General features: G+C 37.8%; 5 protein-coding genes and 2 long non-coding RNA genes across 11 annotated transcripts in view; 5 read left to right on the top strand and 2 right to left on the bottom strand.

Annotated features, from left to right (window-relative positions):
* The first annotated feature begins 10,423 nt into the window (after positions 1 to 10,423).
* LOC149692873 (uncharacterized) lies at positions 10,424 to 16,835 on the top strand. Of its 2 annotated transcripts, none has more exons than XR_016382895.1 (3): positions 10,424 to 10,815; positions 10,880 to 12,148; positions 15,630 to 16,835. It is a non-coding gene; the product is annotated as an uncharacterized LOC149692873 (long non-coding RNA). The 2 variants fall into 2 exon arrangements; XR_016382896.1 differs by having other exon boundaries at positions 15,615 to 16,835.
* A 33,730-nt stretch (positions 16,836 to 50,565) lies between these two features.
* LOC149692871 (uncharacterized) lies at positions 50,566 to 62,870 on the top strand. 4 transcript variants are annotated; one of them, XR_016382892.1, is made up of 3 exons: positions 50,566 to 51,085; positions 51,169 to 51,231; positions 56,642 to 56,793. XR_016382892.1 is itself a non-coding variant. In XM_089868775.1 (2 exons), the coding sequence occupies exon 2, from the start codon at positions 61,915 to 61,917 to the stop codon at positions 62,623 to 62,625; it is 711 nt and encodes a 236-aa protein (XP_089724901.1). In that variant the 5' UTR covers positions 50,566 to 51,085; positions 61,097 to 61,914; the 3' UTR covers positions 62,626 to 62,870. The 4 variants fall into 4 exon arrangements, 1 of the variants encoding a protein (XP_089724901.1); XR_016382891.1 differs by having other exon boundaries at positions 50,567 to 51,085; positions 51,169 to 53,834; XR_016382893.1 differs by lacking the exon at positions 51,169 to 51,231.
* On the bottom strand, positions 52,606 to 54,899 carry LOC149692872 (uncharacterized). Its single transcript, XR_016382894.1, has 2 exons — positions 54,706 to 54,899; positions 52,606 to 54,644 (listed from the first exon to the last, which is right to left on the bottom strand). It is a non-coding gene; the product is annotated as an uncharacterized LOC149692872 (long non-coding RNA).
* Positions 62,871 to 79,142: 16,272 nt separating the features above from the next.
* Positions 79,143 to 80,719, top strand: LOC149692870 (uncharacterized). The gene is made up of 3 exons (XM_089868798.1): positions 79,143 to 79,514; positions 79,607 to 80,314; positions 80,360 to 80,719. The coding sequence occupies exons 1-3, from the start codon at positions 79,143 to 79,145 to the stop codon at positions 80,717 to 80,719; spliced, it is 1,440 nt and encodes a 479-aa protein (XP_089724924.1).
* An 8,127-nt stretch (positions 80,720 to 88,846) lies between these two features.
* Positions 88,847 to 91,624, bottom strand: LOC149692869 (uncharacterized). The gene is made up of 3 exons (XM_089868797.1): positions 91,605 to 91,624; positions 89,833 to 91,003; positions 88,847 to 89,740 (listed from the first exon to the last, which is right to left on the bottom strand). Exons 1-3 carry the CDS (start codon positions 91,622 to 91,624, stop codon positions 88,847 to 88,849), a joined length of 2,085 nt encoding a protein of 694 aa, XP_089724923.1.
* Positions 91,625 to 92,954: 1,330 nt separating this feature from the next.
* LOC149692868 (sodium-coupled monocarboxylate transporter 1-like) lies at positions 92,955 to 106,134 on the top strand. Its single transcript, XM_089868774.1, has 10 exons — positions 92,955 to 93,481; positions 96,034 to 96,219; positions 97,789 to 97,943; positions 98,013 to 98,153; positions 98,594 to 98,729; positions 99,566 to 99,773; positions 102,770 to 102,924; positions 104,498 to 104,712; positions 105,811 to 105,941; positions 106,016 to 106,134. The coding sequence occupies exons 1-10, from the start codon at positions 93,155 to 93,157 to the stop codon at positions 106,087 to 106,089; spliced, it is 1,728 nt and encodes a 575-aa protein (XP_089724900.1). The 5' UTR covers positions 92,955 to 93,154; the 3' UTR covers positions 106,090 to 106,134.
* Positions 106,135 to 119,571: 13,437 nt separating this feature from the next.
* LOC149692867 (uncharacterized) overlaps positions 119,572 to 144,179 on the top strand; it is a 25,129-nt gene continuing 521 nt past the window's right edge. The window contains exons 1-7 of the mRNA XM_089868773.1: positions 119,572 to 119,808; positions 121,298 to 121,622; positions 123,614 to 123,906; positions 133,157 to 133,319; positions 134,025 to 134,182; positions 136,707 to 136,881; positions 140,288 to 140,510. Of these exons, the coding sequence (XP_089724899.1) occupies positions 121,322 to 121,622; positions 123,614 to 123,906; positions 133,157 to 133,319; positions 134,025 to 134,182; positions 136,707 to 136,881; positions 140,288 to 140,510 (1,313 nt within the window). The 5' untranslated portion in view covers positions 119,572 to 119,808; positions 121,298 to 121,321. The remainder of the gene's footprint in view (positions 119,809 to 121,297; positions 121,623 to 123,613; positions 123,907 to 133,156; positions 133,320 to 134,024; positions 134,183 to 136,706; positions 136,882 to 140,287; positions 140,511 to 144,179) is intronic.

Below are 144,179 nucleotides of genomic sequence, written 5' to 3'. Positions count from 1 at the left end.
CCTCCCATCTTAGAAATCTAACGAACCGTTTACTGCTTTAATAATTCATAAATTTTAACTTCTGCAATTGCTCATCAAAGTAACAGAAATAATTCAATATCTATGGTAGAATAGAATGTAAGTAATTTTCTTGACTCGGAGAGGTAAAATTTTGGTTTTCCCAACTTCTTTTATGATGCACCGTGTGTTTGGTGTTAATGGTCTTGAAAGGTTAGAGGTAGGGTTTACAAGATGCGCTTGAATTTGCCTAGTTTTAAAAGATGTATTTTGTATAAGAGTGAATGCGTTTAATTTTAAAAAGAAGTTAAAATTCAAATGAAACTTTTAAGGATTTTAGCTGCATGCTTGAATTTTTATTTAGTACATCAGGAGTGTATGGAGGGGTTTTAATGGCTTTGCTCAAATCCTAATCGGCGTGAAATGATCTTGGAAATAACTGGCATGGCTTATTTTACGCTAGTGACGTCATAGCCTGACGTAAAAATCGTATTTACCGATTAAATTATTTTCATTCATTCATTGGTTGCCAAAAAACTTGTTTCCTATAATAATAATCTAAGCTTTGCCAATGAAGGGATTTCCACACTAAGCCTGTGGCTTGTTTACAGGTGGGTCCCTTTACATTGCATAGAGGGGTGGTGGTAGCCCCTATGCCACAGCTAAAAGACAGCGCCCTATACTAACTATTACCGTTAACGTCAGCAAGTTTTGATGGAAAATAGAAACCGGGTTAGACCGCGGAGGAAAACTACTTTTAACAAGCGGGGAGAGAACTTGCAAACTCTACGCAGATGGATTTGTTCCCAGATTTTCACCCGGTGCCACAGTCCGGGATCGAACCCGGGATCCTCTTGCTGCGAGGCGAAAGCGCTAACCGCTACGCCACCCCACTTTCTACCCTAGGTCCTCTGCTTAGGCTGAGAGAATCGAATATGAACGCGAACGGCGGCGAATCAGCGCATTTAACTTTAAAAAATCTAAAAGGTCACTTCTGCCATGCCTTTTTTAACGAGTCATGACATTTTTCGCCTTCGGTAGACAGCTAAACAGGGGGAGGGGAGGAGCTACACTTCTCAAAATAAAAAAAGGACTCGCCTTATGTTACCACCATCAAGGGTACAACGGGTGCCTCCTTAGCCATTCCAGCTACTCCATACATTCCTGACTACATATTTACAGAAGTTGATGACTTCTTGTCCTGGGAAGTATTGGACACTAAGGCATTATATAGTATCCATCCCTGCAAGTCAAAATTGCCTATGGCTATCGTAAAAGAGGGTCGAAAGTTTCCTCCCCACTAGGAAAACGATCTAGTCTACTGAAAAAAATCCCACGCCGAGAGGCTGTGGCTCTCAAACTGTGGGGCGTGTTCAAAACTTCTTCAACGCCAATCGTTGAAAAGCCGTCTGGCTAGAACTCTATGGAAATCCATTACAATCCGTGGACCGGAATTTCTAGCAGTCTATTAAAACAGCTGTTCTTGCCACCGTTTCTGATTCGTTACCTCAAACCACAGGATACACCTTAAAGTTTCGTTTCTTGCCCGCTGCTGGCGCCCAAATCAGCCTGCCAACTCAAAATGAGGTAAATGCCGTAGGTGGCGTGGTGATCGGACCTAATAAGAAGTTGGCTAACAGAGATGGTTCCGGATATGGTTAGAGTCATGAGTTAATAATATGTTAGCTCCCTATAATTTACTCACGCAATTCATTTTTATACTCCAGCGTTTTCTCCCGCGCCGCCGGCTTCCCAATTATATGCGACGCTCTGCGGCCGCCACGTGAATGAAAATCTTACTTACTCTTCTTTCCGGTTTTTCCCCGGAAGCGCGTGTAGTGGAAGCTAGCCAATGATATCGGAGCTATTTAAGCAGCCGAATATTTCGCTCAGTAGCCTCGGTTAAGAAAACAGTGAAGAGATCAGGGGATTGGATTTAGCTCAGTTGTATAATTTTCTGGTTTCCAGTCACAATAACAACTCTTATCTTTAGCATTCTTGATCAATATCGGTAAATTGCATTGAGTTCCTGCATTTTTTTTGTCTCAGTACTGACACAAACGCCATGATTTAATGTTAAATTGTTAAAACATAAACATTCACGACTAAAACAACACTCCCTTGGTGAAAAAGCAGCCGGCGACTCGAGGTTGAGAAGCCGTACGAGCGGGATTTTTTTTTTGGCAAGAGAGAGCGCAACATTCGGATTTTTTCCCCGCGCGGGCGAAATGAGAAGAAATCGCTGGATACATTACGCCTATGGAGCCTGAGTAACTTATAGGGAGCTAACATATTATTCACTCATGATATAATAGAAAAGCCTTCAACGTGTATATACACAATAGGAAAGGTAGTGAAGTCCCACCGAACACGACAATAATGATCCCAGTAAATGGGGTGAATAGGGGTTTGAAAAGAGGTGAATAGGGGTTTTGTAATAGTGTAAATAGGGCTTGAAATAAGGTAAATATACACTTGAAATGGACTAAATTTAGACTTGAAATGGGTTACATTTAGACTTGAAATGGGGTAAATAAAGATTTGAAATGGGATAAATAAGGACTTGAAATGAGGTAAATAGGAGTTTTCAATGGCGTAAATAGGTTTAAAATGGGGTAAATATAAGGAATTGAAATGAGGTAAATAGGGGTTTTGCAATAATGAAAATAGGACAAGAAATGGGGTAAATATAGACTTGAAATATGGTAAATATAGGCTTGAAATGGGGTAGATATGGAGTTGAAATTGGGTGAATAGGGACTTTAAATGGGATAAATATAGACTTGAAATATGGTAAATATAGGCTTGAAATGGGGTAGATATGGAGTTGAAATTGGGTGAATAGGGACTTTAAATGGGATAAATATAGATTTGAAATTGGGTAAATAGGAGTTTCGCAATGGTGCAAATAAGGCTTGAAAAGGGGTAAATAGGGACTTTAAATGGGGTAAATAAGGGTTTTGCAATGGTGTAAATATAGGGGTTTTGCAATGGTGTAAATAAGGCTTGAAAAGGTGTAAATAGGGGTTTTGCAATGGTGTAAATAGGGGTTTTGCAATGGTGTAAATAGGGGTTTTGCAATAGTGTAAATAGGGGTTTTGCAATAGTGTAAATAGGGGTTTTGCAATGGTGTAAATAGGGGTTTTGCAATGGTGTAAATAGGGGTTTTGCAATGGTGTAAATAGGGGTTTTGCAATGGTGTAAATAGGGGTTTTGCAATGGTGTAAATAGGGGTTTTGCAATGGTGTAAATAGGGGTTTTGCAATGGTGAAAATAAGGGTTTTGCAATGGTAAAAATATGGGTTTTGCAATGGTGTAAATAGGGATTTTGCAATGGTGTAAATAGGGCTTGAAATGGGGTAAATATAGACTTGAAATGGTGTAAATATGGACTTGAAATGAGGTGAATAGGGGTTTGCAATGGTGTAAATAAGGCTGGAAAAGGGGTAAATAGGGACTTTAAATGGGGTAAATAAGGGTTTTGCAATGGTGTAAATAGGGGTTTTGCAATGGTGTAAATAGGGGTTTTGCAATGGTGTAAATAGGGGTTTTGCAATGGTGTAAAAAGGGGTTTTGCAATAGTGTAAATAGGGGTTTTGCAATGGTGTAAATAGGGGTTTTGCAATGGTGTAAATAGGGGTTTTGCAATGGTGTAAATAGGGGTTTTGCAATGGTGTAAATAGGGGTTTTGCAATGGTATAAATATGGGTTTTGCAATGGTGTAAATAGGGGTTTTGCAATGGTGTAAATAGGGGTTTTGCAATGGTGTAAATAGGGGTTTTGCAATGGTATAAATATGGGTTTTGCAATGGTGTAAATATGGATTTTGCAATGGTGTAAATAGGGCTTGAAATGGGGTAACTATAGACTTGAAATGGTGTAAATATGGACTTCAAATTAGGTGAATAGGGGTTTGCAATGGTGTAAATGGGGTAAATATAGACTTGGAATGGGCTAATTAAGGACTTAAAATGGGGTAAATAGGGGTTTGCAAAGGTGTATTTTCGTATTATTTTAACACCATTTAATGGTATAATCGAAGGTGTTATTTTAATCCATTTGTGTATAATTTGAGCAACTTTTATTGAATGATGTTTTATGAATCCGTTTTTTGCACCATTCATTTTCGCTAATGGTGTTTGTAAAATATCGCACTATTTTCATACAATTTCAACACATTGTCAAGGTGTACAAATACTGCGGAATAAATTTTACCCAACTACAACACTTTTTAGGTACCTTAATTTAGAGTGCATAACTCCATTTTCACGTTATTTCACCATCTTTTATGAGTCTTGCTCACCTTTTCGAGGATGAGGTTTCTTCAGTCGTTTCTTAGACCTTCTATTTAAGCGAAAGGTGTTTAAAAGATAACTCCATTTTCACATTATTTCAACATCTTTTTAAGGGCCTGCGAAGGTGTTATTTTATATCAATTGCGCACCTTTCCGAGGATGAGGTTTTTTCCGCCCTTACTTACACCTTCTATTTAAGCCAATGGTGTTCAAAACATAACTCTATTTTCACATTATTTGAACACCTTTTATATGGGCCTTGCGAAGGTGTTATTTTATATCGTTTGGGTATCATTTGTGCGCCTTTTAATGAATGAGGCTTTTACAACCCTTATTCACACCGTTTATTTAAACGAATGGTGTTTAAAAAATATCGCACTATTTCTATGCCATTTGAGCACCATTTAATGGGGTATTCAATGGGGTTATTTTATATAATTAAGGTATCATTTGCACACCTTTTAAAGAATTATGCTTTATAAACCCATTTCTACACCATTCGTTTAAGCTAATGGTGTTTTTAAAATATCGAACCATTTTCGTACTATTTCCGCACCTTGTCAAGGTGCGCAAATAGTGCACATTGTTTTAACACCATTATGGCACTATTTAGACACCACAATTTTTTACAGTAAAGGTTACATCAGCCAAGTCGAGCACTGACATCCTTTTCTCGAAGCAACTCGTGGCACTTTTAAGCCCACTGTAACTTCGTGATGGGTACAGGTAAAAGTCTGAAACTTTGCTTGCCGCGAGGACTGTCAATCCTAGCGATAGTTTCCAAATTTCAAGTTCCAACCCTATTTACTTTTCGAAATATCGAAGGTGAAATTTACCTTATTTTGTCACTCACTCACTGATCATCAAAATTCTAAGGTACTTCTAGGGGAGATATAAACTTAAAATTCATGATTTAGTTTTCATTTGTTTTATAAAGCACAGAAAAATTAAAACATCCCTAAATTTTAAAAAATTGTTCTTCAGTTCTGTATTTTTAAACTAGATGGCGCTGCCGTCTTTTCAACAGAAATAGTGTGTGTTCTTGATGAAAGGACGTAATGGTCTAAAGTTAACCGAAAGTTAAATATATATTAAAGCTAATAGGAGTAGTAGTTTAAATGAAATGTGTCGTAACTCATGCTACATTCTTATATTAGAATATCGCGTACAATCGTTTTTGCATATTCTCTGCGGGTCGAAAGGGGTAAATTCAGTGTAAATATGGACAAACGTTAGCGATTATATTGGCAAACGAAGTACCATGAGAGGGTCTTGTTTTAATATAATTACCGAAGTATAACGAGGTAATTACCTTATAAACGTGTACATAAGTGTATGCATAACTCGCCTTATAAACTTGTACATATCCCCTCGACCATAAACGATTTAGTGAATATCCCTTCGATTATTTTAAAATCGGCAACGATTTAGTGAATATCCCCTCGACTTTCTTTTAATATTACTTACTTGCGATTGCCAAGTCACGATATTTTTGATGCGAACAAAGATGTATAATAATGATAGAGTCAAAGAATATTGGTTATTAATTAGGAAAAGGACTTAATTTATAACATAAATGTTCAATTGGCGATTGAATGAGAACAAAAGGCAGAATTGGCTCTACATGGGATCTCAGAACGTTTTACGGCGGAGAGGGCACGAGCGAGGCTCTGCCCATTTTTGTACATGTTAATGTTTTTCATAGGATTTTACTGACACGAAACGAGTCATTTGAAACACATTTCAAATTATTAAAAACGTTGAGTTAAATTTTACTAAGATTTATCAGAATTTCTCTGTTTCACCAAAAAACTTTTAATTTAGCAAAATTTCACACACCGATTAAGAATTTGGGATACATTGCTCAACGGTATGTAATCCTCTCAAGGGGAATCAATAGTGACCTTTCAGTCCAGAATTCGAAAGTGAAATGACTCTCCATAGCTTCCAAAATCCTCTTTTGGCCAACCACCAGGTATAGGTTATATGACATTAAGGGGGAAGAAGTCGAACTTGGTCCATAACTAAATAATTTATCCCCAACTGTTTTTCATTTTTACGTAAACACGTTCAGACGTGAACCAGAGATTAAGGAATTCCAGCATTCCCAAGATCAATAAAATAAATAGTACAATAAGTAGTTTTTAGGGGGTTGATCTCCAAGATCTGAAGTATTCTTGACAACCTTTGTGTACTTGACTCCATAACAGCTCACAACACACACATCACAAAATGGGATGGGGAGAGCGTAGAAACCTCCCGCACCTAATGGTAACGAATGCTTCAGCCTGACTATTGAACTGAGTGAGTTATTTTTACTATCATTTTAATATGCCCTTAACATCTTTATAGATCCCCCTCCCCTTGAGAGGATTAGATACCGTTAAGGAATGAATACTAAATTCTTAATCGGTGGGTGAAATTTTGCTAAATTAAAATTCTTTGGTGAAACAGAGTAATTTTGAAAAAATCTTATTAAAATTTAACTCAACGTTTTTTACAATTTGAAATGTTTTTCAAATGACTCGTTCCGTGTCAGTAAAATGTAACCTAGATGACTGATTTCGTTTTGGTGGTTTATTCAATTTCCTATGTATTAATATGAGATTTTAAGAATTATATATGATCGATTTCGTTTCGATGAAATGTAATGTATATAATCAAAAACGTTTTGATTTATTTTTACTTCTAACACGAAATTCGTTGTGAGTGATGCTTCATACATTACCATTTTATGTTTTGCCACAAATTTTTGATTACGCGGACGATCATTTTGATAAATATAGTAAGTATATCAATGAAAGTTAATGCTTCAGCCTAATGATATAACGACTTATTGTGGGATGGTTCACCAATTAGCAAAGTAGCAAATCACTCTAAATTCAAATTTCATTCCTAACAATGCAATACAAATGGTTCGACCACGCTCCCAAACCCATGATCGTGTTTACGTATAAATAAAAATACATGGGAATAAAGGTTCAGCCCCGCCTTCTTGAAGGTCATAGACCACCCGGAATGCCCCACTTAAAGAAAGGACAAAGTAAATTCCATTGATAATAAACCACAGATGAAAATAAATAAATAAATAAATAAATTCTTTTGTTATGACCCAAGTTCGATCTCTCCTCCCCCTAAATGTCATATAACATACACCTGGGTGGCCGAAAGGGGATTTTGAAAACTATAGAGAGTCATTTCACTTTCGAACTCTGGAGAGAAAGGTTTGTGACAAGACTAGTAAGAAATCATGTGTTTCCTCCGATGCACGTTACGTAATATGTAATTCTTTTTTGGTAAAAATGTCCCTTAAAAAGTGTGCTAAATAGGAAACATATGAAACAGTCTAGCCATATTCGTGTATACTTTACTCGGAAATGTTAAGATCCGTAAGTTTTTTAGGCATAATAAGTAATATTCCGGTATATTTCATTCATCTGACCTCATCTCTTTCGGTATGGCCGAAAATGTTCATGAAAACCTAAAAAAACTTGGGAATGTCCTCATACCACGTACGGGTCATCTACACTGCACTCATTGTGATGGGACTTTAAAAGACGTGCCTGACTGCGGCCAATTAAATTATTTCTGCACATCACGTGGCTGTGCGCACTTCAGACGGTGTGTTTTAGTTCAATCTAAAAACCTTATCCGTATTAGCCCAGGACTTTTAGGGTTTGACCTAGAACATTGGAACATAAAGATGAAAATTGGTACATGTGTTGTTTTTGACCCAACAAAAAATATACTAAAAGTCCCCTGCTGTAGAGCTGGATAAGGAGAATATTTACACCAGGCCTGAGGAATATTTTGCGCTTGACGCGTACATTCCTCTTCTTTCTGGAGAAAAAGCTCTGATCACGAGAGACACTTTTCTGATTTGGTTCTTGGGACAATTCTTGACTTTCGATTACGAGAATAAAGAATTCTTCCTGAGCCACGGAGGACTTTACTTTTCGCGACAAGAACTGGCCTTCGAATACTTGAACCTCATGTTCAACGCCACTTGGATGAGAAACAACCCCATCATTCACGAGCTCGTCGTCCGTAAGAATTTTATCGTAAAATGATTAAGGGGCTTGAGGAATGTTTTATTGCAGCGTGGAACCGTTATTCGAAACGCAAGCGTTGGACTATCTGGATCTTGCGATGCGTCATTTATATGGGCATGTCACTTGGAAGAGACCGATGAAAAGCGCGGCTGATTTGGACCTAAGCAGCGTCAGCGTTCCCTTCTACTTACTTTTCACGCTGTTGTCGGGAACAGTAGCTGTGCTCATTACCGAAATTATCTTCAACCACTTTGTTTAGACGTTAAATATTTAATACGTCACGAGACGAATTCGAATTTGTTGAAACGCAAAATAATATTTTCCACTTCAATATAGAACACCAGCAACGTAGCAACTCCATTCTACGTCACTTTCAATTTTAACTTTAACTAGGTGGTAGTTACGCACTAAAAGATCATTAAGATTTAAAAATAATTGCAATCAAGTCTAGAATTAACTATGAATTCCAATACAGATTAAATGTCTTATATTAATTGACACTGGAATATACAGTCCATCAATAGTGAAGGAGTGTGTTTATTGGGCCCAACTGACTGAAAAGTATCAAAGAACAGGGTTGTACAACATTTGGTTATACCCTTCTGCTGATTAAAGGTACAAAACGGTTTAAGATAGTTCTAAAACAAGCTGGTCACTCGGTTTAAAGTCGTACTCTACATTGTTAGATATTTTCTTGTTTTAGGGGCCATTGTTTGGGGGCTGTACAATCCATGCTATTTTATACTTTCCACTCAGTTGGGCCCAATAAACACGCTCATTAACATAACACCCTGTATATATCGTTTTTGTCTTAGACACAAAAAGTACACTGGAAATACCGGTTGAAAATTGAAAAAGGCACTTGTTGAATTTGACTTCAAAAGGTAGATGCAAATAAAAATTGGTTTTTTAAATGTAAAACTTTATCGTTAATTTAAAAACATCTCCTCGAATTAGAAAAATATTTCCAAGTGCACGCCTACTTCTTAAGAGTAACGTAACTGCGAATTTTCAGCCCTGAGCGTTGATTATTATTAAGTTAGTCAGGGCATCTATAGATTGAGCTGCACAGCTAGTACGTAAATGCATACATACAAGAGTGTCCTTATTTAAGATCCTCGTGGTGTTATTAGCGGGCGTTCAATTCTTTAGAATAGAGCTAGGAGGATGGAACTTGTTCCGGGAGGGGAAAAGAGAGCTGAGTGGGTGCGCCATGATTGGCACTGTCAGGGCCGTCTTAAGGCGTCATGGGGCCCTGGGCTAATTATTTCAGCAACAAGAAAAAATATATATTCAGTTGTAAAAGACTCGAGACAGCCTATTATATTAAAAAGGCAATTTCGTGTCGTCAAATATATACAAATTCCAGGAAAAGCGTCCATGTTGTTTCAATAGAGTAGCGATAAGCTTAAAACATTTTCTATCAAGTCTTTTCATGAGTTCTGATACTCTTTGATTGTGACGCTCTTCTGGCTCATCCTGAGATACATTACGCTTTTGGGGTAAATGAGAATCCGATGATGTTGTCGCCAGTTTTGTTGTTAGAAATTTGGTTAATTTCGTTATTTTCGAAGATTTTTCCATCTCCTCAAGCCTCCTTTTTACTTTTGCGCTCTTTAGAGCAGCGAAAGTATTGTTCTGACCTCTGTTGGCTGGACGGCTGGCTGGATTTGGTGTAACCGCATAATAAGTTTCGTCATAAATAAACTTTTGAATTTCAAATTTCCCGCGAATTTTCGACTCGAAATTCACCCGTAGTTCACCTCACACCTCATAGGTGGCGTAACGTATTTAATTTCAATTGAAATTATTTTTCTGTCGGCGCCGGGCTTCGAACCTGCAATGTCCTGATCCATACGAGACGCCAGTGAAGTCGCCCGACCGCGCGCTCTACCACGAAGCCACGCTTGGTTGTAATATAGAGCGAGTTAAATTATACTGAAGAGAAGAAAGAGAGAGTTAGGATATGGACCCCCCCCCCACCTCCCCGACGCCCGCACTTACTGCGTGGGTTTAGCGGGAGACGAGAGAGAGAGAACTGTGCAACTGTCTGGCTTTAGATATGGACCCCCCACCTCCCCGACGCCCGCCACTGGATGCTGTCGAATATATATTGTATCGCGCTAGAGGAGGAGAGACAGTTGCTTGCAATTTTTTTTGCAATTTATAATTATTATATATCTTTTTAATCCTAGGCAAGATTAGATTTCTACTTGGGAACTTAAACATTACAATTAATATTATCATATTAATCAAAAAAGAAATTAAGGTTCTCCCCGACAGAAGGCGCGCTAAGCAGAGAGAGTTTTCTAATTTCACCAATGATATCGTTTTTTAAGACTCGTCTGCTTAAAAGTTAGGCAGGTTGATTTACTAATAAAATTAAATGTATTAACAAAATGAAACTCGAGTCAGCGTTTTAAAACTATAACTAGTTTGGGACGGAGGTACCATTGCTCACTATTTGTTTGGCAAGTTTAAAATTAAATGATCACTTAACGGAACTGACATAAAATAATAGGTAGATTTTTGCAGAATTAAATTGCAGATTCTTTGCAAAATTAACTAATCATTTTGGCAGTTTCCGCTCTCGCTGGGTTCATCTACTAATAACAGTTACGTAAGTGATAATTATAAAAATAAAATCAACAATCTCATAAAATCAACAACTCAAAATATAAAATGAAATTTATGATCAAAATGAATCTAATTTCAATCAACGACAAACGGAATCAACGTGTTCATCTCTCCATCCACGGAAATATGAAATTTCTACATGAAACATGAAAGTGCTATCAACCTAACAATTTTTAGAAATGTAATTTTAATCAGTGAAACATACTCATTTAAAGTTAACTAATTATAAGTCGCTAATTTGATTATTATATTTAAAAAAAATTATATTATTTAAGTAATAAATTTAACGATGGTGTTGATAGTACCAATAGAGTATTCAAGGATTGATTACGTTAATATCAACATATCAAACAAAAAGTATTTAATTATAATTTGGAATTTCAATTTAAATTTATACAGTTTTTTAAATGCCCATTGAGATTCAGAGTCTGTCACTGAATGTTGAAGATCTCCAGTCTCTGCCAAGTGATTTAAATTTTCAGACCCTCTCTGTGGGAAAGGGGGAATTAAATTAACGAGACTTACAAACTGACATCATCCTTAAATTAAATAAGGATTATAAATTAAAATTTAAATCAAGGTATTGAAGGTTTAATTAACGTTACTTTGAAAGTATCAAATTAAAAATTTACAACTTAAGCTCATCAATAAAAAGAACATTAAGATAATTATTAATAGGCATAAACAATCATCAATAAAAAGAACATTAAGATAAATATTAATAGGCATAAACAATCATCAATAAAAAGAACATTAAGATAATTATTAAAAGGCATGGACAATTTACAACTTAAGCTCATTAATAAAAAGAACATTAAGATAATTATTAATAGGCCTTTCCTATTATGGGGGTAGTAAAACTGTACCAGTCCAGAAAGAACATACAATTTTGTTTAAGAATGGACTAGCAAAATTTCACTATTTTGTCTTCCTTAAACTTTGTATTCTGGCCGCTCTGTTGCCAAGAGTTTTTTGTTAGTTTGGCAACCTAGGCCATCGTCATCAAAGCAATGTTTTTTCCTAACCTCAGGCTCATACGCCGAAGTGTGTACCTTATTCGAATGTTAGGAAAGGATTTTAAAATATCCATGCGGTGGCATAACTAGTTAAATATCAGCAACAGTTGAAAAACCTTCGCCTAACTAACAAGGTCTGCTACAGTATAAGGTACAATTCGTTCAGTAATATAAATCGGTTACATAATAATAAAAATATAAATTTAAATAAGATTTGCAAACGCATCAGAAACTCCCGTTACTCGGACCCCGAGTCCCCGACTCCCCGATACACTAAAGACCGAGGCTTAAACCTCGTAGCTCGCGGCCATCTTTATTGTTTACATCATGGGCTCGTCACTACAGGGTAGGAAATAAGACAGGTTTACAAGTCCCAAACCAGTTTATTAATTGCTCGGACCAGTTTATTTATTCCAAAAGTTGGGGTCAGTGGTATCAGGGAGCACTTTATTAATTAGGGTTTTTGGAAAAAATAGACGGTGGGACCAGTTTATAAATTCGGGGTTCCTTTTTAGAATTTTTCTAGCTCAACACATTTTCTACCAATTCTACTCCTAGGTAGTTAGTACTCCTTGGCTACAACTTCCCTACAAAAGTTTTGTATTCTATTGACTATTGATCTTGTCTAGCGTCTATACTCTAGAATGAGTCTCTTGTAGTCGACAGTCTAGACCATAGCCAGTACTAGTTGTCAGTAGTCGTATTTCTCAGTAGTGCATGGTCACATTACAAGATTTTGATCTGGCTTACTGATAGCGAGAGAAGATATTGCCGCTGAATTTATGGAAAATGCAATAAGGAATAAGGCTAGTTCAGAAAAGGATTAAGAACTTCAAATATCATTAGACATGTTGATTGATATTTAGTGGCAACTAGTTGAAAAATTGTGATAAGAAATAAAAGTTAATAGTCTGGAGGATAGCTGAAATAATCATGCACTTTTTCAAGAAAGCATGAAACTTGGTATAAAGTTAGTTTGAAGTATATTAAGTCAATTAAAGATTGGAGGCATTCCGTATCTCTGTTGTGACAGCCGTGACAAGCCGTCAAAACGGCCGTGAAATTGTAAACTCACCTAACATCATTTTAGGTAGCGCCCCTCGAGATACGCCGCCTTCGAGCTATAGAGAAAATGTAGGGGTCGTGTATAAAGCGAAAATCTCTCCGATTCGTAGGAGCTCAGTAAGGAATGAAAGAAATTTTCAATAGAAAATCAAACCACGCGCTACAAAATGAAAAAATTATTTAATTCTTAACTGCTATTATTGAACATTTTACAATAACAATTTGGCAACATAATTGAAGGCATAATTTCGCATAAGCATAACTCCAAGTAACACCTGTTACTATTATTAATAAAAATATTTAACCATAAATATTATTAGAGTTGTAAACCATTTTTTTGATCATTCATGTGTAAAACCCTCTATGGGTTTCGGAAATTGTTTTATAGCCAACTGCTTTAAATCTATTTTCATAATTGCAAGGGAAAGTCAGTTTTTCAGTGGTATTTCTTTGACATAAGAAGCATATTTCAAAGTTTATCTCGGTTTCTTCGTTTCCTTTTAATCGTCTTTCACTAACACGAACTTGTTCATAATTAAGCCGAAGTATAATTTAACTTGGATTTAAATACGACGGGAGCTAAAATCTACTTTTATAAAAGAAAAATTCCGGTAACTTCCGAGGGGCTAGCCATTCGCCAAAATTTTGTACACCTGATTACTGATTTCTGAATTTTTATATGAATTCCTATGATTACTGGACGAATTCATTCATTTCTGTGATTACGATTATTTTCGGTGATTTCCATAATCACTGATTTCCCGTTATTGCCGCGGATTACTTGTGATTTCCGTTTGAATTCCAATGAATTCCGGTGATTTTTTGGTGAATGCCGTGATTACCACTGGATTCCTCGTGAATTTCGATGAATACAGTGATTATTTCTATTTCAACTGATTATGATTTTTGTTTCGGATTTTCGAATTCCTCCATTGATTATGCGTGATTATTTCACGAAAGGCGTGATTACCGAGGTGATTACAAAAGATTACTAGTAAATCATGTGATTATTTCTAATTTTCTCAAGATTTCACGTGATTTCCAGTGATTATCGGAGATTTCTGATTACCTTTGATTACCCGCAGAAATGATTTTGATTACTGATGATTTTCAAAGAATTCTAGAAATCAAGTAATCGATTTCTGCGGTTTTGTACACCTGATTATTCAAGTGACTAACCCCTCGGTAACTTCATAGTGAACCACGCTCTGCACTAAACAACTATGATATGAAGTTCTGATATTTTTTGTCAAGCGAAAGATCACTAAACCCCGTAAATAAAACAAAAACCCAGGAAAACATCCAATCTATCACCGCAATACCAAAATTTACCATGAAGTTTCAGATCTTTACAACTTAACAAGCATTAATTAGCAGTATTGGGATACCGAATTTCTAACTGAGTTCCTGTATCATAAAAATATTTTTCGATCTTTAAAATGTGAAGAATAATTAAAATGTTCTCAAATTATTACTTAAAAATGTTGACAGTTGTTTATTCTTAAATGTTGCGAAATTATGACTTTAATTATGTTGCGAAATTATGACTTTAATTATGTTGCAAAATTATGACTCTAATTATGTTGCGAAATTATGACTCTAATTATGTTGCGAAATTGTGACTCTAATTATGTTGCGAAATTGTGACTTTAATGATGTTGCGAAATTGTGACTTTAATGATGTTGCGAAATTGTGACTTTAATGATGTTGCGAAATTGTGACTTTAATGATGTTGCGAAATTGTGACTTTAATGATGTTGCGAAATTGTGACTTTAAAATGTTCAATAAGACTTCATACTGGCTTTCATGTATAAGGAGTGTTTTTATTGGAAGTAACTTTTTTCCTATTGTGTTTACTGCTATGAAAATGGAATACATTTAAACCATAGAGGGTTTTACACATGAATGATTAAAAAAATTGTTTACAACTCTAATAATATTTATGGTTAAGTATTTTTATTAATAATAGTAACAGGTGTTATTTAGAGTTGTGCTTATGCGAAAATATGCCTTTAATTATGTTGCCAAATTGTTATTGTAAAATGTTCAATAATAGCAGTTAAGAATTAAATATTTTTTTTTTTTTTTCATTTCGTAGGCCTAGCGCGTGGTTTGATTTTCTATTTAAAATTTCTTTCATTCCTTACTGAGCTCCTCCGAATCGGAGAGATTTTTGCTTTATACACGACCCCTACATTTTCTCTATAGCTCGAAGGCGGCGTATCTCGAGGGGTGCTACCTAAAATGATGTAAGGTGAGTTTACAATTTCACGGCCGCTTTGACGGCTTGTCACGGCTGTCACAACAGAGATACGGAATGCCTCCAATCTTTAATTGACTTCATATACTTCTAACTAACTTTATACCAAGTTTCATGCTTTCTTGAAAAAGTGCATGATTTTATTGAAAATCGACAGTTATCCTCCAGACTATAACTGTTATGGATTGTTATATGCTACTTTTTCCTACAGTAAAAAATTCAAATTCAATTACAATTTTCAGCTTCTTTACTTTTGTGTCTTTACGTGCTTTTTATTCTCACCATTTTAGAAATTTAATTTATAGTGGGACCGGTAAAATAATAATTAATGCGAGGGTCACTGGTCCCAAGGACCACCACCACATCCGCGACACCAATTCGCCGCAACCCACTCCGAAACAGACGAGCGCCTGAAAGGCTCAACCTATGAGACAGCAGCTAAACCAAGTTTTCACCATAATAACAATAACCTCATGAAGGACAGTATAAATAATGAGTTTAAACAAACTTTTCACCATAATAACAATAACCTCATAAAGGACAGTATAAATAATGACTTTAAACAAACTTTTCACCACAATAACAATAACCTCATAAAGGACAGTATAAAATAGTGACTTAAACAAAGTTAATTCTGAATTACAATCTACCTCATTAAGCTCAACCAAACTGTTACAAATGCATAGCGCAATATTACAAGTTGCCAATGATCTTCGAATTTTATTGTTAAACCCTCACATTATCTTAAGACTCATACAGTCACTGGGTTTTAATCTCACGGGAGAGTATTGCTATATTCGTAATTCCCGCCTGTTCCAAACACAACCTAGATGGCGCCCCATCCTCAGATATCGATTGATTGTAACCCCCATTTTCTAAGCATGAGATATACGTCCTTTACCAGGCAAATTCAAGGGGGGCTGCCATTGCGTCTTAGTAGTTTTTGATACCGCCATCTAGCGTCGAAGTAAAGCGTAAAATTCGGTATTTTTGTCTCTTTAAACGTCGGTGTTTAAAGCCATCTAGCGTTCAAAAGCAGGAAGTTCAAAACCATCGTCTGAAATCCTTTGGCTCGGTGAATCCGATGATTTGAACATATTTTTTAATTCTCATTGGTAATTAGTAAGTTTTGAAAAATAAAAATGGCAAGCTGGGGTAGAACATGTTCCGTTCTTGGCTGTAAAAGTAGTGATAGGGATTTAAGGGAGTGGAGATCGTGGGTTTGCAAACTTCATTCGGGACCTGACAAAGGGTTAACTCTGTGTCATAAAGATTGTTGTTGTCCGCGGCCATTTTTAAAATACGGAATAAAATCAAAGTACAGAATTCGCTCACTAGATGGCGATTACCAAAAACTACTCACATTTTAAAAATGGGAGGTAACCTCGTACATCGCGTACAGGAGAGAACACTCCTCACTTCTTTATCCGCACTCAAGCGGCATCCTTGCCACCCAATGTAACGAATGACCATAATCATATGGTAGAATAAATCTTGGATATTGATTAGTATATCTAGCCTAATTAATCCACCAAGACTTGAACACTACAGTTAATTACTTATTTAATTAAACTGTAAACCAAATTCTTACTAGATTGGTTTTATTCATAATCGGAATGCTATTTTATAAACAATGGAAAAAAACCTGAAAATTATAAATTTGTCGGGGTCAATGAATATAGTAATACTAATTCTAGTCACTAGAGGGCGCGCAAAAGTGTAATCTGGCCGGGGCCATCTTGTTTCTCTTTGTAGCTTAACTTTCAAATTTGCGACTCATAGTTTTTACTCGTCTGAAACCCACTGACCCTTGCGATGATTAAGGATATTTTTAAGTTTGAAAAATATAGGCCTGAAAAATTCATGCGTGCTCAAACTAAAACCAACTCATTTAAGAGAGCAGAGTTCATAACTCCAGTTTGCCCTATCACTCACATTTTCATCGCTGCATAGCGTTTGAGGGACAATGCGTCACGTTATCAGTTAGCGTTAGGAAAGGTAAACAAGAAAAGTCGATTAGTGTGGTTTATTGAAAATTCAAAATTATTGTATAAATAATTTAATTTGGTAATCAGGTTGTACTTGATGTATGTTGTATATTATGTATATATACATACATTGTATGTAAATATTTTTACGAATCAGGCCTATTGCGCTCGCGCAAATACCCATGTTTTGAAGAATTACATTGACGTTTTAAAGAGTTATTTTCATTGATTTCTATAGTAAAAATATCTTTAACTTTCTTGCTAGAGGGGATGTGAGTAATCAGGACAATTAAAACCGAAACTTTGAACGAAGGGACCGCTTCCCACTACAATAAAACTATAGAAACTTGTAAGCATATGTATCGGAGAGCATTAGGGTTTTCTATCTATTTTACCGGGAGATGGCATTGCGAGATGGACCAAAACGTGCGCAAAAATGAACATTTCAAATTTCAAGCTAGGGAAAATGAACATTTCAATTTCCTTAAGTCCAGCTAACAGCTCTCTCGGGTGAGGGAATTCGGCAACATAAGTTGCCAAACGAAAAAAGAAAAACGGCGCCGCGCACAGGCCCTCATTAATGTAGGCAGTATATAAAGTAGCAGATTAAGTAAAGTAGAGTGAAAAGACAGTTCAGATTGAAAGACATTGAGTTGATTGGATTTATTAAACCGTTTGTATTCGGCTAGCCGCTAAAGCAAAATTGGGTGACATGTTACTAATCAGACTGATTCTTTGATGTTACGAACGGGAACTAATGTTTTGATTTTTCAGTCGGTCGGAACACTAAAAAAAATTTAGCTCTCCTAAATTAAAGTCAAGGGAGTAAGAGAATAGAACGATGACCTGGATGCAGCTTGGGCTAGGTATGCTTTTCTCTCTGTAAACATGTGCGAATTCATCTGAGAAGGGTGGTTGTAGCTATGGAACCAAGTGTAGGCCATGAAACTCTTTAGAAAGCGGGTCCGCGGAGATTTTGGTTAGAAAATTTGTTCACAACTTAATAATTCCTCGAAGCGTGACGGTCATAGTTACGTATTGCCTACTTCTTGAACATGAAATTTGGGGCCCTTAATTCACGCGGGGCCCAGGGCTATAGCCCATATAGCCCATGCCTTAAGACGGCACTGGGCACTGTAAAAAGGTGGGCATAAGATAGTGGCACCACCTATCGAGCGCTTTGTTAGTTATTTCCAAGGATTGTTTTTTTTTTTGGATAAACGTTTTCTGCTAGTTCGGACTTCCTTCGGATCTTTAATTTTCGCAATGTCGGCCCAGTCGGGGTCGGAGAGTAATTGTTTGCTAGAAATAATTAATCTACTTATAATTATACTACTTAATCATTAAAACTAAATACTACTTATCATTAAAACTAAATACTACTTATCATTAAAACTAAATACTACTTATCATTAAAACTAAATACTACTTATCATTAAAACTAAATACTACTTATCATTAAAACTAAATACTACTTATCATTAAAACTAAATACTACTTATCATTAAAACTAAATACTACTTATCATTAAAACTAAATACTACTTATCATTAAAACTAAATACTACTTATCATTAAAACTAAATACTACTTATCATTAAAACTAAATACTACTTATCATTAAAACTAAATACTACTTATCATTAAAACTAAATACTACTTATCATTAAAACTAAATACTACTTATCATTAAAACTAAATACTACTTATCATTAAAACTAAATACTACTTATCATTAAAACTAAATACTACTTATCATTAAAACTAAATACTACTTAATCATTAAAACTTAATGAATCGAAATGAAACGAACAGAAGACATCCAAACACTGAACTTACTGAAGAGTGAAGCAGACGGACGGTTAGAATTCAAAATTTTTTTTTCTCATAGTCATAGAGAAGGGGCGGGGGGGGGAGTAGGGGACTCAAGAAATATGATTTGATTTTCGTCCACTAGGCAGCAGTTAAAGCGTATGCCCACTTTTTCACACTGCCACGCATGGGTGTAAGACTTCTGTACTATTGGCAAGCTATTTTCCCCTCCCGGAACGAGTTCCATCCTCCTAGAATAGAGTGGCCCTTAATATGGTAGAGGCCAAGGGTTGAATGGGGGAGTTTGCCTTGGGCATTATTACTTTTTCGAGGCCCATAACGAGGAGGCAAAGGCTTAGAAAAGCGATGACTTCAGCAGACTCTTCTTTAAAGATAAGCGACGATAAGCATCCGAATACATAAGACAATAACGTCAAAATTCGCCCCAAGTCAAACTCCACTATAAAATCAAAGGTAGTCTCTAATAATAAAAAGGCAAATGGAAAGTGAGGAAGAAAAGAGAGCCTAATTGACAACGTAAAACTGTTTACTGATCTCTATAGCGGCATACAAGGGGAAATCTCGCGTATGGTTATAAAGGGGAGTACTTGTGCAAACTGAATTACAATTACCAACTAGGTTTCATTACGAAACCTATGATTATCTCCGTGAAGCTAAAATATCGAAAGTCGGATCAATTGTTTTTTTGGGAGGGGCGGAGATAGAGATTTGAAGTAATATTAATTGGTTGATTTTAAGAAGGCTAAAAATAAATAGATCATGATTTTTTTGGAGTGTGTTATAAACATGATTTTACTGAGAACACATAAGCCAATGCCTTCATTAACCAACCTAGTGCCTAATTACTTTCTTTTAATTCTATTTGCTTTGGATTGATGGAACTTCCGAAAATAGACTTATGAAACGCAAGAAAAAGAAAAAATAGCCAAAATATTTTGTTGAAAGATTTCGACGGAATATTGATTTTCGTTTGAGATTGGCGATCGCTCGGTCCTTGAGGAAACGGGTCGAGAGTAGTCAAGCGTTACTTTATAGAGGGCGCCGCTATTCATTAACGCTGTAGAGCGATTTTATCTTTCGGCGATTTTGCTTTATCGTCTGCCCTCTAATGATGCACCCTCAGACCACCTACCCAAGGACAGGCATCCCCGTGTTAAACCGCGGTTTTCAAATTGAAACGCGTTGCACGTTTCGATTTGGCCGTAGCCGGAAATGCTTGACCCCAATTCCGGTTTCACCCCTATTTTAACCCCGCTGATACGGGATGGCTGTTTTTTTAGAAAGACGAAATCGTTTGCGCGTAGAAGCTTGGGACTGCCTAGTCCTCTTACTATTCTTGGCCCATGAAAAACCTAACCGTGCCTAGACCGTACAATCATAAAAATTCAACAGCGCAGACGACATAATAAAGGTCACAAAGATGCTTTGAAATGTTTCGGGAGTCTCCCGCTAGGGGCGACGATACGCGCTGAAATTTCAAGATAGGGGTTTTAGCTTATCATTCTAGTCCATCTGTGTTTAATGGTCTTAGATTCGATAGAGAACCAGCGAAGAAGTGATTCCTGCCCTCCGAGTTCAGAGTTCAGTGAGATTAGATAACCTCTCGCCGTACGGCTACCTTTAAACAGTTTTTTTTCCAATTTTACCTGAAAAACTTCGGATGCTTGTGTTTTTCGTCCCCCAACGGGATCCTAGATTTAAACAGAGCTTGAATTCAATTTACAACGACCTTGATATCCTAGAGTTCCAATGAGCCGCTTGCATAAAGTGCATTTTCAAAATGCTAACCCATATAATGTTTGTAACTTCCATAATAAAACGATTGCTTTACCCTCTGCTTATTCTTCACGGTATATCGTACACCGATGTACTGCAGGTTGGAGTTTTACAGGGGCAGGTAGGAATTACATTATTACTTTTACACCTGGAGGTTCGGCACTTGGAAGTTTTTAACTTAAAGGCCGACTTCCACCGAAAAGGGTTCTTACGAACTGAAGACCGTGCATCGATTCTTAACAATAGAGCGACCATGCCAATTTTCGAGTTCCCACTGGGGCAAAATTTGGAGGGGTTCTTACGAACTGAAAACCTTGCTATGCGGGTTCTTACGAACTGAAGATAAACAATAGAAAGTCTCTTAAATATTTTATTCCCGATTTTTACGACCCTCTGAAGGAAAATATCTATTGTTTATCTTCAGTTCGTAAGAACCCCCGTATCAAGGTTTTCAGTTCATAAGAACCCCTCAAAATTTTGTCCAGCGGGGATTCGAAAATCGGCACGGTCGCTCCATTGTTACTCTCGATGCACGGTTTTCAGTTCGTAAGAACCCTTTTCGATGGAAGTCGGCCTTTAATAAAAATAGGATAATTAAAATTATCAATTCTATAATCAAAGACTGTCAACTTAATTCAGTAAAAAACTTTATTGTCTCATAAGACCAAGGTTGCGTTCAAGAACCATCAACGGAAAAAATCGGCTTTTTCTCCTATGAGTTTATTTTGGCAACGCTACGTCATATATTGTTGGACGCAGTTATTTATTGAGATTTAAATAAGTTTGGCTAAAAATCTTTTGAAAGCAAATTAGATGTTTGTTAGTAATAATTATTTTCACATAATTGTGGGCAATTTTTTGAAAATTTCCATAACTATCCGCGAAACACTTCTTTATAGCTCGCTTACAAATTATTAGCGGCCAAATGGTAGTATTGGGCCTCCACCGATTTTAAAAAGTTTATAGTCGTTTCCTATAGTAAACGAGGTGGGGAACACGATGCCGTCAAAATTTTTAACCGCAAATGATTTTTTTTTAAAAAAAGATATTACTTATGGTGGTTTTTATATTTGATATTTGGGGCGCATACACTTGTTTAGATTATGTTTGGGATATTTTAGGTTCAGGTTAGGTTAGGTTCAGTTTCTATTATATTTGTCCTTTTCCAAAATATTGCAATTTTCATAAAAAAAAAAACAAGAAAAAAAACTTCAAAATCATTTGCGGTGTAAATTTTTAACGGCATCGTGTTCCTCACCTCATTTGCTATCAGAAATGAGTACAAACTTTTAAAAATCCATGGAGGCCCAATACTTCTATTTTACCTTATTAGCCGCCATGACGTTTGACGTCACGAAACGAATGCGCTGCGAAAGAACCTACTCCACTAGCCGATTAGTTCGTTGACGTTCCGGTTAGCAACGAGACGTCAAAACCGGAAGTGAAAAAAATCGTTAAACGAAACATCCGACTGTTTCCTGGTGAGTTGTTGAACTGAAATTGAAATTATTTGAATACAGCGAGCTTCATCGATTATATAACTCTAAATGATTAGGGAATATGGTTGGATGGTCGTAAGGAAGAACAGTTTATAATGAGACACAAAGGATTACCAGGATTTGAAGTAACCATGATCAGGTCCTAGTGGAAGCTTTGTAATAAAAAAAGGAAACAGGCTAGAGAAATAGTGCGAGGTAATGAGAGTATTTGACAAACGCGAAAGTACGGACTGCAGATAAATCTCCTCCTCTAAAATGAAAAAAAAAAATTATTTTTTATCGTGGAGCTTTTTTTCCCCTTGAAAAAAGGAAAAAAATACGAAAGCTAGTAAATCGTAGGTAGTTTGGTTTCCATTTTTAATTACGGATCCCTCGAGTGTTTTTCGAAAGAATAACTGAAAATAATAATCTATTTCTATATAAATCAAAGTCCTGACTGACTGACTGATAATCAAAGCCAAGCACAAACCGCTTGCCCGAGAAGGCTGAAAATTTACAGGAACGTTACTCATAAGTAGTAGGCGCGTACTAAGAAAGATTTTTCCAATCCGCCGCCATCTTAATAAATGGTGCTCAGAAATGAAAAAAATCTTCTCTATGCATCAGAGTCCGCGCGTTTCAAACGATTTCGAAAATATTTAGTACACTGGTTTCCTTTAACCTATAGGCGGGTTGAATGGTCTTTCGGGTACGATTTGTTGCCATCTTTTTAAATGGCGGCCAAAAACTTAAAACCCTTCTTTATAGAATAATGTCCGCGTGAAAAATAATAAAAATGTCCCGACGGGCTGACGGGCAACCCCGGGTGCCCTCGCTCCTACGGTGCTACAAAAATATTAGTCGAATCAATAAAATCTACCCATTCTTTATATCATTTTGATGAAAGTTCTTATTACACGCGAGCGACGCCGCGGATAACAGCTAGATATATATTAAATTTAGGTTTAAAAATAAAATATAAAATTTGAAAAGTTTTTAGTTTGCAACCGAGAATATAGCGTTCCTAACACAAAAAATTGCAGGATCATTTTCTAGAATTTTAGGGCCAATTAATTAAAAGGATTGGTTGTTTTATTTTGAATTTCGATATCTTCTAAGCCAGGCCTCTCGTTTAAGATACTCTGAACATTTCCGTTAAGTACTTATTTTACGCTTGTATATTGACATTAATCTTCAAACTGCCTGCTTTCATGTTTTCTAATAATCGACACACAGAGAGCTAGGCGCCATCTATCCTAACTTAAAAGAGCCGGCAAATACAAAAACGGGACGTGATGGACCGGGAGGAGGGGCGCATTGAATATGACCGTGAATTCATTTACTAACATGAATGTCCATGTTAAGCATTCCCCTGTAGTCTACTCTCAAAAAGCGCGAGGAGGAGCCAAATTTTCGCGCCACTCGTGTGACGTAAATTTTATATCCAATAGGAACCATACCGGAAATTCTGCTTCTTTCGTGCGTGTCTTACCGTTTATTATTAAGCAGACAGTTCTTTGGGATACTGGTTAATCTATCTGTATCGGGTTGTCGTTTTACTCACGTAATTTAGTTGTTAACATTTAACTCATAACTTGATAGTATTTTAAAATGGCAACAAAATGTAATCCTGAACTTGAACTCGTAAAAAGCATTATATCGAGTGCTTGTACCGTATTTGACGACTTGAATGTAAGAACTGTAACCGAACACGTAAGCCTAGGCCAAATTTTGGAGCAATCCTTGACAACAACAAATCTTTGATAACATCAAAATTAATAAACAAAATACCAAAAATATAACCCCTAAAACCACGATAAACCTATAACACGCGAGTTTCGTTGCTAAGCCTATGCCTACTGTGAAAACGCGTCGTCTGCTTTAAATATAACAGCTGATCGCTACTTCCCGTTCGCCACATCTTTTTTTAAATAGGCTCCTCCTACTGCCGAGTAAGCGGCGATGTATGGTAAGCCGGAAAGACATTCATGTTAGTAAATGAATTCATGATATGACCCTTTATTTATAATAAAATTCAATATTATGAAAATCCCGTCAGGGAGTTTCTATTTATACTCAATCCGAAATCGTAATGTTAAACTCTATGGAGCTTAACATTATGAGGTGGAAAAAATTTTGCGAGTTAAGGCCCGTTCAGACGACACTCTTTTTCTCGCTACGCTCGCTGTGCTGAGCTCATCAGATTTTCTGGCTTCACCAGCCTCTAGAAAATGCACTGTTCACACGGCCAAAATTTTCTCATTCTTGATCTCGGCAAAGCGAGAAAAAAAGTTGAAAAAATTCAACTTTTTTTCTCTCTTTGCTCGGCACAACCAATAGGGGGCTTCCGAAAATGACGTCACTCTTTGTTGTGTAGTCTGCTACTCTGGTTTTACTTAATCCGAGGCCGTGGCTAAAGTAAATTACGGGGAGACATTCGTTTTCAATATAGATGATAGATTTTAACTTCCGTTTATACTATACTTAAACATGGCACCTGTTACTGCTCGGAAAAAGAAACAACTATTGCTTCAAAATAACATTATTTTCTCATTAATAATATTAAAACGAAGACGTGAACGTCAAAGGCAAATTTGGGTTCGTGAGGTATTTGAGGACCGTAGTATAAACGGAAGTTAAAATCTATCATCTATATTGAAAACGAATGTCTCCCCGTAATTTACTTTAGCCACGGCCTCGGATTAAGTAAAACCAGAGTAGCAGACTACACAACAAAGAGTGACGTCATTTTCGGAAGCCCCCTATTGGTTGTGCCGAGCAAAGAGAGAAAAAAAGTTGAATTTTTTCAACTTTTTTTCTCGCTTTGCCGAGATCAAGAATGAGAAAATTTTGGCCGTGTGAACAGTGCATTTTCTAGAGGCTGGTGAAGCCAGAAAATCTGATGAGCTCAGCACAGCGAGCGTAGCGAGAAAAAGAGTGTCGTCTGAACGGGCCTTTAGACCCAAGGTTTCGCGACCAAGGGGGTACACTTTTTTCACAGCCTAACTTTACAGCACTAGCAAAGGCTGAAAAGGTATAGTATCTCATTTCTCGTAGTATAAGGTTAACTTGGCCTTTTTGTATAGGTTTCAAATAAAATATTTTTAAAATAAACGCTAGCTCACGCGCCAGCACGCGCTGCATTTCAATAAAAGTTTCAATTCAAATCTCGCGCTTAATTTCAATATTTTGATTCTCTAATTAAGTTCACGTGATTTTTTTAATAATTTTTGGGCCTATTTTTTGTCTTTCTGAGCCTAAGGTTAAATGATCACAAAGAAATAGTTGGAGAATTTTTATAATTTTCACATGGTTTCAACGAATATTCAGCATAGTGTGTTTTTATACAGTGCATTGTATTATCCGACCATTCCAATTTCCAAATGTAAGTTACGATTTAGCGAATTACTATATAATTAGTCTTAAAAAATTGGACGATTGAGTTTGACCATGGATGAAGAATGCGCGTGAGGAAATTTGTTTTCACGCTATAGGATAGGCAACTCCCTATCTCGAACGACAGAATATTCTGTATATACTCTGTTACAACGTCGGTTGTCAGCACGCGCAAAGCTATTTCTCTATGTAACCTAGCTTTGTGCGTGCTGTCAAGAGACAAAAAACTTGAGGATTTTCAGGATTTAAAATATCCGCGAGTTTTTTAGCTCGAGTGCACGGACCTCTAGGCCCTAGTTTCAAATGCGTGTAGTAGACTGTATGCAATTTCACACGTATTTTAAACTAAGGCCTAGAGGTCCGTGCACTCGAGCTAAAAAAACTCGCGGATATTTTAAATCCTGAAAATCCTCAAGTTTTTTGTCTCTTGACAGCACGTACAAAGCTACGTTACATAGAGAAATAGCTTTGCGCGTGCTGACAACCGACGTTGTAACAGAGTGTATACAGAATATTCTGTCGCCCGAGATAGGGAGTTGCCTATCCTGTAGAGTGAAAACAAATTTCCTCACGCGCATCCTTCATCCATGGTTTGACTATTCCAGAACTAATTTATTCCCAAATAACGTTTCTCCCCAAAAACTGACAGGGAGGCTATTCTCTAAAAATCGAAAATCATTCGGATCATCCTTATGATTCGGATCGGGCTCATTCGGAGTGGACCGAGAAAACCGTATTCTCTAACCCCAATCCTTATCGTCATTCGGATACTTCGAAAATTTTCTCTCAATCCAAATGGACGTCACTTCCTCTTAAGCCACGTGGTACTTTTTGACGCCCACCTTTTCTTTATTGGACAATTTTATTTGGCGCGCTTTCAAATTGAAGGGATGGAAACTTTGGTTTTTCCCAAGGAGTGGAAATTTTGGGAAATGGTCTTTGTATTGGGAACACATTCAATACAAAGCAAATTTTCTCTTTTTCGATTTCTTTTCTTAAGATAGAAACAAGTGTTTTTTTTTTCCTTTTTTATTTATTTATTTATTTTTGATAAAAAATAATTTATTTTTAAATTGCTTCATAATATTCTTTTAAAATGGTATTAAAGAACACGCTAAACAACAGTTAATATACGTCGAATTTTGAATGAAACTTAGCGTAAGTTTTAGTAGGGTTAAATATGAGGCAATGAGAACCTAGAATAACAACGTTAATTAATCGCAAATTATAATCCAATTGTGTGGATCTCGTGAGATTATGATAAATTCATTAATGTAGATCATTAGCCCTCTATCAATGGTCACACACCTACCAAAATTTAATAATTTAAATAGATGCTAAACGAAATTTAATCTAGCCATTATTAATAATTGATGCAATTGGTCAAAAATAGGTGGCTCTAACTTACAAGCCCCGGTAGATAAAATATTAAAATTAACAATTAAATCTGTGTTAAGTAATTGGATCTCGCGAAATTATCCCTTAAATGTAGGATAAATTCAACGACGTTTTTTTACCTTCAAATCTACCAAAAAGCCGTCGATCTACCTTGTAGATTTCGCCAAGGCCCGCCAAGGCCTAAAGCCATTTCCCGCTTTAACCTAAAATTTTGCCCACGCTTGATTTTAAGTCTCGAAAAACCCTTTGAACTCGTAAATCGCGACGGGCAATGCGATTACCATGTTCAAATCGCAAACGATGAAGCTTGAGTTGAAAAAACAAAGCAGTCATACTAAATAAAAATATGAACCGCAGCCAAAACTCCGGCGAAAGTTCGGCGAATCTAAGATTGATGGAGGGAAGAGAGGCGGTAAAAAACTCCCAATGCCCGATTCGGCCGTCTCTTACGGCCGCCGAATGATTCGGAGAGGTTATCACCGTATGATTAGGATAAGGTGCTTACAGAATACGTTTTATTTTCATTCGGAGAAATTGACTCCGAATGAAAAGATTCGGATCGAAATTCCTCCAAAAGGACCTTAGAGAATAGCCTCCCAGATATTATACAAAAACTAGTTTTGCTTCGCAGTCCTTAAAAAACTGCATTTATACACAATCCGCGACACTTTTTCAAACCCACAAAGGGCCAGAAACTAGAAATTATTATATGTATTGCAATTTGAATGAAGTTTAATCGTTATGAGAAATTTGCTTTTAATTGCGTAGTTCAAACATTTGTTATGATTTGAAATTTTAGATCGAAAACGGGTATAAATGCGGCGTTTCGAGATAAAGGGAGCTTAGATTTTCACGTATGAAATTATATAGAATCTGTTCCCGTAAAAACTTATCCCTGTCAAATAATTAAAGCGAAAAAATACATATTGAGCTTTTAGCATTTTAATTTTTCAGGGTGGAAGAGATAAGAACACTTATTTCGAGTAAAATGTCGCTTTACTAGAACTACACCTAAAATGAGGTCCCTCATTCTGATTTGTGGCTTTAAAAGCAGTGTCGTATTTCTGACATTTATCATACAATCAGAAAAGGTGTTCTTATATGTGTGTTGTTACATCTTGTATAAGTTTTAAACTTCAATTCGAACTCGAGTCATAATCGTCCTTGATTTAGCTCTTTGTTCCGAAACGCCGCATTTATACCCGTTTTTGTTGTAAAATTTCCAATCATAACAAAAGTTTAAACTACGCAATTAAAAGCAAATTTCTCATAACGATTAAACTTCATTCAAATTGCAATACATACAGTATAATAATTTCTAGTTTCTGGCCCTTTGTGGGTTTGAAAAAGTGTCGCGGATTGTGTATAAATGCAGTTTTTTAAGGACTGCGAAGCAAAACTCGTTTTTGTATAATTCCCTCTTTATTTCCTGTATTTTTCACAAAGTCAAAGTTTCCAATATAATTGTTGTTTATTTGAAAATTCTTCCACATACCCTTCCGCATCTGGGTCGACTCGTTCTCAGTCCCGGAAATAAGGAAAAATTCTTATAGGACATGTGTCCAGTGACGAACCCTTTGACTGGAAAAATTATAGGACATTGTCCAATGGATGGAATAGTGCAAAATTATTGTCGCATCTTCATAGTCAAACCATCAACACTACGGAAAATTTATTGGTCAAAATGTCCAGTGACCCTCATAGTTTTTGGAAAAATTATGGGACATTTCAAAATTTTATTGGACAATGTCCAGTGTCCTGTGCTTAATTCGGGCCTTGCTCTTTCTAATTTAGAATAGGGAAAAGTGGTCAAGTGGGCGTATTAGCTCTCTGATGACCATCCACATGTCTTCTTACAAAGTATATATGTTCTAGAGATCTTTAGTTTCCTTTCCAATGTTCATTATATGTTTTTACGTATCCTATAGTTTAACTCGAAAATATCGAATAATTCTACAGTATATCCTATCAATAAATGAGTAATAAAGTTTGCACCTCCATTACGCTGTATGTACAATCAAGTTTATCATCAGGAAGCTGTTTTATTATAGTCTTATTAAAGCTGTGTCCTGTGGATTTACAGTGACATTCCCATTGTGTGGGGAATTGCTTTTATTCGGAATGCCTTTGAGTCTTGAGGCTTTTCACGTGTTCATATGAAAATGGAATCTCTTAAGCGAATTGTTCATTCCTTATTAAATCAGTTCAAATTAAGTATAGCACGATGTATCTACTATTGTGGCCCAGCCTTTGGGTCATTAAAAATGGTGAATATCTTCAGGAGTGAGATGAGACTAGAAGTGGAGGGATCTAGCATTGGTAATAGATTCTGGCACTAGTGAACAAATTTGAGGATTTTATGCCGCTTCCCACGCGCCTACACTACTGAGAAAAAAATTGGTCGAGTTCCAAAAACATTTCCTACCCCCTTCCCCTCAACCTAAAGCGGCGGAACACGGACGCGGCTCCTTGAATCTAGTTCGGCCGTCTACCACCGCGAGCGTCTCACGTTTTGGAGGGAAAATTCAGAAACCGCTACTAGAGGGCCAACCGTTGGTGTGTTATCAAGAATACTCACTTTTGCCGAGTGAAGAATTTGGTTAGCTCAGTACTTCTGGTCTCATCTCACTTCTGATATCTTTTAATATGTATGGTTGCGTGTCGTGGGAGGAGAATTGTTGGCTTTAAAATAGAACTTTCCCTGTTCTTCAGACCACTTTTTATTTTTCATAATTTTTTCTCTTTTTTCTCTATTCGGGTTCGCTTTAATAATAATAATTTTGAAAAGTTTTCGGTTCAAGATTAAGGAATAAAAGATCGATATATTCTTTTGTTCCGCTACAAAAGCCGCCCGTCCTGCGCCACCATGTCTTTCTATCCCCATTCACCCACCCCCACCTTTAAACTATCCGGGAATTTAATCGAGTTTTCACCAAAAAACAATTTAAAACTGTATAAAGGGTCAATGAAATGCTATCTCACAAATCGGCGTAGACACAAAATAATTTTTTCCCAAATCCCGAATATAGGACAGAGCTTAGAGCTTGGATTGTCCTTGATTTGATGGCAAGCACTCGTCTTCGTATTTCAAAATTCTACCAGTTTGTAGAGAGTTTAAAATAATTTTTTTCTCTTCGAGACCCGTTCTAATTTAGGCCTTTGGGGGTACGAAAAAGTGAATTCCAACGTTTCACTTTATTCAAATATGTGAAATAACATTTTAAATTCCTGGCGAGACTTAGAAATAGCTTTCTTCAAGAAATGGCAAATGAGTTTTATTTAGACTTAAGACATAGCTAGATTTTGAAAATATAAGAAAGCTATCTTCGATGGTACAAAATAACTCTTTTAAAATATAGCTTTAAGAATTACAAAATAGATTTCAAGAAGGTGAAAAATTCTTTTAACAGAATTTCTTGTTAGTTACCAACGTTAGGAAATACTTTTTTAAGAACGAACACTTTTAAACGGAAGGTGAAGTGGAAAATAAAGTGATTTTTTATCGATTCTTCATCTAATTATAAAACCATTTTCTGCATAATGAAACATTCTGGAAATACCTCTGAGTGATTTTAAAATTCAAATTAGATAAGCCCCTCGGACCAATCGCGTAACGCCCTGCCTTTTTGTTAACAAACTTCTTGCGACATATAAGTCCTCATTTTAATCAAAACTACATACTGCTTATATATTATTTCTAGCAATATGTACTTGAATTCGATATTTCTCTCTGAAAAGAGCCCTCTGTAGAAAGTTGTGTTAGACGAACGGGAGATTGACAGCTTGTTTTGGACTACGGTTTAATGGCATTCCTGCTTGCACTAAACGGCAGGGAACCGATTCAATATATTCTTTCTCGCTGGCTTTTACAATGAAAATTCTACTACTTTTGCTTTCATTCCATTAAAGACGCCAAGGAAAAATGTTCGCGAAAATTATGATGATCTTTCGATCAACTATTATAAAAGTGGAAAAGTATTTCTTAAAGGGTATGAGAATTTACAATTTCATATCATATTTTAGCACGAAAGTGGTATTATATTACACTTTCAAGTCTCTACTTTCAAAATATCAAGTATTTAATATAATTGAACCCAAGTTTCTATTTTTAAAATCCATTGAAAAATCACGAAAACTCAATTTCGATATATAAATCATTTTGTCTTGTCAGCTTGTTCGGTTGGTTTATGACATCACTAAGACGTTGAGGAAAAAGCGCGGGAAACCTATACGCGTCTCGAGCTTTGTCCATGCTTTGATAGCGGAGAGAGTGGCACCATCTCGCGTGTGTGACGTCAAAAACAAGAAAACGTTGTAGCCTTTCTTAAAAAGTGGATTTTAAATAATTTCATATGAAGCATTTTCAAATGCATATTGCCAAATAACCAGCAGAAATCGGAGAATTAAAAGCTTGATATTTTTGAATTGACAGTAACTAATTCTATCTTTTGCTATATAAATCAGAGGTTTTTCAAACGAAGCTTCTCATACCCTTTAATAAAATATGAGTAATAATGGATGCACCAACTACAAAGGTAAACTTAAATATAGGTGGAATTTCAAATACAGTTTGGATGCCACTACTCCTTTTCCCAATCACATTTTATGAAAAATCTCTTAAGTCAAAAGCTTCCAATACTGTATAAAAATCCTCTGAGAGCTCTTTAATATTTCTTGTTCATTTTAACATTGTATAGAAACACACCGGAATCACTCGCGTCTCTTTTTGAACTTAAATCAATAGAACGTTAGAAACTCCAATCAGATACTAATCGTTTTAGTGTAGAATATTTAAATGTTACGTCAAATGTAATGGAAAATAAATGAAGCCATCGCATCCCGTCTTAAGGCTCTTTCAAACGATCCAACTTTTTGACTCAGCTTGATGGGTCAACTACAGTTGAATCAACTAGTTGGATCGTGTGAATAGACGCTGGATGAGTTGAGTCACCAAAAAAGTTGGCTAGGAAAAATTGGATCAGTGATCCAATTTTTGCTGACTCAAGTTTTTAAGATCATTTCTCCAGCCAATCAAAATGAATTACAAAAGAAACCATTTTCGCGGGTTATTTCGTAGGTGCCAAGGTAGGTAGGCGGCGCTTAAACAGTTCCATTTGGCAGTAAAAGTTTAGCCGTGTGAATAGGAAGGATTTATTTTACTTTTCCCTTCAAAAGTTGGGCGAGTTGATACAACTTTTCGACCCATCAAGCTGAGTCAAAAAGTTGGATCGTCTGAAAGAGCCTTTACTCGAATTGCCCGCAACCCAATCAATTACGTATAGACACGAGTAACTCGACAACAATAAGTATAAAAATTCACTCAACGTTAAAAATGTGAGTGTGTTAATTTCCTAGCAACACCAATTCCACCTATACCCATAACTCCGTGAACACTAGCTTGTGTTAGAAGCAATCAATCCCAGTTTGAGTCAGGGATGGGAGACAGTAGGTATAAATACCCTCCAAGCAGTGATGGATATAAGGAAGAAGCCTCTTTCTATAACATGATGAGGAACACCATTTGTTTAAGAGAAATAGCGTTAGTTCAATGGGAAATGCATAGGGTACTTATTTTTACTATGATACTTATGTTAAGAGGAGTAAGTGGGCGGGAATGTATGGACGTCCCGGATGCTTTTGGAGCAAAATGCTTATATAATAATCATAATTGAATATCATTAATTCTTTTCTAGGCCAATCTGCCCCGTCAATTATAATGGAACTTTGTTCGCCTTGTATCAATCCGCGCCATAAACCACGTCAACTTTCGCCCTTAGTTAGCTTTTGCATTTCATTTAACTCGTTTAGATATGGATGCTAACATAAGCATATCAAACCACCCGTAAGCGTGAATCGGCGGGAAATTAGCCACAGGCATTGTCTAGGTAAAACTCGGGAGACAAGTCTTCCTGGTGGCGCAAAAGTGAAACTTTATTCAAATCGCGCAAGGGATGCTACCGGAAGCTTGGGAATACAAGGATTAATATATATCAGAGTAAGGACGGCCTTATAAACCCAAAAATTTTACCCCCCTTCCTTCCCCCCCCCTTTCAGGGGGGGGTAAAATGTTTTGGGTTTATAAAGCCATCCCTTGGGTGGGGAGGGGGGGGATTGATGACGTCACGTGACGGTGTTGGGGGGGGGGGAATGGGGGGTTGAATTGATGTTGTTGGCGGGAAATTTGAATTGTTGAGCCACCTGGTGGTGGTTTTCTTGATGACGTCACGGCTAATTTTTGATGACGTCACGTGGCTGGTACCTATAGGGATAGGCTTATGCTATTGTAGGCTTTTGCTATGGTAGATCCTGGTAGGCTTATGCTATTGTAGGCTTTTGCTATGGTAGATCCTGGTAGGCTTTTGCTATGGTAGATCCTGGTAGGCTTTTGCTATGGTAGATCCTGGTAGGCTTATGCTATGGTAGATTCTGAAAGGTAGGCTTATGCTAGGTTATTCTATGGAATATCTTGAAAGATAGGCTTATGCTAGGCTTATTCTATGTTAGATCCTGGGTGGTTTATGCAATTATAGATCTTGAAATATAGGTTTATGATAGGCTTATTCTATGGTAATCGTGAAAGATAGGCTTATGCTATATTAGATCATGAAAAAGATAGACTTATTATATGGTAGATCCTGGCAAGCTTATGCTGTATTAGATTCTTTGGTAAATGCTGCAAAAATATACTCTTATGCTAGGTTATTCTATGGTAGATCCTAGGCGTTTTTACAATAGCTTCGTACATGCATTTTATAACTTGATCATTCAAAAGGTTGTAGTGAAATTTCATAAAACTAAATTTCTCGTTCAGTTTCCCTTCCTCAGCCTTTGTTAGAGTGAAGATGCTACCCTCGTTGAATACTATCTTCCCCTCCATAAAGGTTACTTTTATTTTCAAGTTTAAGTAACGATAATTACCCAAGTCGCCAGTTCCCAACGCTGAATAGATCTCCGTCCACTCCTCCATAAATTCCTTCAAAACGTCTTCCAAGATGCTAACAATGGTTCCATCCATCCTATTTTTTTGTCAAATGTAGGTTTGGCTCGTATCACCCCGAAAACGGCATAACTTTCATGCCCATAGTCTAACGAGTGCATTTGCGCGGTTTTCTTCAGAGTACGGGTTGATATTTAGCTTGAGGGTATATTGACTGATGCTTGTCTTTTTTTTATTGTCCTTTATTGGCTACATACAAGGTGGTTTAGGACCTTAAAAGGGGGCGTGGCTAAAGCGTAACGAATGGAATTTATCCCCATCGGCTTTTTATTTATAGGTAAATACGACCAGACGCGTTTTAATGACGTCACGTGTCTAAATCTTAGGCTTATGCTATAGTAATTCTTGAAACATGGGCTTTTGCTAGGTTTATTCTTGGTAAATGCTGAAAAATATAGTCTTATGCTAAGTTATTCTATGTTAGATCCTGGAAAAGATAGGCTTATGCTAGGTTATTTTAGTTGTATAGGCGGAAGAATTAGAGTTTGTATTAGGTTTAGAACATTTAATGAGCACGAAAATCTGATTTTTCATTTTTTTTAATGACGTCACGTGTCTAAATCTTAGGCTTATGCTATAGTAATTCTTGAAACATAGGCTTTTGCTAGGTTTATTCTTGGTAAATGCTGAAAAATATAGTCTTATGCTAAGTTATTCTATGTTAGATCCTGGAAAAGATAGGCTTATGCTAGGTTATTTTAGTTGTATAGGCGGAAGAATTAGAGTTTGTATTAGGTTTAGAACATTTAATGAGCACGAAAATCTGATTTTTCATAGAAATATTACTACAGTTTTTTTTTCATTCGAATACTACTAAAATACCCATGAATATTGATTAAAAACGAGCATTTATATAAAACAACCTAAAAAAACATCAATTTTACCCTGCACAAGTGCCTTATTAGAAACTAATGCTGAACTTCATACGAATAATACTAAACTACAAGGGATTTATATAAAATACATGCAAAGGTTATGCTGACTACTACTAAAATACCCATGAATATTGATTAAAAACGAGCATTTATATAAAACAACCTAAAAAAACATCAATTTTACCCTGCACAAGTGCCTTATTAGAAACTAATGCTGAACTTCATACGAATAATACTAAACTACAAGGGATTTATATAAACTACATGCAAAAGTTATAGCTGATTACTACTAAAATACACATGAATATTGAATAAAATACTGGCATTTATATAATACTACCTTAAAAAACACCAACTTTACCCTGCACAAGTGCCTTATTATATACTAATGCTGAACTTCATACGAATAATACTGAACTACACGTGATTTATATAAAATACATGCAAAGGTTATAGCTGACTACTACTAAAATACCCATGAATATTGATTAAAATACGAGCATTTATATAAAACAACCTAAAAAATCACCAATTATACCATGCACAAGTGCCTTACTATATACTAATGCTGAATTTCATACGAATAATACTAAACTACAAGGGATTTATATTAAATACATTAAAAGGTTATGCTGACTACTACTACTAAAATACCCATGAATATTGAATAAAATACTGGCATTTATATAATACTACCTTAAAGAAACACCAATTTTACCCTGCACAAGTGGCTTATTAGAAACTAATACTGAATTTCATACGAATAATACTAAATTACACGTGATTTATATAAACTACATGCAAAAGTTATAGCTGATTACTACTAAAATACACATGAATATTGAATAAAATACTGGCATTTATATAATACTACCTTAAAAAACACCAACTTTACCATGCACAAGTGTCTTATTATATACTAATGCTGAACTTAATACAAACAATACTAAATTACACGTGATTTATATAAAATACATGCAAAGGTTATAGCTGACTACTACTAAAATACCCATGAATATTGATTAAAATACTGGCATTTATATAATACTACCTAAAAAACACCAATTTTACCATGCACAAGTGGCTTATTAGAAATTAATACTGAACTTCATACGAATAATACTTAAGTACACATGAATATCGACTAAAATACAAACATTGTTATGATGCAAAGTGAAACATACCCTTTTTTTATGAAGCAAAAGTTGAACTATGATGCTTCCACAATTCTATTTCATCCTTAAAGTCACTGCCGTACCTGATTTAAATCTCTGGTGAATCATCTGTCCATTTGTAACACGGGCACAAGTCCTTAATCCGGTATTTAAACTCACCGCACAGAGTACAAAAGTTTCGCTCGTCGAGAAGATGTCTTCGCTCTTTATGGGTCGACATACGGATAAGGTTTTTAGATTGAACTAAAACACAACGTCTGAAGTGCGCACAGTCACGTGATGTGCAGAAATAATTTAATTGGCCGCAGTCAGGCACGTCTTTTAAAGTCCCAGCACAATGAGGGCAATGTAGATGACCCGTACGTGGCATGGGGGCATACCCTAGTTTTTTGAGGTTTTCATGAACATTTTCGGCCATACCGAAAGAGATGTGGTCAGATGAATGAAGTATACCGGAATATTACTTATTATTATGCTAAAACTTTTACCGATCTTAACATTTCCGAGTAAAGTATACACGAATAGGGCTAGACTGTCTCTTATGTTTTCTATTTAGCACACATTTTAAGGGACATTTTTACCAAAACAAGAATTACATATTACGTAAGGTGCATCGGAGGAAACACGTGATTTCTTACTAGCCTTGTCACCAACCTTTCTCTCCAGAGTTCGGAAGTGAAATGACTCTCTATAGTTTACAAAATCCCCTTTTGGCCACCCAGGTGTATGTTATATGACATTAAGGGGGAGGAGGGGGTCGAACATGGTTCATAACAAAAGAATTTATCCCAATCTGTTTTTTTTTTACTTATAGGTAAACACGTTCAGACGTGTTGTAATGGCTTTTGGGGGTGTGGTCGAACCAGTTGTATTGTTATCAATGGAATTTATTTTGTCCTTTCTTTAATTGGAACACCCACCAGGTTTTATGACATTACAAGGGGAGCGAGGGTAAACCTTTATCCCCATCTGTTTTTTTTTTCATTTGTAAGTAAACACGTTCAGACGTATCTTAAGGGCTTTGGGGAGTGGGGGTCGTACCATTTGTATTGCTATGAATGGAATTTGAATTTAGAGTGATTTATTGCTTTGTTAATTGGTGGCCCATCCTACCACCAAACATTTAATTGATTCCAGGTGGTTGCCCTGAGGGCATTATCCGGACAAGTCTCAACAAGTTATGTTTTTGTAGCGTTAGCAGAGATACAACATATCATTAAACCGAAGCATTAACCTAATACGTACTATATTTATCAAAATTATCAACCTCGTAATCAAAAATTTGTGGAAAACATAAAACGGTATTGAAAGAAGCATCATTCACAACGCATTTCGTGTTAGAAGTAAAAAACAATCGAAACGTTTTTGATCAACTACGTTACATTTTTTCGAAACGAAATTGAGCATTTAAAATTCCTAAAATCCCATAGGAATACATGGGAAAATGAATAGACCACCGAAACGAAATCAGTCGTTTAGCATACATTCTACCGACACGAAAAGCGTCATTTGAAAAACATTTCAAATTGTTAAAAACGTTTCGATAAATTTTAGCTAAATTTATCAAAATTACTCTGTTTCACCAAAAAAACTTTTAATTTAGCACCGATTAAGAATTTAGGATACATTTCTTAACGGTATATACTCCACCCAAGGGGGTGGGTGGGAGGGGGGGGGAAGGAGATCAACAAAGATGTTAACGGCATGATTGTAAAAATAACTCACTCTGACACGCTGAAGGGTCCGTTACCATTAGGTGCGGGAGGTTGCTACGTTCTCCCCATCCTCATTGTATGTTTTGAGTTGTTATGGAGGCAAGTACACAAAGGTTGACAAGAATACGCCAGATCTTGGAGATCAACCCCCTAAAAACTACTTATTGTACTATTTATTTTATTGATCTTGGGAATGCTGGAATTCCTTAATCTCTGGTTTCAGAGTTTGGACGAGATTGTTTGAAGAATGACGTCATCTTACAAACATGTTGAAACGCGCCCGTAAAGAATAACTTAATCCTTTTGTTAAGAAATACTCTTTGTAATCTCTTTTGTATTTTTAAAAAATAAATGTGTCACCTTTTTAATACTGTTTTCTTTAATTTCATATATTAAGTAATGGAGGGAGGGGGGTAAAGAGAGGGGTAGGAACTATTGGTGATAAATAAATCGAATATTTCTATCATCATATTCATTCATCATCATGAACTCGGAGCTGCAGAGATATCATACTTTTTACTCCTGGCCACAAGATGGAAACTATAAAAAAGCTTTAAGTAGAGCGGGGTTTTATTCGTTACATACCGATGATCTAGTACAGTGCTTCGAATGCAACGGCATTTTATTAGCCTGGAAACCCACCGATAATCCTTACGAAGAACATTTGAAACATTTCCCTAAGTGCAACTTTATCAGAGGTAGGCACACAAAAAACATACCCTTTAGCATAGATGAAACAGAGACGTACACCAAGTCAATAAATAACAAAATCAAGACCGAGGAAAAAACACCTGAAAAACCCCAAGAAAACAAGGAAGAAATTTATCATACCTTTAAAGTTAAAACTACAGATCTCGAAAGATTAGTCTTGGAACTTTACGTTAGAAAACAACTAAACGCTTTGTATATCAAAGAAAAACTTAATGACTTACGTAAGATTTACAAATAATATTAAAATTTATCATCTTCCTTACGAAGATAGAAGAAATTACTATAGGTTAAATCAAATGCAATTTAAAATGAAAATTGAAAAAATATCCTTATTGTTAGAACCTATACTTTTAAAGAAAATAAATAACTTTTTACTTTATATCATAGTCTTTATAAATTTATTCCTACAGAAGCATCCTTTGTTATGAGCTTACAAAACTATAAGCCTAAACAATCAATCAAATATTGACAGGTTGAGAAAAAAAGAGGGGAGTACGTAAAACCCGGTCCACGCCTTAACAGTGGCCGAGCATCTTGTTTCCCATGCATATTTATGGAATTACAGAAAATGTAAAATATTATTTTCGCTTTGGTCGGTGGCAAAGCAATTGATTCCAAAAATATGTTGTTACACACAGATGGTGCACAGAACTAGGCATTATCTTCTATAAGTTCCGAATTGAAAAAGGGGGAGGGGTTGCAAGAGCTGAAGAAACTCACTATCGACCAAACATCAAAGGTAAACCTAATTTAAGAGTGGAACCTTGCGTTGACAAAGCATCCATTTACCACCAAGGACACTAAACTATGCCGCACAGAAACACACCACCAATTCAAATTTCCCACCAACAACATCACGTGACGTCATCAACACCCCCCCCCATCCCCCCCAACCCATTCCTATTTCCAATTTGATCTATGAGAGTTCCACAAAGTGATTTATGGCCTTTTGGGTGGGCACAGCAGAAATTACACTACCTCAGAAAAAGTTTAAATATTATATTAAAAAACTCTTAAGGCATGACTCAAGCAAAAATATATTAGCACAGTAGAATGTCATTAAGAAAATACACTATTATAGGTACTATTTTAGACAAAATTTATATATAATGTAAGAAGACATCATAGAAAAGTTACACTGTAATATATTCTGACATGGATAATAACATTTAAATGAAAGGCTAGTTGTAAAATATGTAAGAAAAAAATCCTAGAAAAATACACTATAATATATCCTGACAATTTTAGACAAAATTTATATACAATTTAAGAAAACATCCTAGAAAGTTACACTGTAATATATTCCGACATGAATAATAACATTTAAGTGAACGGCTAGTTGTGAAACCCCCAAAAGGCCATAAATCACTTTGTGGAACTCTCATAGATCAAATTGGAAATAGGAATGGGTTGGGGGATGGGGGGGGGGTTGATGACGTCACGTGATGTTGTTGGTGGGAAATTTGAATTGGTGGTGTGTTTCTGTGCGGCATAGTTTAGCGTCCTTGGCGGTAAATGGATGCTTTGTCAACGCAAGGTTCCACTCTTAAATTAGGTTTACCTTTGATGTTTGGTCGATAGTGAGTTTCTTCAGCTCTTGCAACCCCTCCCCCTTTTTCAATTCGGAACTTATAGAAGATAATGCCTAGTTCTGTGCACCATCTGTGTGTAACAACATATTTTTGGAATCAATTGCTTTGCCACCGACCAAAGCGAAAATAATATTTTACATTTTCTGTAATTCCATAAATATGCATGGGAAACAAGATGCTCGGCCACTGTTAAGGCGTGGACCGGGTTTTACGTACTCCCCTCTTTTTTTCTCAACCTGTCAATATTTGATTGATTGTTTAGGCTTATAGTTTTGTAAGCTCATAACAAAGGATGCTTCTGTAGGAATAAATTTATAAAGACTATGATATAAAGTAAAAAGTTATTTATTTTCTTTAAAAGTATAGGTTCTAACAATAAGGATATTTTTTCAATTTTCATTTTAAATTGCATTTGATTTAACCTATAGTAATTTCTTCTATCTTCGTAAGGAAGATGATAAATTTTAATATTATTTGTAAATCTTACGTAAGTCATTAAGTTTTTCTTTGATATACAAAGCGTTTAGTTGTTTTCTAACGTAAAGTTCCAAGACTAATCTTTCGAGATCTGTAGTTTTAACTTTAAAGGTATGATAAATTTCTTCCTTGTTTTCTTGGGGTTTTTCAGGTGTTTTTTCCTCGGTCTTGATTTTGTTATTTATTGACTTGGTGTACGTCTCTGTTTCATCTATGCTAAAGGGTATGTTTTTTGTGTGCCTACCTCTGATAAAGTTGCACTTAGGGAAATGTTTCAAATGTTCTTCGTAAGGATTATCGGTGGGTTTCCAGGCTAATAAAATGCCGTTGCATTCGAAGCACTGTACTAGATCATCGGTATGTAACGAATAAAACCCCGCTCTACTTAAAGCTTTTTTATAGTTTCCATCTTGTGGCCAGGAGTAAAAAGTATGATATCTCTGCAGCTCCGAGTTCATGATGATGAATGAATATGATGATAGAAATATTCGATTTATTTATCACCAATAGTTCCTACCCCTCTCTTTACCCCCCTCCCTCCATTACTTAATATATGAAATTAAAGAAAACAGTATTAAAAAGGTGACACATTTATTTTTTAAAAATACAAAAGAGATTACAAAGAGTATTTCTTAACAAAAGGATTAAGTTATTCTTTACGGGCGCGTTTCAACATGTTTGTAAGATGACGTCATTCTTCAAACAATCTCGTCCAAACTCTGAAACCAGAGATTAAGGAATTCCAGCATTCCCAAGATCAATAAAATAAATAGTACAATAAGTAGTTTTTAGGGGGTTGATCTCCAAGATCTGGCGTATTCTTGTCAACCTTTGTGTACTTGCCTCCATAACAACTCAAAACATACAATGGGGATGGGGAGAACGTAGCAACCTCCCGCACCTAATGGTAACGGACCCTTCAGCGTGTCAGAGTGAGTTATTTTTACAATCATGCCGTTAACATCTTTGTTGATCTCCTTCCCCCCCCTCCCACCCACCCCCTTGGGTGGAGTATATACCGTTAAGAAATGTATCCTAAATTCTTAATCGGTGCTAAATTAAAAGTTTTTTTGGTGAAACAGAGTAATTTTGATAAATTTAGCTAAAATTTATCGAAACGTTTTTAACAATTTGAAATGTTTTTCAAATGACGCTTTTCGTGTCGGTAGAATGTATGCTAAACGACTGATTTCGTTTCGGTGGTCTATTCATTTTCCCATGTATTCCTATGGGATTTTAGGAATTTTAAATGCTCAATTTCGTTTCGAAAAAATGTAACGTAGTTGATCAAAAACGTTTCGATTGTTTTTTACTTCTAACACGAAATGCGTTGTGAATGATGCTTCTTTCAATACCGTTTTATGTTTTCCACAAATTTTTGATTACGAGGTTGATAATTTTGATAAATATAGTACGTATTAGGTTAATGCTTCGGTTTAATGATATGTTGTATCTCTGCTAACGCTACAAAAACATAACTTGTTGAGACTTGTCCGGATAATGCCCTCAGGGCAACCACCTGGAATCAATTAAATGTTTGGTGGTAGGATGGGCCACCAATTAACAAAACAATAAATCACTCTAAATTCAAATTCCATTCATAGCAATACAAATGGTACGACCCCCACTCCCCAAAGCCCTTAAGATACGTCTGAACGTGTTTACTTACAAATGAAAAAAAAAACAGATGGGGATAAAGGTTTACCCTCGCTCCCCTTGTAATGTCATAAAACCTGGTGGGTGTTCCAATTAAAGAAAGGACAAAATAAATTCCATTGATAACAATACAACTGGTTCGACCACACCCCCAAAAGCCATTACAACACGTCTGAACGTGTTTACCTATAAGTAAAAAAAAAACAGATTGGGATAAATTCTTTTGTTATGAACCATGTTCGACCCCCTCCTCCCCCTTAATGTCATATAACATACACCTGGGTGGCCAAAAGGGGATTTTGTAAACTATAGAGAGTCATTTCACTTCCGAACTCTGGAGAGAAAGGTTGGTGACAAGGCTAGTAAGAAATCACGTGTTTCCTCCGATGCACCTTACGTAATATGTAATTCTTGTTTTGGTAAAAATGTCCCTTAAAATGTGTGCTAAATAGAAAACATAAGAGACAGTCTAGCCCTATTCGTGTATACTTTACTCGGAAATGTTAAGATCGGTAAAAGTTTTAGCATAATAATAAGTAATATTCCGGTATACTTCATTCATCTGACCACATCTCTTTCGGTATGGCCGAAAATGTTCATGAAAACCTCAAAAAACTAGGGTATGCCCCCATGCCACGTACGGGTCATCTACATTGCCCTCATTGTGCTGGGACTTTAAAAGACGTGCCTGACTGCGGCCAATTAAATTATTTCTGCACATCACGTGACTGTGCGCACTTCAGACGTTGTGTTTTAGTTCAATCTAAAAACCTTATCCGTATGTCGACCCATAAAGAGCGAAGACATCTTCTCGACGAGCGAAACTTTTGTACTCTGTGCGGTGAGTTTAAATACCGGATTAAGGACTTGTGCCCGTGTTACAAATGGACAGATGATTCACCAGAGATTTAAATCAGGTACGGCAGTGACTTTAAGGATGAAATAGAATTGTGGAAGCATCATAGTTCAACTTTTGCTTCATAAAAAAAGGGTATGTTTCACTTTGCATCATAACAATGTTTGTATTTTAGTCGATATTCATGTGTACTTAAGTATTATTCGTATGAAGTTCAGTATTAATTTCTAATAAGCCACTTGTGCATGGTAAAATTGGTGTTTTTTAGGTAGTATTATATAAATGCCAGTATTTTAATCAATATTCATGGGTATTTTAGTAGTAGTCAGCTATAACCTTTGCATGTATTTTATATAAATCACGTGTAATTTAGTATTGTTTGTATTAAGTTCAGCATTAGTATATAATAAGACACTTGTGCATGGTAAAGTTGGTGTTTTTTAAGGTAGTATTATATAAATGCCAGTATTTTATTCAATATTCATGTGTATTTTAGTAGTAATCAGCTATAACTTTTGCATGTAGTTTATATAAATCACGTGTAATTTAGTATTATTCGTATGAAATTCAGTATTAGTTTCTAATAAGCCACTTGTGCAGGGTAAAATTGGTGTTTCTTTAAGGTAGTATTATATAAATGCCAGTATTTTATTCAATATTCATGGGTATTTTAGTAGTAGTAGTCAGCATAACCTTTTAATGTATTTAATATAAATCCCTTGTAGTTTAGTATTATTCGTATGAAATTCAGCATTAGTATATAGTAAGGCACTTGTGCATGGTATAATTGGTGATTTTTTAGGTTGTTTTATATAAATGCTCGTATTTTAATCAATATTCATGGGTATTTTAGTAGTAGTCAGCTATAACCTTTGCATGTATTTTATATAAATCACGTGTAGTTCAGTATTATTCGTATGAAGTTCAGCATTAGTATATAATAAGGCACTTGTGCAGGGTAAAGTTGGTGTTTTTTAAGGTAGTATTATATAAATGCCAGTATTTTATTCAATATTCATGTGTATTTTAGTAGTAATCAGCTATAACTTTTGCATGTAGTTTATATAAATCCCTTGTAGTTTAGTATTATTCGTATGAAGTTCAGCATTAGTTTCTAATAAGGCACTTGTGCAGGGTAAAATTGATGTTTTTTTAGGTTGTTTTATATAAATGCTCGTTTTTAATCAATATTCATGGGTATTTTAGTAGTAGTCAGCATAACCTTTGCATGTATTTTATATAAATCCCTTGTAGTTTAGTATTATTCGTATGAAGTTCAGCATTAGTTTCTAATAAGGCACTTGTGCAGGGTAAAATTGATGTTTTTTTAGGTTGTTTTATATAAATGCTCGTTTTTAATCAATATTCATGGGTATTTTAGTAGTATTCGAATGAAAAAAAACTGTAGTAATATTTCTATGAAAAATCAGATTTTCGTGCTCATTAAATGTTCTAAACCTAATACAAACTCTAATTCTTCCGCCTATACAACTAAAATAACCTAGCATAAGCCTATCTTTTCCAGGATCTAACATAGAATAACTTAGCATAAGACTATATTTTTCAGCATTTACCAAGAATAAACCTAGCAAAAGCCTATGTTTCAAGAATTACTATAGCATAAGCCTAAGATTTAGACACGTGACGTCATTAAAAAAAATGAAAAATCAGATTTTCGTGCTCATTAAATGTTCTAAACCTAATACAAACTCTAATTCTTCCGCCTATACAACTAAAATAACCTAGCATAAGCCTATCTTTTCCAGGATCTAACATAGAATAACTTAGCATAAGACTATATTTTTCAGCATTTACCAAGAATAAACCTAGCAAAAGCCTATGTTTCAAGAATTACTATAGCATAAGCCTAAGATTTAGACACGTGACGTCATTAAAAAAAAATGAAAAATCAGATTTTCGTGCTCATTAAATGTTCTAAACCTAATACAAACTCTAATTCTTCCGCCTATACAACTAAAATAACCTAGCATAAGCCTATCTTTTCCAGGATCTAACATAGAATAACTTAGCATAAGACTATATTTTTCAGCATTTACCAAGAATAAACCTAGCAAAAGCCTATGTTTCAAGAATTACTATAGCATAAGCCTAAGATTTAGACACGTGACGTCATTAAAAAAAATGAAAAATCAGATTTTCGTGCTCATTAAATGTTCTAAACCTAATACAAACTCTAATTCTTCCGCCTATACAACTAAAATAACCTAGCATAAGCCTATCTTTTCCAGGATCTAACATAGAATAACTTAGCATAAGACTATATTTTTCAGCATTTACCAAGAATAAACCTAGCAAAAGCCCATGTTTCAAGAATTACTATAGCATAAGCCTAAGATTTAGACACGTGACGTCATTAAAACGCGTCTGGTCGTATTTACCTATAAATAAAAAGCCGATGGGGATAAATTCCATTCGTTACGCTTTAGCCACGCCCCCTTTTAAGGTCCTAAACCACCTTGTATGTAGCCAATAAAGGACAATAAAAAAAAGACAAGCATCAGTCAATATACCCTCAAGCTAAATATCAACCCGTACTCTGAAGAAAACCGCGCAAATGCACTCGTTAGACTATGGGCATGAAAGTTATGCCGTTTTCGGGGTGATACGAGCCAAACCTACATTTGACAAAAAAATAGGATGGATGGAACCATTGTTAGCATCTTGGAAGACGTTTTGAAGGAATTTATGGAGGAGTGGACGGAGATCTATTCAGCGTTGGGAACTGGCGACTTGGGTAATTATCGTTACTTAAACTTGAAAATAAAAGTAACCTTTATGGAGGGGAAGATAGTATTCAACGAGGGTAGCATCTTCACTCTAACAAAGGCTGAGGAAGGGAAACTGAACGAGAAATTTAGTTTTATGAAATTTCACTACAACCTTTTGAATGATCAAGTTATAAAATGCATGTACGAAGCTATTGTAAAAACGCCTAGGATCTACCATAGAATAACCTAGCATAAGAGTATATTTTTGCAGCATTTACCAAAGAATCTAATACAGCATAAGCTTGCCAGGATCTACCATATAATAAGTCTATCTTTTTCATGATCTAATATAGCATAAGCCTATCTTTCACGATTACCATAGAATAAGCCTATCATAAACCTATATTTCAAGATCTATAATTGCATAAACCACCCAGGATCTAACATAGAATAAGCCTAGCATAAGCCTATCTTTCAAGATATTCCATAGAATAACCTAGCATAAGCCTACCTTTCAGAATCTACCATAGCATAAGCCTACCAGGATCTACCATAGCAAAAGCCTACCAGGATCTACCATAGCAAAAGCCTACCAGGATCTACCATAGCAAAAGCCTACAATAGCATAAGCCTACCAGGATCTACCATAGCAAAAGCCTACAATAGCATAAGCCTATCCCTATAGGTACCAGCCACGTGACGTCATCAAAAATTAGCCGTGACGTCATCAAGAAAACCACCACCAGGTGGCTCAACAATTCAAATTTCCCGCCAACAACATCAATTCAACCCCCCATTCCCCCCCCAACACCGTCACGTGACGTCATCAATCCCCCCCCCTCCCCACCCAAGGGATGGCTTTATAAACCCAAAACATTTTACCCCCCCCTGAAAGGGGGGGGAAGGAAGGGGGGTAAAATTTTTGGGTTTATAAGGCCGTCCTTACTCTCTTATATCTTATTCTTACCTATTATAAGCTCTACCTCTATCAGAAGTAAATGAACCGAAGTTGTCAAACTCCTATTGTTTTAATGTTAAGGGCAATTGCCCATTACCCCCTCCCCACCTCTCCCCTCTTTTCGCGCTTTTCGTGACGTCTTTCCATCGCGCCGTTTTTAAAGGGCGCCCTCGAACGGTCGAGAGTGTTTAAACTAGAGTCTGCTTGAGTGAATTAAAATGGCGGCCTTCATAGGTGGGGTTTCTTCAACCAATGCCGACTCAATTTATAAAGGCCCATGCATGGTGCCTCGGGAGTAGGGGACCGGACCTTTTATCGGCCGCCTCTCCCAGAAGCTAGGTGGCGCTTTCTGTTGTATAAATATTTGAATGAATTTAAAGTTCGCGCCAAAGATATTTTGGCGCCAAAATGCATGATACCTAAAATATCGGTTTTTGCTAGCATAATTTTTAAAATTAAGTGGAAATACGACAAAATGATGATAAGAAAAATTTTTACCCTAGAAATTAACATATATCATTACAAAAATTATAGTATCTTATTAATGACCAAAATTAACATTTTGTAACAAAGTGGTTTTATCGCAATGAAAAATATCACACTCTTCCCCTTTAGTTTACATTCATTTTAACTTTTTAAATCCCGTCCCTAATTATATTTCATAATATAAGAAACTTAAACATAATCTAGTTAAATTTACTAACATTTGCGAAAATTATTTCCTCCACATCAAAAACAGTTGAGAACTCCGTTTCCAAAGAGTCTCTAACAGGCTAACAGTCGTATACTCCTCCCCCCTCAACTGCATAGCCGTAGTTTCCCTCACTCTTATTGGCTCTTACACGGCGCGAAAACATTTTGAATCCTCTGTATCGGAGAGCGCCAAGTCGCTGTGCGGCACTTTTTGGCGAATTCGAAAAAGCGAAAATAAATTAAAAAACCGAGGCATGCATGGGCCTTTATAAATTGAGTCGGCATTGCTTCAACTGGTGGTAACGAAAGCTGGCTGAATGAGCTTGTAAGAACTAAAAAGATGGCCCCGGCCAGATTATGCTTTCGCTGCGCCCTCTAGCGGCTAAAACTTCTACGACCCCGGAAATTTTATTTTCCGTTATTCTTTCCTTATTTATTAAATATCCTTTCGATTATGAATGAAATTAATTTAGCGTGATTTTTTTTCACATAAACACTAATGATAACTTTGTTTTTAAAACAAATGTTTTAAGAAAACTAATTAAGTACAGTAATTTGTTTTTATATTCGCATTATATTTTATTGCCGTTTGAAAAACTTAATGATAATTTTGACCAAACACTTTCCAAGATTATTTTCAGTTACAATTTTGGATAAACAAAAAGATAATTATAAGTATACGCTATAAAATATTTCTATTATCGTTTAATTACCCAAATAACCCATGATAACAAATTTTACCAAGCACTTTTTAAGGTTATTTTCAGTTACAATTTTTGACAAAGAAAAATGATCATTGGTAGTTTAAATTTGCCTCAAAACGATAAAAATAATTGGTTTACCTCTTAATTTTAACTTAAATTAAGAGTAATCAATTACTAATCATCACTTATCTTAATAGTTTCTTAAATAACTAAAATACAGTGGAGGTTGCAAAGCCACCTAGGTATGGTTCTAGGTACTATTTATAAATTTCAATGCGATTCCGCACGCGAATAAAAAGGGGAAAAGGCACCCAGAAAGCAAGGGTCAGACAAATGCTTTTGCTACTCGAATCGCAAAAGCAAAAACAAAAAAATTTGAAGCTTAAATTATCATTTTTGTTGCACAAAAAATATTTGTCTTGGATTCCAAGCCTTATATGGGTTTCTTACTCTAGGTTCCCAAGCCCACTGTTGAACCAATGCCGACTCAATTTATAAAGGCCCATGCATGCCTCGGTTTTTTAATTTATTTTCGCTTTTTCGAATTCGCCAAAAAGTGCCGCACAGCGACTTGGCGCTCTCCGATACAGAGGATTCAAAATGTTTTCGCGCCGTGTAAGAGCCAATAAGAGTGAGGGAAACTACGGCTATGCAGTTGAGGGGGGAGGAGTATACGACTGTTAGCCTGTTAGAGACTCTTTGGAAACGGAGTTCTCAACTGTTTTTGATGTGGAGGAAATAATTTTCGCAAATGTTAGTAAATTTAACTAGATTATGTTTAAGTTTCTTATATTATGAAATATAATTAGGGACGGGATTTAAAAAGTTAAAATGAATGTAAACTAAAGGGGAAGAGTGTGATATTTTTCATTGCGATAAAACCACTTTGTTACAAAATGTTAATTTTGGTCATTAATAAGATACTATAATTTTTGTAATGATATATGTTAATTTCTAGGGTAAAAATTTTTCTTATCATCATTTTGTCGTATTTCCACTTAATTTTAAAAATTATGCTAGCAAAAACCGATATTTTAGGTATCATGCATTTTGGCGCCAAAATATCTTTGGCGCGAACTTTAAATTCATTCAAATATTTATACAACAGAAAGCGCCACCTAGCTTCTGGGAGAGGCGGCCGATAAAAGGTCCGGTCCCCTACTCCCGAGGCACCATGCATGGGCCTTTATAAATTGAGTCGGCATTGGTTGAACTTGACAGTTGTAGGTGGCTCAATCTGGATATTGTAGATCAAGTAGTTCGATTTGGGTTACCGTTCATCTTGTAATATATATGTGGGCTTCATTATTTAGGATCCTAAACCTAATATGGGTGTCTTTCTCAAGGATCCCAAGCTTTATTTGGGTCTCTTACTCTAGGATCCCAGTCAACGGTTACACCTAAATTACACTATAGCGCGAGCGGCTTGCGTCGTGATGCGCGTGATCGAGTGGGCTATGATTACACGCAAGGCTAGGAGGCTTGGGAATAAGGTATTTTTCGAAACTAGTCCTCCGTACCAGTGAGCAGTGACCCCTAGTGTCTTAAATATTAAACTGGTCCCGGGAAAAGTCACTTTTCCCTATTTATATTTCTTCTGGTTCCATCTAGTGTGAATCCAACGTAATTAATAAGTCAATTTGATGAAGTTATTTAATTTTTTATGTTGAGATGGTTGGCTTTCAATAAAATATTTCGCAGCATAGAATTTTCCTAGATTTATCAAATTTTTGGTGGAATTTCCCTTTTTGCCGTTTTTAGGAGTCAAAATTTCCCTAGATATGGGAAATTTTCCTCAATCTGGCATCACTGTTCTGTTCTAAAAAAAATCTCTCTCCAGTCTCAACCTAGGAGTGTATACAAAAATGCACAACTGGAGTCGAAATTTATGTTAAAATTACAATAATTATAGTGGTCCCTATATCAACTTTTAATAAAAGTAGGAATTAATAAACTAGTCATTGGGACCAGTGAGTCTCACGTTATGAATAAAAAATAACTGGTCCAAGCTATTAATAAACTGGTTTTTAACCAGTATACCAGTCTTATTTCCTAGCCTGAAGGCACGGATGTGTATTGTAGGAGTAGAGACTCGTAGCTTCCACTCTACTAAAAAAAAGCTAGACCTTATTTGTCCATAAAAAGGGGGTATGAATTTTGAGCCTCCTTCCAAACCTAGACGAGCCCAATGAGATAGATAGAGTTACAATTCAAATCGGCTTACCGCGAAACACATTGTGTTAATCAAGCACATTTATCAAAACATGACAGCGCCACCTGTCACCCTCTCGCGGAACTAATTACAACTTTTACTCGTTTATTTGCAATCAGAAACATCGTTATGATTTTATTTCATCTATTTATTAGATTAAAAAGGACTAGAGTTTTTATTATTTAACTCGCGTATTTTATTTAACACGTTTAAAAACTATCTTGACAGCTTATTAGTTGTTACACAGATTATAGCAGCAGACGGTAATAAAAATGTTCTTAGGGTGGCGCCACCCGTATTTGATAAAGATTCATTCTCGACAAAAGGTGTATCGCGAAACGTCGATCTCGTGATCTCACGTTGTGACTCTAGGTTTAATATATATATTCTATCTCATTGGACGAGCGCATGTAAACAAGAAAGATGGCCGCGAGCTACGTTAAGCCTCGGTCTTTTGTGTATCGAATCCGAGTAGATGATGATATGATTAAATTAAATTTTATATTAATTAAAACAACGTGGTAGGCGTCAGATTTCGATCTGGTAAGTTAGTGAACTTGTAGTTGTAAGAATGGGATGCGATGATATTGATAAATTAATTTTATCATGGTTTAATTGATTTCTAGCCTTCTAGGTAATTGTTTATCCTTCTGGTGATAGAAATCAAGGACATTTATTTTTAAACTAGGGTTTGTAATTATTATATTACCAGTTCTTAATTTATTTTGATTGAGATAAGTATTTCAATATTAAAAATAATGTTGAATTTTTTTCTTAAGATAAGTGATGATTAGTAATTGATTACTCTTAAAAGTTAAAATTAAATTAATAAAAGTTAATTAAATAATTTATAATTAGATTTTAAAGGCAAATCTAAACTTCAAATGATAATTTTTGTAAAAGAAAAATTGTAACTGAAAATAACCTTAGAAAGTGCATGGTCAAAATCATTATTAAGGGTTATTTTTTGAAATAAAATTGTTTAACACCTTTTGATATAAAGCTTATTGCTAAAACAGTCGACTTATGTATTACTCAGAAGAGTTTAAATTTTAGGCAGATATGAATTAATCTGCAATCGCTTAACCTTATGATTATGTTAACATAAATAGCTCCGTTCTAGTTCTAATTGGATTTAAGTAATCGTTAAACTAATCTGAAATCGCGTAACTTAAAAAGTATGTTAACTTGAATACCAATCGCGTAACTTAAATAGTACCTTAACGTAATTATTTCATTAGTTTTTTGTTCAAGTGAGTGTGATCAACTTAAGTCGTTTTTTTTTCGTTTGAGTACTTTAACTTAAAGGGGCTGTTCGGAACGTGGGAGAGGGGTCGTAAAGCCCTTTTAAGCGATCGAATTGAAATCATAATAGTGAAGGTAATTATATCATTTGAAGTTTGAATAAGTTTACCAACGTGAGCGTGATAAACTTACTGATACGTTCATAAGAGTGAACGTAATTATAATATTAGTTGTTGTTGGAGTTCGTTAATATAAATCTAATTAAAACCATAATAGTGAACGCAATTATATCATTAGTTGTTGTTTCAGTACGTTAACTTAATCTAAACCGAAATTCAATATTAACGCCGCATACAACCGTTCTAGCAACACCGAAAACAGCCTAACCCTAAACCGAAATTAAATATTAACGCCTCATACAAACTTTGTAGTTCTAGTAACAGCTATGTGCCGCCGATAAATAAAACACCCTTGCACTAAAAAGAAATTGAGACGCGGGCGCGGCAGTCGTCGACCGTTCTAAACTCTAGTAACGAGAGTCACGTGGTCCCCCTCCTCTCTCTCTCTCTTTCTCTCTGGCAAAAAAACAAGATGGCCCCGGCCAGATTACACTTTTGCGCGCCCTCTAGTGACTAGAATTAGTATTACTATATTCATTGACCCCGACAAATTTATAATTTTCAGGTTTTTTTCCATTGTTTATAAAATAGCATTCCGATTATGAATAAAACCAATCTAGTAAGAATTTGGTTTACAGTTTAATTAAATAAGTAATTAACTGTAGTGTTCAAGTCTTGGTGGATTAATTAGGCTAGATATACTAATCAATATCCAAGATTTATTCTACCATATGATTATGGTCATTCGTTACATTGGGTGGCAAGGATGCCGCTTGAGTGCGGATAAAGAAGTGAGGAGTGTTCTCTCCTGTACGCGATGTACGAGGTTACCTCCCATTTTTAAAATGTGAGTAGTTTTTGGTAATCGCCATCTAGTGAGCGAATTCTGTACTTTGATTTTATTCCGTATTTTAAAAATGGCCGCGGACAACAACAATCTTTATGACACAGAGTTAACCCTTTGTCAGGTCCCGAATGAAGTTTGCAAACCCACGATCTCCACTCCCTTAAATCCCTATCACTACTTTTACAGCCAAGAACGGAACATGTTCTACCCCAGCTTGCCATTTTTATTTTTCAAAACTTACTAATTACCAATGAGAATTAAAAAATATGTTCAAATCATCGGATTCACCGAGCCAAAGGATTTCAGACGATGGTTTTGAACTTCCTGCTTTTGAACGCTAGATGGCTTTAAACACCGACGTTTAAAGAGACAAAAATACCGAATTTTACGCTTTACTTCGACGCTAGATGGCGGTATCAAAAACTACTAAGACGCAATGGCAGCCCCCCTTGAATTTGCCTGGTAAACGACGTATATCTCATGCTTAGAAAATGGGGGTTACAATCAATCGATATCTGAGGATGGGGCGCCACCTAGGTTGTGTTTGGAACAGGCGGGAATTACGAATATAGCAATACTCTCCCGTGAGATTAAAACCCAGTGACTGTATGAGTCTTAAGATAATGTGAGGGTTTAACAATAAAATTCGAAGATCATTGGCAACTTGTAATATTGCGCTATGCATTTGTAACAGTTTGGTTGAGCTTAATGAGGTAGATTGTAATTCAGATTTAACTTTGTTTAAGTCACTATTTTATACTGTCCTTTATGAGGTTATTGTTATTGTGGTGAAAAGTTTGTTTAAAGTCATTATTTATACTGTCCTTTATGAGGTTATTGTTATTATGGTGAAAAGTTTGTTTAAACTCATTATTTATACTGTCCTTCATGAGGTTATTGTTATTATGGTGAAAACTTGGTTTAGCTGCTGTCTCATAGGTTGAGCCTTTCAGGCGCTCGTCTGTTTCGGAGTGGGTTGCGGCGAATTGGTGTCGCGGATGTGGTGGTGGTCCTTGGGACCAGTGACCCTCGCATTAATTATTATTTTACCGGTCCCACTATAAATTAAATTTCTAAAATGGTGAGAATAAAAAGCACGTAAAGACACAAAAGTAAAGAAGCTGAAAATTGTAATTGAATTTGAATTTTTTACTGTAGGAAAAAGTAGCATATAACAATCCATAACAGTTAACTTTTATTTCTTATCACAATTTTTCAACTAGTTGCCACTAAATATCAATCAACATGTCTAATGATATTTGAAGTTCTTAATCCTTTTCTGAACTAGCCTTATTCCTTATTGCATTTTCCATAAATTCAGCGGCAATATCTTCTCTCGCTATCAGTAAGCCAGATCAAAATCTTGTAATGTGACCATGCACTACTGAGAAATACGACTACTGACAACTAGTACTGGCTATGGTCTAGACTGTCGACTACAAGAGACTCATTCTAGAGTATAGACGCTAGACAAGATCAATAGTCAATAGAATACAAAACTTTTGTAGGGAAGTTGTAGCCAAGGAGTACTAACTACCTAGGAGTAGAATTGGTAGAAAATGTGTTGAGCTAGAAAAATTCTAAAAAGGAACCCCGAATTTATAAACTGGTCCCACCGTCTATTTTTTCCAAAAACCCTAATTAATAAAGTGCTCCCTGATACCACTGACCCCAACTTTTGGAATAAATAAACTGGTCCGAGCAATTAATAAACTGGTTTGGGACTTGTAAACCTGTCTTATTTCCTACCCTGTAGTGACGAGCCCATGATGTAAACAATAAAGATGGCCGCGAGCTACGAGGTTTAAGCCTCGGTCTTTAGTGTATCGGGGAGACGGGGAGTCGGGGACTCGGGGTCCGAGTAACGGGAGTTTCTGATGCGTTTGCAAATCTTATTTAAATTTATATTTTTATTATTATGTAACCGATTTATATTACTGAACGAATTGTACCTTATACTGTAGCAGACCTTGTTAGTTAGGCGAAGGTTTTTCAACTGTTGCTGATATTTAACTAGTTATGCCACCGCATGGATATTTTAAAATCCTTTCCTAACATTCGAATAAGGTACACACTTCGGCGTATGAGCCTGAGGTTAGGAAAAAACATTGCTTTGATGACGATGGCCTAGGTTGCCAAACTAACAAAAAACTCTTGGCAACAGAGCTGCCAGAATTAGGGATGGCAAAATTTCCGGAATTCCGGAACATATCCGGAATTTTCCGAAAAATTCCGGTACGGAATTTTCCAAGTTGAAAACCGGAATTCCGTATCATACGGAATACCGGTTTGTACGGAATTCCGGATCATACGGGATACCGGTTTGTACGGAATTCCGGATCATACGGGATACCGGTTTGTACGGAATTCCGGATCATACGGAATACCGGTTTGAACGGAATTCCGGATCATACGGAATACCGGTTTGAACGGAATTCCGGATCATACGGAATACCGGTTTGAACGGAATTCCGGATCATACGGAATACCGGTTTGTACGGAATTCCGGATCATACGGAATGTTTTCAGCCAACATTACTCAAGAATCAAGAGTAAGACACACCACTATTGTCTTCAATCTTCATCTCTTCAAATAATACAAATGGAAACCTTCCATAAACGGCGTCACACTCTTAAAGGGGGGGGGAGTTTCTGAATTTGTGACAGTCCGTGACAAGGGGGGGGGTTCGGAATATGTGACAGTCCGTGACAAGGGGGAGGTTGGCGTAATGCTATTCGTGGCGTCACATTCAACTTTAATTTTGTTAGGAAGTCGGTGTATAAGAGGGGCGGATTGGCTCTCTTTCGTGATAAAATAATAAAAACAAAATTCTAAATTCCACCGTGGGAAACAAACTCAACAATATACAATAAAAGCTGATGGTGTTTAGCCTATTTGTCTGTCCATAATTTAACAAAATTTATTTTCCTTGCCTTGATTAGTTATATAGCTAATGTAAGTTATAGCTATATAGTTAATGTTAATAGCTCCGGTTTTGATATCGGTTAAATTCCGGATTTGGTGTCGGTGTAATTTTGGTTTTGATTCCGAAATTGAAGCCGGTTTGATTCCGGAATTGAAGCCGGTTTGATTCCGGAATTGAAGCCGGTTTGATTCCGGAATTGAAGCCGGTTTGATTCCAGAATTGAAACCGGTTTGATTCCGGAATTGAAACCGTATTGATTCCGGAATTGAAACCGTATTGATTCCGGAATTGAAACCGTATTGATTCCGGAATTGAAACCGTATTGATTCCGGAATTGAAACCGTATTGATTCCGGGATCAATGCGGTTTGGTTCCGGAATTAAAACCGGATTGATTCCGGGATTTTTCGGAGTGTCAAAAAATTCCGGAATTCCGGTAAATTCCGGATTTGACATCGTCAAATATCGGTTTCGGAATTTTCCGAAAACCGCCATCCCTAGCCAGAATACAAAGTTTAAGGAAGACAAAATAGTGAAATTTTGCTAGTCCATTCTTAAACAAAATTGTATGTTCTTTCTGGACTGGTACAGTTTTACTACCCCCATAATAGGAAAGGCCTATTAATAATTATCTTAATGTTCTTTTTATTAATGAGCTTAAGTTGTAAATTGTCCATGCCTTTTAATAATTATCTTAATGTTCTTTTTATTGATGATTGTTTATGCCTATTAATATTTATCTTAATGTTCTTTTTATTGATGATTGTTTATGCCTATTAATAATTATCTTAATGTTCTTTTTATTGATGAGCTTAAGTTGTAAATTTTTAATTTGATACTTTCAAAGTAACGTTAATTAAACCTTCAATACCTTGATTTAAATTTTAATTTATAATCCTTATTTAATTTAAGGATGATGTCAGTTTGTAAGTCTCGTTAATTTAATTCCCCCTTTCCCACAGAGAGGGTCTGAAAATTTAAATCACTTGGCAGAGACTGGAGATCTTCAACATTCAGTGACAGACTCTGAATCTCAATGGGCATTTAAAAAAACTGTATAAATTTAAATTGAAATTCCAAATTATAATTAAATACTTTTTGTTTGATATGTTGATATTAACGTAATCAATCCTTGAATACTCTATTGGTACTATCAACACCATCGTTAAATTTATTACTTAAATAATATAATTTTTTTTAAATATAATAATCAAATTAGCGACTTATAATTAGTTAACTTTAAATGAGTATGTTTCACTGATTAAAATTACATTTCTAAAAATTGTTAGGTTGATAGCACTTTCATGTTTCATGTAGAAATTTCATATTTCCGTGGATGGAGAGATGAACACGTTGATTCCGTTTGTCGTTGATTGAAATTAGATTCATTTTGATCATAAATTTCATTTTATATTTTGAGTTGTTGATTTTATGAGATTGTTGATTTTATTTTTATAATTATCACTTACGTAACTGTTATTCTAGAGGGCCGGTAGGCCCTTCTAGATAAGATCCCACACCCTCCCGTAATGTTAAATGAAAATTCACAGATTTTCGCCGATTTTCCCATAGGAATAACATGGGGTTTTTGGTGCTCCTGTACATCGAATCATTTAAAAACTACATGGATGTTAGCTTTCGGAATACTTTTAAATTAACAAGTAACTATTCAAGGTGTGCCTTTTTCAAGTTTCACCAAATTTAATTAAGTCTAAGTATGTTAATTTAATTAAAAATGTAAGTACCTCAAAAGATTATTCTACAGCAGACGACGCTAATTGTTCGTTACTCTACAGTAGACGACGCTAATTTGCCATTTCACCGCCTTGAAACTTTAACTTGATATTTTTAAATAAATATAACACTATATTTATTAAAAACTTCTCTGGCGGGTCTAATTTTCGTTTAATTATGTGTCTCGGTTGAAATTCTATACTTAAGATACCTTTTTAATTTATATTTTAGATGTTAGTTTCGACCAAGGCTTAAGTTGCCTTACTTAGGCCATGGATTTATAATAGGAGCTTACGCTTCATGGATATTTCCCTGTAGCCTTCAGTAAGGCATTTTGATTTTAAACACATTTATGTCACAAAAATTCGCGCGGGTGGGGACGTAGAAATTGAAGCAAACTTTTTTCTTTAGGCGCGCGCGATCGCGCGCTATTCAAAATTTGAACTCGATCACGTGAAAAACTTCAACCCCCCTCTGAATTTGCCTCAAATTCTACGTCACAAACGCGCGTGCCAGGCTGGTACTATTTTAGACGAGGAATAAATGTTGTGCGCGTTTTAAGGTGAGTGAAATATCCAGGAAGCGTAAGCTTCTATTCTAAATCCATGCTTAGGCAGACTATTGAGTGAGTCTATGCAATGGGTGATTGTTAAAAGCTGGAAGGATAGATGGATCAGTGTTGGAAATAAGGATATTTTTAAAACTGGACCTGTGGCCTAGGTATTTTAATTAAAATAACTGTCCACGGTGCCAATCACTGTAAACGTACAAGGGCAGTGCACGCAATGTCATGGATAATTGCAATCGTAAAGTGGACTGTAAAAGATACGGCTTTGATAGTTTAAAATCGTGGCAGGTTTGTTTTGAAGTTGACTATAAAGCTCGGGTTCTAAAACGAATTGTGAGCCGTATCATATAAGAATTAGTAAAAGTGTAGAACCATTTTTAACCTCGTCCTAGAAGTGAAAAATTTCGCATTTCAGGCAAATATTATTTTATAATAGATTAATACAAATAAAGACTGAAGGAACAGATATTATATAAAAAAGGACTTGGTTTGCCCAAGCCTAAAAAACAAAACGATAAGAGTTTTTTCCAGTTGACTGAAGCGCGGATATTTTATTTTTCTATATAATTTTAAAGACAATCTGTATTTTACTACTCTTTAATTCAATCTCCTGATTTTACTGGTAATGGATTTATTTCCTATAAATTAATTGAAATAAAATATTATCTCAGATTTTTCATGATAAAATTTTTACGAAAATGGAATTGTTGTTGAAAAATCTGAGATAAGATATTTTATTTCAATTAATTTATAGGAAATAAATCCATTACCAGTAAAATCAGGAGATTGAATTAAAGAGTAGTAAAATACAGATTGTCTTTAAAATTATATAGAAAAATAAAATATCCGCGCTTCAGTCAACTGGAAAAAACTCTTATCGTTTTGTTTTTTAGGCTTGGGCAAACCAAGTCCTTTTTTATATAATTAGTAGATGAACCCAGCGAGAGCGGAAACTGCCAAAATGATTAGTTAATTTTGCAAAGAATCTGCAATTTAATTCTGCAAAAATCTACCTATTATTTTATGTCAGTTCCGTTAAGTGATCATTTAATTTTAAACTTGCCAAACAAATAGTGAGCAATGGTACCACCGTCCCAAACTAGTTATAGTTTTAAAACGCTGACTCGAGTTTCATTTTGTTAATACATTTAATTTTATTAGTAAATCAACCTGCCTAACGTTTAAGCAGACGAGTCTTAAAAACGATATCATTGGTGAAATTAGAAAACTCTCTCTGCTTAGCGCGCCTTCTGTCGGGGAGAACCTTAATTTCTTTTTTGATTAATATGATAATATTAATTGTAATGTTTAAGTTCCCAAGTAGAAATCTAATCTTGCCTAGGATTAAAAAGATATATAATAATTATAAATTGCAAAAAAAAAAATTGCAAGCAACTGTCTCTCCTCCTCTAGCGCGATACAATATATATTCGACAGCATCCAGTGGCGGGCGTCGGGGAGGTGGGGGGTCCATATCTAAAGCCAGACAGTTGCACAGTTCTCTCTCTCTCGTCTCCCGCTAAACCCACGCAGTAAGTGCGGGCGTCGGGGAGGTGGGGGGGGGTCCATATCCTAACTCTCTCTTTCTTCTCTTCAGTATAATTTAACTCGCTCTATATTACAACCAAGCGTGGCTTCGTGGTAGAGCGCGCGGTCGGGCGACTTCACTGGCGTCTCGTATGGATCAGGACATTGCAGGTTCGAAGCCCGGCGCCGACAGAAAAATAATTTCAATTGAAATTAAATACGTTACGCCACCTATGAGGTGTGAGGTGAACTACGGGTGAATTTCGAGTCGAAAATTCGCGGGAAATTTGAAATTCAAAAGTTTATTTATGACGAAACTTATTATGCGGTTACACCAAATCCAGCCAGCCGTCCAGCCAACAGAGGTCAGAACAATACTTTCGCTGCTCTAAAGAGCGCAAAAGTAAAAATAGCTAGCCCGTCGAGGGAAGAGTGAGATACTGTTGGTGAAAATCGCAAAGAGGTACTAAGCCTCAATAGCTCAGTCTGTAAGGCGTTGTACTCTGGTGCCTGTGTGGATACAAACGTGGCGGGTTCAAATCCCGGTCGTGCCAAAAAATTAATTCTTCAATAGTAAAATATTCATGGGACTTTGTATAGATGTCGCTGAAGTTCGTATTTCTAGCGGGAAGTTTGAAATGAAAGTAACTTTATTTATGATGGATTCTCCCAGGTCACATGAAAAATTGGGGGCAGAAGGGGGGGGAGAAGGCGCCCAGCCGTAAGGGGTAATTGCAATGCTTCCGCAGTCTATAGACAGCGAAAGCAAAAACGTGCAAACACAATGTAATTTTAATTTACTGCCCCAAGTGGCAACTAAAAATAAAGCGGTAACATGTAAAATGGGAGAAATTGCTATTAAAAATAAAGATTCGGGCAGCAAAGAGGCTAAGCCTTTGAAGAAAATGACTGCAGTAGCTACCCAATGTTACCATGAATTTATTCATTAACATGAATATATATGTGTATCATTAGCCTTTCTATCATGTTATTCAGGGATGGGAGGGACTTTTCTATTACAAACGCGTTTAACGTCATCGCGGTAGCCAATCAAAATCGAGACACCTGGAAGTTCGAACAGCAGACGACCAGCTTAACAAAATTGTATGAGGGATACAATTTTCGGTTAGGTTTACCAAACTGCGTCAACTGAATATTAAAAATGATCGCCGATACGTGAATAAAAATCCCAACACGATATCCGAAAGTGATATTAATCTTTGAAAGGAAATTATATTAAGTGCGTACAATGTTTTTCCTAATCTAAAACTGAAAACTGTTGGTAAAGTGCTAAGCCTTGGCCATAAAGAAAATGAAACGGTTCAAAATTAACTATCAACATCTGAAATGGTGAGAATTGATCATGCTGGCTTTTTTCCAGCTGTTAGAGGTAAAATTAATGCGGTAGTTGATCAATTTACAAGCATAATTAGTTTTTCGCATGACAAGAGCTTAGCCTTAAAAACAAACCGCCGGAAATTCTATGACGTCACTCAAACTAAGCCCCTCCCATCCCTGAATATGTAGTTTAACTAGTCAATGCAGATATATATTCATGTTAAATGAATAAATTCATGATGTTACTTAGAAGTTCCTATCACTAAACGGCCAAACGATGCAATTAAACCAGAGTCAAAGCATGCCAGTAGTCAAACAGATACCCGATATCATCCAATGTTGTTTAATGCCATCACACGAACGCTTGAAAAAGAAAATTTTGACGAACTATTTTACGAGGTATGTAAGCATGGTATAAATGGTTTGAATTTTAGCTTGTTAAATTTGAATTTTTGAAATGTATGTTTGTTTAAAATATGGTTTTATAGATTAGAGAAGAATATGGAGGATCCCCTGTGTTGATTATCACAAGGAAAAGACTTATTGGACTTTTTAGTGAAGATAGAGGGTTTGGTGAACAGCCAATTAAACTGGTTGTGCGTGTGAACGGAAACTGTACATTGGTTGTGTTATTCAAAGCCCCGAAAATGTTCACTCTTCTAGGCTGTGATGGTGCGATTGACATCGAAATTTTAATCTCAACTCTAACTCTTATATCAGGTCGTTCAGGTCACATATTTTGCCCTGGGGTGAATCCCAACATAGTTCTTAATGCCAATCTGACTTCACTCAAAGGTCTTATGCATATTCTATATCCCTTTGAACGGTACCAGTCAGATAAATGTGACGTTTACTACCAGCCACTTACCGCGCACCAAATATTAAAACCCACTTTTGACTCTAATCAAATAATTAAGAAAAAATGTCCAAATTGCACATATATTTCACATAATGTAACAAGAGCTAAGAGACGCAAATTGTTAGTCTCCAAACAGGAAATTTAAGAGGCAGAGAGTGTCGAGTAATTTTCCAGTTAAGAATCTTACACCAAAGAGTAAGTCAATACGCATGTCTCGTATTCAACAAGCCAGATCAGTTTTGAGAAGAAAGATTAAGAAATTTGAAAAAGAATTAAAACTCAGAAATGTCAAGGTGAATGAAAATCAATCTGAAGAATTAACAGAAGTAGTCAAATTGATTAATGAAAAGTACAGTGACGTCCTTGAAAAAAGCATAGAATCGACTGAAGGCTGCACTAAAGAAATTTTAAAAGAAGCATGGGAACAAGACTCCTTGAAAAAGCACTTGTCAGACCAGAAAGATTTTTTTTCACAACAAGAGCAGATTCTAACCAGCCAGCGTGTAGGTACTTGGAACTCTATAACTTTAAGAATGGCTCTAGCTGTTGCTTCGAGAAGTAAAGCAGCTTACGAGGCACTGAGAAGCTTCAAAATTTTGAACTTACCATGCATCTCAACTTTAAGAGAAAAAACACGAAAATTGAATCACAAGCCGGGAGTTAATGAAGAGTATTTAGCGGAACAACAAGTCATATATCAAAAAATTCAGTCTGAAAAAAAGAGACTGGGAGACCCTATTCCAATGGGAGTTGGCATCACCATATTTGACGAGGTTAAAGTAATCGACAAAGTCCTATGGAACAGCAAAACTTACGAGTTTATGGGGCTGGCGATGGACGAAGAGGATTTTCCTGAATTAACAGACATTTTTAAAGATACTTCAACCAAAGCACCCGCACCCATGCAATATGTTTTGTAGTTTATGTGGAGGGATTTAACTTCAGGGTTTGATCTAATTGGGCCGTATTTTACTTCATCTCACCCCTTTCAACAAAAATCACTCGTCACTGCTCTATATCAAACTTTGGAAGCGTTTGAAATGTACAATTTTAAGTCACTGGGGTTGGTTTGTGATGGGGCCAGTGAAAATTTATCGTTGTTAAAGGTTACAATGGGTGTTGACGGGGCTTTTGGATTCAAGGTTAAAAGCAATGGTAGTTACGACTTCACTGTCCAACCTCATTTTATAAACCCATTTTCAAAAGAATGAATGAGACTTCACTGGATTATATGCCCATCACATGAATTAAAGAATTTAATCGGCCAACTCTACGCATCAAGAGAAGATGGACCTAAAGATTTTTTAAGAAATGGCATACCTTTCGGCTGGAAACAAGTAGAAGAAGTCTACTTGAGAGATGAAGAGAGAGCTAAACATGGGCAGTCTCGATCAGCACGTTTTTTATTGAAAAGCTATATAGAATGAGATACCTGGACAAGGCTCAACGTCGCCCCTTCGAAAGTGGTTCAACAAGAGGATGTTCTGAGCGAGCTTTATGGATTTGCTCATGGTAAAGATGGTACAGAATCACAACGCAAAAGCGCTTTAGAAACCTATAAATACCTTAGAGCTTGTAATAAAATATTTGAAAATGGTGTTCTACGAGCACAGCGAGTAACTGATATTAGATCAAAGGGCATACTCTCTATAGATGAAGGCTTTTCGTATTTTGAAGAGTGGCTAAAAGAGGTTCTCGAAAAAAATCCTGATATTAACATTAACAGCCCCCGACAAGAAAGATTTTTATCATGGCAAACTTGGGATTTATTGAGAGTAATGTTTTATGGTTTAAAAGGCTTGTCTGAAGATTTCTTTGAGCTACATCTAGGATATTTCTTATCACTGATTAGGATAAATGGAAGCGCCATAGAAAGTTTGTTCTCACAAATTAAGTACGCCACGTCTAATAAACTAACTGGAACCAATTTCTATACTGGATTAAGAGCTGTAAAGACCCGAATAAACGTTGAAGGACATCACCGAGGGAATAAGCATTATAGGGATCAACTTCTCGCAATTCGTGAATCAGACATTTAATTAATTAAAATGAGATTTCTTTATTTTTTAACGTTTAAAAATGAGATATTTTAATTTTTACCCTTTATTTTGACTGTGTGATTAATAAACTAATCATAAACATAATCACTATCGTGTTTTTTCTTTTTGTTCCTACTGGGGACGGATCTTGCATTTGTATCACAGCTGTAGGCCTTTTTCTCTTTACAATATCACAGATTTGTCTTTTTGGCGAATTATTGTAACTGTCATCAATGCTAGCACTTGGTTTTGGTGAAGTATGGCTCACTAAACTTTTAGTAACTTTTTTCCTCTTTATCACTTTGGTTGTCTTTAGGGGTGACTCTTGAAAACGTCTATGGTTTACTGTTTGACTAGTAGTTGGTGAATTATGTCTGTTTAAAGTAGGAACTATTTTTTTCACTTTAATTCGTTTCTGCAAACTTTCAGGTAATGGCAATGATGATGATATGTCCAAGTTTGACCCACATGTTGATCTGACATTTTCATCCTTATTTTTTTTCTTACTTACGCGTGTTTCGGCTACATATTTGGCTTTCCCCGTTTTTTCTTTAAAACTGTAAAGATGATCACGGAGTGTTTGACCACCCTTCCTTTTTTTGCATGTACTTGAAATGAACTCTTGAATTCTGGCATGGATCATTTTTCTTGTCCACTCTTTGTAAAAATTATCAATGTCCAGTTGTTCCCAATTAAATCCTTCGGGTAAAGCAGCATGAAATAACGCTTTTTGCTCTTGACAATTTATAGAATTAAAACATTCAGCTGAGCATTTTTTAATCATCTGTGACCCGTATTTCATAAAAGCTGCTTTATTTGCATGTTCCCGAACATTTTGGTTAAGTGTGCGTATGAAACCCAAGAAATTTGTTTTGGGATAACTCATTTTCCCGTTATCTCTTACTTGTAGTTCTATCGGAAGACTTTCCTTTTCAATTGAGTTCATTTTAATAAGTAGAGCAACTTTTTGGAGCTTCTGATCTGCTATTCGCTTCTTTAATGCATATTTAATGTTAACGCTAGATTTTGCAGTCCTTGACAATATCTCCCCTAAACATCCACCCCCAAGCTTGTAGAGGGCTGAATCACTTTCATCTTTGAAGTTATGAATTGCGTAGTTTACTTCCTCGTTACCACTGGTAAGGTTTTCAGGTTTATTAAGCTTTTCCGGATACTTCGTCAATATCTTGCAGTATGTCAGAGTTGAAGATGTTATCACATTGTAAAGCATAGCTTCATCATGACTACTGTTTTGGGTAATGATATTAGGCCTCAGATTTTTCACCTCATGGAAATATTTTACAGTTAATTCTGCCATTGAATGATTCGTTCTAATTTTAGCTTTGGTTTCATCATTTGGTATGGGTTGACTAGGTATATCCTCATCAGGATTCTGTCGTTCAACAGGTCTTTTTCTGGGTCTTCCTCTTTTTTTAGGCGTTACACTGTAAAAAATTGTGGTGTCTAAATAGTGCCATAATGATGTTAAAACAATGTGCACTATTTGTGCACCTTGACAAGGTGCGGAAATAGTACGAAAATGGTTCGATATTTTAAAAACACCATTAGCTTAAACGAATGGTGTAGAAATGGGTTTATAAAGCATAATTCTTTAAAAGGTGTGCAAATGATAACTTAATTATATAAAATAACCCCATTGAATACCCCATTAAATGGTGCTCAAATGGCATAGAATTAGTGCGATATTTTTTATACACCATTCGCTTAAATAAACGGTGTGAAAAAGGGTTGAAAAAGCCTCATTCATTAAAAGGCGCACAAATGATACCCAAACGATATAAAATAACACCTTCGCAAGGCCCATATAAAAGGTGTTCAAATAATGTGAAAATAGAGTTATGTTTTAAACACCATTGGCTAAAATAGAAGGTGTAAATAAGGGCGGAAAAAACCTCATCCTCGAAAAGGTGCGCAATTGATATAAAATAACACCTTCGCAGGCCCTTAAAAAGATGTTGAAATAATGTGAAAATGTAGTTATCTTTTAAACACCTTTCGCTTAAATAGTAGGTGTAAAAAACTACTGAAGAAACCTCATCCTCGAAAAGGTGAGCAAGACTCATATAAAAGATGGTGAAATAACGTGAAAATGAAGTTATGCACGCTAAATTAAGGTACCTAAAAAGTGTTGTAGTGGTGTAAAATTTATTCCGCAGTATTTTTACCCCTTGAAAATGTGTTGAAATTGTATGAAAATAGTGCGATATTTTACAAACACCATTAGCGAAGATGAATGGTGCAAAAAACCGATTCATAAAACAACATTCGATAAAAGTTGCTCAAATTATACATAAATGGATTAAAATAACACCTTCAATTATACCATTAAATGGTGTTAAAATAATACGAAAATACACCTTTGCAAACCTCTATTTACCCCATTTTAAGTCCTTAATTAGCCCATTCCAAGTCTATATTTACCCCATTTCAAGCCCCATTTACACCATTGCAAACCCCTATCAGAAGTAAATAGATTATAAACAAGAAGTTAATATCTCCCCGGCATGGGCGCGTTATGAAAGTTGAGATTCCCGCTCTTATTCCGCGGCAGCGCACAAATGGCGTAGCACCTAGCGAACCACTTGACATGTACCTTACGTATCTAGTGTCGTGCCGCTCAGACAAAGTAGTGCTGGTTGTTGAAGGTTTAATCGACGCGCATGCGTTCTAAAGGTAATTTGAATCAGCTGTCTGCTGTGAGACTGTGACAGTATAGCCTAGGCCTAGTACAAAATCTGCGAAGACTACATGTGATTGCCTATGAATGTGATAAAATAGTAATATGAAAAATGGATAAGGAATATGATTATGACGAATTCGTGAAACAGAAAGATGAACGTAAAACAATACTACAATGTTGGAAGAGCCAAGGACGTTTGAAAACTTTTCTTTGCAACATGATGGAAGAGTATGCGGTGTTATTCTTAGGTTTCAGATAAAAATTGCTCTAGGTCGATACCGAAGGCGAAACTAAAATCGTTTTTTACGCCGCATTATGAAACTAATTACAGTTTTAGACTTTAGTATTTTAATATAATTTACCATAATTCAGAAATTACCCGCACTACTACGGCGCCATTTTCCATCACGTAAGCGCGGCTACCAATGATATTGCCCTAAATTTACTCCCATGATGCTCAGTAATTTGTACTGCTTTCCAATATCTCTTGTCGCTTCTATGACGTCATGCGAACATCCTATTGGTTACAAGCAAGCCACGTGATACTCGATACTCATTTTACATTGCATGCAGGCGGGAAGGTATGATTGACTTAAAGCTATTAACTTTTTGATATCTATTTACTTTTGCCCCTATTCACCTCATTTTAAGTCCATATTTACCCCATTTCAAGCCCTAATCACCATTGCAAAATCCCTATTTACACCATTGCAAAACCCGTATTTATACCATTGCAAAACCTCTTTTTACACCATTGCAAAACCCTTATTTACACTATTGCAAAACCCCAATTTACACCATTGCAAAACCCCAATTTACACCATTGCAAAACCCCTATTAACACCATTGCAAAACCCCTATTTACACCATTGCAAAACCCCTATTTACACCATTGCAAAACCCCTATTTACACCATTGCAAAACCCCTATTTACACTATTGCAAAACCCCTATTTACACCATTGCAAAACCCCTATTTACACCATTGCAAAACCCTTATTTACACCATTGCAAAACCCCTATTTACACCATTGCAAAACCCCTATTTACACCATTGCAAAACCCTTATTTAGCCCATTTAAAGTCCCTATTTTCCAGCCTTATTTACACCATTGCGAAACTCCTATTTACTCAATTTCAAATCTATATTATCCCATTTAAAGTCCCTATTCACCCCATTTCAACTCCATATCTACCCCATTTCAAGCCTATATTTACCACATTTCAAGTCTATATTTACCCCATTTCTAGTCCTATTTTCACTATTGCAAAACCCCTATTTACCTCATTTCAATTCCTTATATTTACCCCATTTTAAACCTATTTACGCCATTGAAAACTCCTACTTACCTCATTTCAAGTAATTATTTATCCCATTTCAAATCTATATTTACCCCATTTCAAGTCTAAATTTAGCCCATTTCAAGTGTATATTTACCTTATTTCAGGGAGGGAAAGGGAGAAGCCGCCTAATGCTAACAGAACTCGTATCTAGCGGGAAGGGGTTGAAAACGGGGGTATGAAATACTATGTTCTCTCTCTCTCCCTGGGTCATTCGGTGGATCATTGAGCATGCGCGAAGTGACATCACGAATAGTTGCTACATGAGATAAAAAATTTGGATTTTGCGCAGTAGAGCTCGCGGTGGCCCGAGCGATACTATCCCCGTTGACTGGGAAATTTACTTCCCCCACCCAAAAGAGAGACACCTCGCGCTATTCACGCGGCATCTCCCCTCCCTGCTTATTTCAAGCCCTATTTACACCATTGCAAAACCCCTATTCACCTCTTTTCAAGTCTTTATTTACCCCATTTCTTGTCACTATTTGCCCATTTCAAACCCCTATTCACCCCATTTACTGGGATCATTATTGTCGTGTTCGGTGGGACTTCACTACCTTTCCTATTGTGTATATACACGTTGAAGGCTTTTCTATTATATCAAGCTCGAATTAACACGACTATAAGTTAATGCCGTTAAAATTATCCAAATGATCTCTCTTGGGTAACAACTAATGGAGTCAGATCGGTATTAATAAAGAGCACACGTTACTTTTTAAAGCAACACCTTTCTTTCTTAGGCATTAAACTAGATTCCCACTCGACCGAAAAAAACCGGCGGAAATCACACAGCCAACGGTAAAAATTTTAACTTACGCTGGCGTCCGGCGGTAGACCGTTCAAACTACGACTGAATTTTCAGTTTGGCGGTAGATATTTTTGGGTCACGTGACAGATTTGAGTTGTTTCCTCAACATCTATTTCACACTCTTTGTCCCCTTGTCGCTTGGATCGTACTAGAAGGGATATTTTCTAGCTTCCTCAGTAAACTTTTCCTTATTAACATCTTATCTCTTTTTACTTCCGTTAATTCTATTTTTCTTTCTTGGTGGTATGTTTCCGATAAGCGTTGGTCAACCACAAAAAATGGCGGCTATCAATCGATCTCGCGTGTGCGTGCTCTCTTGAAATTTATGACGTTGTCAGTGGGATAATTTCATTGGCTGAGATACCGGCGTAACGCCGAACACGACCGAAAAAATAGAACACAACTTTCGCCCGACCGAACGGAAATTCCGTCGGTCGAACCCCTTTCTGCCTGATTTCCGTCGTCTTTTCCGTGGAGTGGGAATCTAGCTTCATAAAAGCGGGCCTATTCGAAAAAATGCTCCATTTCTTTAGGTCCTTGAACAATAACGCTATATATTTATAAAGGATTTTGAAGAATAAGCATCTTCCTTTTCCAAAATATTGCTTGTTTTATAGATCAGATTAGGGTTAGGAAAGGCATAGGTTAGTTTTGCTTAGGCGTCTTTGAGACCTGCGGTTCCTAAATTAAGTATTTGACCTCGTGATAATAAGCGTATGCATATATTCATATCCTATAAATGCTAAAAATTGAAAAACCATTTCAACAATAATAAACATTTTATCGGTGACAGCGTTTAAAAATGAAATATTTTTTAGAGGAACTATGTTACGTTAGAAAATAGATTTTGGGTACTCATTCTATGTTCAAACTTCATTACAGTGTTACATAATGCATATGACTTAAATATAACAATTTGCTAATCGCTTTGTCAAGGTACATTTCTTCGATTTGAAAATATTTCGTTCTTCTAAACTCTAAATTTTGCTTAATATTTAAAAAAATACATGGAATTATTGCTCATTTTACCTAACCACTCAACTTTCATTAGATAATCAGATTATCTCGGGTATAGAGTCTTCGTGTTCCCGAGAATTACTCTGTTTCCATCGGGAACTTTTAATCATAATATACCGAATCCAAAATCCGCCAAATTGCGGGGTTTTTCAGCCGAATGGAAGACAATCTGTTAATTGCCGTAGTAAAATCAACTTGGAATGGGGTGAACAGGGGCTTGAAATTGTTAAAATGGGACTTGAAATGGAGTAAATAGGGGTTTGAAACGGTGAAAATAGGGGTTTGAAACGGTGTAAATATGGGTTTGAAACGGTGAAAAAAGGGGTTTGAAACGGTGAAAATAGGGGTTTGAAATGGTGTAAATATGGGTTTGGAACGGCGTAAATATGGGGTTGAAATGGTGTAAATATGGGTTTGAAATGGAGTAAATATGGCTTTTAAATGGAGTAAATAGGGCTTTGAAATGGAGTAAATAGGGCATTGAAATGGAGTAAATAGGGCTTTGAAATGGAGTAAATAGGGCATTGAAATGGAGTAAATAGGGGTTTGAAATGGAGTAAATAGGGCATTGAAATGGAGTAAATAGGGGTTTGAAATGGAGTAAATAGGGGTTTGAAATGGAGTAAATAGGGCATTGAAATGGAGTAAATAGGGCATTGAAATGGAGTAAATAGGGGTTTGAAATGGAGTAAATAGGGGTTTGAAATGGAGTAATTAGGGGTTTGAAATGCAGTAAATACAAAATAGCCGCTTGGAAATGGAGTAAATAGGGCTTTGAAATGGAGTAAATAGGGCTTTGAAATGGTGTAAATAGGGGTTTGAAATGGAGAAAATACAAAATAGCCGCTTGGAAATGGAGTAAATAGGGCTTTGAAATGGAGTAAATAGGGCTTTGAAATGGAGTAATTAGGGGTTTGAAATGCAGTAAATACAAAATAGCCGCTTGGAAATGGAGTAAATAGGGCTTTGAAATGGAGTAAATAGGGCTTTGAAATGGTGTAAATAGGGGTTTGAAATGGAGAAAATACAAAATAGCCGCTTGGAAATGGAGTAAATAGGGCTTTGAAATGGAGTAAATAGGGCTTTGAAATGGTGTAAATAGGGCTTTGAAATGGAGTAAATTGGGCTTTGAAATGGATTAAATAGGGCTTTGAAATGGAGTAAATAGGGCTTTGAAATGGAGTGAACAGAGACTTGAAATGGTGTATTAATGGCTTTGTTTTACACCTTAAACGTGGTGCTAAATATAGAAAAAATATTTAACACCTTCACTTCATTTGGTGTAGTAATGTGATATACGTGGCGTAACTTTGCCTACATTTAACACCATTAAACTAAGTAGTAATATTAGAGTTCAAAAGATTTCCTGAAAAAGATGTTAAAAAGCACTATAAATGGTGCATAAATGCCTAATATTTCGTTCATACTTGCAAATAATATTTGTAAATGGCGTGAATTTATCATGAAAATGGTGTAGATGTACACCTTAAATGGTGTCAATTTTGGCACCGAAAAAAACAGCATATATGGTGTAAGAATGCACCATTATTTTTTACAGTGTAGAGGCTTGCGTCAGATAGTATCCCATCAACCATTACACGACCTTTCTCAGTAGAAAATGGGGAACAAATGCATCAATGTTTCAACCCCCCTCGACGGGGCCAATGTATTTGGTTAATTATCCATTCTTTAATAACTTCGGTTCATTTACTTCTGGTTTTTCGCATATCTCTTTTTCCGCTCTTTCGAGAACTGCTGAAACGATACGCCGCGTTTACGAGAACCGCTGTATCGGTAATTGCTGTAATGGGTAAACTGCCATTTCGGGTATCGCTATTTAGAGAACTGTTGTCATGAGGACCGCTATTATGAAATCCGCTCATAAGGGAACTGCTCATGTGAAGGCTTCACGTATTTTTGTCCTTACTATCGGACATTCTTCTTAGGGAACAGTTTAGCGGGCGTTCATAATTTGAGGTAAAGAATTTAAAAAAGACGTCACCTTGGATATGTATAATTAGCTTCTGTGACAAACTCCGCCACCCAGACAAAGTCAACTGGGTGCTGAGACATAACCGCCCTATGATGGGACAATATCCCCACGATAGTAGGTCAAATCTCCCGATATCAGTTTAGCGTAAAAAAATTCACGGAACCAAATAAATCTGACTATATGATTAAACAAGTGTCAGTTATCAAAAGTTTTATATAGAGATTTATTTCGATATATTTGGCCAAGACATTTTGTTCGAGATATCAATTTATTCCTTAATCGGAAGCCCTCCCTTGATATATATTCAATGTAATTTAGCGGTAACATCTTTGGAAAAACGTGGAGTGAAGAGATTTCTGCCTTCAGTTTGGATTTTCGGGACGATGGTACTGACCTGGGCGTGGTCTGGCAATTTGACTGGCACACTTTTGACCGGTCATTCATCAAAAATTGATACCAATGACGATTTGATTTCAAATTCCAACGTTTTCGCTTCGAAGAAATCGACATCTAAAATTTTCCTTTTAGTGATTGTAAGTTAACTCTATTAGTTGAATAGCTATGACTTTCATGAAACAAAGACAAGATTCAGGTATGAAGCTGATCATTTTTATCGACTCTTTATCTCCAATTTACATCAGAGATTAAATAAATAAGTTTCAAAACCGTTTAAAAGTTACAAAAATAGTGTGATCCCAATCATACACTTTAAAAAGGAACGATTAGAGTGAGGCTAATCATTTTTCTAAAGCGAATGATAATGAAATGTTTATTTGTGATGCGATGGGTAACGAGGTTTAAAAGAAATCAGAATCCCTCAAAATTTAAAAAGCACTGAAATTGAAAACATTATTCTTAATCATGGATAATCCTAAGGTTCTTAGTTAAGCCTTGCATGTTAGTTCCAACAATTTCATTCAAGGGACGCGCAAAGTTAGAATTCTTAAAAACAACAAGATGGCTCCAGCCATATACTTTTTGTGCGACGTCTAGTGACAAGAATTAGTATTACTATATTCATTATAAGATGACCCCAGCTAATTTAGAATTTCGGGTTTTTTTTTTATTGTTTATAAAATAGCATTCCTATTATGAATAAAATAAATCTAGTAATAAACTACAGTAACTTACTCATTAGGTTCATTTTAAACTTAACCTACAGAACTTTATCTTAATTAAATTACAGAATAATATTTATTAAACTAGGGTTGGTACTGGTAAATGTGAACGATTCTATTTTTTCTTTAAAATTTTGCAGCTAATTTTTGGGCGGCTTAAATTCCTTTTAAAAGGGCTCTATTTGTAGATTGAATATCGAGAATTACGATAAAAATGGTCCAAATATTGTAGGAATTCGTGGATGAAAGATACGAACCTATATACACACCAACTCGGACTAATCAACTTAAGTTGATGCCAATTTTAGGTGTTGCTTAATACAATACCATCGGGGAATAAGCTTTAGCAAGAGTTACAATAATCCCAGGATAACAATGATTTTTATGATAAATTCACGCCTTTTACAAATATTATTTGCAAGTATGAACGAAATATTAGGCATTTATGCACCATTTATAGTGCTTTTTAACATCTTTTTCAGGAAATCTTTTGAACTCTAATATTACTTCTTAGTTTAATGGTGTTAAATGTAGGCAAAGTTACACCACGTATATCACATTACTACACCAAATGAAGTGAAGGTGTTAAATATTTTTTCTATATTTAGCACCACGTTTAAGGTGTAAAACAAAGTCATTAATACACCATTTCAAGTCTCTGTTCACTCCATTTCAAAGCCCTATTGACTCCATTTCAGAGCCCTATTTACTCCATTTCAAAGCCCTATTTAATCCATTTCAAAGCCCTATTTAATCAATTTCAAAGCCCTATTTAATCCATTTCAAAGCCCTATTTACTCCATTTCAAAGCCCTAGCTATTTACTCCATTTCAAAGCCCTATTTACTACATTTCAAAGCCCTAGCTATTTACTACATTTCAAAGCCCTAGCTATTTACTCCATTTCAAAGCCCAATTTACTCCATTTCAAAGCTCTATTTACTCCATTTCAAAGCCCTATTTACTCCATTTCAAAGCCCTATTTACTCCATTTCAAAGCCCTATTTACTCCATTTCCAAGCGGCTATTTACTCCATTTCAAACCCCTATTTATTCCATTTCCAAGCCCTATTTACTCCATTTCAAACCCCTATTTACTCCATTTCAAACCCCTATTTATTCCATTTCCAAGCCCTATTTACTCCATTTCAAACCCCTATTTACTCCATTTCAAACCCCTATTTACTCCGTTTCAATGCCCTATTTACTCCATTTCAAAGCCCTATTTACTCCATTTCAAACCCCTATTTATTCCATTTCAAAGCCCTATTTACTCCATTTCAAAGCCCTATTTACTCCATTTCAAAGCCCTATTTACTCCATTTCCAAGCGGCTATTTACTCCATTTCAAACCCCTATTTATTCCATTTCCAAGCCCTATTTACTCCATTTCAAACCCCTATTTACTCCATTTCAAAACCCCTATTTATTCCATTTCCAAGCCCTATTTACTCCATTTCAAAGCCCTATTTACTCCATTTAAAAGCCATATTTAATCCATTTCACACCTCAATTTACTCCATTTCAAACCCCAATTTACTCCATTTCAAACCCCAATTTACTCCATTTCAAATCCATATTTACACCATTTCAAACCCATATTTACACCGTTTCAAACCCCTATTTACTCCATTTCAAGTCCCCTTTTAACAATTTCAAGCCCCTGTTCACCCCATTCCAAGTTGATTTTACTACGGCAATTAACAGATTGTCTTCCCTTCGGCTGAAAAACCCCGCAATTTGGCGGTTTTGGATTCGGTATATTATGATTAAAAGTTCACGATGGAAACAGAGTAATTCTCGGGAACACGAAGACTCTATACCCGAGATAATCTGATTATCTAATGAAGATTGAGTGGTTAGGTAAAATGAGCAATAATTCCATGCATTTTTTTAAATATTAAGCAAAATTTAGAGTTTAGAAGAACGAAATATTTTCAAATCGGCGAAATGTACCTTGATAAAGCGATTAACAAATTGTTATATTTTAGTCATATGCATTATGTAACACTGTAATGAAGTTTGAACATAGAATGAGTACCCAAAATCTATTTTCTAACGTAACATAGTTCCTCTAAAAACATTTCATTTTTAAACGCTGTCACCGATAAAATGTTTATTATCATTGAAATGGTTTTTCAATTTTTAGCATTTATAGGATATGAATATATGCATACGCTTATTATCACGAGGTCAAATGCTTAATTTAGGAACCGTAGCTCTCAAAGACGCCTAAGCAAAACTAACCTATGCCTTTCCTAACCCTAATCTGATCTATAAAACAAGCAATATTTTGGAAAAGGAAGATGCTTATTCTTCAAAATCCTTAATAAATATAGCGTTATTGTTCAAGAACCTAAAGTAATGGAGCATTTTTTTCGAATAGGCCCGCTTTTATGAAGCTAGATTCCCACTCCACGGAAAAGACGACGGAAACCCGGCAGAAAGAGGTTCGACCGACGGAATTTCCGTTCGGTCGGGCGTAAGTTGTGTTATATTTTTTCGGTCGTGTTCGGCGTTACGCCGGTATCTCAGCCAATGAAATTATCCCACTGACAACGTCATAAATTTCAAGAGCGCACGCACACGCGAGATCGATTGATAGCCGCCATTTTTGTGGTTGACCAAGGCTTAACGGAAACATAACACCAAGAAAGAAAAATTAAATTAACGGAAGTAAAAAGAGATCCTATGAAAAACATTAACATGTACAAAAATGGGCCAAGCCTCGCTTCGTGCCCTCTCCGCCGTAAAACGTTCTGAGATCCCATGTAGAGCCAAGTCTGCCTTTGTTCTCATTCAATCGCCAATTGAACAATTATGTTATAAATTAAGTCCTTTTCCTAATTAATAACCAATATTCTTTGACTCTATCATTATTATACATCTTTGTTCGTATCAAAAATATCGTGACTTGGCAATCGCAGATAAGTAATATTAAAAGCAAGTCGAGGGGATATTCACTAAATCGTTGCCGATTTTAAAATAATCGACTCCCAGATAAGATGTTAATAAGGAAAAGTTTACTGAGGAAGCTAGAAAATATCCCTTCTAGTACGATACAAGCGACAAGGGGACAAAGAGTGTGAAATAGATGTTGAGGAAACAACTCAAATCTGTCACGTGACCCAAAAATATCTACCGCCAAACTGGAAATTCAGTCGTAGTTTGAACGGTCTACCGCCGGACGCCAGCGTAAGTTAAAATTTTTACCGTTGGCTGTGTGATTTCCGCCGGTTTTTTCGGTCGAGTGGGAATCTAGTTTAATGCCTAAGAAAGAAAGGTGTTGCTTTAAAAAGTAACATGTGCTCTTTATTAATACCGATCTGACTCCATTAGTTGTTACCCAAGAGAGATCATTTGGATAATTTTAACGGCATTAACTTATAGTCGTGTTAATTCGAGCTTGATATAATCATGAGTTAATAATATGTTAGCCCCCTATAAGTTACTCAGGCAATTCATTTTTACACTCCAGCGTTTTCTCCCGCGCCGCCGGCTTCCCAATTGTATGCGCCGCTCTGCGGCCGCCACGTGAACGAAAATCTTATTTACTCTTCCTTCTGGTTTTTCCCCGGAAGCGCGTGTAGTGGAAGCTAGCCAATGATATCGGAGCTATTTAAGCAGCCGAATATTTCGCTCAGTAGCCTCGGTTAAGAAAACAGTGAAGAGATCAGTGGATTGGATTTAGCTCAGTTGTATAATTTTCTGGTTTCCAGCCACAATAACAACTCTTATCTTTAGCATTCTTGATCAATATCGGTAAATTGCATTGAGTTCCTGCAATTTTTTGTCTCAACACTGACACAAAGGCCATGATTTAATGTTAAATTGTTAAAACATAAACATTCACGACTAAAACAACACTCCCTTGGTGAAAAAGCAGCCGGTGACTCGAGGTCGAGGAGCCAGCCGTACGAGCGGGATTTTTTTTTTCGACAAGAGAGAGCGCAACATTCTGATTTTTTCCCGCGCGGGCGAAATGAGAAGAAATCGCTGGATACATTACGCTTATGGAGCCTGAGTAACTTATAGGGAGCTAACATATTATTAACTCATGATATAATAGAAAAGCCTTCAACGTGTATATACACAATAGGAAAGGTAGTGAAGTCCCACCGAACACGACAATAATGATCCCAGTAAATGGGGTGAATAGGGGTTTGAAATGGGCAAATAGTGACAAGAAATGGGGTAAATAAAGACTTGAAAAGAGGTGAATAGGGGTTTTGCAGTGGTGTAAATAGGGCTTGAAATAAGGTAAATATACACTTGAAATGGGCTAAATTTAGACTTGAAATGGGTTACATTTAGACTTGAAATGGGGTAAATATAGATTTGAAATGGGATAAATAAGGACTTGAAATGAGGTAAATAGGAGTTTTCAATGTCGTAAGTAGGTTTAAAATGGGGTAAATATAAGGAATTGAAATGAGGTAAATAGGGGTTTTGCAATAGTGAAGAAATGGGTAAATATAGACTTGATATGTGGTAAATATAGGCTTGAAATGGGGTAGATATGGAGTTGAAATGGGGGTGAATAGGGACTTTAAATGGGATAAATTTGAAATTGGGTAAATAGGAGTTTCGCAATGGTGTAAATAAGGCTGGAAAAGGGGTAAATAGGGACTTTAAATGGGGTAAATAAGGGTTTTGCAATGATGTAAATAGGGGTTTTGCAATGGTGTAAATAGGGACTTTAAATGGGGTTAATAAGGGTTTTGCAATGGTGTAAATAGGGGTTTTGCAATGGTGTAAATAAGGCTTGAAAAGGTGTAAATAGGGGTTTTGCAATGGTGTGAATAGGGTTTTTGCAATAGTGTAAATAGGGGTTTTGCAATGGTGTAAATAGGGGTTTTGAAATGGTGTAAATAGGGTTTGAAATGGGGTAAATATAGATTTGAAATTGGGTAAATAGGAGTTTTCATTGGCGTAAATAGGTTTAAAAAGGGGTAAATATAAGGAATTGAAATGAGGTAAATAGGGGTTTTGCAATAGTGAAAATAGGACAAGAAATGGGGTAAATATAGACTTGAAATGTGGTAAATATAGGCTTGAAATGGTGTAAATAGGGTTTTGCAATGGTGTAAATAGGGGTTTTGCAATGGTGTAAATAGGGTTTTGCAATGGTGTAAATAGGGGTTTTGCAATGGTGTAAATAGGGGTTTTGCAATGGTGTAAATAAGGCTTGAAAAGGTGTAAATAGGGGTTTTGCAATGGTGTAAATAGGGGTTTTGCAATGGTGTAAATAGGGGTTTTGCAATGGTGTAAATAGGGGTTTTGCAATGGTATAAATATGGGTTTTGCAATGGTGTAAATATGGATTTTGCAATGGTGTAAATAGGGCTTGAAATGGGGTAACTATAGACTTGAAATGGTGTAAATATGGACTTCAAATGAGGTGAATAGGGGTTTGCAATGGTGTAAATGGGGTAAATATAGACTTGGAATGGGCTAATTAAGGACTTAAAATGGGGTAAATAGGGGTTTGCAAAGGTGTATTTTCGTATTATTTTAACACCATTTAATGGTATAATCGAAGGTGTTATTTTAATCCATTTGTGTATAATTTGAGCAACTTTTATTGAATGATGTTTTATGAATCCGTTTTTTGCACCATTCATTTTCGCTAATGGTGTTTGTAAAATATCGCACTATTTTCATACAATTTCAACACATTGTCAAGGTGTACAAATACTGCGGAATAAATTTTACCCAACTACAACACTTTTTAGGTACCTTAATTTAGAGTGCATAACTCCATTTTCACGTTATTTCACCATCTTTTATGAGTCTTGCTCACCTTTTCGAGGATGAGGTTTCTTCAGTCGTTTCTTAGACCTTCTATTTAAGCGAAAGGTGTTTAAAAGATAACTCCATTTTCACATTATTTCAACATCTTTTTAAGGGCCTGCGAAGGTGTTATTTTATATCAATTGCGCACCTTTCCGCCCTTACTTACACCTTCTATTTAAGCCAATGGTGTTCAAAACATAACTCTATTTTCACATTATTTGAACACCTTTTATATGGGCCTTGCGAAGGTGTTATTTTATATCGTTTGGGTATCATTTGTGCGCCTTTTAATGAATGAGGCTTTTACAACCCTTATTCACACCGTTTATTTAAGCGAATGGTGTTTAAAAAATATCGCACTAATTCTATGCCATTTGAGCACCATTTAATGGGGTATTCAATGGGGTTATTTTATATAATTAAGGTATCATTTGCACACCTTTTAAAGAATTATGCTTTATAAACCCATTTCTACACCATTCGTTTAAGCTAATGGTGTTTTTAAAATATCGAACCATTTTCGTACTATTTCCGCACCTTGTCAAGGTGCGCAAATAGTGCACATTGTTTTAACACCATTATGGCACTATTTAGACACCACAATTTTTTACAGTGTAAATGAAAGGATGCTAGGAAAGTTTGAAAGGGTTAATAACCTTTCAATTAATATATTTGGCTTCGAAAATGAGGTCTTCCCCCTTTATGTTAGTTCGAACAGGGTGGAGGAAGCGCGTCAAATAGACCTTTTATTGCTAACCCAGGGGGAGAGTCGACATTTCTGTTTAATCCGCAATCTGAGCCGTCTTTTGTCATCGTTCACTGCACATAACGGTAGGACCTATTACTGCCGTTATTGCCTTCACCGTTTTTCCGGTATTGGGTTCGACCAAAGACACGAAGAACATGTTAAAGAGTGTAGCCTACACGGTCCGCAGAAAATCCAAATGCCAGTAAAAGAACCCATCCTGGAGTTCAAAAACATCGCCTGGCAACAGAAAGTAAGTAACTTTTATCTAAGTATTGAGAGCAACTGTCCCGAAACATATAATGTAAAATCTTAAATTTGTTTCCAATTTTTCTGTTCCATTAGGTGAAGTTCGTCATCTACGCGGATTTCGAGTCAATCTTAAGTAAAATACAGGGATGCGATCAGGACGCTACCCTCTCTTCTTCCACGAAAACCTCCCAACACGTTGCCTGCGGGTTCAGCTACGTCATCGTTGGACAAGACGGTTCAGTGTCAAAACCAGTGACGTACAGAGGAATGGACGCGGCGGAAAGGTTTTTACAAAACCTTATTCGTGAAGATGAAATCATCCAGGGGAAGATAAAAGCCAACGTACCCATGAACCTGACAAACTCGGAAATGACGGAATTTGTATCAGCCCAAGTCTGCTACCTATGCGGGAAGGCGTTCACCCATGATAACTGCAAAGTTCGGGACCACGACCATTCAGATGGGTCTTACAGAGGAGCGGCTCATAATACCTGTAACCTCAAGTTGAAGACATTGAAATTCGTTCCGGTGTTCATGCATAACCTATCCCGCTATGATGCCCACTTGATAATGGACAAAATCGGACTCTTTAAACATCAAGAAATTAAGTGTATCCCGACGAATTCCGAGACTTACATTTCGTTTTCTCTGGGAAATCTACGCTTTCTAGACTCTATCAGGTTTATGCCAGCCTCGCTCGACTCCCTCGTTTCCAACTTGGCCAAGGGAGGTGCGGACAAGTTCAAATGCCTAAACTCTGTTTTCAAACCGGACGAAGTGGAGCATTTACTGAGGAAACAAGTCTACCCGTATGACTATTTCGATCGCGAGGAGAAATTTGACTAGACGGAGTTACCACCGAAGGAGGCTTTTTTCAACTCGCTCACCGATGAAAATGTTAGTGACGAGGATTATTCCCAAGCCCAAACAGTTTGGGAAAAATTCAGGATCGCTAACCTCGGCGAGTACCATGATTTATACGTCAAAACCGACGTTTTACTCTTGGCTGACGTATTTGAAAACTTCCGAGCCATGTGCTTGGAATATTACAAATTAGACTGCGCTCACGCCTTTACCGGTCCCGGTTTTGCTTGGCAGAGCGCTTTACGTATGACTGGAGTTAAATTAGAACTTCTTTTAGACCCTGATATGCACCTATTTATCGAGAAGGGGAGGAGTTTCTCTGATAACCCACAGGTTGGCTGAGGCGAATAACAAACATCTTCCTGAAACCTACGACGCTTCGAAACCTAGTTCCTACATCACTTACCTGGACTGTAACAATCTTTATGGAACAGTAATAGAGAGTTTAAGCATCCCCTATACGCGTACGTGTAGCCACCTTTGACAATGCATCGGTCTAATGCACTGTGGAAGGTAGCTACACGTACGCGTTTAGGGGATGCTTAAACTCTCTAATGTGTCACCATTTACCTATGAGGGGTTTCCGATGGTTGCAGCCATGTGAAGATTTCACCAGAGAAGTTATTCTTAACCATCCCGACGATGACCCTCAGGGTTTCATTCTAGAGGTGGATCTTGAATACCCGGACAGTTTACACGTAGAGCATAATTGTCTCCCCCTCGCCCCTGAAAGACGTGTTGTTACCGCCGGCGAACTATCTCCATATTCAATAGATCAATTGAACAAACTAAAACTGAAAATTAAAGATAGTCTTTCCAAACTAGTCCCCTCGCTTTATAACAGAGAAAAATACGTGCTCCATTACCGAAATCTAAAGTTCTACCTCGCTAAAGGTATGAAATTAGGGAAGGTTCACCGTATTCTCACGTTTGAACAAGGGGCTTGGTTAAAACCCTTTATCGAGTTTAACACGGAGAAGCGGAAGATGGCCGCTAACGCGTTCGAAAAGGATTTCTTCAAACTATGCAACAACTCTGTGTTCGGGAAGACGATGGAGAATCTACGTAACCGCATAAATTTCGACCTTGTGCAAACCCGGGAGATGGCAATCAAGAAGGCGAGTTCTCCGGCATTCGAAAGGTTTACAGTTTTCAAGAACGACCTAGTTGGAATTCACCAACTGAAGAAATCCTTAACCTTGGACCGACCCATTTATACGGGCTTCACCATTTTAGACTTGTCTAAACTGGTTATGTACGATTTCCATTACAACACCGTGAGAGCTAAATATGGGGAAGCCGCCAAGCTTCTCTTCACAGACACAGATTCCCTGACCTACCAAATCTTCACCGACGATCTGCCCCGAGACTTTGCCGAAAACAAGGAGATGTACGACTTTTCCGATTACCCTCGAGACCATCCCTTGTTCAGCGAGGAGAACAAGAAGGTTCTCGGCAAGTTCAAAGACGAGCTTAATGGAGTACCGATTCAGGAGTTCTGCGGACTCCGTCCGAAGATGTACTCCATCTTGTCGTCGAAAGGGGAAAAGAAGACGGCGAAGGGAATTTGTCGTCGTGTGGTTAAGAAGAAGATTCGTCATGCCGACTACAAGGAATGTCTACTTCACCGTAAACTCACCGTGGAAGAGATGAAAAGAATTGTGAGTTTGAAACATGAACTGTTTTCCGTCACCCAAAAGAAACTCGCATTGAACCCGTGCGATGACAAGCGATACATCATCGACGGTGTGTCTACTTACTCGTTAGGACATTTTAAAATTAGGGATCTATAAAAGCGAGTTTTCCTCCGTAGTACAGTCATTTTAGCCCAAAAATAGAGGGAACCCGGAACAAATTGAAACAAAGCTGAAAATTTCAGATCTTATAGATTTTTGGGCGCTCTTTAACGTGGTGTTGTCTCCCACACTCTCCCATTGGAGGAATTTCCGCCATATTGGAAAATGGCGGACAAATTCGAGAAAACGTTTAATAACTCCGGTTCTACTTAACCGATTAACACGTTATTAGGCTTCAATTGTACATCACCTTCAAACACATAATTCACCTCCTAAGATATTTTGTCCTAAAACTAACCGGAAGTTCACAATCTGACTCTGAAGATTAGCCTCATATAAAAAATGGGGATTCAAAGCATTTTATGGTTTCTATATTCAGAATACATTTCCAAAATCGAGAAAAGGTTTAATAACTCTGGTTCCACTAACCCGACTAACAAGTTATTTGGCTTCAATTGTAGATTTCTTTCAAACACATAATTCATCCTAAAGATATGTTTTCCTACAACTAACCGGAAGTTCACAATACAGCCCGGAAGGTAAGGCAAATCTAATTTTTGAGAATTTCGAAACGGTTTCATGCGAAATAAAAGCAAAGAGGGTTTTAAACCTAATATATAATATTCCCATTATATTTTTACAACTTTAAGTGACGATGACGTCACGGAGAGGTATTATACTGGACGTGTGTGTGTGGGGGGGTCTGTTTGTCGGTCACCGCGTCCGCAGTTGGCAAATCGGAGCAAACGTGTTCGCAGTAATTTTTGGCTTCTACTCCCAACGTTAGGATCAAGAAGTTAGGGTTACAAGAAACGTCTAGACTCCCAATTGCAGGGCTTCAACCATAGGTTCATGCAATTGCGGATTTCTTATCATTTATTGTGAATCAATCGCCTTATATACCCTAAATTTCCAAAAATTATTAAAGAGGCATACGCTAGAATTCAAACGTCAACAATAGCTATGTTTAAAATTATTTTTGGAATTAAGTTTCTTAAAACGACTTCAGTAGAATTACGTTAAACTACTGACGACTAATGTAATTAATATCAATAATATTTTCTTAATTATTTAAGAATAGCCTCTTAATTGCGTCTCGTATCGGAGAGGTTTATTTTTATTTACCAACTTGTATATTAGTATATTTATCAATTTTGGTTAAGCTTAAGTTTAATCATAGTCCTCTTCTTGAGGTTGAGCCTCAAAATCTCTATGTTCATTTGAAAAAGATACTCCCTTGCATTGTCTACAAATTGAAGAACAGAGTGGACCAGATTTAAGGCATTCACATTTCAAGTCACAGACTTCCTTGCATTTACGAGGGATCATCTGCAGAAGCTCAGCTGGAGCAGGTTGTAGAGTGATAACGATTGGTTTGAGTTCAGATCCTACCTGTCTCCAACGCCATTCTCTAGCATTTAGGCTGCTTCCAAGCCACGTTTGAACTTGGTGATTTGAATGCTGCTTTGCTGCCGCACTTGTTGGTGGAAGAGAAGCTAATTCAAAAGCTCAATTCCATAATCTTCATTTAAAGTATACACTTGGTTATGTCAACTTTGTTTCACACGCTTTAACTCGACTTTAGCCGTATTGACAAGTGTGGGCGAACAATGGTATATATTAAAACGTTAAGTTTTATGATGGTACAAAGGCTGTTTACTAGTGTTCGTACGGGGACCCCGACCCCGACCCCGAAAACCGGGGATCCCCGACTTTTTCCCCCGACCCCGACCCCGGTACCTAACATGTAAAATGTAGTCGGGGTTTTTTTCGGGGTTAGATTTTGGTTAGGTTACTTTAGCAAATTATTTTTTGTCCTGCGCCAAAAACAATCATCTCATTCGCCTCAAATAAGTGCTCCGCTTCTCCTTTATGAAAAAAGGGCAAGGGGGTAACTAACAACAAACAAAATACAGTAAAAACAGTCACCAAAATTCCAAAGTCGGCGGCCCTCCCCCGTCTTTTGTAATGGCAGTGGTCTTTCGTGGGAATCGTAGCTGCGTAGCTCGGAAAGTCGGAATTTATTGGGCTTTTTTACAGTTCGAATTTGTATATTAATAAAGCTTCTTTCCAAACACCCAGAAATTTAACGATTTTTTTATCATTTTTCCAAAATTTTTCAGCATGCGATGTCTTACCCCGACCCCGACCCCGACTTGTTTTTTTCGGGGATAACCTGCCCCCGACCCCGATTAAATTTTTACCCCGTACGAACACTACTGTTTACCCTCTCCCGTACTATACATTAGAGCTCTTGTAAGTAGTGGTCGGCATTTGGATAGGATAATATCTGTTTGTTTTATCTTTATCCATAATTTGAAATTATCCACGAGAAGTCTATGCTTAATGCAATGTAATCACGAATAATTATCTGATTATTATCCATGGATAACTGATTAACCAAAATTCTGTGGATTATCTTGTCCAAACGCCGACCACTACTTGTAAGAAAAGAAACAAAATTTGTCAGTAATAGGAACTATATGTATAATTTTGGAAATGTATTCTGAAAATAGAAACCATAAATGCTTTAAATCCCCATTTTTTATATGAGGCTAGTCTTCAGGGTCAGATTGTGAACTTCCGGTTAGTTTTAAGACAAATTATCTTAGAAGGTGAATTATGTGTTTGAAGGTGATGTACAATTGAAGCCTAATTACGTGTTAATCGGTTAAGTAGAACCGGAGTTATTAAACGTTTTCTCGATTTTGTCCGCCATTTTCCAATATGGCGGAAATTCCTCCAATGGGAGAGTGTGGGAGACCACACCACGTTAAAGAGCGCCCAAAAATCTATAAGATCTGAAATTTTCAGCTTTGTTTCAATTTGTTCAGGGTTAAAACCTATTTTTCCTGTACTACCGTGGCATAGCTCGGTTTCTCGCTATATGTAAATTATTTTTTCAAATATCTTAGAACTGTTAACTTTAATATCTTAGAATTGTATAACTTTTTAAAAAATATCTTTCGTGTAAATTTGTATATGTAAATATGTATAAACTTGCTATTTTTTTTATTATATATATATATTATAAAAAAATAGCAAGTTTATACATATTTACATATACAAATTTACACGAAAGATATTTTTTAAAAAGTTATACAATTCTAAGATATTAAAGTTAACAGTTCTAAGATATTTGAAAAAATAATTTACATATAGCGAGAAACCGAGCTATGCCACGGAGGAAAACTCGCTTTTATAGATCCCTAATTTTAAAATGTCCTAACGAGTAAGTAGACACACCGTCGATGATGTATCGCTTGTCATCGCACGGGTTCAATGCGAGTTTCTTTTGGGTGACGGAAAACAGTTAATGTTTCAAACTCACAATTCTTTTCATCTCTTCCACGGTGAGTTTACGGTGAAGTAGACATTCCTTGTAGTCGGCATGACGAATCTTCTTCTTAACCACACGACGACAAATTCCCTTCGCCGTCTTCTTTTCCCCTTTCGACGACAAGATGGAGTACATCTTCGGACGGAGTCCGCAGAACTCCTGAATCGGTACTCCATTAAGCTCGTCTTTGAACTTGCCGAGAACCTTCTTGTTCTCCTCGCTGAACAAGGGATGGTCTCGAGGGTAATCGGAAAAGTCGTACATCTCCTTGTTTTCGGCAAAGTCTCGGGGCAGATCGTCGGTGAAGATTTGGTAGGTCAGGGAATCTGTGTCTGTGAAGAGAAGCTTGGCGGCTTCCCCATATTTAGCTCTCACGGTGTTGTAATGGAAATCGTACATAACCAGTTTAGACAAGTCTAAAATGGTGAAGCCCGTATAAATGGGTCGGTCCAAGGTTAAGGATTTCTTCAGTTGGTGAATTCCAACTAGGTCGTTCTTGAAAACTGTAAACCTTTCGAATGCCGGAGAACTCGCCTTCTTGATTGCCATCTCCCGGGTTTGCACAAGGTCGAAATTTATGCGGTTACGTAGATTCTCCATCGTCTTCCCGAACACAGAGTTGTTGCATAGTTTGAAGAAATCCTTTTCGAACGCGTTAGCGGCCATCTTCCGCTTCTCCGTGTTAAACTCGATAAAGGGTTTTAACCAAGCCCCTTGTTCAAACGTGAGAATACGGTGAACCTTCCCTAATTTCATACCTTTAGCGAGGTAGAACTTTAGATTTCGGTAATGGAGCACGTATTTTTCTCTGTTATAAAGCGAGGGGACTAGTTTGGGAAGACTATCTTTAATTTTCAGTTTTAGTTTGTTCAATTGATCTATTGAATATGGAGATAGTTCGCCGGCGGTAACAACACGTCTTTCAGGGGCGAGGGGGAGACAATTATGCTCTACGTGTAAACTGTCCGGGTATTCAAGATCCACCTCTAGAATGAAACCCTGAGGGTCATCGTCGGGATGGTTAAGAATAACTTCTCTGGTGAAATCTTCACATGGCTGCAACCATCGGAAACCCCTCATAGGTAAATGGTGACACATTAGAGAGTTTAAGCATCCCCTAAACGCGTACGTGTAGCTACCTTCCACCCCTTACAAAAATCTTCTTAAGAACTCTTAAGAAAATTCCTTGGGAAATTTCTTTGGAAATCCTTAAGGCGTTCTTTAGAAAATTGGGGAATATTGGCCCCTTTTTCTTTGGAAATTACTTTGGAAATATCTTTGGAATTTTCTTGGGAAATATCTTTGGAGTTTTCTTGGGAAATATCTTTGGAATTTTCTTGGGAAATATCTTTGGAATTTTCTTGGGAAATATCTTTGGAGTTTTCTTGGGAAATATCTTTGGAATTTTCTTGGGAAATATCTTTGGAATTTACTTGGGAAATGTCTTTGGAATTTTCGTGGGAAATGTCTATGGAATTTTCTTGAGAAATATATAGGGAAGATTATGGGTTAATTCATTTAGTCACTTGAAACTAGGATAGTTCTCACATGGAAAACCATATCCCAATACAGGGAGTGTAGTTCTTATATGCTGAACTACACCCCTTATAGCGAGGGAAGTTCTCGCATGCAGTGTGAAATGGCTTATAAAGTCAGGCATTTAATCGACTTAAAAACATCCGTAAACGGCAGAAAGTTTTAAACTTGTCCAATTGTATGGGGTACTAAGTGGGTTTTGGAGGCTTTAATGGCCAAGCAGTAGATACAGACGTTGTTGTTAAATTTAATAATGTATATTCACTGAGAGTTTTTCGAGTATCAGAAACGCGTTTAACCTAATTTTCTCTACAATGTTTTTTAAAAAATATTTATTTTGGACTCTAATTACGCTCGAAATAAAGATAAAACATGCCATAAGAGAATTAAGCAAAAATTCCGACTGACAGCTTAGATTCCCTGTAAATCTAAACATAACGATTTTAATTACTCTTATTTTACTTTCAATCTATTTCATCCTTTACATAAACACCTCACGGATTATTAAAGGCAAAAAAAAAAAAGATAAAAAAAGAAAACAATGGGTAAATATAACATTTCATTTCAGCGCTTGCTGAGTCTTATAGCCTTCGTGAAAGTTTTTAATTTTTTTAACCATCAAGTTAATATCTATCTAGGAAAACTTTAGCTAAACAATTAGGGTAAAAATATTGTTTAGATAATTATATGTAAAGCATAATTGCAATATATCTGGCCCTTTGAAATTCATCTCTAAAATTCTAAACTAATTTCGTTGGAAAATAAACCCTAGACCTTCTTTAGAAATTTATCTCTTGAATTCCAAACGAATTTCATTGGAAAATAAACACTAGATCTTCTTTGGAAATTTATCTCTAGAATTCTTAAAGAATTTCTTAGGAAAATAAACCCTAGAGCTTCATTGGACATTTATCTCAATAATTCCTAACGAATTTCCTTGGGAAATTAACCCTAGACTTTTTTTGGAAATTGATCTCAAGAATTCCTAAAGAATTTCGTTGGAAAATAATCCCTAGACCTTCTTAGGAAATTTATCTCTAGAATTCCTAAAGAATTTCTTTAGAAAATAATCCCAAGAAGTTCTTTGGAAATTTATCTCTAGAATGCCTAAAGAATTTCTTTAGAAAATAATCCCACGACATTCTTTGGAAATTTATCTTTAGAATTCCTAATGAATTTTTTTAGAAAATAATCCCTAGACCTTCTTAAGAAATTTATCTCTAGAATCCCTAAAGAATTTCTTTAGAAAATAATCCCAAGACATTCTTTCGAAATTTGTCTCAAGAATTCTTTAGGAAATTCCAAGGAAGTCTTTGGAAATAGTTTCTTTAGAAAATTATCCCAAGGGCTCCGTAGGGTTCCAAAGAAATTCCTTTAGAACTCTTAAGAACATTTTTGTAAGGGACAGTGCATTAGACCGATGCATTGTCAAAGGTGGCTACACGTACGCGTATAGGGGATGCTTAAACTCTCTATTACTGTTCCATAAAGATTGTTACAGTCCAGGTAAGTGATGTAGGAACTAGGTTTCGAAGCGTCGTAGGTTTCAGGAAGATGTTTGTTATTCGCCTCAGCCAACCTGTGGGTTATCAGAGAAACTCCTCCCCTAATTCCCTTCTCGATAAATAGGTGCATATCAGGGTCTAAAAGAAGTTCTAATTTAACTCCAGTCATACGTAAAGCGCTCTGCCAAGCAAAACCGGGACCGGTAAAGGCGTGAGCGCAGTCTAATTTGTAATATTCCAAGCACATGGCTCGGAAGTTTTCAAATACGTCAGCCAAGAGTAAAACGTCGGTTTAGACGTATAAATCATGGTACTCGCCGAGGTTAGCGATCCTGAATTTTTCCCAAACTGTTTGGGCTTGGGAATAATCCTCGTCACTAACATTTTCATCGGTGAGCGAGTTGAAAAAAGCCTCCTTCGGTGGTAACTCCGTCTCGTCAAATTTCTCCTCGCGATCGAAATAGTCATACGGGTAGACTTGTTTCCTCAGTAAATGCTCCACTTCGTCCGGTTTGAAAACAGAGTTTAGGCATTTGAACTTGTCCGCACCTCCCTTGGCCAAGTTGGAAACGAGGGAGTCGAGCGAGGCTGGCATAAACCTGATAGAGTCTAGAAAGCGTAGATTTCCCAGAGAAAACGAAATGTAAGTCTCGGAATTCGTCGGGATACACTTAATTTCTTGATGTTTAAAGAGTCCGATTTTGTCCATTATCAAGTGGGCATCATAGCGGGATAGGTTATGCATGAACACCGGAACGAATTTCAATGTCTTCAACTTGAGGTTACAGGTATTATGAGCCGCTCCTCTGTAAGACCCATCTGAATGGTCGTGGTCCCGAACTTTGCAGTTATCATGGGTGAACGCCTTCCCGCATAGGTAGCAGACTTGGGCTGATACAAATTCCGTCATTTCCGAGTTTGTCAGGTTCATGGGTACGTTGGCTTTTATCTTCCCCTGGATGATTTCATCTTCACGAATAAGGTTTTGTAAAAACCTTTCCGCCGCGTCCATTCCTCTGTACGTCACTGGTTTTGACACTGAACCGTCTTGTCCAACGATGACGTAGCTGAACCCGCAGGCAACGTGTTGGGAGGTTTTCGTGGAAGAAGAGAGGGTAGCGTCCTGATCGCATCCCTGTATTTTACTTAAGATTGACTCGAAATCCGCGTAGATGACGAACTTCACCTAATGGAACAGAAAAATTGGAAACAAATTTAAGATTTTACATTATATGTTTCGGGACAGTTGCTCTCAATACTTAGATAAAAGTTACTTACTTTCTGTTGCCAGGCGATGTTTTTGAACTCCAGGATGGGTTCTTTTACTGGCATTTGGATTTTCTGCGGACCGTGTAGGCTACACTCTTTAACATGTTCTTCGTGTCTTTGGTCGAACCCAATACCGGAAAAACGGTGAAGGCAATAACGGCAGTAATAGGTCCTACCGTTATGTGCAGTGAACGATGACAAAAGACGGCTCAGATTGCGGATTAAACAGAAATGTCGACTCTCCCCCTGGGTTAGCAATAAAAGGTCTATTTGACGTGCTTCCTCCACCCTGTTCGAACTAACATAAAGGGGGAAGACCTCATTTTCGAAGCCAAATATATTAATTGAAAGGTTATTAACCCTTTCAAACTTTCCTAGCATCCTTTCATTTACCTCTACAGGGAATGTTATTCCCGTTAAGTCTAATTCATTACGGAACTGTAGATAATTTTCTACACGGCTAGAGTTTCTGACTACAGGATGTAAATGGGCTAAAATTGACCATAGGAAACACTTATTGTCGTGGTTTTTAACATTGGTTAGGGCTTTCTTAGATGAGAGTTTTTTCGGAAGCTCAAAATATGTACCCCCGTGTAGTGGCATATAAGCTATTATGTTAATTTGAAGGAACATAATTCCATCCAGCGTCCAACCGCTACCTTGGGTTTCATACTCCTCAATTAAACGTTTTAACGTTACAATCCCCTGATCTATTTGCCCATGAATAACATCAGGAGTTAAAATAATGAGGTTGCGGGTTCTATGGTATATTAAAATTTCTACATCCTGTTCTGAATTTCCCAACTCACGTGTGTAACGTGCTCTAACGGTTAAATACCATTTAATCCCCCTATCCTTAGCTAGTTTATTCCTCAGATAATCCTCTATGGCGTCTCTGTGTCTTTCAATGTAAAGGTCCGCGCTGGTTTCCACCATTGCTGGCGTAAATCTAGCGCAGAAGATCGCATTATTCAATACGTTCAGCTCCTCCAGTTGATCGGGAAGGGGTACGTCGGGCGTGGTAACCATGGGTTGCGGTTCATCATTTGCCAGTCTTTCCTCTTCTCTGTCCATGAGATCTTGCAGGTCTCGGTTTTCTTGCCTAGTTAAGTCATCGAGTACGTCGGGGTCGTTTGCGGGTTGGGTGTCCGCTTTCCTCTTCCTCTTGGAGAATGAAAATCTAGCAGACAAATAGGCCGCCTGATACCGCGGAGAAGTTAAAGAACTATTTTTGCCGTAAATTGGTTAAAAGCTGTGTACTTGCGCAAAGTTTCCGCGGTTTTCTTGAGGTTGGTCGGACTCTCGTTACCAAAGCAGGCTCTAATGTCTCCCTTCTCTCTTATTCCCTTCTGCGTTTAGTAATTCGATCGCATTAATTAATATCAGTTCAATTAATCGTATTTTTTTTTTGAGTTAGTCATTTGATTTTTTCCCATTTTGCGAAAACCGAGTCAGTGGACGCAGTTCATACCACCATTTCGGTAGAAATAATCCGTACCTAGATTTTATTCTATAGAATTTGATATAAGAAATAAGTGGAGCGAAGCTTTGTTTGAACTGAAAATGTTATTAATGTCCTTCATGGGATCGATTACCAGCGTTCAACATATGTCCTACATCCGGCGAAAAATAAAGGTATGTTAAAAAAGTCGAGGAGGTTGACCCTTTTCGGGAAACTCATTGAACGCTCCATTTTTTTGAGACATTAATATCGTTTTGCATGCGCCAAGCCTATATGGCTTTTGAATACAGTGGTGAATATAGCAATGACCTAAACTGACCCGGAGTTTAATTTAATCATTTGGATCCGTAATTTAGCATAAATTGTTGAGGAAATAGATAGGATAAGAAATGATGAAGAACTCTGGTTCTAGCTAGGTATTTTCAGGCCTGAAAGTGTAATTTGAAATGTATTTATCGAACAATTGCTACTTCACAAACCGCCAGAATTAAAGATCTAGACGTTATTATTATGATAATTATAACTGATTAAGTACATGTCGAAATTATCATAATAAATTAATAGATGGCGCGAGATTTTGACGAACGAGGCTAGTGCCTACACTTGTACGAGGTAAGGAGTATCCCCGGCCCATCGTGCCTTTCGCGGACACCTTAGGTGGCGGAGGCGGTTTCGTCCCCCTTTTACTCGTAGTATCGAAACTTCTCCCACGGGGCGTAAAAGCGTAAGCGCGCCAAACTTGGGAGCAAATGCTGTAGTATGAAAATGTACTACGTTTCATACTTATAGGGAGCTATATATTATTTTCTTATGATATGGTTTATTGGGAATTTTCGCAAGCTGCGCGTCACAGCTTTCAGAACTAAAATGTATGGCGAAAATATGAAGCTGTTCCCTTGGAGTTGAATTAGGGATATGACATAAATTTGACGAAATCTTTTTGAAAAACCATAAATTTTCAAAGTTTTGGAAATGTAATTTATCCACCTTTCACAATCTGCATCTGAAGTAGTATTTTTTTTAACTTTCCTTCCTCCACGGAGAATCGAACCTCGGACCTTTCACTTGCCAGCCCAGTACTATACAGCCTCGCCCAAAATCGCTTGTTAAGAACCGGTCTCGAATAAAGCGCTATACTCGGAGAGAGAGGTTTGTCACAGGCACCGTCCCCTTCTCTCTCTCCCTCTATCTCTTCAACTAGGAGTCATGATCCTATCCGAGGCCAGGAGATATAACTTCGCGGTTGGAGAGGCTAAAGCATATTAAATAAATTTTTACCGACCGGGCAGAAGTTTTTATCACCGTTTAGGGTAGGGCATCGAGGGGCTATTCACTCTGATTTTATGCATGGTAAATCATTTAAGCATTGTAAAAGATAGCGTTATTCACTCATTAGGGTAAGGTATAGAGGGGTTATCCACTCATTAGGGTAGGTATAGAGGGGCCATTCACTCGTACGATGTGGCTACTATTACGAGCCCTCGGGTCGACTTGTTGAAAAGCTTTTTTCTTTTCTTGGTTGGGATCGATATGTATGTCATAGAACTGTAATTTATGACAAAAAGAAAAACCTAGACCCTTGCAGTTGTATTATAACCTTGCGTTGCGTTAATGATATTTGATACGTTTATCGTCATTGAAACATTATAGCTTATTGGATAATTTTCCAAGAGCGACTGTAAAATATTCTTCGCGCTCTGAAATAATCTCGCGATAAACTACGATTTACTAAAATGACTTATTTAATCGAAAGTTTATATAAAATAATTATGTAATGGGCCTCTTAATGTGTATAACATTTTATTACGACTCCTCGATCGCCTTGTCGAAGTTGCGTAGAAATAGAAGCTCTTTCAAAGCAATTTTAAAATGCTCTTGAATATAGTGGATTACGCGGTGTTAGGCGTAACGTTACTGGTTTGCGCCATCATTGGAGTAATTACGGGTCGTAATCGTAACAAAGCTACGACTTCGGAGTATTTGTTGGCCGATCGCCGTATGTCCGTCATCCCTGTCGCCTTCTCCATCATGGCCACCATCTTCTCAGCTATCGCTATGGCTGGGGGTGTGGGAGAAATGTATTTATACGGTGCGCAGTATCAGATAAGTTCCGTCGCTGGAGCAGCCACTAAAATAATCATCGGATTTACTATGGTTCCTGTATTTCATAATATGGAATACACCAGCATTTACGAGGTAGCTAATGGATATTGTAGTATCAAAAGTGGATGAGAGGAAAAGTATGAAAATGGCCAAAACCAACTCGCGAGTCATCAGAGTTTCGCCGTAGTTGACCGTTTTATTGGCGTAGCTATACTGGGCCTGTTCACTCCCTTAAAATAGGTCTTGTGTTAATTCGCGGATACGCGGTTACCGTCGTCTGCTATTGTGTTTGCTAGAACTTCCTTGATTTGTGTTTGTAGTCAGGACAGAGTAGCTGCTAATGTTTTAAAAGGTATTTGAAGGTATAATACGGATTTAAGTAAGGTTATCGAAGCAATAGAAAAGCACATAAAACTAGATACGTTTAAAACAAATCTCGGTAATTTAGCTACAGCGCGAGCAGCTTGCGTCGAGATGCGCGTGATCGAGTGGGCTATGGTTAAACCTAGGAGCATAAATGTCTGAACTACTTTCAGTCGCGAGTTTGCAAGTCCATCAGTCACTAGTAGACTAAATAGTTATTGGTGAAACTTTGATGTCCGCGTTTTTTGACACAGGCTCTATGGCCATTGCCATACTTTCCCTCTCATCCACATTTGCTAATATTTAATCGACTAAATTAATTAACACTCGATAAGCTTAATTATACTTAAGGCTCTTTCAGACGATCCAATTTTTTGACTCAGCTCGATGGGTCAAAAGGTTGTATCAACTTGCCCTTGAACTTTTGAAGGGAAAAGTGAAATAAATCCTTCCTATTCACACGACTAAACTTTTACCGCCAAATGGAACTTTTTAAGCGCCACCTACCTTGGCACTTACGAAATAACCCGCGAAAAAGGCTTTATTTTGTAATTCATTTTGATTGGCTGGAGAAATGAACTTAAAAAGTTGAGTCAGCAAAAATTGGATCACTGATCCAATTTTTCCTAGCCAACTTTTATGGTGACTCAACTCATCCAGCGTCCATTCACACGATCCAACTAGTTGATTCAACTCGAGTTGACCCATCAAGCTGAGTCAAAAAGTTGGATCGTCTGAAAGAGCCTTTATAAGGACTGCAAACTCTACAGACATGTGTAATTTAACCGCGCGTAAAATAACATTATCTTAGTTCAGAAACCAAACCCAGAAGTCAGATTATGTTATCGGATGTAAAAATTAAGTAAATTCAAAAACCCATAAGACACGTTCCATAAGTTTGTCACTGGTTACTGGAAGCTTGTCATGAAGTGACGTATAGGTTCATAGATTCTCGTATAGTGACGCCTGGTGAGAGGCTTAGTACTGACTAAATAGGAAGATGGACTGCAAAACCGAGTGTGTGGTCAGTTCTCTTATGTCGTTCTCAAACTAGCTCTCAGTTTAGTTCCTAGCATAATGTCATACTTATGGTAATTCTTATAGATTTTTCTTCTAATAATAAGGCATGTCTGCACAATGGAACATGCTGAAAATATCTTGGAATGATTAGATTCGCATTATTTTAATGAAATTAATTGCACCTCAGATCAATCGAATAACTATTTGCTTCTATGTTTTCGTTGTATGTTCCGTGGCGAACATAATTTAGTATGAAGTTTTTCGACCATCGCATCTTATACTACACTAGCCGTTACCCGCGGCGTCGCTCGCGTGTAATAAGAACTTCCATCTAAAATGATATATAGAATGAGTAGATTTTACTGATGACTAATATTTTTGCAGCACCCTAGGAGCGAAGGCACTCGGCGTTGCCCGTCAGCCCGTCGGAATGCATTTTTTATTACTTTCATCATTATTCCATAAAGAAGGGATTTTAAGTTTTTGGCCGCCATTTAAAAAGGTGGCAACAAATCGAACCCATTCATTCAGTCCGTCTATAGGTTAAAGGAATTCAGTGTACTAAATATTTGCGAAATCGGTTGAAACGCGCGGACTTTGATGCGTAGAGAAGATTGTTTTACATTTCTGGGTGCCATTTTTTGAGATGGCGGTGGATTGGAAAAATCTTTCTTAGTACGCGCCTACTACTTATGAGTAACGTTCCTGCAAAGTTTCAGCCTTCTATGGCAAGCGGTTCAGGCTGAGCGCTGATTATCAGTCAGTCAGTCAGGACTTTGATTTATATAGATATAGATTGATTAAATATTTTTTTTTTTATCATTTTTAAAATAATAAATGAAAAATCAACCTAACTTAAATATTGCAAGAGCATTAGCATGGTTTTAGTTTCTCGTTTCTGGTATTTATGGTGGGGTGGCGTAGCGGTTAGCGCTTTCGCCTCGCAGCAAGAGGATCCCGGGCGGGATCCCGGACCGTGGCACCGGGGACGAAATCCTTCTGCGTAGAGTTTGCAAGTTCTCTCCCCGCTTGTTAAAAGGAGTTTTCTTCCACGGTCTAACCAGGTTTCTCCTTTCCATCAAAACTTGCAGAGGTTAACGCCTGTAATAGTTAGTGTAGGGCGCTGTAGGTTAGCAGTGGGGGCATAGGGGCTAGCCATCACCCCTCTATGCATTGTAAAGGGACCCACCTGTAAATAAGGTACAGGCTTAGTGTGGAAATCCCATCATAGACAAAGCTCAGATTATTATTATTATTATCAGTACTTGGAAAATAGATTCGACCGAGTGACGAGGCTTCTATTTTCTGGATTCTATTTAATCACTAACGTCTTCTACTTGGGATTGGTGCTGTACGTTCCAGCTCTGGCCATCACCAAAATAACGGGGATTCCCTACTGGGTGACGTCAAGCGTTACGGGTCTCGTCTGTACTTTCTACTGCGTACTGGTAAAAAACCTTTCTACATTTTAATTTTACTTTAAGAGTTGCAGTCTTTAGCGACGACATGTTTATCTTTTTAAATACTAGCGTTAAGTTTAAAACTAATGAATATTTCAAACTGGAGCTACTTTTAAAGAAAATACCATGGTTTTCCTACAAGTGTTATACCTTTCTGTGAGAATGACGACAGAGGGTTGTGAAATCTATTGCATGACGAGTACCGAATTATGGATTTGTCCAATTGGGTTTTATCAGGAATGTATGGAGGGGCTGGAATGGCTAAGGGGGCTCTCGTTGTACCCTTGATGGTGGAAGCATAAGGCGAGTCCTTTTTTTGGAAGTGTAGCTCCTCCCCCTACGTCTGTTTAGCTTTCTACCGAAGGCGAAAAATGTCATGACTCGTTAAAAAAGGCATGGCAGAAGTGACCTTTTAGACTTTTTTAAAGTTAAATGTTCGCGTTCATATTCGATTCTCTCAGCCTAGGCAGAGGACCTAGGGTAGAGGGATTAGAATTATGGCAAACAAGTTTTTTTGGCAGCCAATGAATGAATGAAAATAATTTAAGTGGTAAATACGATTTTTACGTCAGGCTATGACGTCACTAGCGTAAATTAAGCCACGCCAGTTGTTTCCAAGATCATTTCGTGCCGATTAGGATTCGACCTTAGCCATTCCAACCCCTCCATACATTCCTGGATTTATAGTCATCTGTAGTCATCTTCGTAGCGAGACCTAAAGTGAATAGGTCATTCCATTATTGCCATAGGAATAGCAAACAACACAGGGCGAGGCCGCCATCATAGGCTATTTCCTTGGCGCCAATAAACACCGCATGAGGCAGTGTGAGTCGGCTAGCGTTGTGAATGGCGGTCCCGCCCCTGCGCCTTGGTTTCTTTGCAAATTTTAACCCTAATCTCCTCATGCTTATGACGTGATGATATTGTACCCACAAAAGCCCTAGTTCTTGTATCCCTACTTAGTTTATAGGACCCATTTTAACCATAAATTCTCTAAATTAATATAGTTAATATAACCATAAGAAAATAATATATAGCTCCCTATAAGTATGAAACTCTCAATTTAAGCCATGTAAACAGCATTTTCTTCCATTGAAATTTGTAAAAAGTTTCTAATGCCACCTATTAAGAGTTTTTGGCGTTAAAAAGATGAAATATTTGTTTATAAAATTTTCAAATTTTATATCGTAATTAAATAGTTAAAGGTCTAGAAGTTATTATTATGGTAATTATAACTGATTAAGTACATGTCAAAATTATCATAATAAATTAATAGATGGCGCGAGATTTTGGTGAGCGAGGCTAGCGCCTACACTGGTACGAGGTAAGGAGTATCCCCGGCCCATCGTGCGGTTTCGTCCCCCTTTCACTCGTAGTACCGAAACTTCTCCCACGGGGCGCAAAAGCGTAAGCGCGCCAAATTTGGGAGCAAATGCTGTAGTATGAAAATGTACTACGTTTCATACTTATAGGGAGCTATATATTATTTTCTTATGATATAACTCAGTTAATCGTTGGTCCTTTCACCGTTGACACTTTTTCCAAATAAACATATAGGGAGGTTTCAAAGCCGTTGTTTGGACGGATGTACTACAAACTGTACTCATGTTTTCATGCGTCCTGCTAGTCATTATCAAAGGTACGATAGACGTTGGTGGCCTTGGTGAAGTTTGGACAACAGCCGTCGTCGAAGGAGATCGTCTTCATTTAACGTAGAGACGTTTAACGTAATCCTATGTCAAGTATACAACTAGTTATATATAAAATTATCGTAAACGCAGGGTTCTTGAAACTGAAACTACGCGTTACTCAATGTGGTCTCTTTACGCAATGGGGATTGTTTTTGCTCTCAAAGATTACGGAACGAATCAAGCGGGAATTCAACGCTTTCTCAGTGTTAAATGCGCTAAAGATGCTCAAAAGTATATATCACTACTATCAGAAGTGACATGAGACTAGAAGTATCGAGCTAGCCAAATTCTTCACTCACGACGAAAGTGAATATTCTTGATAACACAAGAACGGTTGGCCCTCTGGTAGCGGTTTCTGAATTTTCCCTCCAAAACGTGAGACGCTCGCGGTGGTAGATGGCCGAACTAGATTCTAGGAGCCGCGTCCGTGTTCCGCCGCTTTAGGTTGAGGGGAAGGGGGTAGGAAATGTTTTTGGAACTCGACCAATTTTTTTCTCTCTAGTGTAGGCGCGATGGAAGCGGCATAAAATCCTTAAATTTGTTCACTAGTGCCAGGATCTACTTTCAATGCTAGAGCCCTTTACTTCTAGTCTCATCTCACTTCTGCTACTATCCTATTATACGATGTGGCTAAAAATCATAAGTTGACTGGGAACTTTCTCATTTTACAGATCAATTATGTTGAGCGCATTTATGATGTTAATTTTCAAGGTTATGCTGGTTCTTTTGACACTGGTTATTTATGCTCGGTTTGCCAACTGTGATCCACTCAATGATCCCAACAGTGACGTCACTTCTATGGACCAGGTCAAACACATTTTTAATATAATTTTGAATCAAGAGAGGGACTATACAAATACGAGCAATATGTCCTGAGTAGAATATATTCTTGGAACCAGGCGAGGGGTCGGACGTTCGGCATTTTAGTGTACGGGATTGTGATATTTCAAGATTTTGACAAAGATTTTGAGATTTTGCCCCAGATTTTGAGATTCTGACTCAGATTTTAGAAATCTGGAAATCTAGTCCAAGATTTTAAGATTTCGGGATTTTAAAGGAGATTTTCAGATTTTGAACGCTATTTTCAGATTTCGAAGAAGATTTCGGGATTTTTTTCAGGATTTTCAGATTTTGAAGGAGATTTCGGGCTTTGGAACAAGATTTTCAGATTTTGTAGGAGATTTTCAGATTTTGAGGAGATTTTCAGATTTCGAGGAGATTTTCAGATTTCGAGGAGATTTTCGGATTTCGAGGAGATTTTCGGATTTTGATATTTAGGATGAGATTTCGGGATTTTACGTTAAGATTTCGGGATTTCTAGATTTTAATGTGAGATTTCGGGATTTTCAGATTTTAAAATAGGGATTTCGGGATTTTCAGTTTTTAAGGTAGGGATTTTGGGATTTTTAGATTTTGACGTGAGATTTCGGGATTTCGAGATTTTGACATGAGATTTTAAGATTTTTAGATTTTGACGTGAGATTTCGGGATTTCGAGATTTTCGAGAGAGATTTTAAACAGATTTCAAACGAAGTGTACGGGATTTTGACAAACGTCCGACCCCTCGGAACCAGGCATTAGTCTGCTTAAATTTGTAGACGGAACTTTACACGAAGTCAATTTGGTACAAAATTTAATTTCAGATCTTGATCCACGCTATTGAGGTAACTCTGAGTAACACACCGGGGCTAGCTGGATTAGCCCTGTCGGGTATACTGAGTGGGGCGCTTAGTACGTTCTCGTCTTATATTAACGCTTTCGCTGCCGTCACTCTGGTCGATTTTATGCAAATATACTGTCCTCGATTGACCAGCAACGACAGAAACAATATTATCACTTGTAAAGTTCTGAGTAAGTTTAATTCGTGAAACAAGATTTACCATAGGCAGGAATATATAGATGTCTCTACCAGAGAGAATTTATAATAGGGAGTAGAAACTGAGGAATATTATGTAGCTCAAAAATCACGTGATCAACAAAACTGGCCAGGTCTATTTCCGGTGTAATTTTTTGTGGCCCCTCCCTCTAGGGTGGGTCTAGAATGTTGCGGGAGGGTCTAGGGGAGATGGGCACTACCTTTTTAGGGAAAGGGAAACATCTGACTTAAAATAAAGTTCTCCAAATGGCGCCAGTCGCACTCGAAATCGCCAACCCTTATTGGGTAATTGTACAACCAACAGTGATTGAGGGCAAACTTTAAAATTAAAGGATAGCCATGTGACCGGAAATTTAGCTGGCCAGTTTTAGCGTCGCAACCTACTTGTTTGAGCTACATTGTATTTAGCACTGTCAAGGGCAAGAGCTTCCACTCCCTATTATAAATCCTCTCTGTCTCTACTTAATATTTAAGAAGTTATAGACCTCATATTATATCTGAAACTCCCTATTATAAATCCTCTCTGTCTCTACTTAATATTTAAGAAGTTATAGACCTCATATTATATCTGAATGAAGGTAAGGGGAAGGGCTTAAAGCTTCGGTAAACCGTTCGTTTCTCCTTTCTCGCGTTTAATTGGCTATTCGCTCTTGGTTTATTCGTTCACACAAAAACGGATTTATGTAAGAAGAACGTTGAACGTAGCAAATTCACTACCCATCCTCGCATGAAGTTATATCTAGTTTATTAGGGAGAAGGTATAAGATGCCTAAGTATTGGCGCGGGCCATAGTCCCATTCCCCCTTTCAAAATACAAGGGGGGGACGTCAAAGGAGGCGCCGGGCTATTTCGCGGTCTCTCCTCAGTCGGAAAATATGAGTGTAATTTTCGTCACTCGCGTCGACGCGCTGACGTGAGTTTTCAAGAACCAATGAGATGCTGGTTGTGATTTAGAGACGGGGATTGACTCCGGACAGGCTACGTTTGGACTGGAGATAAAGCTGCAAATCTGGCGAATTTATACCTTCTCCCTAATAAACTAGATATCACTTCTTGACTATATTGAGAAACTTCGTCTGCTTATATTTTGACTCCACCCACAAACTATGTACATAGCGACTTCTAGAGATCGAAAATGTCATTCTTATCTCTATTTTCGTGGTTAAATATTATTTTCCGAAATTGCGCCAGTGGTGAAAAAGAAAAGTGGACAACAATGCGATGTAACTCCCGATTTAGTGGAATTAAGTTTTAAAGTTAAGAATTCAAATAATTGATGTTGAAGAAAAACTAGAAAAATCAATTATTTATATTCTTAACTTTAAAACTTAATTCCCATAAATCGGGAGTTATATCGCATTGTTGTCCACTTTGCTTTTTAACCACTGGCGCATTTTCGGAACAAAATAATTAACCACGAAAATAGAGATAAGAATGACATTTTCGATCACTAGAAGTGACTATATACAGAATTTGTGGGTGGAGTCAAAATATAAGCAGACGAAGTTTCTCAATAAAGTATGCGAGGATGGTACTAGAGGCTAAAGCTACGATCCGACGTTCTTCTCACATAAATCCGTTTTTGGTTCACACAACGCAAAGATAAATTGTTACATTAGGGTTTGGCGCTGATTGATCAATAGCTACGTCAATGCCACTTGACTCCCAAGTTCAAACACATTAGGTGTGACGTGAGTTGTGACGGTTTCTGCATCTCCTCTCCCATTTAGTTCAAGCAGATGGACCCAGAAAACGGCGAGCTAAAGATTTCAAGTAGATAAATCTATTTATTCCTGCCAAAGTCAGTAGAGATAAACAATAAATATAGAAGTTTGTAGAGGCTCGGTTGCATTGTTTACCTTGTTTACACCTTTAAAGTACACAAACAAAGTGTTTTAGAATTGTATATGACAAAAACAACGGCGCTTTAAGCATGGTTTTCACTTGGCGTAAATCACGACTTTTCGCCCGACGTCAAGCGACAACCGAAAAAAAACACAGTTACGCCGGACAGAAATTACGTTGAGTGTGCCGATATTATCTTTCTATTTTTTCGACCGCGTTCAATGTTAACGCTCTGCGCGAGCAGAGAGAACTTAGAAGGGGAGTGGAAGGGGTGGTTTGGAATGTAGCGCAACGTCGTCTGCTAAACGTTATCTAGGCAGGTCGATTTCCGGTATGATGCGTTTGTAATAGATAGATTTTAGAACACGTGACCGGAAACTCGCCTACCCCAAAAAGCTCAACGCGACATCTTGTTTGGGCGTCATCACGTTTAATAGAGTCAAAGGGGGGCCTTCCACTCCCCTTCTAAATTCTCTCTGGCGCGAGCCAATCAGCAATAAGCTAGAGTCATGACGTCATTTTCGACCACGCGTCGAGGACGTCTGCGGTCCGCCCTGTTTTTAATTATGTCGTTCCTAATCGAGTCAGTAACTAGTACAAATCCCTGAGAATGCCGAAATTAAATGCTGAAAGGTTTATTGAAGAGGTTAGGAACGATACAAATCTGTATGATATTAGAAACAGAGATTGCAAAAAAGAAAGACAATAGATGGGCCGCAATAGTGTGTTACCACGAACTTTGTAGTGACGTCACATGCTCTTATCTCATACCTTATTTTCAGGCGACCATATTGGCAGTCGCGAGACGTCGTCAGCTTGGGCAATACAAATTCGGGACCCAATATTGACGTCACAGTTTTTCCCCCTAGCTTCGTGGTAGCACACTATTAGTGCAGTGTTCAGTTTATCTGTTAAGCCTTGGTTCCATTATTTGCTGGAACTACGTTAAGTGAAAACACTATAACGCTGGGCGACAGCGTAAACAACAAATCTGACGTTTGACGTCCAGCTGCGAAGTAGTTTTTTTCGGTCAAGTGAAAACCATGCTTTAGATGCTTAGTCATGTCGTAAGATCGATGGTTCTAATTCGTAGAAAATGAAACACAATTATTCTATTTATTTTTAGCGGCTGTTTATGGAGTAATTGCGGTATTGTTTAGTTTCGTCGTTCCGTTTTTGGGTGGTGCCATGAAAACGTTTTCATCAATCGTAATGGGCCTATCTGGTCCTATCTGCGGAGTAATGATTCTTGCAATATTCTTCCCTCGAGCAAATCCTAAGGTATCCTTCTGCTAAATACATTTCTTCGCTAGTTTCTCGTATAACCAAGAAGTTATATCTAGTATCTCAGAGAGAAGGTATAAATTCGCCAGATTTCCAGGTTTATCTCCAGTCCAAACGTAGCCTGTCCGGAGTCAATCCCCGTCTCTAAATTACAACCAGCATCTCATTGGTTCTTGAAAACTCACGTCAGCGCGACGACGCGAGTGACGAAAATTACAGTCATGTTTTCCGACTGAGGAGAGGCGAAATAGCCCGGCACCTCCTTTTACGTCTCCCCTTGTATTTTGAAAGGGGGACTGGCACTATGGCGCCCGGCGAATACAAAGGCATCTTATACCTTCTCTCTGAGATACTGATATAACTTCTTGCTATAACTGTAACTTTAAAATTGTAATGCACGCCCAGTAAGTTTGACAATGAGCAATTCCAAATTATTTCCGTTAGGCTTTAAGTTAGAAAACGTAGGTATTTGTAGGCCCCATAATTTTTCTAATGTTGTCTGAATCGGAGCCTCCGAAATGAACTAGGCCCATGCATGTCAAATTTTATGTGGGGAAATATCCAGTTTTGTTAAGGAAAATATTTTCACCCAATATGTGTACGAGATGGCACATAATTGACCGTTGTGACAGGGGTCTTCCTTAAATTATCGTTGATGTTTTAGGGGTCAGTCATAAAATATTTATGATAGAGAAAAGTTTCATCCTAAAACTAACGTAAATGTTTTTGAGGCTATTCACTTTTTATTGAATCTTTCGGTTAGATTGTATTGATGACAACAAAATAAATTATTTCAATTAAAATAATTCAGTAAGAGTAATAAAACCATATACTTACAATCCGCGACCTTGGCCCAAGTACTTAAGCAGTCGACAGGGTCACGGGGTTGAACCGAGGGGTCGGACGTTTTGTAAAAAGTGTACGAGATTTCGAAATCCAATTTGATTTCTTCGGATTTCATTTGATTTCGACGGATTTTGTTTGATTTCAGTATTCGATAAAATCCAATGGATTTCATCGAATTTTGAGATTTTTCCAGTGATTCCGTCGGATTTTGCTATTTTTACCGTGATTTCGACGGATTTTGCGATTTTCCCTTAAATTAGTTGGATTTAGAGGTTTTATGCGTGATTTCCTCGGATTTTGCGATTTTCTCCGTGATTTCTTTTGATTTTGATTTCGTGAATTTTGTAATGGATTTCACCATTTCTTTACTGATTTTGTTTCTGATTTCGTGATTTCTTTGAAGATTTTGTGACTTTTTTACTTATTTTGTGATTTCTTTACTGATTTTGTGATTTCATTGCTGATTTCGGATTTTTTATTTGATTTCGAAATCAGCCTTGATTTCGAATATCTTAAATTGAATTTCACGGGTAGCGTACGGGATTTCACGAATGACCGACCCCTCGGGTTGAACTTTGTTTATTTACGGTAATATAAGCGCCCCCAAGCGTAAAACCACGGCGAACTAAATTGGTTAAAGAAATATTCTCGCTTCGCCACACGCATGGGCCTAGTTCATTTCGGAGGCTCCGTCTGAATCGAATGTAACAATTTTTCATTGCAGGCTACGAAGGTAGCCTTGGTTTTAGGGACATTGATTTTCTTGTGGATTGCTATTGGAGCTCAAATATATCCAATAAATCACGACAAGTTACCGTCGTCCACAGCTGGTTGCTTATCATTCTCTGAAAATTCAACAAACGTATTTTATTCCAACGCTACAAATCTCGAGTCAGATGAAATCCTCCCGACAGCGCTTCCATTACACGATATAATAGGGTACGTCAGACCTGCTGGGGAATTTCTAGCCCTAAAGGAAGTTACAATATACGTTTTAGTTTAATCAGAAGTGAGATGAGACTGCAGAAGTACTGAGCTAACCAAATTCTTCACTCGGCGAAAGTGAATGTTCTTGATAACACAAGAACGGTTGGCCCTCTGGTAGCGGTTTTTGAATTTTCCCTCCAAAACGTGAGACGCTCGTGGCGGTAGACGGCCGAACTAGATTCAGGGAGCCGCGTCCGTGTTCCGTGGCTTTAGGTTGAGGGGAAGGGGGTAGGAAACGTTTTTGGAACTCGACCAATTTTTTTTCTCTCTAGTGTAGGCGCGATGGAAGCGGTGGCATAAAATCCTCAAATTTGTTCACTAGTGCCAGGATCTACTATCAATGCTAGAGCCCTTCACTTCTAGTCTCATCTCACTTCTGGTTTTAGTTTAATTAATTAATACAAGGTAGTATTACCTGCAAATGAATAGTCGCTTCACTCTCATCACTGGCTGCGTTCAGTAACCGGCATCAAAAACATCGATGACTATAAGATGACATCGATGTCTTACTGAACGGTTTTTCGCGTCTTTGGGCGTGACGTCATGATGCTCATCGGAAGCCCATCAGAAAAATCAGCTGTGAGAGGAGGTTTTCTTTTGATGAGCATCGGATTCATGACGTAAATTTGGTCATTTTGCGCCGCAACAAAAATAAATGGAGGGAACTACATCCCAATCACTGCAATTTTAAATAATAAAGGATTGATAAATATTATCCTTATGGATAATAATACTAAAAAACAATATGTTTTTTTCGGTAAAAAAACGATTATGTCCGAATTTAATTGATAAATTGAAGTACAATATCTTTGTAAATAGTTCGGTATCATTACTTAAGCCTCTGCCATAACCTTATCATTATATCGTCGCCATTTTGAAAAGCATTGATTACACAAAATTGTGCCGTTCAACAACTGCAACGTCATCATGACGTCAAAAGAACACCGATTTCATTTTTCCAAACATCGATGTTTTTACTGATGAGTGTTACTGAACGCAGCCACTGTTTTTGTTAACATGGCACAATGACTACCTTATCTGAATTCTTAGGTCTGAGATGAATAGTGGCACTCCAACTGGCAAGATGTTCTTCCCATTTTCTGGGATATCTTTCGCGTGGTTTGGTCCAGTTGGAACAGTGTCGACGATATTTTTCGGTTACGTTTTGTCGTACGTTTTTGGTAAGTCACAAGTAACAATGAAATAAGGTAGTCACTCGCGAGCCAATGATACTAAGATGTAAAATGTATTTCAGTTGGACCAGTCGAAACAAACCCTAAATTACTATGTCACCTAGTTTGTCGACCAAACTCCTGGAAGAATATGTAAACTAAAGAATATGGGTTTATGATAAAAAATTGATTTTTAAAGGAATACCGACCTGATTTAAAAATTATCTCAAATCTAAAGAAAACCTTACTTTTTTGAGAGTTTAAACTCTTCTGATTCCAAAAATATGCTTGATTAATATTTAAATATGAAGGAAAACACAGAAAACACACTTCGAAAACTTGAAATTTGGGGGCAAAAGCATATTTGCGGAGAAGATTTTTGGCGGGTTTTTCTCCTCGCTACTCACTCACGGCATCTCGCGGAAAAGCCTAGCGCGCGCGCCCGAGACTCCCGAGTATACCAATGGCGCGCGAATCTGAATAAATTAGGCTTAACGCGGCGCGGAGACACTACCAGGCGTCACGTGAGCGACATCAAGAGAGAAAATTTCTCCTTACTACGTCATCAAACGAAACAAAATTTAGCTAAGCCTTTTCCAAACACAAAACTTTGATTGCAATTTTCTAAATTTCTACGAAACCAAATACAAAAGTAAACATATCATAATAAACTAGATTTTTCAAGGATTTTTTTCGTATTTTAAGTTTGTGGATGACGAAAATTATGCCACTAACTCTTTAAGAAGCGAGGACTCGCTTTTTCTCTAGTATCTTTGGTCGACCAATCAGCGCACTACTTTATGCCGTTACCTTTTGGCAGTAAATTATGCAATTCGTTGCCACCATGTTTTCAGGCTAGTATTAGTACTCGAATTTTCCCATTGTGTACTTCCGGATGGGCATCGGAGAAGTAAATTTCTTTTTGTTGGCTTAGAGGCAATTATATCATGAATCTATACAACTATGAATATACAGCTCTATCATATGCCCCTTCTCTATCATGTCGATTTGGTTTGGGTGTTACCCTCCTAGCCTTTGACGCGTTTTGCGTGGCTCTAATAGCCAATCACAAGACAAGAGGAAGTGACGTTTCGAATTTACACACCCCCGGACTCCCCCTCTCTTCTCCCGCTCCTAACACTAGCAGACACGTGACTGATGTCTCCTTTCGCTAAGCCCCGCCCAAACCTTATCGAGAGGTTAGGCAGCGTAACGCAGCTGTATATTCATAGTTATATAGATTCATGATTATATGTCGTCTATGCTCTCTTTGCTTCTTATCGTTCAGCTATTTCTTTTTGCATTTCCAAATCAGAAATGTCGAAACTTTGGCCAATGTCTGTATGCGATCAAAACATTTTCAACCCCACCTAGTATTAATTAATCAGGAACAGTACCGTTGTGACATGATTGCCTTTTGAAATAAAACAAGATGGCCTAAGGGCCTTAATAGTAACCACATCGTTATCTATTTGAATTAACCGCCAAAACGTTCCAGTCAAACATAACATAGATGGCGATAGCTAACGAACGAGAACGAAACACATGAATAGCGCGGTAGGAAACGGGGAAAATCGTTATCTATTTAATTAGCACATAAATAAAAGGAAAATGAATATAAAAACCCCAAACATACAAATTCAGAAGTATCCGACCCCACAGATTCAAAAGTATCCGACCCCACAGATTAAGAGGTACCCCACCCCACATCACCCCCGACATTTTAGAGATAAAACTAAACGTTAAAAACTCGAGGTTTCTATCAAGTCTCTATGGCACAGTGGTAGAATGTCTTCCTACTGCGTGAGCGACCCGGGTTTGATTCCCGGCTGCGATCTGGAAAAATTTTAATTAAAATTAAATCTCTAACCGAGCCATAAAGTTTCCCCTATGGGAGGGTTGTGGTAATATAGAGTTCCTTTTAAGCTAAAACATAACGATAACGAAAGCGAAAACTCTGACCACAACAACTATTACTACTACTACGGCTCGGGTCAAACTAAGAGCCTCGTCGTATACTAATGCGGCTAAAAAAAGAGAAAAGAAATAAAGCTAGATTCCCACTCGACGGAAAACACGACGGAAACCCGGCAGAAAGGGGTTTGACTGAAAAATCTTTACGCCGAGCCCGACGGAATTACCGTTCTGTCGGGCGTAAGTTGTGTTCTATTTTTTCGGTCGTGTTCGGCGTTACGCCAGTGTCTCAGCCAATGAAATTATCCCACTGAAAACGTCATAAATTTCAAGAGCGCACGCATACGCGAGATCGATTGATAGCCGCCATTTTTTTGTGGTTGACCAAGGCTTATCGGAAACACGCCACCAAGAAAGAAAAATTAAACTAACGGAAGTAAAAAGACAAAAGATGTTAATAAGGAAGACTTTACAGAGGAGGTTTGAAAATATCCCTTCTTGTACGATCTAAGCGACAAGGGGACAAAGATACCAATTAAGAGTGTGAAATAGATGCTGTCAGAAGTTTATGACTTCTTATCCTGGGAAGTATTGGACTCTAACCGTATCCGGAACCATCTCTGTTAGCCAACTTCTTATTAGGTCCGATCACCACGCCACCTACGGCATTTCCCTCATTTCGAGTTGGCAGGCTGATTTGCGCGCCAGCAGCGGGCAAGAAACGAAACTTTAAGGTGTGTCCTGTGGTTTGAGGTAACGAATCAGAAACGGTGACAAGAACAGCTGTTTTAATAGAGTTAGCTTGAAATTCCGGTCAAACTAGTGTGGGGTCCTAGGCCCACGGACTGTAATGGATTTTCAGAGAGTTCTAGCCAGACGGCTTTTCAACGATTGGCGCTGAAGAAGTTTTGAACACGCCCCACAGTTTGAGTGCCACAGCCTCTCGGCGTGGGATTTTTTTCAATAGATTAGATAGTTTTCCTAGTGGGGAGGAAACTTTCGACCCTCTTTTACGATAACCATACACTGTAAAAAATGAGCGTGCTTTTGGCATTCAAAAATGGTAGCGACCGTTCAATTTTGAACAAGCCTCTATTGATGCATTCAGATTTAACCAGAGATATTCAATTTTGAACGAGGAGTGTTTTACGCGTTCAAAACTATCCATTAGCATTCGTTTTTGAACAAACTACCGTCATATTGATTAGAACTTAACTATAGCATTCATTTTTGAATAACTTATGTATTACCATTCAAAAATTAATCTTTATCCCATTCAATTTTGAATAACCACCTTGCGCTAATGAAGCGTTCAGTTATGGTAGTTATGGCGTTCTATAGGTTATATAAGTATTAAAAGAAGAGCGTTTTAGACGTTCAAATAACAAATTTTTGCGCATTCAGACGAGGATGTTAATGGCGTTCCAACGAGATTGTTTTTGACACTCAAATGAGAGCGTTATGGGCGTTCAAACGAGTGTGATATAGGCGTTCAAACGAGAGCGTTATGGGCGTTCAAACGAGTGTGATATAGGCGTTCAAACGAGAGCGTTATGGGCGTTCAAACGAGTGTGATATAGGCGTTCAAACGAGAGCGTTATGGGCGTTCACACGAGAGTGTTTTTGGGGTTTAAACGAGTGTTTTGGCTAGAAAACAACACTATAAGAAAAACAGCGTTCAATGGGTATTCAAAAGTGGGATTGTTCACGAGCTCGAGCCAGCTCGGGTTCGTGACGAACGAGCCGAGTTCGAGCCGAGCCGAGCCGAGCCGCCACTTTTGCGGCTCTATTAATTAACGAGCGTCGAGCGAGCTTTTTTATGGTCGAGCCGAGCCGAGCCGACAGGCATCGAGCCACTACGACTCGCGAGCCGGCTCGCGAGCTTGGTCACTGATATAGTGCTTCCCTTTTAGTCTTTATTCTCTCCACCAATAGCTTTCCGATGTATTTTTACACGAAATATAGCGTGGGAAAAATCTCTCGTCTCTAACCCTGAGCACATTTTACCGAGCAGGTTTTACTGAACCTCTACATTCCTAAACATGAGATGGCATTTCGTTCTCAAGTTTGACGTTGGTAGTAGCAATTTTTTTAAAAATGTATATATTAATCGAGCCAGCTTGGCTCGGCTCGATCATTTTCGAGCCGAGCCGAGCTAGAGCCGAGCCAAGACCCAGCTCGACTCGAGTCGAGCCGAGCCGCCGGTTTTTTGAGTCAAGCCGAGCCGAGCTTTTAAAAAGCTCGCTCAGCTCGGCTCGTGAACAGTCCTATTCAAAAGTAAGCGCAATTGTTCATTATTGAACAGTTTGGAAATGTCAGGCGTTCAATCAGGAAAAGTGTGCAGTATCATCCAAGATCTTGGGTATCAAAACAAAACTTTCAATAATAATCCAATAACATTTCAACAATTTACTGTAACTTGCTTATTTACCCTGAATTAAATATATTATTTGTCTGTATAAACATCATTATATAATAATATCAAAGTAAAGGTTACGGATTATGGTGTATTTCACCAATCCCTTATATTTACATAGGCCTTCAAATCGGTTGATAACGTAAAACGCCTTCAAATCGGTTGATAACGTAAAACGCCTTCAAATCGGTTGATAACGTAAAACGCCTTCAAATCGGTTGATAACGTAAAACGCCTTCAAATCGGTTGATAACGTAAAACATACTCCTTTATAATTGAGGGGAACTTGATAATGAACACGTCCCTTAAAAGTGGAGTCTCTCTTCATAAAATTGAATTATTATTCTACACAACGATTAATATATATGTGTTTCAAGTCCACCCGCCCTGAGAAGATGTACTAGCTTTAAACACATTAGATTTCTTCCTTATCAGTGCCTACATTTAATATAGTTTGGCCTACCATAAGGAATTCAATAATGAAATTTGAAATCGAACTTCTCTATTCAAAATTGAACGCTACTACTGTTAAGTTTCGATGCTTCATCAAACGCTTGTCCACCATGTATTGTTAAATGGTGAACTGCTCAATTTTGAACGTAAGCAATTGAATATGAACGCTCGATCAAACTATCCGATGTTGCTCAATAATGATTGCAAAAACATACAATATTAAACGTTTAATTTTCAATTTAAATTTGAACAGTTTCGTGCTTAAATTTACACGATATACTAACCTTTTACGTACCGTTCAAATTTGAATGCGTGACCGTTTTATTTTGAACAATAGTGATCTGTTCAAATTTGAACGCAAAGAAACTATTCAAATTTGAACGTTAAAGCGTACCACCACAGTGTTGGGGCTATGCACGTCTAAGCATTCAAAGATGAATCTCACTTTTTTACAGTGTAGGCAATTTTGACTTGCAGGGATGGATACTATATAATGCCTTAGTGTCCAATACTTCCCAGTCATCAACTTCTGATGCTGTAGAAACAACTCCAATTTGTCACGTGACCCAAAAAGATCAACCGTCAAACTGAAAATTCAGTACGGTTATAATCTAATCTTGAACAACCAAAGGCAAATAGAAATATCATAATGTGAGGCAGTAAGAACAGCTTAGGCGATGCGTGATGCGTGTTACCTCTGAGCCAAGAAAAAGAACTGTTTATACTAGGAAATATTCGTAATTGAATTCTAGCTCGAAAACGCGGTGAACCCAATTACACATGTTTACTAGAACACAAAGACACATTATTCTCATCAGCAATTTGAAAAATATAACGTCTTAAAGTAGAACACTGATTGGTTGACCAAAGAAGAAATAGGAGCGAAAGCCAAATGTAGCATCATGAATTTATTCATTTAACATGAATATATATCTGCATTGACTAGTTAAACTACATATTCAGGGATGGGAGGGGCTTAGTTTGCGTGACGTCAGAGAATTTCCGGCGGTTTGTTTTTAAAGCTAAAGCTCTTGTCGTGCGAAAGGCTAATTATGCTTATAAATTGATCAACTACCGCATTAATCAGCCGAAAAAATCAGCATCATCAATTCTCACGATTTCAAATGTCAGTAGTTTATTTCAACCGTTACATTTATTTTCTTAATGGCCAAGGCTTAGCACTTTACCAGCAGTTTTCAGTTTCAGGAAAAACATTGCAGGCACTTATTATAATTTCCTTTAAAAGATCAATATCACCTTCGGGCATCGTCTTGAGATATTTATTCACGTATCGGCGATCATTTTTAATATTCAGTTGACGCAGTTTGGTAAACCTATCTGAAAATTGTATCCCTCATACAGTTTTGTTAAACTGGTCGTCTGCTGTTCGAAGTTCCAGGTGTCTCTATTTTGATTGGCTACCGCGATGACGTTAAACGCGTATGTAATAGAAAGATCCCTCCCATCCCTGAATAACATGATAGAAAGGCTAATGATACACATATATATTCATGTTAATAAATAAATTCATGATAGCATCATATACATCTTACCAAGAAGTTATATCAGTATCTCAGAGAGAAGGTATTCGCCGGGCGCCATAGTCCCTGTCCCCCTTTCAAAATCCAAGGGGGGACGTAAAAGGAGGCGCCGGGCTATTTCGCCTCTCCTCAGTCGGAAAATGTTGTAAATTAGAGATAATACCGGTTGTTTTTTATCTATATCCAGATTCTATTTTCTATACTTGTGTTTTTTATGCATCGCGGTCATTCTTGTAATCTTTATTTTTTATGCATCGCGGTCATTCTTGTAATCTTTATTTTTTATCGCGATGCCTTAACTATATAACCGGATAACATTCCGATAACGTTTGTCAGTTCTCAGTCGTCAGTTCACAGTTGGTCAGTCCCCAGTTATCTGTTCTCAGATATCAGTTCAGTGTATTGTTCCCGGATATTAATACTAATGTTCTAAATTAAATTAATAAAGAGTTTATAACCAGTTAAACCCAGAGTCGTTCTTGCGTCAAACAACAACAGGTTATGGTCCCAGCACGCTTCCACTGCGCAAAGGTTTAGAAGTCATAAGAAGTTCAACGCCGGGAAGATTATCCTTTAAGGTGCGGAGTCAGACATAGAATGGCCGGAAATCACCTGGGACGAATCGAGACGTTAACTAAGGATAATTATGATACCTGGAAAATGCAAGTGGAAGCCCTGCTTCAAAAGAACGATCTCTGGGAGAACGTAGATGGAACTTCAACGAGGCCAACTCTGGTACGGGGAACGGAAGGCAACGCCCAGGCGGTCGCTACCTGGGACAGTAATGATCGGAAAGCAAGAGCGGACCTAATCTTGTCGATCAGTCCGTCGGAGTTGAAGCAAGTAAAGAATTGCACCACCTCACGGGAACTATGGAAGAAGCTCGAATCCATCTACCAGTCCAGTGGACCTGCCCGGAAAGCCACGCTGCTGAAGAAACTGACCCTCAAGAAAATGAAGGAGGGAGAAGATGTCCGGGATCACGTCCGAGAATTCTTCGATGCAGTAGACAAGTTGGCTGACATGGGAGTAGCTGTAAACAACGACCTACTGGCCATTATGTTGTTATACAGTCTACCAGAATCGTACGAGAACTTCCGGTGCGCAATAGAGTCCAGGGATACGTTACCTGATCCAGAAGCCTTGAAAATAAAGATCCTGGAGGAATCGGACGCCAAGCAATCTAAAGAAGACGAACCCGTGCAGAATGCGGTGATGGGCAGTAGGGGTAGAGGAAGAGGTTCACGTGGACGAGGAAGAACGACCTTCAAGTACAAGTGTCATGGATGCAGGAAACCCGGCCACAAGGTAGCCGATTGCCCCGACAGAAACCATGGTTCAGGCATAAGAACCAGAAAGAAAGAAAACGCCCATCATGTACTGGCAGAAAATTTGGCCGAGGAAGAATTCGCATTGCACCTGAAGGCTTATCACGATTCCTGGTGCCTGGATAGCGGAGCCACCTCGCATATGACTTCCAGCAGAGACTGCTTCAATGATTACGAAGAGACCACGAAATCTTTAAACCTGGCCACTGCAGAGTCAACGAAGATACGAGGTGTTGGCGTTGTAAAAGTACACGCAACGAATGGCAGCGACAATCGAATTCTTCGCCTGGAACGAGCCCTTCATGTCCCGGATTTAAGAACAAATCTCCTATCCATTGCCAAGATGACAGACAAAGGACGTGAGGTCACATTCAAGAAGTCGCAGGCCTGGATTAAGACGGCAACCGGGGAAGTGATTGCAGTTGCTGACAGAGTTGGAGACCTTTATTTCCTGAGAAAGGCTGAAGAAACGGTCCATTCAGTGCAAGCGGAAATAAAGCCTAGAAGCAACCTGGAGAACTGGCATTTCCTACTCGGTCACTTGAACGAGAGAAGTTTAAAGGAAATGGCCCGGAAGAATTTGGCTACGGGACTCAACTTTGAAAAAGATGGGAGTCTGGGAATCTGCAAAATCTGTATCAAAGGAAAGCAATCGAAGGAGCCGTTCCCGAAACCTGAAGATAGCCGCACCTCGCATGTCCTGGAAATAGTACACTCTGACGTATGCGGCCCGATGAGAGTAACGTCGATGAGTGGAGCCAAGTACATCGTCGTTTTCACTGATGATTATTCCCGGTGGAGTGAAGTCAGCTTTTTAAAACACAAGAGCGAAGTGTTGAAAGCCTTCAAAGAATTCAAGCAACGAGCTGAAGTGGAAACCGGGAGAAAAATCAAGACCTTGCAGTCCGACAACGGAACCGAATACGGCAACAATGAATTCGACAGATTCCTGAAAGACTCTGGGATAAAAAGAAGGCTCACCGTACCATACACCCCGGAACAGAATGGCATTGCCGAAAGAAAGAACAGAACACTCCTAGATATGGCCCGATGTATGATGATACAAGCGCAACTTCCACCATCATTCTGGGCAGAAGCGATGGCCACGGCTAACTACATTCGAAACCGTTGTCCTTCCCGGAGCATAAATGGAGAAGTACCATTTACCAGATGGACCGGAAAGAAGCCATCCCTGCAACATTTGAAGATTTTCGGCGACAAAGCTTTGCTGTTGGACGAAAATAAAAGGAAGGGGAAGTTTGCAGCCAGGAGCAAAGAAAGCGTTTTCATCGGCTATTCTGAAGTCTCGAAGGCCTATCGACTATGGGTTCCGTCCGAGAAGCAAATTTACCGAAGTTGAAATGTCAAGTTCCTGGGAGAATTTAATAAACAAGGCGGATATGATGATTTCGTCACTCCAGAAGTCAACCTAAAGTACGGAAGCAAAGCTAAAGGCGAAATCGAAGTCCCGGCCACCACACACGCTGCAAAACCGCCAAGCAGAGAAGAAGTCAAAAAGGAGTTCAAAGATGAAATCCCGGAAGAATCCAATGCCCAGGAAAACGAGGACGTCTTCGAAGAGCCCTCAGAAACCCTCGTTCTGAAGAAAGGTCCCGGAAGACCGAAGAAAATAAGAACTGGAGTACCCGGACGACCGAAGAAATCGTTCAACATGATTCCGAGCGTCTCAGAAGAGTCTACTGAAGAGGCTACTGACGAGCAAGAAACCCTGTCCGATGAGTCAGCAAACCTAGCTATCTTATCAGAACCTTTGTCCATGAAGCAAGCCCTGGCTTCTCCGTACGCAAACGATTGGAGGAAAGCAGTAACGGAAGAGTTCGTTTCGCTTATCAAGTGCAAAACCTGGGACATCGTTGACTGTCCGGAAAACCAGAAGGTCCTTGGAAATCGTTTAGTCTTCCGAACGAAGTACTTACCCAGCGGAGAAGTAGAGAAAAGGAAAGCCAGGCTCGTAGCGAAAGGTTTTGCCCAGAGACCAGGGATCGACTACCAAGAGACGTTCGCACCCGTCATTAGATCCAGCTCAATAAGATTGCTTATGGCCCTTGCTGTGGAAATCGATTTGGAAGTCCACCAGATGGATGTCGTCACGGCCTATCTTAATGGCGAACTCGAGGAGGAAATATATATGGTCGTCCCGGAAGGATTAACAGAATCCCTCGAAGAAATCGTCAAGTGAACCCGGTTCGACAAGTCAATCATTGCCAGAGCAAAGAAATGGACCAGGGACCTGGAAGAAGAGGGACATAAAGTCTGTCGTATCAAGAAATCCCTCTACGGCTTAAAACAATCGGGCCGCCAATGGTACAAGAAGTTACATCAAAGACTTTCGGAAATTGGAATGACACCATTGAAGAGCGACCTCTGCTTATACGTTTTAAGAGTCGCGGAAGATATTATGATCATTGGAGTCTATGTCGACGATCTGATCCTTGCAAGCAACAACCCGGATTGGATGACTGAAGTAAAGATTGAACTTGGGAGAAAATTCGATATGAAGGACCTGGGGCCAATCCATCACTGTCTCGGAATGGAATTTCACCAAGATCTAAAACAAAATACCATCCGGATTTCCCAAGCGAAATATGCAGAAACGGTCCTGAAACGTTTCAACATGCAAGACTCCAAAGCAATTGCGACTCCAATGGATGCCAACAACAAGTTGCAAAACCCAGAACACCCAGTAGCAGAAGACACCAGTCGTATTCCGTATCAATCTCTGGTCGGCTCTCTCATGTACCTGGTAGTGTCATCACGACCGGATATGGCGTATTCAGTCAGCCCATTGAGCCAGTTCAATACAAGTTATGACGAAACTCATTGGATTGCCGGGAAAAGAGTTCTGAGATACCTGAAGGGAACTCTTCATCATGGGTTAATTTATCGGAAAACCGGATTGCCAATCCAGGGTTTCGTTGACGCAGACTATGGAGGTTGCCCGAAAGATAGAAAGTCATATACTGGATATGTCTTCAAACTAGCCGGCGCTGCAGTATCCTGGGAAGCAAGGAAACAGCGAACCGTTGCCTTATCTAGTACAGAAGCAGAATATATGGCGATGTCCGACGCAACCAAAGAAGCCATATATCTCAAAGGACTTCTCAACGAACTTGGAGTATCAGTTCCGGCGATCGAGCTGTACAACGACAACCAGGGTGCCCAGAAACTCGTTCAGAATCCTGTTTTCCATGCCAGAACGAAGCACATTGATATCCGGCACCACTTCATTCGAGACACCTACGACCAGGGACATATAGCCTTGCGGTATCTACCAACAGAGGAAATGCCAGCTGACATCTGTACGAAGAGCCTGTTCCGTCCGAAGCATCTCCTCTGCGTCAAAGCCCTTGGACTGGAAATAATTAAATGACCACCCCCTGGATAGAAGATTGAAACCACCGATATTAAGAGGGACTGTTGTAAATTAGAGATAATACCGGTTGTTTTTTATCTATATCCAGATTCTATTTTCTATACTTGTGTTTTTTATGCATCGCGGTCATTCTTGTAATCTTTATTTTTATTCATCGCGGTCATTCTTGTAATCTTTATTTTTTATTCATCGCGGTCATTCTTGTAATCTTTATTTTTTATTCATCGCGGTCATTCTTGTAATCTTTATTTTTTATTCATCGCGGTCATTCTTGTAATCTTTATTTTTTATCGCGATGCCTTAACTATATAACCGGATAACATTCCGATAACGTTTGTCAGTTCTCAGTCGTCAGTTCACAGTTGGTCAGTTCCCAGTTATCTGTTCTCAGATATCAGTTCAGTGTATTGTTCTCGGATATTAATACTAATGTTCTAAATTAAATTAATAAAGAGTTTATAACTAGTTAAACCCTGAGTCGTTCTTGCGTCAAACAACAACAGAAAATATGACTGTAATTTTCGTCACTCGCGTCGTCGCGCTGACGTGAGTTTTCGAGAACCAATGAGATGCTGGTTGTAATTTAGAGACGGGGATTGACTCCGGACAGGCTACGTTTGGACTGGAGATAATGCTGGAAATCTGGCCAATTTATACCTTCTCTCTGAGATACTAGATATAACTTCTTGATCAGACTGAGCACTTTGACAGACTTTCTTCAACAATGGTGCCTTTCTCACTTTCTCTTATTTTCCATTTGCGTTTAGTATAACCCATCCAGCTTTGCTTCGCACTCTGTTTTTCCATTAAAGTTATTATAGATAAGAAATAAACTAAACAATAGAACCGTGATAACGTCGAAATAAAGTCAGTTGTAATTCAAAATTATCTAACCTTGAAAATATTATGATATAATATGAAGAATGACCTAGGATATACGTAGAGAGTTCACAGTCGGTAAGAAAAGGTTCCAGATTTCACGATGCTCTTGCCATCATCATCTGCCCTCCTTGTGGGCGCGATAATTTCTGCTATTTCATATTACAATGTAAGGAAAGAGCATCATATTACACCAAGAGTAGTGGATACTTTTAAAAATGATTACGATTACATCGTTGGTAAGTGTTTTTGATTTCTATTCCACTTTTGCACACATTTGCAATGTAGCGAGACGTTGGCGACAATTGACGAAATTCGAAGACAAGGATAGGTTACTCGCTACATTCTGAAGTACATCGCCTAGTCGCCTTTCTCTGTTCTGTGACGGTCTTTACTATGATCAAAAGTGGATGAGAGGAAAAGTATGAAAATGGCCAAAAGTCGCGAGTCATCAGAGTTTCGCCGTAGTTGACCGTTTTATTGGCGTAGCTATACTGGGCCTGTTCACTCCCTTAAAATAGCTCTTGTGTTAATTCGTGGTTACGCGGTTACCGTCGTCTGCTATTGTGTATTCTCGGTAATTTAGCTATAGCGCGAGCAGCTTGCGTCGTGATGCGCGTGATCGAGTGGGCTATGGTTAAACCAAGGAGCATAAATGTCTGAACTACTTTCAGTCGCGAGTCCATCAGTCACTAGTAAACTAAATAGTTATTGGCGAAACTTTGATGTCCGCGTTTTTTAACACAGGCTCTAAGGCCATTGTCATACTTTCCCTCTCATCCACATTTGCTATGATCATGAGTTAATAATATGTTAGCTCCCTATAAGTTACTCAGGCAATTCATTTTTATACTCCAGCGTTTTCTCCCGCACCGCCGGCTTCCCAGTTTTATGCGACGCTCTGCGGCCGCCACATGAACGAAAATATTATTTACTCTTCTTTCCGGTTTTTCCCCGGAAGCGCGTGTAGTGGAAGCTAGCCAATGATATCGGAGCTATTTAAGCAGCCGAATATTTCGCTCAGTAGGCTCGGTTAAGAAAGCAGTTTAGAGATCCATCAGAGGATTGGATTGAGCTCAGTCGTATAATTTTCTGGTTTCAAGTCACAATAACAACTCTTATCTTTAGCATTCTTTATCAATATCGGCAAATTGCATTGAGTTCCTGCATTTTTTTTTGTCTCAGTACCGACTCAAACGCCATGATTTAATGTTAAATTGTTAAAACATAAACATTCACGACTAAAACACTCCCTTGGTGAAAAAGCAGACGACGACTCGAGGTCGAGGAGCCCTACCAGCGGGATTTTTTTTTTCGACAAGAGAGAGCGAAACATTCGGATTTTTTTCCAGCGCGGGCGAATTGAGAAGAAATCGCTGGATCATCCCCCTTTCCCCCTTCACCCCCTTTCCCACTTCACCCCCTTTCCCCCCCTTTCCCACTTCATCCCCCTTTCACCCTTCATTCACCCTTCATTCCCCCTTCACCCCCCTTTCTCCCCTTTCCCCCTTCATTCCCCCTTCATCCCCCTTTCCCCCTTCACCCCCCTTTCCCCCTTCATACCCCCTTCATCCCCCCTTCATCCCCCTATCCCCCTTTCCCCCTTCATCCCCCTAAGGAGCCCGAGTAACTTATAGGGAGCTAACATATTATTAACTCATGCTATGATTAAGTGAAAGCGCGTGCAATGTTGCTTACGAAGTTGTCCAATTAATATAAATTAACTTACTGTTTTAATTTAATTTTAGTCGGTGCGGGGTCAGCCGGGGCAACTGTAGCCAGCAGATTATCCGAAGATCGTGATGTTAAAGTTCTCTTAATTGAAGCCGGAGGACAACCTAATGTTCAAGCAGAGATACCATTGCTATCATTGGAAATTCTACGTTCACATCTAGACTGGGATTACAGCAGCGTTCCCCAAGAAAACAGTTGTTTGGGACAAAAGGAAAAGGTAATTTTTCACCTTAATGATATATTTACTGGAGGGACATTGTAGACCGGCCCTTCTTAAGCTTTCGCAGTCTGCGGATCCCTTCTACTGTTAAGTAGTGGGGTGGCGTAGCGGTTAGCGCTTTCGCCTCGCAGCAAGAGGATCCCGGGTTCGATCCCGGACTGTGGCACCGGGTGAAAATCTGGGAACAAATCCTTCTGCGTAGAGTTTGCAAGTTCTCTCCCCGCTTGTTAAAGGAACTTTCCTCCGTGGTCTAACCCGGTTTCTCCTTTCCAACAAAACTTGCAGAGGTTAACGGTAATAGTTAGTATAGGGCGCTGTAGGTTAGCTGTGGCATAGGGGCTAGCCACCATCCCTCTATGCATTGTAAAGGGACCCACCTGTAAACAAGACACAGGCTTAGTGTGGACACATCCCTTAATAGACCAAGCTTAGATTAAGTCCTTCTTTATCATCGAAGAAAATTAACCAATGAGATGCCGGTGGATTTTAGAAGGATAATTTAGAGGAATTAAAACGTTCATGATTATGATGGCGCTACCTGATTTGGGTGTTCTTCAAGGGAAACGTATCCTACAGGGCAATAAGAAAGACTTTTAACCAACACTATGGAACGCCGTTATTTTGGAAAAGGTGGCAGCTAATTAGTAGGAGAATATCTTAAAAAAGGTGGCAGCTAATTAATAAGAGAATATTTAGGAAAAGGTGGAAACTAATTAATAAGAGAATATTTAGGAAAAGGTGGAAACTAATTAATAAGAGAATATTTAGGAAAAGGTGGCAGCTAATTAATAGGAGAATATCTTGGAAAAGGTGGCAACTAATTAATAGGAGAATATTTAGGAAAAGGTGGCAACTAATTAATAGCAGGATAATTTGGAAATGGTGGCAACTAATTAATAGGAGGATAATTTGGAAAAGGTGGCAACTAATTAATAGGAGAATATTTTGGATAAAGTGGCAACGAATTATTGGGACCATTGTTTTGGAAAAGGTGGCAACTAATTAGGTAACCAAATAATCACGATACCAAATAGTCCCGAGACCGTAAAATCACGATACCAAATAGTACCGAGACCAAATCGGTGAGACCATATTTCCTGTTCCGCTCTACGTTGTTTATATTTGACTTTGACACAACTGAAAGGACAGGAAATACCTGTTCAGAAAGGGCTCCAACTTGTAGAGGACTGAAGAAAATATACTAACAGGGGTCATTTATTTTATAGCTCATGCAATCAGGGCAGATGTGTATAGGAAGCTGCCAAAGAGGTGTGGCTTAAAATGGCTCCTCCCCTTTCCACCAAAATGGCGGCTACTTCACAGAGTGAAAGGCTAGTGGGGGAAGGCTCCTGATTGGCTAAGTGAGGGTCTGACGCTTAGTAGCGGAGATTTTCATCCCTTTGCCCACAACCTATATTCGATACAGAATTAAACTGAAAATTACATCAGCATTTAGAGATAATCTTTATTCTTGTCAAATTATTAGAGATGTTTCTACCCAAGAGGCAAAATGTTGGGTGGATCTTCGGGTCTGAATTCAATGCAGTACGTTAGAGGGAACAGCAAAGATTACGACTTGTGGGCGGAACTGGGCGCTCAAGGGTGGTCTTGGAAAGAGGTTTTGCCTTATTTCATCAAATCCGAAGGAATCCAAGCTGAACCCGAAAACATCGATAAAGAATATCATGGACGTGATGGTCCATTGACCGTCAACGTTTCGCCGTTCAAGAGTGTTATTGGCGATGCATTTTTCGAAGCAGGGTCCATTCTTGGCTATAAAGAGTCAGACGTTAACGGCCGAAACCAAACAGGTAATTACAAAATGGAAAAGAAATACATTTAACCGTCAGTTTTAATATTGATAATCTATATCATTGTTGTGTCCTAAATATGTTCAAACCAGATTAAATTACCAGTCGTCGCAGATCTAGCTTAATTACCTGTCGTCGGCAATCTAGCTTAATTACCAGTCGTCGGCAATCTAGCTTAATTACCAGTCGTCGGCAATCTAGCTTAATTACCAGTCGTCGTTAATCTGGCTTAATTTCCAGTCGTCGGTAATCTAGCTTAATTACCAGTCGTCGTTAATCTGGCTTAATTTCCAGTCGTCGGTAATCTAGCTTAATTACCAGTCGTCGTTAATCTGGCTTAATTTCCAGTCGTCGGTAATCTAGCTTAATTTCCAGTCGTCGGTAATCTAGCTTAATTTCCAGTCGTCGGTAATCTAGCTTAATTTCCAGTCGTCGGTAATCTAGCTTAATTTCCAGTCGTAGGTAATCTAGCTTAATTACCAGTCGTAGGTTATCTAGCTTAATTACCAGTCGTAGGTTATCTTGTTAACTTAATATATGTGTGTGGGGTCCTTTTCCAACTTAACTTGTTAGCTAACACAAGCTTAGGTTCTCTTGTTTTTTTAGCACTACGAAAATTGGACCAAATAGCCTTAACCATGCTAACATCATAAACTGACTATTATCCATGCTAAAATATCGCAGATTGGGGTAGTTTTGAAAATATGAAATTAAACATACTTAAACTTAAATCTAATTAATGAAAATTGGAAAGCGGAAAATCTAAATACCAGGCTTTCGTTTAAAACCGTTTTCAAGTCAAACAAACGAATAGTTATTGCATTACGGCTACCACAAAATGGTTATCTGTAAAATATTTTCCCATGTTATTTCTATGGGAAAATTTCGAGGTTTTCGTCAAAATCACTGATTATTTTTATGGAAATGAAAACCACCCTTAGCAACTTTATTTTTATAAAATAAACTATTAAATGAATCTTTTTGAAATTTTAACCACTTATTCAGGGTCCGAATTGTAGTTCTGTGGAATTTTTTCAAAGCAGTTAATACAATACAAAAAAAGTTATATCCGATCAAAAAACCATCCTTATACATTAAAGTCAGTATGAAGTCTTATCTAAGAGAACTACCGCTCTCATAGAATATATTAGTTTTTTGCCAAATCCCTAGTAGATGAGATGGTTTAAACTCTTGAATGCGATGACACATCTTCGGTGCTGGTCCATACCAAATCGAAGTGTTAACAAAAGCCAATTTTTTGTTCTGTATTTCCCATAATAAATGTGCTCGCCCCATAATGGTGAAGATCCGTTAGTGATAAATTGGGGCTACGGGCAAGCCCCAAAATTGTCTATTGAGATAGCGCTAGTGGTATCTTTAGATTAAAGGGTTAGAGTTAAACTCGCTCATCCAGACGCGATTACACGCGATTTTAAAGTTAGAAAAAAGTCTTGCCTGTCTTTAAACCTTGAATATGTAGTTTAACCAGAAGGGAATAAGAGAGAAGGGACACACTTTATATCTCCATAATGCTTTACACTCGTAACAACAGTCTTACTAACCTCAAATCAACTACCCTTCACTGATTGGCTATCTAACTTCTGCCTAAGCTGTGACGTCACATAAGAAGGTGACGTCTCGGTTGACGAATAAAAAGTAGTTTTGTTTACAACTTTACATTGAAGGAGATAAAAATGGACGAAACATGGACAGCCCTAAGCCTTTGGAGAATGAAAATCTAGCAGACAAATAGGCCGCCTGATACCGCGGAGAACTTAAAGAACTATTTTTGCAGTAAATTGGTTAAAAGCTGTGATCTTGCCCAAAGTTTTCGCGGTTTTCTTGAGGTTGGTCGGACTCTCGTTACCAAAGCAGGCTCTAATGTCTCCCTTCTCTCTTATTCCCTTCTGGTTATAATCTGATTGTAATTTAATAACTTAATTAAGACGCTTCTGAGTTAATTTGCACTATTTTACAAATCGAATGTTCAGGTTTTTCTCGGATCCAAATGAATGTCAGAAACGGGCTGCGGTGCAGCACATCCGCCGCATATTTGGGACCCGCGAGTCAAAGCAAAAACTTCGATGTTCTGACAAACGCTCACGTAACCAAGATAGTTCTTGACTCGGATAAACGAGCTACCGGAGTGGAATTTGACTACAAGGGTCAGAGATCCATCGTCTACGCCAAGCGTGAAATAGTTTTGTCTGCCGGTGCCATAAATACCCCTCAACTGCTCATGCTCTCTGGAATTGGACCTAAGGAGGAACTTGACGCGCTCAATGTAAGTTGAAGTTCACAATTGGCATCGTTTGTCAGTGGTTGACAGATATGAAAGCAGAATGAAATTTCCCGAAAAAATTATTTTATCGGCTTATATTTGACTAGCTGTTACCCGCGGCGTCGCTGGCGTATAATAAGAACTTCCATCAAAATGATACAAAGAATGGGCAGATTTAACTGATGACCAATTTTGGAGCGAAGGCCCTCGGCATTGCCCGTCAGCCCCTAGAGATGCATTTTTTCGATTACTTTTCACGCGGACATTATTCCATAAAGAAGGGTTTTTAAATTTCTGGCCGCCATTTAAAAAGATGGCGACAAATCGAACCCGAAAGACCATTCAGTCCGTCTATAGGTTAAAGGAAACCAGTGTACTTAATATATGCGAAATCGGTTGAAACGCGCGGACGTTGTTGCATAGAAAAGATTTTTTACATTTCTGGGCGCCATTTTTTAAGATGGCGGCTGATTGGAAAAACCTTTCTTAGTACGCGCCTACTACTTATGAGTAACGTTCCTGCAAATTTTCAGCCTTCTAAGGCAAGCGGTTTGGGCTGGGCGTTGATTATCAGTCAGCCTATCAGTCAGTCAGTCAGTCAGTCAGTCAGGACTTTGATTTATATAGATATAGATAAAATAACAACAGTAACAAGTTGGGAAAACCAAAATATTACCTCTCCGAGTCAAGAGAAGGACTACCTACAAACTTATTTACCCAGTTATGGAAATGTTTCTTTTTTTTATGAACAAATACTGAAGTTAAAATTTATGAAATATTAAAGCAGTATACAAAGCATAGCAAATATACTGTAAATCAGACGACATTTTACATCCAATAAGGATATACTTGTACACATTAAAATCATCCGATGGGGGAAAAACGGGAAATGAAGAGATAAAACTTTGGAGGGATATTACCTTTACGTATTTGTAAAGGCCCAATTTGCTACTCCTCAACTGTATACCCTCTATGTTCAAAGCCATATTCACAACAGGGTTGCCATGTAAACACTATCCTCTCCTTTCACCTCAACAATTTTCTTAGTTTGTCAACATGAAGATTAAAGTTACATAACACCAAAGCTAATTTGTGGCTACACACACTGAAGGTAAATGCGCACCATAAAAAGCATGAACACACGAAGCTATAATCCGATTACGATCAGACCTTTCACTGATCTGGGCTGCGTTCAGCAGAGCTCACCAAAAAAGACAGCGGATTTTGGAAAACGTTTTCTGGTGAGATCTGTCGTCATAGCTTTTCTCCGGTCATCGGTCTTTTAAAAATGAAGCTAGCGCAATAAAGCGTGCAAGGTACAAAGGCTTAACAAAAATTGTATGATAACATATTTATGGAGATAGATAAGAACAACTTTTATAATTAAACATAGAAACTAACATGTCTCTTAAACTTCTCGCCGCTCTCGCGTGATCAACTTGTTTCACGCCAATTAAATAGCTATAGTCCCATCAGAATCAGCAAGAGCTATTTGTATTAATTCCTCCATGCTTTTTCGCCAAGCTGAGAACTACGCGTTTTACGTCACGTTATCCAAAAACCCGACTATTTTCCTTGAAGACCGCGCTGGCTCACTGAGCACCGTGACGTCAAAATTCAATAACAAAATCCCGTTCTGGATGACACTGCTAACAGCGCCTGACAGCGCTGAGCTCTGCTGAACGCGGCCCAGATTTCCACCATGATTATAAAGTCTAAGCCTAATTATTTAAAAGTGTATTTAACTTTCGGCTCACTCTGAACCGTTAATGTCTCTGCATTACAGAAACGAAAACCAAACCCAAGCGTTTACTTTTTGGTTCACTAGGCCTAATGACAAATAAAAGTTCATTTGCCCAATATAGTTGCGTTCTTCTTGAAATCACTTTAGAAAGAATTATGCTATAAACAGATGTAGTATAGCTTAAGTAATATATAAACATCGATTTCAAATAATAATAATAAAAAATATTCTTGGGATATCAGAATGAAACAGAGCTTTATAGCTACAAAACCACTAAAGGCATCGAAATTACGAAAAATATTTCCATATATTAATAATATATTATGAGAAAACCAAATATTAAGGTTTTGTAGGATTTCTTTCCACAAAACAAAGCGAACTGCTAACGCGGTGCACTAACGGACGGACACACACAGACTAAAACATAGGCTGCTTTTTAACTCTTTCCGTTTTAATTTTGAGTTGAGAAACTAGATTATCTTAAATATTAAAATAAATATAATTAATATTAAATATTTTCTTCGTTAGTTGTTCGCCTTATAGAGCGTTACATCGCGTTGATAAAGAACAATTAGACATTCTTGAGAGACTTGACTAATTTTGGCGTTTGAAATGAAGCATACGCCGGTTGCATTACCTTACTCAAATAGGTAGTATATAAGGGTGTCGAACTACAGCTAAAAGCAAGAACAACCGCAATTGCGAAAACCTTTGGTGGACAACCCACCCTAGGGAGGCTAGACGTTTCTCGTAACCCTAGCTGATCGCCGCGAATGTCTTAAACCAAACGATGACTATGGAGTTAGAAGCCAATAAGACAGATTGGTGTCTATGTGGAATAGACGGAAGACCAGTAGATGGTGGTGTTTAGAAGCCAGTATGTACAGACTGGTGTCCAAGTGGGATGGACGAAGACCAGAAGATGGTGGTGATTAGAAGCCAGTATGTACAGACTGGTGTCCATGTGGGATGGACGAAGACCAAAAGATAGTGGAGATTAGAAGCCAGTATGTACAGACTGGTGTCCAAGTGGAATGGACGAAGACCCGAAGATGGTGGTGATTAGAAGCCAATGAATACAGACTGGTGTCCATGTGGGATGGACGAAGACCAAAAGATGGTGGTGATTAGAAGCCAGTAAGTACAGACTGGTGTCCGTGTGGGATGGACAAAGACGAGAAGATGGTGGTGTGAGAACTCAAGTAAAGGAGCCATTTCCGTGACTGTGAAAGCAGTTCGGAAATGGCGAACACGTTTGCTCCAATTTGGAAACTGCGAACGCGGTCACGTGGGTGTAACAACAGACAAACACACAGACAGACACACACACACGTCGAAATTAGAACCTCTCCGTGACATACGTCACTCGGAGAGGTAAAAATATTTTTGATACAAAATAAATGTTTTATATTCTTATTAAGAATAAAACAAGAGGATAAAAAAGGTCTATCCTCTCGTAATTTTTTAAGCTTTTATAATGATTACTCTATACCACAGTAACAAGGAGTATAAACCCATTAGTGGAAGCAGTATTTTTTTCCCTAAACAATCTCGCTTATGTTTATCCTCTCTACACTTCGCTAAAAACGTATTACCAGGACTAGATGACAAAGGAGTCTCGGACGCTAGCTTCCACAATATAGAGGGCAATGGGACCCGCGTACGTCACAGCTGTAGCGGTATCGTTTGCCATAGAGGCGCTATCAGACATTATAGCAGACGATGCTTTTGGTGGATTATATCTGGCACCAAAGTCTGCTGGGAATTTTTTTTGTAATAACGGACTAACGGTGGCAACTGAGGTTCGTCTTATCCGATCGCGACATAAATTTACACAATATAATTACTTTATTCAAACAGCTGTAACCGTAGGTATTAAGATAAAAGAAAAGACTACATTTTGTGACTTTAAACCTACTAAATAGTCAAATTAAGTCCAAACTAGCAGAGAAACCCAAGGCTTAATTAACAATTTGTGCCCACTGGAATGATTGGGCTCGGATTTCCAAAGATAAAAGCAAGGTTTTAAAAGATGCCGAAACACAATGTTATATATGTGTTTTAGGGCCAAAATATTCCGTATTTCTTTTGAATTAATTGACTGCTACAAGAGGTTGGAAACGAAATCACTGTCTCTTACTTTTTGGGGTTTAAAAGATCGTGAGTGATTTCTTTTCCCAACCTCTTGTAGCTATCATTTAATTCAAGAAGAAATTTAGAAAAAATTGGCACTGAAACACATTTTAGTTTTTTAATAGTGTACATACGTTACTCGCTTTGCTTTACATTATCAATTTTAGTCTAAAAAATAGATTAAAAAGCCGTTGAAATCCATTTTTTAACTCTAATACTCGTTAAGCCTAGGCTAATTATAAGCAGAGGATACGTATTTTTAAAGAGAGGCTCCAGACGTGATTTCCCAGATCTCCTTTCGAGACTTTGCAGCCACGCTATTGGTTGGAAAATAAAGCTCTAATTTCCTGCGAGAGGTGGCACTGGCGTAATGATTTTGGTTAATAGTCGTGACGTTCGCGGATCCCATTGCCATCTACATTATGGAAGCTAGCGTCCGAGACTCCTTTGTCATCTGCTCCTGGTATTACTCTTACGTAAAATATTAATAGACAGGCAAGGATTCATACCATTAAAGAAGGAGCGCAATATTATCCATATTTTCATTTCATATACAGAGGAAAGAAATTATTATGTTTCTGAGAGGAGGTTCCCATTTTTATTGTTGTTTCGAAAAATATATCGCAATGCACGGGCCTTGATAGATATAGGAGGCAATGAATGAAATATATCACAATTCACGGGCCTCGGTAGATATAGGAGGCCATGAATGAAATATACCACAATGCACGGGCCTTGATAGACATAGGAGGCAATGAAGGAAATATATCGCATGCACGGGCCTTGGTAGATATAGGAGGCAATGATAATCTCTCTCTTTGCACGAGAGGTTTATCTTTAATATTTAAATAAATATAATTATTTTTAGTTATTTTAATCTTCAATAATTAACATTAATAATAGTTAAATCGTTTAAAATAAAGTTATACATTTTATCATCTCAAACATTGCTAATATTGACGTTTAAAGTGAAAGGTACCCCTCTTGCCGCTTTCTTCAAATTTTGGGGTATATATAGAAATCGTTTCCATTATAATAGTAAGGAAAAAGCGCAATTGCGAAAACCTTCGGTGGTCGATCCCACCTTAGGGAGGCTAGACGTTTCTCGTAACCCTAGCTGATCGCCGCGTATATCCTAAAACCAAACGATGATAATGGAGTAGAAGCCAATGATACAGATTGGTGTCTATGTGGAATAGACGGAAGACCAGTGGATGGTGGTGTTGTTAGAAGCCAGTGTAAGTGCAGACTGGTGTCAATGTGGGATTGACAAAGAACAGAAGATGGTGGGTGGTGTTGGAAGGCAGAAAAATACCAGACTTCTGTCCATGTGGGATGGACGAAGACCAAACATGGTGGTGTGAGAACTCAAGTATAGAGTAGCCAACGCAGAGAAATACAATTTTCCAAATTTCTGTGAACTGTCAATGCGGTCCGGAAATTGGGAACACGTTTGCTCCGATACGCAAACTGCGAACGCGGTCACGTGGGTGTAACAACGGACAGACAGACACACAGACAGACACACACACACACACAGACAGACACGGCCGTTACAGAACCTCTCCTGGACTACGTCACACGGAGAGGTAAAAAGTCGAAGGTGGTTAGTTGACTCTTGGGTATCGTCATGAGTTAATAATATGTTAGCTCCCTATAAGTTAGTCAGGCTCCATAGGCGTAATGTATCCAGCGATTTCTTCTCATTTCGCCCGCGCGGGAAAAACATCCGAATGTTGCGCTCTCTCTTGTCGAAAAAAAATCTCGCTCGTACGGCTCCTCAACCTCGAGTCGCCGGCTGCTTTTTCACCAAGGGAGTGTTTAGTCGTGAATGTTTATGTTTTAACAATTTAACAGTTAATCATGGCGTTTTTGTCAGTACTGAGACAAAAAAATGCAGGAACTCAATGCAATTTGCCGAAATTGATAAAGAATTCTAAACATAAGAGTTGTTATTGTGACTTGACACCAGAAAATTATACAACTGAGCTAAATCCAATCCATTGATCTCTTTTTCTGACTGTTTTTTAACCGAGGCTACTGAGCGAAATATTCGGCTGCTTAAATAGCTCCGATATCATTGGCTAGCTTCCACTACACGCGCTTCCGGGGAAAAACCGGAAGGAAGAGTAAATAAGATTGTCGTTCATGTGGCGGCCGCAGAGCGTCGCATATAGTTGGGAAGCCGGCGGCGCGGGAGAAAACGCTGGAGCATAAAAATGAATTGCCTGAGTGACTTATAGGGAGCTAACATATTATTAACTCATGTTGAAGGTCATAGACAATACTTCCCGAAACGCTTCCATAAGGTTTTTATATAAATTTGCGGTATAAGGCGCTAAGTTAATACTTTATTGAACGAAACAATTACCACCAATTAACGACCGCTAAGGTAAAAGCGCACAGGCACTTAAAATAATAGTTTTCTATTGTTTATCTTCAGTTCGCTAAACCGCATTGCAGGGCTTTCAGTTCACTAGCACCCTTCCAACTTTTGCCACAGCGGGGATACAAAAATCGGAACGATCGCCCTATTGGTCGTCTCGATGCTCGCTTTTCATTTCGCTAACACCCTTGTAAGGCATTATTTAGGCAACCTATAGTTGTTGAACCCTTGACCCTCCGGATGACATGGTTGTTTTCGAAACCCCCCTTTTCTCCTGCTGGTCAGGGAAAAACTAGTTACTAAACGCAGGTGTCAGTGCACGGTCACCTTAGTTCTGGTTAGTTGGGCTTACTAAGATAACCCAAGCATTGGTGGGGTCGAGAAACTTTGTTTGGTATACCCGTTCCCCATCTCCAAGTTTAAGAAAATAATAAAAACTCTTTTGAGGCTGGCCAAGCCATAGTATTGTGTATTTTGAAAGTATCTCTTAACCATTGTATCTTCTAACCATTCTACTGTATGACCTATAAGATTTGTAAACACCTAAGATATAAACTTCAAAAAGTATAAACAGGTGCACGAACCAAAAACATTTCCACCAGTTCGCGAGAGTTGAGGAAAATATTTAAAACCCACTCGAAGGAATGAACTTGAAAAACACCATCGCAACCCGTCCACGAGAAACGACCAACGATTGGTCAAGAAGGGACAAACGATACCTTCTCTGATTGGTGCGCTACAAGACAGCTAAATTCTATAAAAGGGTGAAGAAGGCGATTGTTAGACACACTTGGTATAAAGCTGACAAGGGAGCCACCGGACCGATGTTTACCACCACGAGGACGAGATACTGAAGCTGGACCCACGAGGGCATCTGATGCAAGTGCGAGAGGCCCATGCCGAACCAGATTGCTAATTCTGCGGCGCCTTCATTTTCCCGCCCTGTCGTCGCCAATGGTTCCAGCGACGTTACCAAACTCCAGCCGTGCCGCTCCTAGAGTTAAGGTCCCCGGCGTACCCTGTCTTGCAGTCCAACGTCAGCGTGCCTGGTCATTAGTCACGACCACAGGCAGTACCAAGTAAAGTTACGGCGTGCCGCGTAGATAGACGGCAGTAAGAAAGCCCGTAGTCGAGAACCAGCGTATCCGCGTCAATAGTAGTCATCAGCGTGTGCGCGGTAAAGTAATTAAATGGTGTGCGCGGTAAAAATAATTAAATGGTGTGCGCGTCAACCGGCCGGAAGAAAGTGCGAGTTGGAAACCAGAAGAAATCTACGTTCCTACCCTAATGGAAAACTGATAAGTACAAATCTAACTAATTAACTGTTTTAAGAATCAAACGTTGGAAATAGAGCTTGTAACATTGTAACAACAATGTTAGTAATTAATTGTATGTTAGTAATCAATTGTTTGTTAGTTCTAGTTTAATTGTTTAGTATTTAAGTTATTTTAGTTTTTTAGTAAGGGATCGTTAAGAGGCCTCACAGCTTAGTGTTAGGATTTAATTGTTTATTATTTATTAGTGTTAAAAGTGTTTTCATTAAATTGTTCTATTGGCCACTCTCAAAGAGTTCGTATCCTTACTTAATCACATATACCCCTAGACAAAGTAATAGACTGTACATGATAAAATCCCCTAGACAAAGATTATTTCTCGCAACCCCAATAGTGAAAGGTTAGCGAGTGCCCGGCCAACTATAGTTTTTGTAATGAGGAGAATAGCTGGAACAAACTAGTTAAAAATAGAGAGTTACATATTTTCTCGTTACACCCTTTTCGTTGGAAGTCGGCCTTTTAGAGAACTGTGGTTTACAAAGATGGGTTCAGCAGAACTGTCAGCCCGTACTAGACCAATTATTTAACCCATGAGCAAGGATATCCGTCTGTAATGGTACCGTCATTGCGCGTGTTCTTTTACTGCCCCTAAGATTCGACGACACGTAGTGGCAATAAATAGAAGCTTGTGATGTAGAAACTTGCTTTAAAGCAAGCAATGGTGTGATGAAGTTATTGCGCTTTATCTTTCGTCATACTCTTGAGGCATCTTACAATGCCAAAATAACGTCGATGAAATCTACTGCTAGTCAGTCAGGTATCAGCTGAGAAGAGTTTGTAGTCTTGGTAACTTTAATGGGGCTGGCCGGAGCTGTTGGGATGAAGGTGGGTCAAACTGTTGGTTAGCATATTGCTTACCCGCCCACCGCGACGGTGGCGCCATTCCTTATGGCCAAAGAGCTGGGTGTTTTCCCACTGAACTAAGGGCGGTCTCCCCCCAACAGCGCCGGTGAGCCCCTTTAATTCAAGCGAAAAGAAGTGGAGTAACATGGGTTAAGAAATTCCAAAGGAGTTTTTGTTTATTTGATAAATCCTTGAGTGAGATCAGAAGGGGATAGTAGTAGAAGGATGACACTCAGTATCCTCTTAATGCTTTAGTTATGTAACGTCATTCTTCCCAGGCTCCCCCTTTTAGTTTTCTTCCCCGCTCATCAAATTACAAATGGGCATCGCACCGTAAGGTGAATTCTATAATTGTTTGTCACTAAATCCCCAGCAATGAACCCACAAACCTCGTCTTGACGTGGGACAGAAATGCACGAGCGCGTCTTGCCAAATATTTAAACGCTAATAGAGTAATGATGAGGGAACTATTTATCGTGTATGTGATTCGGTTTAGTAACCTTGCTCCAAATGTTAAGGGATGTTGGGAAGAATGACGTTACACTTACCCCGCTTTGTGGTACACTTCTCTCGAAGAGAAGTATTATATACTTCTGGTGAGATCATTTTCTCTTTCGCTACTCGAAGAGTGGGAAATCCTAAAAAATGCCAATTAACGCAACTAGTGTCCCTCTCTATCTTTATCATGGCATTGTATGGTCTACCTCTTTCGAATCGGTTCATCCCTATGAGCTCTTGATACCTAAAATTCTGTATTTACCCTTAATTCTAGAAATTTCCAATCCACGGACCTTATTGGCGAATTTTTTCCAGATCCCTGTTCTGGTAGATTTACCTGGAGTTGGAAAGAACCTCGAGGATCATATCATGGTCACGGCACTCGAGTTTAAAACGAACACTTCCAATGTCGCCACCCCTTATGAAGATGTACTCTCGAATCCTATCAAACTTGAAGAATTTTTAAAGACCGGAAAGGGTACGTGGAAATTTAAACCATAAATTGGATTAGTTATTTAAAATGAGTGGCTCTAAAATTAATACTTTTCTTAACTTATTTACTCGAGGCCTGGAATATTTGGTAACGTTATATAAAGAATAATTTTATCTATAAAGCAAACCGAATTATAATTTAGTAAGACCAGAAGTGAGATGAGACTGCAGAAGTACTGAGCTAACCAAATTCTTCACTCGGCGAAAGTGAATATTTTTGATAATACACCAACGGTTGGCCCTCTGGTAGCGGTTTCTGAGTTTTCCCTCCAAAACGTGAGACGCTCGTGGCGGTAGACAGCCGAACTAGATTCAAGGAGCCGCGTCCGTGTTCCGCCGTTTTAGGTTGAGGGGAAGGGGGTAGGAAATGTTTTTGGAACTCGTCCAATTTTTTTTCTCTAGTTTTAGCGCGATGGAAGCGGTGGCATAAAATCCTCAAATTTGTTCACTAATGCCAGGGTCTACTTTCAATGCTAGAGCCCTTCACTTCTAGTCTCATCTCACTTCTGGCAAGACTCGCAACGGTTTGTTTATTAACGTATTAAACGCCCTTTCTCGTTCAAAGTGGTGTTTAAAAGTGGCAATCCGTCCTAGTTTTAGTTATTCATACAATTTTTTTAAATAAGAAAAAATTATTAATTTTATATTACTGTGTCAATTCTTTAATTAATTATTCCATTTTCATGTTCAGGTGAATTTGTTTCCATTGGTGTTGAGGCGCACGGTTTTATATTCTCTGACCCCAAAGAAGCTAAGAGCGCTTGGCCTGATGTTCAATTATATCTTTTAACTGCTCCAGTATTGTCACAAGGAAGTTTTACTGAAAAGATGTTGAGTCCCGGAGAAAAGGTACTTTACAAATAGCATATTTCATATCCGTGTTGAAGGAAACTTAACGGGGATATCTTTAGGCTAATGGAAATAGGTATTGTTCGCAGTGAAAATGCGAATGACATTTAAGTTATCCTAAATTAGAGGTCTGAGTCTGAAATTTATTACCGATAATTTATGAAATACCGCCGAAAACCATCTTAAATTTACCATGGTAAATTGCCAACTTAGCAAGAAAACAATTGATAAAAAACAAACTTAATAACAAGTATGACACTTGCAATTTGCGTAATGCTATATTTATTAAATGAGATTTGTCCCATTTTATATATTAAAGTTAACTTCCTCGATAAAGTGGTTTGGAATGATCATTGATTTTCGGTCAGGCAGGACTTTTACTGATCGGGGCTTGAAGTTCCTGTAAATCAATTACATTCTCAAGAAAATCTTGAAGAAAAAAATCTTAAAAAGAATTTGGATTTGAAAATAAATCACGAAATCGTCTGTAAGACTTTAGAAAATCCATAAAACAAGACGGCCCAAGGGCTCGTAATAGTAGCCATATCGTACGAGTGAATAGCCCCTCTATACCCTACCCTAATGAGTGGAAAACCCCTCTATACCTTACCCTAATGAGTGAATAGCGCTATCTTTTTCAATGCTTAAATGATGTACCGTGCATAAAATCAGAGTGAATAGCCCTCGATTCCCTACTCTAAACAGTGATAAAATTATAACCGTATAAATTTACTTATGCTGTAATTCTAATACTCCGGCGAATCGAAGAACAGATAGTTTTAGTGATAGTCCCCTCGATGAGTTTAGAACATTGACTTATGCCGATGCACACTTATCGCATCTTATAAATTTCTAACAAGGACTTATGCCCAGAAACTTTTGAAAGAGAAAGTTTAGTTATAGTGATTACGCATTTTAGTGATTATCCCCTCGAATTACCTTTAGCAATGCTAAAATGATCAAATGCATAACGCTCATTTAACACTATGTTAGCTCTATCTAAACCCACATTTGAATTAACCGCCAAAACGTTCCAGTCAAACATAACATAGATGACGATAGCTACCGAACGAGAACGAAACACATGAGGAGCGCGGTAGGAAACGGTGAAATTCGTTATCTATTTAATTAACACATAAATAAAAAGAAAATAAATATAAAAACCCCAAACATACAAATTCATAAGTATCCGACCCCACAGATAAAAATTCAAAAGTATCCGACCCCACAGATTAAGAGGTACCCCACCCCACATCACCCCGACATTTTAGAGGTAAAAATAAATTATAAAAAACTCGGGGTTTCCATCAAGTCTCTATGGTTCAATGGTAGAATGTTTGTCTACTACGCCAGCGACCCGGGTTCGATTACCGGGTCTGACCTGAAAAAATTTAAATTAAAATTAAATCTCTAACCGAGCCCAGTTACCCCTATGGGTGGGTTGTGGTAATATAAAGTTCATTTTAAACTAAAATCTGGCGATAACGAAAGCGAAAACTCCGACCACTACTGTTACTACGGCTCGGGTCAAACTAAGAGCCTATCGTATACTACGATATGGCTAAAAACAGTAAATTTAAGAAAATATGCAAATCTTAACTTCTTAAACACAATTTTAAATCCGGAAAATAATGAATTTTTGCCAAAAACCAGCCATAGTTTTGGATTTTGAAAAGAACGTTTTTAAAAATATTCGAAAATACGATGAAAAATCTTAAAACCCGAGTAGAAATTTGGAAATCTAAAATGTAAACGAATTTAGGTAAAACCGTTAATCCAAATTCTTGAAAAAATCTTTAAATCCCAGAAAAAACCGTGCAAAAGTCAAACTCGATTTTACCAGTGAGCACAAATGGAAGGTTTTTAAGCGTATAGACATTTTGTGAGAGAAAATTACTGAATAAAAACCTCGCCGGTAATCAGGGAGTTTTTTAGTGTCTCATGTAATTTATTACCAGGTTAGGGTGAGACGGATTATAGGCCCCAGTTGGGGGGGGGGCAGACTAGTTCTGTGTAGACAGAGAGAATTTATAATAGGGAGTGGAAGCTCTTGCCCTTGACAGTGCTAAATACAATGTAGCTCAAACAAGTAGGTTGCGACGCTAAAACTGGCCAGGTAAATTTCCGGTCACATGACTCTCCTTTAATTTTTAAAGTTTGCCTTCAATCACTGTTGGTTGTACAATTACCCAATAAGGGTTGGCGAATTCGAGTGCGACTGGCGCCATTTGGAGTTATTTTAAGTCAGATGTTTCCCTTTCCCTAAAAAGGTAGTGTCCATCTCCCCTAGACCCTCCCGCAACATTCTAGACCCACCCTAGAGGGAGGGGCCACAAAAAATAGTACCGGAAATAGACCTGGCCAGTTTTGTTGATCACGTGATTTTTGAGCTACATAATATTCCTCAGTTTCCACTCCCTATTATAAATTCTCTCTGGTGTAGATCCCATTTAGACATAGAAACTTAATGTTTATAAATTTATGGTATAGATCACTAAAACGCTGGAATTATTTTCCGTTTCAGCTATTGAAAACCTTCCGTTCTTATGGTACTGGAGATGGGTTTGTTATTAACGTATCACTGATGCGTCCTAAGAGCCGGGGTGCCGTTACTTTAGCATCTTCCAATCCTTATGATGCTCCCTTGATTGACCCTAAGTTTTTTAGTGATCCAGATGACTTTCGACGAGTTGCTGCAGGTATTGATTAAAACTTCATCATTTTAATTCTTCCAAACAGCAACAATAATAAAGCAGGTGATTTCTAAAATTGTTCGGGCACAAATTTGGTTATTTTACAATGGCTATGCACATTTCCAAGAGACAGGTTATATCATAAGAAAATAATATACAGCTCCCTATAAGTATGAAACTCTCAATCATGTAAACAGCATTTTCTTCCATTGACATTTGTAAAAAGTTTCTAATGCCACCTATTAAGAGTTTTTGGCGTAAAAAGATGAAATATTTGTATAGAAAATTTTCAAATTTTATATGGTAATTAAATAGTTAAAGGTCTAGAAGTTATTATTATGGTAATTATAACTGATTAAGTACATATCAAAAATATCATAATATATTAATAGATGGCGCGAGATTTTGACAACCGAGGCTAGCGCCAATACTGGTACGAGGACGTAAGGAGTATCTTGAATCTCTACGGGCGCGGCCATATTTCCTCGGCCCATCGTGCCTTTCGCGGACACCTTAGGTGGCGGAGGCGGTTTCGCCCCCTTTTACTCGTAGTACCGAAACTCCTCCCACGGGGCGTAAAAGCGTGAGCGCGTCAAACTTGGAAGCAAATGCTGTAGCATGAAAATGTACTACGTTTCATACTTATAGAGAGCTATATATTATTTTCTTATGGTTTTGTAATAAGTTGTAGGTCTTTGTGATCGCCGTTTTTCTCGCTGAACGCAGTCAAAACTTCACTAAAATCCTGTTTCAAATATCTTAAGCTACAGGTTACCCAGATTGAAATTCATGTTCTTTGCTTGTTTTGTGGTTTTCCTACAAGTTAAAATAAATTGCAAGACAATGGCTTACGACCAAAAAGTCGCCTAATACCAAGTTCCACTTCTTATTTAGTTTCCGTTAGAGTGAAAAACTAAAAAGTCAATCTTCTAGCAATTAAACCCTTATATTTCTAAACTACATGGCATTATACATTCAATCATAAGTTTATAAGATATGTTCCATAAGTGTGTCACTCGTTAATGAGAGCTTGTCATGAAGTGACGTAGGTGAAACGTCATAGATTCTCGTAAAGCGACGCCTGGTGAGTGAGGTGCTGTCAAAGGCTTAGTACAGACTAAAGAGGAGGATGGACTGCAAAACCGAGTGTAGTCAATTCTCACGTCGTTCTTGAACTAGCTCTCATTAAGCCTCTAACATTACGAAGTATGGGTACTGACATACTTATAGAACATATCACTTATAAACTTATGATTCAATTTAGTTCGTAATAATATGCATCATATTCTCAAAATATTTCCATTCCTCATCACTAAATTTGAAAATTTAGGTTTTGACTACTTTGAGACACTATTATGCAGGTGTGTTTCCGAGTAGTGTTAGCACCCAACATACAATTTTTCAAAATGTCAGAGAGTTTCAATTGGTAGGAGCACCAATTATTAACATGGTTCTAGAGTTGGATGGCCCATGCCCGAAACCAGAAGTTTATGACTTCTTATCCTGGGAAGTATTGGACTCTAACCATATCCGGAACCATCTCTGTTAGCCAATTTCTCATTAGGTCCGATCACCGCGCCACCTACGGCATTTCCTTCATTTCGAGTTGGCAGGCTGATTTGCGAGCCAGCAGCGGGCAAGAAACGAAACTTTAAGGTGTGTCCTGTGGTTTGAGGTAACGAATCAGAAACGGTGACAAGAACAGCTGTTTAATAGAGTGTGCTAGAAATTCCGGTTAAACTAGTGTGGGGTCCTAGGCCCACGGATTGTAATGGATTTTCGTAGAGTTCTAGACAAACGGCTTTTCAACGATTGGCGCTGAAGAAGTTTTGAACACGCCCCAAAGTTTGAGTGCCACAGCCTCTCGGCGTGGGATTTTTTTCAGTAGATTAGATAGTTTTCCTAGTGGGGAGTAGGGATGGCAAAATTTCCGGAATTCCGGAACATATCCGGAATTTTCCGAAAAATTCCGGTACGGAATTTTCCAAGTTGAAAACCGGAATTCCGTATCATACGGAATACCGGTTTGTACGGAATTCCGGATCATACGGGATACCGGTTTGTACGGAATTCCGGATCATACGGGATACCGGTTTGTACGGAATTCCGGATCATACGGAATACCGGTTTGAACGGAATTCCGGATCATACGGAATACCGGTTTGAACGGAATTCCGGATCATACGGAATACCGGTTTGAACGGAATTCCGGATCATACGGAATACCGGTTTGTACGGAATTCCGGATCATACGGAATGTTTTCAGCCAACATTACTCAAGAATCAAGAGTAAGACACACCACTATTGTCTTCAATCTTCATCTCTTCAAATAATACAAATGGAAACCTTCCATAAACGGCGTCACACTCTTAAAGGGGGGGGGAGTTTCTGAATTTGTGACAGTCCGTGACAAGGGGGGGGGGTTCGGAATATGTGACAGTCCGTGACAAGGGGGAGGTTGGCGTAATGCTATTCGTGGCGTCACATTCAACTTTAATTTTGTTAGGAAGTCGGTGTATAAGAGGGGCGGATTGGCTCTCTTTCGTGATAAAATAATAAAAACAAAATTCTAAATTCCACCGTGGGAAACAAACTCAACAATATACAATAAAAGCTGATGGTGTTTAGCCTATTTGTCTGTCCATAATTTAACAAAATTTATTTTCCTTGCCTTGATTAGTTATATAGCTAATGTAAGTTATAGCTATATAGTTAATGTTAATAGCTCCGGTTTTGATATCGGTTAAATTCCGGATTTGGTGTCGGTGTAATTTTGGTTTTGATTCCGAAATTGAAGCCGGTTTGATTCCGGAATTGAAGCCGGTTTGATTCCGGAATTGAAGCCGGTTTGATTCCGGAATTGAAGCCGGTTTGATTCCAGAATTGAAACCGGTTTGATTCCGGAATTGAAACCGTATTGATTCCGGAATTGAAACCGTATTGATTCCGGAATTGAAACCGTATTGATTCCGGAATTGAAACCGTATTGATTCCGGAATTGAAACCGTATTGATTCCGGGATCAATGCGGTTTGGTTCCGGAATTAAAACCGGATTGATTCCGGGATTTTTCGGAGTGTCAAAAAATTCCGGAATTCCGGTAAATTCCGGATTTGACATCGTCAAATACCGGTTTCGGAATTTTCCGAAAACCGCCATCCCTAGTGGGGAGGAAACTTTCGACCCTCTTTCACGATTGCCATAGGCAACTTTGACTTGCAGGGATGGATACTATATAATGCCTTAGTGTCCAATACTTACCAGGTCATAAACTTCTGCCATAATCTAAATAATCCACCGATAACGTTGGAACACACCATCCTTTACTAATTTTACTTTTACGTACCTAAAGTGTGTGCGAAAATGTTCGGGTCTTTCATACAGTTTTAATCATTTTACAATTTCTTTCCAGGCATGAAATTCGTTCTGGATTTAGTTAAAATGGAACCTTTCCAAAGACTAGGCGCATATTGGCCCGACGTACAGTTTGAAGGATGCGACTACGAAAAGGGAAGTCTGGAACAACTAGAATGCATCGCTAAAGTGGCCAGTCAACCCATATACCATCCGACTTGCACTTGCAAAATGGGGGACATAGAAAAGGACGAAACTTCCGTTGTCAATCACGAACTAAAGTAATTTTACAATGCACTATACCAAAGCAAAAACGGATTTATGTAAGAAGAACGTTGAACATAGCAAATTCACTACCCATCCTCGCATACTTTATTGAGAAACTTCGTCTGCTTATATTTTGACTCCACCCACAAAAGTATGCGAGGATGGTACTAGAGGCTAAAGCTACGATCCGACGTTCTTAGTACATAAATCCGTTTTTGACCAAAGACATATCAAAAGTAGTTAAGCACTAGGGTATATGAGAACCTTTCAGTTTGATGTCTTTCGACGTGTTCCATGTCTTGCTCTGTCTCTAGCTTCCTTGATCCATCAATCCGCGATCTACTTTTTCACGTTACCTTTTCCTCTTTGACATTTAATTCAACTCGAGGAGTTAGAATAGTTTTGGTTATCGGTGATCATAGATTTCTAATATGTAACCTTACCTGGTTCGTTTGCCCACATACGCAACATTCTCAAGAGTATTAAGCTGCATGGGCTGGGGGTGGCATTAAGTATTGTTAATGTTGGCTGAAGTAGTGAAAGCTATACAAAATGTAGCAAGAACTGACTTGTAAACGTTGTTTGGATGAACTCTTCAACGAGAAATTTTCACTAACCTATAGTACAGTCATTTTAGCCCAAAAATAGAGGGAACCCGCAACAAATTGAAACAAAGCTGAAAATTTCAGATCTTATAGATTTTTGGGCGCTCTTTAACGTGGTGTGGTCTCCCACACTCTCCCATTGGAGGAATTTCCGCCATATTGGAAAATGGCGGACAAAATCGAGAAAACGTTCAATAACTCCGGTTCTACTTAACCGATTAACACGTAATTAGGCTTCAATTGTAGTTCACCTTCAAACACATAATGCACCTCTTCGGATATTTTGTCCTACAACTAACCGGAAGTTCACAATCTGAATCTGAAGATAAGCCTCATATAAAAATGGGAATTTAAAGCATTTTATGGTTTCTATATTCAGAATACATTTCCAAAATCGAGAAAACGTTTAATAACTCTGGTTCTATACTAACCCGATTAACAAGTTATTAGGCTTCAATTGTAGATTACTTTCAAACCAGGGTTGGCGATTTTTTTGATTTTTTCAAAAAAATCAAAAAAATCGATTTTTTTGATTTAAATCGGATTTTTTTGATTTTAATTGATTTATTTGATTTTTTTGATTTTTATTGAACTAATAGATAGTAAATTACCAACATGAAAACTTTTGAGTCAAAATTAAGCAAAAGCAAAATAATCATGACATTTAAGCAGCTATTTGATATTATTACTATTCAAATGCTTGTATAAAAAGACTAGCTTGACCTCTATTTCATTTCCTAGCCTTTCCAGCAAGACAAACTGGAGTTCTGGGAAAAACATAGATTGAAATATACCAAAACCACGATTATTTTTAATTTTAGGTCTTTTCTAATTAAGTTTCTTCTCGAGTTACTTAAAATACTCCTTGGAATCTTAGAAAACATTTTTTAAAAATAAAAATATATTCTTGATTTTAATCAAATGATTTTTTTAAAAAAATCGCTTGATTTAAATCAGACAACCCTGTTTCAAACACATAATTCATCCAAAAGATATGTTTCCTACAACTAACCGGAAGTTCACAATCCAGCCCGGAAAGTAAGGAAAATCTAATTTTTGAGTATTTCGAAACGGTTTCAAGCGAAATATATGCAAAGAGGGTTTTAAACCTAAAATATTTTACTCCCACTGTATTTTTACCTCTTTAAGTGACGATGACGTCACGGAGAGGTATTATACTGGACGTGTGTGTGGGGGAGGGGTGTCTGTCTGTCTGTGTGTCGGTCACCGCGTCCGCAGTTGGCAAATCGGAGCAAACGTTTTCTTTCTACTCACAACGTTAGGGTCAAGAAGTGCGTGGCGATCGGCTAGGGTTACAAGAAACGTCTGGCATCCCAATTGCAGGGCTTCAACCAAAGGTTCATGCAATTGCGGATTTCTTATCATTTAATGTGAATCAATCGCCTTATATACCCTAAATTTCCAAAAATTGTTAAAGAGGCATAGGCTAGAATTCAACCGTCAACAATAGCTATGTTTAAAATTATTTTAGGAATTAAGTTTCTTAAAACGACTTCAGTAGAATTACGTTAAACTACTGACGACTAAAGTAATTAATATCAATTATATTTTATTAATTATTTTCTTAATATTATTAATTGCGTCTCGTATCGGAGAGGTTATTTTGGCTTACCAACTTGTATATTAGTATATTTATCAATATTGGTTAAGCTTAAGTTTAATCATAATCCTCTACTTGAGGTTGAGCCTCAAAATCTCTATGTTCATTTGAACAAGATACTCCCTTGCATTGTCTACAAATTGAAGAACAGACTGGACCAGTTTTACCGCATTCACATTTCAAATCACAGACTTCCTTGCATTTACGAGTGATCATCTGCAGAAGCTCAGCTGGAGCAGGTTGTAGAGTGGTAACGATTGGTTTGAGTTCAGATCCTACCTGTGTCCAACCCCATTCTCTAGCATTTAGGCTGCTTCCAAGCCACGTTTGAACTTGGTGATAAACTCTATTAGAATGTTGCTTTGCTGCCGCACTTGTTGGTGGAAGAGAAGCTAATTCAAAAGCTCAATTCCATAATCTTCATTTAAAGTATACACTTGGTTTTGTCAACTTTGTTTCACACGCTTTAACTCAACTTTAGCCATATTGACAAGTGTGGGCGGACAATGGTATATATTAAAACATTAAGTTTTATGATGGTACAAAGGCTGTTGTACCCTCTCCCGTACTATACATTATAGCTCTTGTCAGAAAAGAAACAAAATTTGTCAGTAATAGGAACTATATTTTTAATTTTGGAAACGTATTCTGAAAATAAAGACCATAAATGCTTTAAATCCCCATTTTTTTTATGAGGCTAATGTTCAGGGTCAGATTGTGAACTTCCGGTTAGTTGTAGGATAAAATATTTTAGAGGTGAATTATGTGTTTGAAGGCGATCTACAATTGAAGCCTAATTACGTGTTAATCGGTTAAGTAGAACCGGAGTTATCAAACGTTTTCTCGATTTTGTCCGCCATTTTCCAATATGGCGGAAATTCCACCAATGGGAGAGTGTGGGAGACCACACCACGTTAAAGAGCGCCCAAAAATCTATAAGATCTGAAATTTTCAGCTTTGTTTCAATTTGTTGCGGGTTAAAACCTATTTTTCCTGTACTACTAGTTCTCTCTCTCCCTCTCGCTCTCTCTCTCTCGTTCTCTCTCTCTTTCTCTCTCTCGTTCTCTCTCTCTTCTCTCTCTCTTTCTCTCTCTCTATCTATCTATCTCCCTCTCTCTATCTCTCTATCTATCTATCTCCCTCTCTCTATCTCTCTATCTATATATCTCCCTCTCTCTCTCGTTCTCTCTCTCTTTCTCTCTCTCTATCTATCTCCCTCTCCCTCTATCTATCTCCCTCTCTCTCTCTTTCTCACTCTCTCTCTCACTCACTCTCTCTCTCTATCTCTCTCTCGCGCTCTCTCTCGTTCTCTCTCTCTTTCTCTCTCTCGTTCTCTCTCTCGTTCTCTCTCTTTCTCTCTCTCTTTATCTCTCTCGTTCTCTCTCTTTCTCTCTCTTTCTCTCTCTATCTCTCTATCTATCTATCTCCCTCTCTCTCTCGTTCTCTCTCTTTCTCTC

The sequence above is a fragment of the Phalangium opilio genome, unplaced genomic scaffold (assembly GCF_054372755.1).
Source record: "Phalangium opilio isolate 3A_F unplaced genomic scaffold, DU_Popi_V2 ptg000024l_1, whole genome shotgun sequence".
Taxonomy (NCBI): Eukaryota; Metazoa; Arthropoda; class Arachnida; order Opiliones; family Phalangiidae; genus Phalangium; species Phalangium opilio.
This window is presented reverse-complemented; position numbering and strand designations above follow the sequence as displayed.

Bases quoted from the DNA above. Each gene is read 5' to 3' on its own strand.
- LOC149692871 (XM_089868775.1), top strand. From the start codon at position 61,915: ATGTCTCGTATTCAACAAGCCAGATCAGTTTTGAGAAGAAAGATTAAG.
- LOC149692870 (XM_089868798.1), top strand. From the start codon at position 79,143: ATGCTAGGAAAGTTTGAAAGGGTTAATAACCTTTCAATTAATATATTT. The intron at 79,515-79,606 runs GTAAGTAACTTT...CTGTTCCATTAG, and splicing joins ACATCGCCTGGCAACAGAAA to GTGAAGTTCGTCATCTACGC. The intron at 80,315-80,359 runs GTCTACCCGTAT...AAATTTGACTAG, and splicing joins AGCATTTACTGAGGAAACAA to ACGGAGTTACCACCGAAGGA.
- LOC149692869 (XM_089868797.1), bottom strand. From the start codon at position 91,624: ATGATTAAATTAAACTCCGG. The intron at 91,004-91,604 runs GTCAGTTTAGGT...TTTGTCTGCTAG, and splicing joins ATGATTAAATTAAACTCCGG to ATTTTCATTCTCCAAGAGGA. The intron at 89,741-89,832 runs GTAAGTAACTTT...CTGTTCCATTAG, and splicing joins ACATCGCCTGGCAACAGAAA to GTGAAGTTCGTCATCTACGC.
- LOC149692868 (XM_089868774.1), top strand. From the start codon at position 93,155: ATGCTCTTGAATATAGTGGATTACGCGGTGTTAGGCGTAACGTTACTG. The intron at 93,482-96,033 runs GTAGCTAATGGA...TATTATTATCAG, and splicing joins AATACACCAGCATTTACGAG to TACTTGGAAAATAGATTCGA. The intron at 97,944-98,012 runs GTAGAGACGTTT...TCGTAAACGCAG, and splicing joins GGAGATCGTCTTCATTTAAC to GGTTCTTGAAACTGAAACTA.